Source organism: Dermacentor andersoni, chromosome 1, assembly GCF_023375885.2.
Source record: "Dermacentor andersoni chromosome 1, qqDerAnde1_hic_scaffold, whole genome shotgun sequence".
In the NCBI taxonomy this organism is placed as follows: Eukaryota; Metazoa; Arthropoda; class Arachnida; order Ixodida; family Ixodidae; genus Dermacentor; species Dermacentor andersoni.
The window spans coordinates 130,032,209-130,154,417 of NC_092814.1; the positions used below are offsets into that span (position 1 = coordinate 130,032,209).

General features: G+C 44.8%; 3 protein-coding genes across 4 annotated transcripts; 1 reads left to right on the top strand and 2 right to left on the bottom strand.

Moving 5' to 3' along the window:
* Positions 1-17,587: 17,587 nt before the first annotated feature.
* Positions 17,588-25,750, bottom strand: LOC126543341 (Golgi-associated plant pathogenesis-related protein 1-like). Its single transcript, XM_055078363.1, has 5 exons — positions 25,595-25,750; positions 21,789-21,847; positions 20,391-20,627; positions 18,613-18,742; positions 17,588-17,963 (listed from the first exon to the last, which is right to left on the bottom strand). The coding sequence occupies exons 1-5, from the start codon at positions 25,665-25,667 to the stop codon at positions 17,719-17,721; spliced, it is 744 nt and encodes a 247-aa protein (XP_054934338.1). The 5' UTR covers positions 25,668-25,750; the 3' UTR covers positions 17,588-17,718.
* Positions 25,751-53,466: 27,716 nt separating this feature from the next.
* Positions 53,467-103,339, bottom strand: mrn (general transcription factor IIH subunit 4 marionette). Of its 2 annotated transcripts, XM_050191404.3 has the most exons (14): positions 103,036-103,323; positions 102,866-102,970; positions 96,961-97,092; positions 89,402-89,495; positions 88,211-88,302; positions 87,102-87,216; positions 80,780-80,848; positions 74,896-74,979; positions 69,040-69,172; positions 65,583-65,634; positions 63,561-63,639; positions 60,541-60,588; positions 60,306-60,446; positions 53,467-53,635 (listed from the first exon to the last, which is right to left on the bottom strand). In XM_050191404.3, the coding sequence occupies exons 1-14, from the start codon at positions 103,152-103,154 to the stop codon at positions 53,525-53,527; spliced, it is 1,374 nt and encodes a 457-aa protein (XP_050047361.1). In that variant the 5' UTR covers positions 103,155-103,323; the 3' UTR covers positions 53,467-53,524. The 2 variants fall into 2 exon arrangements, with proteins under 2 accessions (XP_050047361.1, XP_054918006.1); XM_055062031.2 differs by lacking the exons at positions 53,467-53,635; positions 60,306-60,446; positions 60,541-60,588; positions 63,561-63,639; positions 65,583-65,634 and adding an exon at positions 66,537-68,775 and having other exon boundaries at positions 103,036-103,339.
* Positions 103,340-103,487: 148 nt separating this feature from the next.
* Positions 103,488-109,304, top strand: LOC126544168 (uncharacterized). Its single transcript, XM_055062032.2, has 2 exons — positions 103,488-103,796; positions 104,826-109,304. Exon 2 carries the CDS (start codon positions 105,005-105,007, stop codon positions 106,028-106,030), a length of 1,026 nt encoding a protein of 341 aa, XP_054918007.1. The 5' UTR covers positions 103,488-103,796; positions 104,826-105,004; the 3' UTR covers positions 106,031-109,304.
* Positions 109,305-122,209: the final 12,905 nt, after the last annotated feature.

Sequence of the window (122,209 nt, forward strand, 5' to 3'; positions counted from 1 at the left end):
CCCGGATGGTCGTTGTGCTGCTCAGCATACAGTCAACCGCATCTCTTCGCTGCTGGCCTCCGTTGTCGCGATCTCACCGCTGGCAACCAGATGTTGTAATCGTACCGCTGGCACGAGTTGTTGGGGACTCGGTGATGACGCCCGTTATTGCCAATGGGTCGCAAGCCCCAAGGGTAGCGTTGGCCTGGCGGCCTGGGGCACTGGAAGCATCCGAAGGTCCCGGCAAAGCATGAGAAGACTGGTAACAGAACAACTTGTTTATTCTAACATAGCAAAAGAGCGGCCGGTCAGTTCGACCGAAGTGGAGAGACGGGAGAGCACGTAACTCAACAGTACAAATCGGAGCCTCTCTCCTGGCGTCCGGGGGCAGCTGCTCTTATACTCTCGGCGTCGCGGTCCAAAAGGGAAGGTCACGGGATGAAGGTCACGGGACGGCGGAGCATGACCCCACGACGGCGCGAACTGTCGGGCCGAGAGACCTGCTGAACCGAGTGTAGTGACGCATCGCCAACCTTCACCCACACGACGGCGCGAACAGTTGAGCCGAGAGACGTCCAGGCTCCTCATTCGGGGAACTCCGCTCCCCGGCTGCCGCGCTTTGACAAGCGAGGGCACACACACACACACGCACACACGAAGACACGTGGCACTGAAACACGCCTGGACACGCTTGGCGGGTAGGCGTTGCGGCGGCGTCGGACGGGCCAAAATGTCCGCCGCTTTGAACAAAGCCCCGGCGTCCGTTGCATCCGCGCCGGCATTACCGCGCGTTGTAGGCGAAACGTAACAACACCAACGCAGTCCTCGGTTTTCTGAAAGTTGTTGTGTTGCATGTTATTAGCCCCAAACGTTCGTAGCGTCTCCTCTCTTCAGAGGATGCCGCTGTGATAGCTGTTTCGTATAGCACATGCCTCCAGGCCCTTGTGTTTCAAGGGCTCTAAGGAGGCAGTACTGCTCTAACATTTCTTATAATCTGATATATTTTACATTTCGTATCATTCTTTTTAAATGCATCTCAATGTTCATAGTACAAGTCATATGTCATCGCCATAATTTTATTATACAGATGTTACGCACTTTAGAGCGACTATATTTAAGGCCCCTTTACAGCCACGTCACACCAACTTCATAGAAATCATAATTACACTGCAAACTCATTACCACAGACACGGCGCTCTTTAGTCATACTTGGCCTTTGCGCCATTAAACATCAAACATTCATTCAGAAGAAGGGTTAGTGAAAACAACAGGTGATTTGATATAGGTTTTCCCATGAGCAATATTATGTAACAGAACAACACGGTCACAAATACGTCTATGGGCCAGAGGTTTTAGTAGCAGCGTATTATCACGTGATGTCCGTGAGAAATGGCGGTCGCAATGATTATATATCAATATAATTGCTTTTTTTTTCTAAATAGTGTTTATATCTTTGGAATGATGGGGAGACCACACAGCCGATGTGTACTCAAGTGGAGGCCTTATTAGGGCTCTGTATGCCCTTAAATTACAATCCCAAGTTTCATCTCGTAAGTTTCTTTTTAGAGAGCCCAACTTCCTCAACGCCTTATTAATTATGCATTTAATGTGAGCATGCCATGTATTAAATTCTAAGGGGTACACCTTCTACGCTCAGGTAATACTTTCTTGGATATAGGACAAACGTTATATATAGGACATTTTATATGTGCAATCTGCGTTTGTGGTGTTTCCATGCAGAAAAAAATGAGTACGACGATTACGGTACTCCCTCATGCGAAGTTGAGCGCAGCTCGATACGTATTTTCATTTCGCGCTATTTGTGGCAAAGAATTTGAGACCGACATCACCGCACCTATTGGCAGTGGCTCAGTGCCGTCAGTGCCTTCTCAGAGGGCGGATCAGTATAGCAACGCTGGCATGATGAGCGACAGCAAAGCTAACTGTGGATGAAGACGACGACGAACGCGTGAGCAGTGGCACTAGTGCGTTCGCAGGGTTACTCCGAGGGACGCCGACGCTCAAACCAGGAACGGGCGCCTAAGAGCTGCACTCTAAAAATGGTCTTTCACGTCTTTGGATCACTATCATCATCATCATCATCATCATCATTATCATCGTCGTCGTCGTCATCATCATCATCCAAAGCAGCGAAGAGAATTTTAAAAATAAAGAAGACGAAGGCGTTTGATGCACGGGCAACGGCCACGAGCGCTGGCACGTTCAGTCGCTGCCATTGCTTGCAACGGTCAGACGTATAGTTCCGGGTCTCATCACCGTCATTTCGCTCGATTCCAGTAGGTACCGAAACCCTGGATCCTCACGTCCACCGAGCAGGCCACGATGCAGCGTGCGGCCCGACTCCGTTCCAAGGTCTTCGTCTTTCAGAGAGTACAACCTGGAAGCAGTCGAGCTCCGTGGTCGATGATGCTCATGGACATGAGGCGACAGCGACGTTCCACAGAAAGCGTCTGCGATGTGGGACCATGGAGCAGCCGCAAGCGCAAGTACGTCGCGTACTTCGTCGGCAGCTACACCATCCAGTGCCTGTCGGTCAACGAACTCTTTTCGGACTTGCGCTACCATTGGAGCATCCTGAGCCATCACCGGGTGAACCACGACAACTGGCGTATATCCAGCGAGGCCAACGTCTTCTTCCTTCTCGCGGAGCTATCCCTGCGGAACGAATTTCTATGGGTCAACTTTCAACTACGCGCAGTTAGTGCAGGACGAAATGCCCTAGCGTGTCTGCACGGACACGTGGTCCCAGTGTCTTCCAACATCCAGCGCAGGCACTTGTTCGTGGGAGTCCAGCGGGTGCCCATGGAGCTGTCCTCCATCAAGTTCCTGGAGGTATGCGAACCACGTATCTCGCAAAACCACTTTATGTGCCGGGACGACCTCCAGTTGAGCCGCAACATGTGGTACGTGAAGCTGTGCCGCTACCTGATGGAAGACTACTCAACCAGGTACCTCACCGAAACTCTCCACTCCCCGCTGACGACGCTCGACACGCTGGCGGGCGTGAGTATGGCTTCTCGAATTTCAGTGTGCAGCTCCATGCTGTGTGAGCCACTCGGCAACTGCAAGGCTCTGATCGCGCCCATGTTCCTCGAGAACAGGATCGACGTGCCCTAGGCCGAGACACCGAGGTGGGTTGATGTAACGTGTTCCGTGTGCGGCGTCAGATCCACGTCCACGAGCTCTTCTCTGCGGTCGACATCTGCTACGCTCGCGACGATACTGTGTGTCGCAGCACAGTGATCGAAGAGCTCGAAGTGAGCAACTGGGCATCGGGCGCATAAGGACGACACCAAGATTTCGCGGCGCCGTTCATTGCGTCGCCGATCAAGGCGCGTTGCTCGAGACGTTTCGAAATCTAGAACTTCGAATTGAACAAAACGGATCTCCTTTAGTGCATTTATATGGTTTTGACGATGTGAAAATTAAATGTGTGGCATTCAATTCCAACTTTGTCGCATATAATTCGTGTCTTCAGAGAAATAATTCACAGAGGGAGTTAATGAAGAGTAATCTGGCAGTCTCTAATACTATAATAATAATATTAATAATAATAATAATAATAATAATAATAATAATAATAATAATAATAATAATAATAATAATAATAATATTAGATGTGTCGCAGCGCCCTTGAAGACTAGGCGTCCCGATCATGCGGCATCGCACGCACCTTATCCGGCATGTGTAGTTCCCTAGACCCTGCACCATGCAGCTTGAGCTGCCCGATAATATAGGTGCGTGTGGGAGGCATCCCATACCTCTTCAATCTATCTCTGCAGGTGGTCGTTGTCAACAATTCTCGGCATATGACCATGTGCTGATGTCGGGAGAGAAGGTTTCCGGTAGCGTGGACGTTAATTACCGTCTGATAGCAGCCGTTTCGACTCGAAGCGATCGATGTTTACGATGCGTGAGTACGATGTGTACAAACGTTGAAACACATTTCTGCTTTCTGACTTCTTTTTTCTGCGTCTATAAATACCTGACTTATCCGTTCTACGCGGGAGTATCGTCATGACTGTCTTCGTATACAACCTTAATACTTCCTGCGTGAGCTTCTTCGAACAACAGCGCACTTTCTGAAGCGGCAATCATCTGGCAGCACTTTGCATTCATTGCACATTTATCCATGCCAAGGATCATCCGCAAACGAATTTCGGGATAGCTTCGTGATTGTAATTACGTCGCCGATTCGCGCACATTGCGAGCCGCATTTTCAATTATTTTCCTTTGTAAGAGTTTTGTCGTTCGCAGATCGGCTTTGGCTATTATCTGCAGTCTAGAGTACTCGGCTATGTCCGTAGTGTTGTTGTGTCATGCACTCTACGGGGTGATCATTTCCAAGTTTTAGGCAATTTTCCAAACTCCCCTGTTGCAGATAACATAATTGTAGTCTTGGAGCCGGATTATTCACAGAGGCGGGCATTACTTGCATGAGAAATCTAAGCGCATATTCAACGTAACAATGAAAATTCACTAAACATTTTAATTCATTACCTTTGGTCACATACTGCAATTTTCGAATTGCCAATGCGTTTGTAACGCGCATCTAAGCGGAATGAATTCAGATAACACCACCAGTTTGGAGGTATGCAATATCAAGCTCACCGTAAAAATTTACTGTTGTTGCAATTCCTTTTTCAAGAAAACGCCCTCTCATGCACTGAAGCACAAAAGTAACTGGAAAGCTCATGCATTTCGTCTCACACTTTGGGAAATGATATCTCGAAAGTGGTGTCATCCTGGAAATTAATTTCAATTGTACACGTCTTGCAAGCTCGCCCGCTACAATTCGTAAATTCCGATATGTGCCGTAAAGTAATTTAGAAGTAAATCAGTTGTTTTTTATTAATTAGTTGAATATGTGTTACGATTTCTTGTGTTAATAATCTCCACCTCTTCGAAAAATCCAGTTCGATGACAAAAATTATGCTATCTGCCACAGGCGATTTTTAAAGCTTCCATACAAAACATTAAAATGATCAACCTGTATAATGAAAACCTCGTTTGGGAGCGAGAAGGCCCGCAATTTCTGTTTCCAGGCGTTTCCTGTATGATTTCGCGACACCGCTGGCCCGACCTCTCTTGCCTGAGCGCAGCCTTTTGCTATGATGGACCTGCTTTCCTCACGGAACACTCGTTTTGCGATCAACTATTGACGGGCAGAACCAGATCTCATAGCACTCCCAAGCTGTGTGCCTCGCACATAGTTGCTGCCCTTCTGATGCTCTACTAATCGGTAACCGTAACACTGCGGAGTACGAGCACGTACGAGTACATGTAGCACCTCCAGTTTTCCCTCTTTTCCCCTCCCCCTTTTTGCTTCTTTATTGGCCACTTCTCACGAGCAGTAGCACTTCCAGACACACACTGGACAAAGGCGTGGCCTGCGCTCGGGTCAGCGTACGTACACGCGTGAAGGGCGGACTGCCTCCGCTTAGACTTGTGGCAAGCACATGGACGATGTAGAGGCACGCGGTTGACTTGGCGAGTGCGGTGTTGATCGTGTTGTTTGTCGCTTGCTAAATAATGGCGGTGTCTCACCAGTTATTTACGACGTATCTTGTCGGAATGCGCGAATTTTACACAGGCACTGCAACACGGGAAATAACTCAGCACGAGTGTTGTGTTTCTGATCATCACCTGATACGCCGTGGTGGAAGGCGTTACCATGCACACGGGTGTCTGCCTCGTTATGCGCTCACTCGACATGCAGAAACAACGTGTCCTCTATAGGTGTGGTCAAATGCACATTGCCGCATTCAATACACTGAATCAGATGTGCTTGAGAAAGTGTTATCCGTACATTCTAAGACACATAGCAGTATACCATTATTTTATTTTCCTTTTTATCGTACACAGAGTTTTTAAGAAATACCAGTGGCATATAGCACAATGCTACTAAAACTGGATTTCTTTCAGACGCTGACATTGCTTATGTGAAAGCTAAATCAATTTGTCAATAAAAAAATTCTCGCTAATTAACTTTTCAATTTTTTTTATTTGACGGCACACAATACATTAACGAATTTTAGGCGATCACATTGAAAGTCATATCCACTTGAAATGAATTCTGATGATGACACGAGTATCGAGATGCGCGTTCCCAATGTTTGCGACGGAACGCATTGGTGTTCCAGTAATTTTCGAGTTTCAATGCATAAAAAAGGCGTCTTGTTAAATAGGTAAGTTGAACAACAGTGAAGTTCTACTTCAACTTTCACTACGGTTATATGAAAACTGAGACTAGTTTCAAAATTAGTTCCAAGTAGATGCGCGCGTTTTCATTTGTTTCATTTTACGTTTTAGGTATTGACGACAAATTGCCCTTAAGGTTATGGGAAACTGATCTTGTCAATGAACAACAGGTGGTAGAAAGTGTTACGAAGGCCCCTATATACTACGACGTCTCTCATGGCGCAGGTCAGCTCTTGTGGGCTTAAGTAACCAATCAATGATATCGTTTGAAGTGCGGAGAGAGGTTGCTCTCACTCCACAGCATCATGACGCTCATTTAAACACAGACGCAACGCTAATCTGACTACGTGGTACGCTCGACTGCGACTAAAGAAGCGCGAGAGAGACTGATTTAAAGTCAGGAACAGGCTATGCTCCCGCCAATGGGAGTGCGGTAACGTCAGTGCGAGCTTACACGGTACACGTGAACCGTGACAGTGCGTTATTGTGGGGCGAGCAATCCGGCCGTGACTTGAATATGACGTGGGTGACGAGATAGCTGCTTGTGGTTCTCCACTCGAGAAAGGCCCTTTGCCATATTTCACGTCCACGCTCTTAACAGCAGGTATAGCAGCTCTTAGTTTCTGCTGACCGTAGATAAAGAATGTTACGTGGCATATTCTACGACGTCTTACAGTTCTCATTCGTGTGATTATTGTGGCCATACATCTCAGTGTTAACACAGACAAACATTACTCTGAGGGGCAGAGGTTATAATAAGTACATCACGGAGTAACGGAGGAAAGCTTAAAAATTAGATTTTGGGATTTTACCCGCTAAGACCACGGTATAAATACGAGGCACGCCGTAGCGAAAGCTCCAGATAAATTTTGACTGCCGAGGTCGGGGCTGTTTAACGTGCACCCAATGCACGGTGCACGGGCACATTTGCATTTCGTTTCTACCTGGGCAATGTCAAATGACTTCATTCTCGCAATACACTTCATTTGCAAGTCTGAGCCCTCCACTCATCTGCTGTCGTTCACGGGCCACAAGATGCTAGGATACCCGTGACGTGTGTGACGACAGAGGGAACGCTATATTAATTCTGGAATAACGAAATCAACAGCAAGATCTGTGCAATGAAATTATCCCACCCATTGTTGTGTCCTACATTAGCATTGTTTTCTGATGCCCTAACACCGATAAAATGTGTATCGGACTTCTCCTTTGCACGAAATACATACATATTGGGCACTGATTGGTTGAACGCCAAAAAATACGGCCGAATACCTTTGATATACTTAGTTAAGCTCAGGACTATTACACCAGACGCTACTGCTTCCTGATGGGTCATGAGCAGAGAACGGAAGCTTAGGCAAAATGCCTCTTTTCACCTTGCATCCTTATTGTGCCTATGTAACTAACAACGTATATCTTATAGCCTAGGCAACTTGCCTCATTATGTTTTATAGAAAAAATCAAGTGAATTTTATATAACAGACGTTTAGTGGGCTGTTTTCCTTAAAAAGTCATACTTTGTGTTCGGATGCACAGCGGAAGCTCTTACTAATTAGGCCTAAAGATGCATAAACGCCAGTATTTGGCACCTATATATTATATGGCTTAAGTAACACCTTTAATGCCTATGATAGACCCTTGAACAGCATTTTTAGTGCCTTAACACCCTGTCGCTAGTCATCAGATAACTGGCAAAATATAATTCAATCAACATTTGTACAAAATGTAATTGTAGCTGTTCGTCTATTTTGATCGGGAACACCCTGAGCCTGCAGGACCTAAAAGCAAGCACGAACTAAATTACGAAGTAAACAAAATAGAACGTGATTATTCCCATCAATGCTTCTTTTAAAACTCGCCACGTAGAATCCAACTTCAGTTCAAACCTACGTAATGCTTGGTTTAGTAAAGAATGGTTGTTATGAATGCTGGAAATAAATAAATAAATAAATAAATAAATAAATAAATAAATAAATAGAAGTGTTCTCGACCGAATAATTATTGCTTTTGCGATGTATTGTGCCTCTTCTCGGCGATTCCGTGGGCGCTGCCATGCTTGAACAAGTGGTGACGCGTCCATTGCTTGCCTCAACTGCCTACGTTGCCTCCGCGTTTACAATGGGTATGCGTGACGCCGGTGTGTCTTAGCAAACCTCTGTTTCCGGTGATATCGTAGACGGTGACTGGGTGGACGACACGAAGATTTGGCCACAGCTTTAGAGAAGATGCGAAAGTACTTTTGAAGCTTATTAGGCTATGCGGAAATGACGTGAGTAGCGTATAAATTCTTCCTTTAAAAGCGAGGCTAAATGTCTATTTCAAACAATTCAAACTTTCCGCTCATCAATTGAATCAGAATTAGTGTGCTTTGCTCTCCGTTCTTTATTTGACAAATATTTTAAAGCAGCGGCTTGACACATTTCTGATTCAGTAAATTTCCTTGGTGCGGTCACTATCTGATGATTTCTGCGTAATCGCTGGCGGGTGGGCTCAGTTCCGAAAGATTTGTTCTTGCTGCGCGCAAGGCTTGAAACGTAGCCGTACATTGAAACGTACATTGTAATACATTGTAATACAAGAAAAGATGCATTATCGCTACGCTTGTATCGTAGTACTTGTATATCGACTTGTATCGCTAGTAACAGTATCGTGCACTGTCACGAAACATTCACCTTCGACCATTCGTGCGCTCCGGCATTAATCCGACCTCCGACCTCCGGCATTAATCGTGATTCCTTTCTCGCCCCCTTATATCTCTAGTTTCTTCTCGTAATAACCCCAAGCCAATCTTGGTCTCCCCTCTTCGAACTTGGCTGCGATGTCAGCAACCTTGCCCGTTTCTCGGATGTAGCAGTTCCGAACTCATATCTTGTATCCATCGCGTGTACCTGGGTGCGAGCCACTTGGCTCTTCTGAACGTTAGGCATCACTCAGGTTGCTTCGGTTCTGCACAGCCAGTCTTGTAAACTTGTCCTTTCCACTTCTTCTGGCACAGAACTCTGAAGATGCCTCGAATTCTATAACAATAGCTCAAAGTCTCCGTTTTAAAAGTGACGCGCAGTCGTACTTTCCAAATGGAGACGAAGTCAGTAAAACGCCTTTTTTTTATGCCATGTCATCGTGACATGGACTGGTTTCATGCTACACACGAGTACTTTCACACCCCCTGCATCAAATGAGGGCGACGATTGAATTCGCAGTTCTGTAGGTGCCTCGTATGTACGGCGTTATGTATCCGTCCTGTTCAACGTTGTTAACTGCACATCACAGATCTGCAGAACGAATGTCGATACACCTGGAGACGAGCCAAAAACACGGACGTGACATGCGTCTCGCGCGCCACATTTGCAAGGCAGCTAGAAGTAAGGTGATATCGCAGGGAGAGAGAGAGAGCGCGCAAGAAAACTCTTTATTGAACACCAGTGTGTTTAGCCACCATATATTGGCCTACGTATTACTCTGCAGGGAATGGGACTATCGCTGGAAAAACCTTACAAAAGCAATCGGTACCAATAGCAAAGACAAGCGCATTAATGACGAAGTGACTACGTATTTTCGCTAGGGGCTTTGCGAAACTGCTGCAGATAATGTGTACAGGCGGCCCCTTCACATCTGTCACGCTAAACAGTTCCAATGGTGCAGCCCGTTCGGAGGAACAACGCATTTAATTGTCTACCTCGAATTTCGGCTGCATTCACCTATATATGACGACCTGCACGGAATGCTGTTCAACAAGTTGCCTGAAATATGCCAGTGTATTGGGGCCTAACTGCGGTATAACGAACTTCGTCCACCTGCTGTCAGACAACATCACATCCCAGTCGTCTAGTCACATTCGGAAAAGCTTTGATCGCTCAAGAAATAAACGTGATATAAGATTTTGTACGCCTTGTGGCTACAGGTTTCCGACGATCACATTCTCACTCGAAAAACACTGGCGAAACGCATCCGCCTAAACAAATAAATTGTCAGATTGGTTCAGGGAAGAAAACTTTTATTTAGTATAAACTGTTATAACGTTTATTAATTTTACGTACACCATAAAAAATATAAAACTCAGACAGTACATTCGTATATATATATATACTCGGATGTCATTTTCACATCATTTTAGATTAAATGCTCACGTTCATTACATATTTACCAAAGCGGCTTCCACTTTTGACTTCCATGGGCAGAAACTTTAAACACTTCACAAGTACCCATAAGCAACAACTGTGTTTTACGCACGCCCGATTAGTACTTGAGTATGCCTGCAAATGTTTGGACCCGCACACATCGAAACTTGTCAATATGCTCGAGAAAATTCAATAGAAGGAAGTGCGCTTCGTGACATGGTAATTATAACATCGCAATTAGTGGCAATTAGTATGACAGCAAGTAAACAACAACAGCAATGACAACCGCTTAAACATGGCAGAAGGAAGCCGAGGTTAAAGCTTTCTCACAACATATATCACTCTAAAAAGGAATAGACCGTTAATTGTACAGAGGGCCGTCTCATTACGTGTCGAAAAGGGACCACGCAGAGGGACCATTACGTGTCAAAAAGAAGGCCTAAAAAAAGGCACGCTTTGAAAATTGGTGAAACTTATTTTAAATAGAACGCTTTTTGTTCTCTTCTTTTTTTTGCATGTGCCATTTCTGATTGGAACACTCTTGCACAAGGCGTTTGTATTTTATCAAATGATGCCTGTCAACGCATCAAAAAAATTGTGGCTACTTGACAGCTTGATGTATCCCCCTACTGTAATGACCATTTACGAAGAAGGTGGTGCAAGTACCCGCTAAATAAATTGCTAAAATAAAATAATGATCAAAGTGGGGGTTATTGCGAACAAAGCTGAAGAGGCAAAACTGGCCCCATTATGCAAGAGAAAGGAGGGCTACGGCGGGCGACAGAGCAATGACGAACACTGCATGCTGCAAAATTGAGTAAACGAGGCTGGCTCACCATATAGGTTTCCCATATGTTGAGCCTACAGAAGTTTCCTGTATAGCTTACCTATGCCATCTGGGGGCTCCAGATGGCATCCGTTATCTGGAGCCCCCAGACTTGATCTCGTAAACGCCCTTACAACACGTACAGGATCGTCGCCCTATAGGGTCATTCGCTCATGTGCGCTTGCGACGTTGGTGTGTGCCTACTAAGGGCAAAATTCAGCCCATAATCATTTCATTTATACTGCGTATCCCCAGCTTATCTGTACTGCAGAAGCCATATTGTACTGCGCTCTCAAGAACATGCTCGATCCATTTTTACCACCGGCACTTATTGCTTCGCACCCGCCGTTCGCTAACACTGCTCACGTATACGTGCCCATGTAGATTTCTTTTTAATCATGCACCCGCAAGGCTGTAGACAGGAGCGACCCTCTGTACGACATGTGACAAAGCGAAGATTAGTAACGATAGTCAGCTGTAAATAATGGTTTTATGTGCTGCGGCCTAGGATTAGAGAGTGTCGTCAGTCGTCTAGAAAAAATCGTGTGCAGCTTGCACCTGTGGTGCAAGGGTGGATACAACCGCGGAGCTTGTGATCACGTAACTTTTACTTTGCTTGCATAAGTTGTTTGTAGGCTTGGCTAAGTCGTTCCTAGGTTTTGCGAGGCTATGATAGGCTTGACTAAGTTGTTTTTAGGTTTTGCGACGTTATGCTAGGTTTTGACTAAATTGTTGTCTCGGCGGGCTTGCCGCTGGAAGCATTCGAGCAGTCGCAAGCCGGGATCGCTTTCTCGGCGACGCCGAGCGTTCAGGCGCCGACTCTCGCGTTCCCTGGACTGAAACTCGGTATCCTCGACTGGACGTCGCCTCTTCTCAGCTGCAGCTTCGGCGCGGTGCTCTGGATCAGCTCGGCGGCGACGCATCGCATCTCCATTGGCCGTAAAGCGCTCTTCCTGGTAAGCCGCTTCTCCTTCGGATGTCCGGACTTTCTTCGGTGTTCCTATGGCAGCAGCACGTATGCACGGAGCAGAGGAGGCGAGAGGTGTGTCGCCGCGCCGGCTGTTCCGAGATTTTACTCGCCTGTGACGTCACGACTCCACCCTACGCGCGTGGGGTGCGAGGAGGTTACGTGGCTCGGGGCTCTCGCAGGTGGTTGCTAGGCAACGCGAGGCGGCGCACAGCTGGGCTGAGTTTTCTGGTAACGCTCCACGGCGGAACTGAATGCTTAAACAGGTCCGCTGTTTAAAAAAAATGTCTTGAGTTCCGACGAGGTGGGAATCATAAAAATTCTGGGACCTCGACTTCTCGATTCAACCCGCCCTCGTTCACTTCCGGTGATTACTGATGATAATTAGGCGCACGAAATTGAACACCCTTACGATACATGTACCTCCTATGCATCTGACAAAAGGACACATCAATTGTATCGGTATTTTCTTGAACACTTATTTCCTGTGTCAGTGCAGACCTTGAGTGGTTTATTTGGATGACATTGGAAACGTTGGCAAGTACTGTGCCGCCGGCTTTCTCTACAAGCAATAAATTTTTCAAAGATCAAAGAATAACATGGCGCATTTGTGAGCGCTCTGATCCAGGCGTACAAGCGCAAAGTCACGCTTTTTTTTTATATCGAAATCTGCACAGCGAGGTGAGGGAGACGTGGAACACTGTTTATTTTGATCACCTGGAATTCATAAAAGGGCACCTAAACTGAGATACACGACGGTCCTTGTGCTCTGGCTCCGTCGGGATTCCGGCCGCCGCGGCCTGGAGTCGAACGCGAAACTCCGTCGAAGAATCGAGAGATGGGCGAGTTGGTACATTTTTGGAAGGCTATAGTAACAGCGCACTAAGGACGAAGGACGGTTTTGAAGCCTCCTTTGTTGCGTCTTGCACCGTCCTTAGTGCGCTGTTACTTTAGTGTGGCAAGTCGGTGTTCAACAAACGCCATGGTCGCCGAGACGCTGCGGCCAAGTTTCTTTTTCTTTTTTCCTGTTTGGGAGTCTTCTTCAGTAGCACGAAAAGAAAGAGCAAGATGTAATTTTGTGTGCAAACAAATGCATCGCGCGTTTGTGAGCACGTTCTGGAAAGTTCGTGAATAATGAATAATTTGCGCAACTTATTTTATCTATTTGGGCAATATTTGTTCCTTACTCAAAAATACGTCGAGCTTCGTTCAAGGAGGCTGCCCGCCTTATTACAAAGCTTCGTTAAATTCAATCACCACGCATGATCTTCGGTTAAGCATTTCGGAAAAATGCATAAAGAAGAACAACTTGAAGTGCAAAGCCTATACAGAAAAGATAGTCTCACTTTGTTAGGTTTAAAACGGAACACTCGTGGAAACCTGGTAATGAGGAACAAGAAACTTACCCTGCGACTTTGTGGCGCAAGCCGCGCTGTCTGAAGTCATTGTGTCGCTTGTTTCCGCGTTGCGAGAAAAACCTCCATCAACAAAAAAAAAGAGGGAGGTTGTAAGCGGCGTCCCTTGTGTACAGCGCATTTCGCGCCACGTGTCTCCCTTTGTTAAGGGGCTTCCAAGTGGCCACCCATGCGTGTTCGTCGCGCGTTCACGACGTCCTCACGTCACGACGCCTCTGCGCTCATCAAGAGCGCCAACCCGTGCGTGTCGAGCCTCCACGATTCGTCTCGTGGGGCGAGGCAGGCAGCGCGACGGATGCGCGGCTACGCAACGTGGCGCCTTCACGTTCCGAGGGATGCAGTCGCTATGTGGCGCCAAAAGATGTCATTAAAAAAGAAAATCTTGTTCCTGGTACTGAAAACCTATTCACAAAACTTCTGGGCCCGTATCACGAAAAGCTCTTACGCTACAGTTGTTCGTAAAAGCAAATTCTAGCCAATCGCATATATATATATATATATATGTGTGTGTGTGTGTGTGTGTGTGTGTGTGTGTGTGTGTGTGTGTGTGTGTGTGTGTGTGTGTGTGTGTGTGTGTGTGTGTGTGTGTGTGTGTGTGTGTGTGTGTGTGTGTGTGTGTGTGTGTGTGTGTGTGTGTGTGTGTGTGTGTGTGTGTGTGTGTGTGTGTGTGTGTGTGTGTGTGTGTGTGTGTGTGTGTGTGTGTGTGTGTGTGTGTGTGTGTGTGTGTGTGTGTGTGTGTGTGTGTGTGTGTGTGTGTGTGTGTGTGTGTGTGTGTGTGTGTGTGTGTGTGTGTGTGTGTGTGTGTGTGTGTGTGTGTGTGTGTGTGTGTGTGTGTGTGTGTGTGTGTGTGTGTGTGTGTGTGTGTGTGTGTGTGTGTGTGTGTGTGTGTGTGTGTGTGTGTGTGTGTGTGTGTGTGTGTGTGTGTGTGTGTGTGTGTGTGTGTGTGTGTGTGTGTGTGTGTGTGTGTGTGTGTGTGTGTGTGTGTGTGTGTGTGTGTGTGTGTGTGTGTGTGTGTGTGTGTGTGTGTGTGTGTGTGTGTGTGTGTGTGTGTGTGTGTGTGTGTGTGTGTGTGTGTGTGTGTGTGTGTGTGTGTGTGTGTGTGTGTGTGTGTGTGTGTGTGTGTGTGTGTGTGTGTGTGTGTGTGTGTGTGTGTGTGTGTGTGTGTGTGTGTGTGTGTGTGTGTGTGTGTGTGTGTGTGTGTGTGTGTGTGTGTGTGTGTGTGTGTGTGTGTGTGTGTGTGTGTGTGTGTGTGTGTGTGTGTGTGTGTGTGTGTGTGTGTGTGTGTGTGTGTGTGTGTGTGTGTGTGTGTGTGTGTGTGTGTGTGTGTGTGTGTGTGTGTGTGTGTGTGTGTGTGTGTGTGTGTGTGTGTGTGTGTGTGTGTGTGTGTGTGTGTGTGTGTGTGTGTGTGTGTGTGTGTGTGTGTGTGTGTGTGTGTGTGTGTGTGTGTGTGTGTGTGTGTGTGTGTGTGTGTGTGTGTGTGTGTGTGTGTGTGTGTGTGTGTGTGTGTGTGTGTGTGTGTGTGTGTGTGTGTGTGTGTGTGTGTGTGTGTGTGTGTGTGTGTGTGTGTGTGTGTGTGTGTGTGTGTGTGTGTGTGTGTGTGTGTGTGTGTGTGTGTGTGTGTGTGTGTGTGTGTGTGTGTGTGTGTGTGTGTGTGTGTGTGTGTGTGTGTGTGTGTGTGTGTGTGTGTGTGTGTGTGTGTGTGTGTGTGTGTGTGTGTGTGTGTGTGTGTGTGTGTGTGTGTGTGTGTGTGTGTGTGTGTGTGTGTGTGTGTGTGTGTGTGTGTGTGTGTGTGTGTGTGTGTGTGTGTGCGTGCGTGCGTGCGTGCGTGCGTGCGTGCGTGCGTGCGTGCGCGTGCGTGCGTGCGTGCGTGCGTGCGTGCGTGCGTGCGTGCGTGCGTGCGTGCGTGCGTGCGTGTGTGTGTGTGTGTGTGTGTGTGTGTGTGTGTGTGTGTGTGTGTGTGTGTGTGTGTGTGTGTGTGTGTGTGTGTGTGTGTGTGTGTGTGTGTGTGTGTGTGTGTGTGTGTGTGTGTGTGTGTGTGTGTGTGTGTGTGTGTGTGTGTGTGTGTGTGTGTGTGTGTGTGTGTGTGTGTGTGTGTGTGTGTGTGTGTGTGTGTGTGTGTGTTTAAAAACGCAAGTTTTCGCCGATGTAACAGCAGAGAGAAATACTGCTCCTGGAGAGCGCGATCAGTCCGCAGCAAAATGCGAAAGGCAGGATATGAAAATTTATTTATTTATTTATTTATTTATTTATTTATTTTACGATACTGCAGGCCCTCGTCGGGCCCATGCAGGAGTGGTTATAACATGGAATACAGTACAAAAAAAGAAGAAAGTGAAACTACTATATCCAAAACAAAGAGCATTAGCCCACACAAAAATGAACATACTCAATAAATATATACACTCTGTTTAACTTAGCGATTCGGGAAGCAGGAGAAACAGCGTTTACCACAAGAATGCATCTAACAAAAAAACAAACAGGACAAAGAACAGCCTCATCTCTGTACTTAACCACCCGGGAACGCCCCTTCCACAATGATTGAAGTTTTCTTCTTCAATGATTGAAGTTTTCTTCTTAACCATAGGAGGTCACATCCCGCGCACCTGCGAACGTTTTACTTCAACCGCGATACCGCATGAAACTGTGCAAAGACTTGTGTTAATATTGCGCCTCTGCCGATGCTACACGAGACAACAGTAGTGCACTTGGAAAGGTATGCTTGGCTGATGCCACCGTTCCGCAGGTGATCCATAAACCAGCACCAAACTGAAAGACGGTAAACGTAGGCAGCCTTTTCTTTTCCGTTATTTTTCTCTTCTTCAATAAAGTTTTCCACGTTCCCGTCCCGACTTGGGCGTCGCCTACGGTTTCTTCCGGAGGAGTTCCCCGCGTAAGATCTCCATCGGATTGAAACTCCTCAGGACTTCAATAAATTTCTTGACTGACTGACTGACACACACACAGCGGTATGAAGCAAAAGGCAGGATAGGAAGGAGGAGGAAGAAGATGCCGTATCTCTGCACTTTTCTACCAGCGGGGGTGCCACCTACAAGATCGAGGACGATGTGAACTAGACAGTAGAAGTTGAAGAAAACTTGCTTCCTCTCGAAAGAATATTGCTCGCGTACACCTCTGCATCTTTACTCCAACCGATACGATGCAGTCGAAATGTGCAAACTATCGCGTCGTTGCTTCGTATTATGAATGAAACTGGTTTTTTTAGGACGGCTGGAGGAATTCCATATGGCCCACACGTGAAAGAAGGCGAAATGCTGTGCCTAAGATGTTTTTCTTAAGTTCTTCAAAGTTTATTTTTATCCGTTTCCACATGATGCTTTTACCAGTTTTTGTACTACCAACATCTTCCTAATACCGTCCAAATCTTGGCCAATCCCCCGCAGTGGGTACGCGCCATCGAAGAAGGAAATCCAATCCAATCCAATTCAAATGTGCCTAAGCGCCTAAATGCTGTGCAAACATCCTCCTCTTGCATTACTATCGCAGGCGAACTGAACGAAGTATCAGGAAGCGCGAGAGTCGTCGAGATGTTCATCTCCTGTTACTGCGCAATGACGTCACACTGTGCCGTTTAGCTCAGTGAAAAAGGCACAGTGCATTAATACTTTAGTACATGCAACGAGTCCAAGCGAAGTTTTATGCCATGACCTGTTTAAGCGACGAACTTGCCGAACTAGTTATCCTAGCCTCACCGTCACTAGCTGTGCGTTACGAACAACCTAGCAATGTGTGTGACAGTGATCTACCAACACATGCTAATAATTACCATCTGCGGGTTTCAGTAGGCACCGTGACGACACAGTGCAAGAAGCGAAGCCACGCGAAAGGGATGATTTTGAAGTCTTGTGCTGTCTAGCCAATTCGGTGGATTTACCGCTGTGTCCCGAGTATCAAACTACCAACATAAATTTCCCTCTGCCCCACTAATAAAATTCGGTTACGAGTTTGCGCTTATGTCTGTCACTTCGTGTGTTTTCGGCCTCTGTGAGCGAAATCGTGCCGATATGATCAAACGAATGCCGAAAGCGAATGTGACCCGCAAGCGTCCTTTTTATTTGATGTGCGAGCAGTTTATCCTATACGCTTCGTGCGACCAAAAATTCTGCAGTCTCTCGCATCGAAGAATGCCGGCGAATTTCGAGGCGGCCACGAGAAAGGCCAGAGGCCCTCTTCTCAAGCCGCTGAATACTGCAGCGGCGGCACACAGGTGGCGAACTTGCCAACCACGTTGCCGGGTGGCGAGTAATTTGCCACGACGAGAATCTTGTTCGTGGGACCTCGGGCCTGCGCGCACCCCATGCGCGTCGTCTCCTTCCAGATGACCTGCGTGAAGTGGCCGACAGCGTCGATGTCCGGATCAGTGCCGTCCCAGCGGTACTCGGAGATCTCGCTGTACCACGACTCGACGGCCTCGCGCCCTGCACAGACCAAGACGCGCCCACCGCGCTTTCCATCGCCTGTCCGACTGGCATCTCTGCAGTCTATAAGATCGCAACAGCTGGGCGGCGCGGAACGCACAGGACGTAAATGAATCCGTCGTGAAAAGGTCCGGTTGAACGAGATAGAGTTGTTATTTAGAGGAGCTTCTGAAACGCGTGTATTTGTGCTTTCCTACGTCCCATTCCTTTGCGATATCACGTCCTCCTCATACAGGAGCGTATTGGAGGTCCGTGCATAAACGTGAAGGTAAAAAAAAAATGGGCCGAAGTCGAGTAGAGACAAACACGATGCCAACAAACGATTTTTATTCTGTCTTGACGTCAATATAAAGGAATGACATTGAAAACAAACACTTTAGAGCAAACGATATCACATTCTTTAGTGTAATGTCACGAGTCAGATAAGTAGCACATTTCATTGCGGTGCAGCGATAGAGAAAACACGCTGACGCAATGGTCACCGCATTAATGAATTATGTTGCATTGTTTTTACTGTCAAACAGATCAGCATGGTGGTTACATTAACTTTTTAAGTTCTCTGGTGCATAGCTAAATGTGGTATGGCTAAATGTTTCGTAAGAAATTATGCGACAAGGTTCTGTTACACGCTCTGGGGCCCAGCGATCACCTGTGATTTGATGCTTGGGGTTGCTGGACCACTTGACGTACACATTTTCGCCGCATTCCGTGTCCGGGCTGTGTTCAAAGCGATCTTCCTTGGCGAGAGTGATAGCCCACGTTTTCGCCATAGCACTCAGCTGCAAAGACGAGCCGAGCGCGCTGAGCGTAGTTGTCATGCGGAATCGACGCTGGATGGCAGCAAAAATATTGTCTCGAGTGGAAGGAAGAACACACAGTAACTGTCGTTGTGAATAAGCGCCAGATTCCACGGTGGGTTTACGCGCAATTTATTTCAGTTTCTTCGCATAAGTTTTGTACTAGTTTAACTCTTCATTAAGACGTATACGGTAGGTAACAGTATGCTGAAAGCATCGTTGCGGTCGGCTCTTTTTGAAGACAAGTCTTCTTAACTGACGTCATACGGTTCGCGTATCTGGGATCTAGGTATCTTGTTAACACTTCCAGAAAAAAAACGGCCCTTTCCCTTCTCCAGAGCGTCGTAGTGAGTCACAAGAGGCATCAAAATTTAAGCCTCATCGAGGCAAGAAGTGGGAAATAGTCGCACAGTAGGTAAAATAACGGTGCGGGCGTAATTAGCACCAATAAGTCGAAAATTAACTACCTTGAACTATACCCCTGTAAAGGGTGCACCGCCTAGATATAGACATGTTGAGGCAAAGCTGCCGTACGGCACACTTTTGGAGCGAGTTCACTTCGGCTAAGCAAAGCTCAGGCAAGGCAATGGTGCCTGGAAGGTAGCTTCGGCGGTGTCCACTAGAAACGAGAAATAAAGGTCTGCCACCTCCGAGGCTACGCAATGAACGCATGGAAGCGGCACGTTCGACTTTTGGTGACGTTGGAACAAGTGCTAAAGTGCTAAGTACACAGGCATTTTTTTTGCGTTCTACCACCAAGTATGTAAAATTCTGCAAAGTAGGTAAAATTACGGTACGGGAGCAATTAGCACCAGTATAGTGGAAAATTAATCACATTGCACCCATAGACTGTACTCTCCGGGATGAGCCCACCTGGCCTCTTGGTTAAAAAAATGATCAAGCAAGTGTCGACGCTAAAGAAGACAAGGTGGACGTAATTGGGCGCGAAATATGATTCGAACAAGATACGAAATTAGTAAATAATGAACACCGGAAAGATACATAAACAGAGAGCATAGAGAGATGTAAACAACATTTCATCGTCGAATCATTTGAGCCACTACGTACGACGACCTTGTCTTCTTTAGCGTCGACACTTGGTTGAGCTTTGTTTTTCTGTTTCTCTGCTTCGCTTTTTGAGCCGCTTCTCATTTACAATGCAGACCGCCACCACCAAACGATGGAAAAAATAACGAAAGAATTTACGCGTTTGACTTGATCACGATACCTTGATTACAAACTGAAATGAAATTGCTCTATTTTCCCTCCTTGCACTCTAAAGCCCTTGAGCGAATGTAGGTTAATTTATAAATAAAAATTTTTAAAAAATGTCATTCTTTTATTTTATTTTACTTTTCCTTTCTCCTCAATCCTTCAGTCCTGACAGGCTGGGACACACATGCATGGCCAAAATCGGCCCAGTGGCTTGGTGCATCCACGCAGCTATTTCTGTGTCCTGTGTGGAATCCAAAATGCGCCAGGCCAGCACCGACTGCGCACGGCGAAGTTGGAATGTTCACTGCTACGAGGCCTCCTTAATTTAGTGCATCATACTGCACGGCATACTTTACGCCTCCCCCCCGCCCCGAACTTTGCATGAAATTATACCGATGCGCGAGTTTCATCTTGCCTTGGCGTCCAGCTGGAGCGCAGGAACGCCATGCAGCGACCGGTAGTAGTTGTGCCAGTCGAGCGAGTCCTTCTGGAACTCAGCCTCGGTCAGGGGCCGGTCCCGCGACAGCATCGTCTGGCTGCCCGGTGTGATGATCTCCTCCACGATGTCCTTAGTACCATCCGAGTGGTTTATGATCTTCTTGCGCAGCATCGAGCTCTGCACTGTCTTGGTCGCTACAATGCGCCGTCCATGCTGATTGAAGAGATACGAGGAAGGCGGTGCCAAGGTGATCAGAACTGAGCGGATCGACGACGAGTCACCAGATCACCTTCATTCCTTTCCATAATTTGCCAACCCCCGCCAAAAAACAGTGTGTGTGCATGCGTGCGGGGGGGGGGGGGGGGGGTAAGTGTGCTATTTGCCACGCCTGCATTGCGTGGCAAATAGCAGTTCCCGCCAAAACAAGTTTCAGTTCGAATTCCCGAGCTCCTTGGCACCATCTAACGATCTATGAAAGCACAAAACCAAAGTTGCCATTTTTACCTTAAGGGAGGTGGGACAGGTCCAGGTACAGTATCATAATTAACCGGTCCCTAATGGTTCATCATGTGGGACTGATAATCAGATCTGTTAATAAATTAACTGTCACTGATGCATTTTCAACTATTCTTTTAATGGAAATTATAATCCGAAACTCTACTATACGTGTGTGCGTGTGTGTGTGTGCGTGTGCGCGTGTGTGAGCGTGTGCGCACGTATGTGCGCGTGTGCGCGCGCGTGTGTGTGCGTGTGCGTGAACTAGAAGAAAGGATACAGAGGGGGACCGATTTTTATTAGTCAAAGCATAAGAGCCCAACAAATTACTTATTAATTGAATTTAAAAAATAATAAATTAATGGAAATGCAAGTGAATGAAAAAACAACTGGCCGCAAGTGGGATACGAGAGAGTGTGTGTGTGTGTGTGTGTGTGTGTGTGTGTGTGTGTGTGTGTGTGTGTGTGTGTGTGTGTGTGTGTGTGTGTGCGTGCGCGTGCGCGTGCGCGTGCGCGTGTGTGCGTGTGCGTGTGCGTGTGCGTGTGTGTGTGTGTGTGTGTGTGTGTGTGTGTGTGTGTGTGTGTGTGTGTGTGTGTGTGTGTGTGTGTGGTGATGGGTGCTGTGTTGTCCAGTGTTATTACGTGATTCGTAATTCGTGATTCGCTATCATCATGTATGCGTCTTCCGCGCTTCGTAATGCAATGCAATATTTTTTAATCCACTTACACCGGCGAGGTTAATGTAACAAACAGTGTGCACTTAAAATGGAAGCTTCCGCTGAGCGTGCGTATCAAGACAAAATCAGACCTTGCGCGTGCAAGGCAACTTCATAGCGTATATACTATAGAGTTCACGTTGAACCGTCAAGTGCGTACTCACATCGTCGTAGCTGACGGTCTTGAATATTGTCGTAGTCGGGAAATCGTCGTCGCGTAACCCTGGAAGCAGCACAAATTCACTTAATTGGGTCGATCAGAGGATCATAGCTTCTAATTTTTCTTTTTGTAATCAGCGAAAACCCATAATTTCTAAGTACGAATGAGTTTTACGACCACTAAATAGACCTTGATTTCTGTCCGACATTTACCTTCTCCGAGAAGGCTCGCGTTGAAAATACTGACCGTTCTTTTTTTTTTTTTTTTGTTCCTTTCAGCGGAGACATTTAAAAAAGATTATGTAACTGCTGCAAGGATTCCATCTTGCGTACTCGTCCCTTCAGTGCGGCAGACGCTAGGTGAGCGAGTAGCCGTCGCAGTCTGTTCATCAATGAACTAAAGTCGGTTAATCAATTTTCTAATTACTGCCGCTCCCTCCCTCCCATCCCTCCACAGCCTTTCGCGCGACGGAATTTCCTCCCTCGCGCGCGCCAGATTGAGCCGTAATCATATCGGCTCCCCTCGCCTGCTTTAACCGCGCTTTCACTAGCACGTGCAGCATACGGCGCGCGGCGACGGTGTTCTCGCCCTGATACGGAAAATGCGCCTGGAGTCTCGATACGAAAATGCGCCTGGAGTCTCGATATAATTGCTATCGCAAGAAGAAATCTGATGGCCTCCTTTAAAGCAGGCGTCACAGCGCCCATTTCCCTCAAGTGACGGCCTGTGCTTCAGCGCCTCTTTGTGCGCCGTTTCGGTACCACAGCCAGAATAAGGTGATTTTTTGTCGACGAATATCTCAACCCTTAATGCTGTTAAGCTCGCGTAAACCGCTGTTGCTTCCAGCGCACCACTAATTAAATGGTAAACCAATTTTAGTTAAATAATCGATTGCGACGGCTACTCGTCCATCTGGTGCACGCCGCACTGAAGGATGAAGTGAAGAAAGCACCCTCGCAGTGGTTAACTCCTTGTTTAAATATTCAAATGAAATCGTCCGGTATACCAGTTGTACTTATTTTTCAATATAATCATAGTCGGTGACAGCCTAATAATTTAGTACCAACTCCGCCTACAGAACGACTGCATCGGCCCCCTGTGCCTCCGAGCTCCAAACAGTTCTCGGGCAACGCCAATATTTGAAGTAGTTCGGCTACGCCATGAGATCTTGGAGATGCGCACGCGTAATTGACTGGCCCACCAATGCAAATTATTTTTGGGTTGGGTCTCGTTGCATTTACCGCTGCATTTTTTGCTTTTTCACCGACTATACACAATTCTGACGAATTTCTGAAATTTTGTCTTCCTGGAACCAAAGTACGAAAACGTGAATGACTGCTTTACCAGCTACTTCACACACACACACACACACACACACACACACACACACACACACACACACACACACACACACACACACACACACACACACGCGCACGCACGCACGCACGCGCACACACACACACACACACACACAGTTCGAACTGTGTGTGTGTTAGTTCGAACTGCTTTCTTTAATCGCTTGTGGCAACACCCTTCCGCCTTTTCAAGTGGACATCTGACGAGGCGGAAATTACCCGCATGAGATCTCGCAACGTCAATGGGAGATATTTTAAAATTTTGTTTTATCTTTTATTTTAGTTATTCCCTTCAGGGATGTGTTGCAGTTGCGAAATTTCAGCCGAACAGTCTATTTAGCAGAAATCCTAAAACTTTCGAGGTACACATCCCCAAAATCTAATAACAAATGCATTGGCGTTCTAGATGTGATCGGTCCAAACTTCCACAAGGAGCCCTTGGGGGAACTGTTAGCTGGAACGCTGATGTTTTTTCATAGCGCATTATACGGACGAATGTCTCAAAAATGGAGCTAATATAGGATTTCCGCTAAGCAAACACTACTTCACTACTGCTCGGCTTAAATTGCAACATGTACCCTAAAGTGAATAATTAAAGAGGTAATCATAGCGATGCTTTTTTTTTTAATTATCGGCCTCCACATTGTGATTCGTCGCGCAAGTAATGTTCGCCCCTTTAGGTAACCTCGGTAGCATTACAGCGCTGAATGGATTTGAATGGAACGCATTTATTTTTGTTTATTTATTTAGATATACTGCAGTCCAATATAGGGATATAAGTAGGAGTGTGAACATTATACATTGCTAAACATTACACATTAAAAACACACATAAGCACAAAAATAGAACTGATCAAAAAGAAGCGCTTTAGATGTTAGCGAAGCGCTTACCAGTGGCAGCTATGAAATCTGTCAGCGATAGTGAACGAATGTTACCGGGTAGAGAATTCCAAAGCTCTACTGTACGTGGAAAAAAACTACTTAAATGTGTTAGTACGGGCATAAATAGGCGTTATCTTCAAGGCGTGGACACCACGACGCTGATCACAGGCCCGACAGAAGAGTACGCTCCCTGCGCTGCCCCACGCGCAAGCATGCGCTGCCGGGACGCGTATTTAGAATTGCTCGTAGGTACAACGGGGCGTGCCACTTTTGACGGAGCTCGACGTTTCTGCGCAGGCGCGAGTAAGAGCGGGCGCGAGAGAGAAAATCTGGGGACTTTTGCTCCTTGAATATATGACTCAGCCTAGGCACTACGGAGGAGGTTTCTTAGATTGCGTTGTATTCGTTTGTCCCCTGACATGCCGGCATTGCGGAGTTCGGTCGAGTTGGTTTATACGCTCCGCCGCTGGCTGCCCGCGCGGTGAGGCAGTGGGCGCGGACGCCGCTTGGTGATCGCTGTGTCTGAAGGGACAATGTTCTGACTGGTGTTTTATAAGTCGCGGGTCGAATTTTTCGTCGCGACGATAGATCGGATTTTTTACAAGCACTGCTCCAGGAGGGCACATGTAACCGGCAAACGGAGGCCTCAGGAGAGCACCTGAGGTTATATTAAAGCAGGCGGCGCAGGCCTCTGCGAGCCCCAACCCACGGGCCAGTCCGGCTTCTAGCTTTGATATCCCCGTTGCCGCTTTGGTGTCCTGGAGGCGCCGCCAATAATGCGAAATAATGACACGTTGTTTTCATTAGTAAAAACATGATCGATTAAATATGATTGCGTCGAGCCGCCAACTTGCGATGCTAAGTTCAGCACAACCGCGCCCCGCGACTTCTGCCGGCACGGCGCGCCTAGGGACAAGCGCATACACCGCGCCCCAAGGGACTCCTCCGTAGTACCTAGGCAGAGTCGTATTTTCAAGAATCAAAACTCCCCACATTTCCTCTCTCGCACCCGCTCTCACTCGCGCATGCGCGCAAACGTCCGTCGTCTCCGCAAGTTCCACGCCCCGTTGTACCTACGAGCAGTTGGAAATACGCTGCCGGGACTGCGCGTGAGGCGACTCGGAGCGCGTACTTGGGGCGAAGTTTCAGCGTGGCACGTGGCTCAGCACAGACGCCTTTATTTGACGTTGCAATGGTGTAAGCGTACATTCTGGTCTCGAGACCAAAATGCGTACCGAGCTGTCTCTGCATTAATGTGTGGCCAAGTGGAACACATCTTGCCGAGTGGAACCCATTGCGCGGTCATCGCGCGGCGCCAGATGGACGCCCACGCTGATGGTCACATCTGTCCACAAAAGCATTCGGAGCGCGGAAAGTGCGAGAAACTTGAAATAATTTGCCGCTTGAAAAGGTAGGTCCCACACTGCACGCATTCGTTAATGGCAGGCTCTAAGCCAGCGAAGAAATCCCTTCCCGAGTTTTCGCGTTCCGAGAACTGTTATGCACCGCTAGACCCACGTGGTTGCCTGTGGTAATCGCTCGACCTCGCCACCCGGTGCATGGGGTCTTACCGGTGGCAGGCGGCCGGCGGCACGTGCAGCACCACGTCAGGGTGTCCGCGACCCGGCGCAGGAAGTCGCCCATCGGGGCCCTGCAGTGGGGGGGCCACGCTCGCCGCCTCGGGTGCCGCCGCTGCTGGCCCGATCGGGGAGGCCGCGTCCTCCTTTTCTTCCGCTTCGCTCCTGGCGGCCTCAACGCGCATGGCTCGGAGACGACGAGGACAAAGATACGACTAACTAGAGAGCGGAACTTTTAGGCGAAATCCCTATTTTTTCTCCTTACGTCCTTGTCGTGCCTATTTAACAAATAAGCACGAACTTTGGATCTAGAAACACATTTAATGGCACATTTATTGTGCCTATTCCGATGTTGGTGCCTAAATTGGATTTTCGGAGCCTAAAAATGTCTTTTTCTAAGTTTTGTCCTAGCCCTTCACTAATGCATAAGCATTAGGACTGTGAGTATAAATATATAGTGCTACTGACGACGGTCTGCTCCGTACCATCGTCAATGCGACGTAATTAAATCACCACTGAATTGTTTTTTTTTCTTTATATATAAAGTTATTACCAACCGGGAAACTTGGCTGAAGCCAGCCGATTTTTACCACAAACACTTCGTTGTTGTAAATACTGTTATTGTACAGCAGACGAGACGATCGCTGTGAGAAGGGCTCGAACTGCCCTGTAACGACAACTTGAAGGTGATTTGGCGTACTTATGCACTCACTCACTTCACGTTTTTAGCCGACATCATCGAGAAACTTGTGTGCTCTGGCGCAACTCTGAACCCTAATGTGGGGCTCATTTAGGACGTTCAGCAAAGATTTGCCACCATCCCCAATGGACCTGTTGCTCACAGAGTAGTTCGAAACTTCAATCTGCCTTGGACAACATCCCGTGTTTAGGCACTGAAAGAACGGTCAAACGTTGTCATCAGCGAACATTCTGGAACTTCAGAGGGCGCTAGATCATCAAAGGTTTCGAACTACAAATGTGCGCCCGTAACTTCGGCGGATGCTGAGCGTTCCTTTCCTGTATACGAACCAACACTAAGTGAAGAAATGCGCAATGTTCGACCCGAACATCTTGAGATGGGGCTAGTTTGTCACTCCTGTCACAACTTTTCACGTGGTGCCTGCGCACACTAAATTTCGGATAAATCTGGTGACCTACGGGACTTGGCTCATTCCGTTTTATCGAGAAAAGAAAGTGAATTTCATTAGCTAGGGGTCGGCTATCTTATAAAATCAATTTATCCTCCGTTGCGCAGCCGAACTTCTTAACACTTGTATTTACGACAATATTTGGCACCTATATACGTGCTTACACCACAGTTCTAGTGCCTAAACATTTGGTCTCTACTCATGACGGTGCGCTGGACATTACGTGCGTTCACCTCGCTCGACCTCATAGTCACAAGGCCTTGTGCTACATCTGAGCGACTGTACTGAAATAACATTGTTACCATATCTATATATATATATATATATATATATATATATATATATATATATATATATATATATATATACGCATAAATAGAGGAGTTGTCACCGTTTGCTGGCGACGGCTACGCACACCTTTTCGCTTTATTGATAACATAGAATAAAAAAATACGTCTACAGTGTTCATCCTCTGTAGCATACGCCAAAGAGGATGAAGGGAAAACCTACCCGCTCATTAGACATTCATTCTGTTAATTGATATTTTCATCCTAATGCGTTGTTACTTCCTATTACTTGTTTTCTCCCTCCAAAGGCCGTGGGTTCGACTCTCGGCCTTGACGATGTCAATTGGAATCCAACTTGAAGATATGGCCGGTTCGCCTCTATCTCCAAGAGGGTTCGAATCCCACCAAAAGTCGTGGGTAGGAGTGCCATAATTAACTCCGTCTTAATTAACTGTACCTTAATTGACTTTGCCTTAAACCCACAGGCCGTGGGCTCGACTCCAACCAAAGGTCGGGGGTTCGGCTGGTTCGAGTGCCTGAATTAACTTCGCTTTAACAGCAAAGGTCGCGGGCTCTACTCCCACCAGAGGTCGTAGGTTTGACTCTCGACCTTCGCAATGTCAATTGGAATCCAAATTCGAGATATGGCCGGTTTGCCCATATTGCCAAGTGGGTTCGACTCCCACCAAAGGCCGTGGGTTTGACTCGACGTTCGCAATGGCAAATGGAATCCAACTGGGAGATATGGCCAGTTCGCCCATATCTCCAAGTGGGTTCGACTCCCACCAAAGGTCGTGGACACGAGTGTCCTAATTAAGTACCTTAATTAACTGTGCCTTAATTAAATTTTCCTTGATTAATCCCACAGGTAGTAGGCTCGACCGCGACCAAAGGTCGGGGGTTCGGCTGGTTCGAGTGCCTTAACTTCGCCTTAATTAACACCAAAGGGTGTGGGTTCGACGGGCACCAAAGGTCGAGGGTCCGACTCCCTATGAATTTTGGTGCCATAACGCCGGACGTCCGATTTCTCGTCCCATGAGCCGTCTAAGGCTTTCCCCTTAATAATGTTACTCACGACACAGTAGAGTCAATAATCGTCGCAAATGCTAGCATCTTCAAAGAAGCGTTGAAGTTTTTTCATAACATTGCGACGCAATTTTGAAGGCCATGGGCAAGCACCTTGACAAGAGAGAAAAGTCGATGCGAGTCAAATTCGGTTCTTGCTCAAGGCACTGTCTATGCGTTGTGTTCTTGGGACAACCGAGTAGTGAGTGGTAAACATCCTTGCAGTCATGACCCCATGTTGAAGAGGTCACATGTTTATTTTGGAAAAAGAAGTGGATCGTTCGACGACTACCCACCGACACGCACATTAACTTACTCAGTCAATGGTCACCCATGAACCACTTTCGCGTTTTCGAATTACCTCTTCTACCTCTTTCTACTTTCTTTCTCATTTCTTTTTGTCTTTCTCTTTCTGTAGTTTTCTACCTGTATTTTCTAACTTCTCTATTCTGTAGTGTTCATATTCCGTACTGCGTTGTTTGTTGAATATGTCAGTAGTCCGACAACAAGACAGCATGACTGCTGTCAAAGCTGGAAATGCGGAATTAAATATACCTGTATATTTGTACTGCACACGCCTGTGTCTGAATCATAACACCCAACACCAGTCTGAACATCTTGAGGTTCAGACCGGTGTTGGATAAGGAATAATATACAGGAAACAGCAAGTGAATTCTTCAATGGCAGAGTGGAAGTTCGATAGGTTCATATTCTTTGTTTTCCGTTTCGAAGCATGATAATGCTTTCGTCGTAGGTGAAGTCACTCGGAAGTTTCTGATGCGCGATGCCGTTTCATAGCGTACAATATGGGTGTGGTGTTGTGGTGCAGCCGTTTCGCATTTTACATGTCTTTGAATGGGGGAAACCGAAGTTGGCCCTGAGCTAAAGCTTCATCTCAGATGCATGGTTCATGTTAACAACCATCGATCTTAAAGTATAGAGTCGAATCCGGATATGTCGAACTCGAAGGGGATAGCGAAATAGTTCGATATATATATATATATTGTCACGTGGTAGTGACGCCAAAGAACACAGTAGCAGTACTGTGAAAGACAAAACTAGCTTTTATTGGGCGAACCTGTGCCCACAAAACAGGCTACACTTAAAGCACAACGATAGCGGCGAACACAGTCGGCGATCGTCGAAAAATCTCCTCAGCGGGTCAAGTGCGTCGGTTTTTATACAGCAGCCATCGAATGTTCCAGACTAATCGCTGGGACCCGCATGCCTTCCACAAAGTTCTACAACATTCGAGTCACGCGATGAAATCAGATAACACAAGGTTCGGCGACAACAAACAGCGGATAGAAGCATCGATAACTTTCCAGAAACTTCGGATACATGCAGACGCGTCCAGCGCTGTGCGATAACATTTGTTAGCCGGCGAATGTGGTCGCCCGTTAAATATAAGTACACGTGTCAATATATATATATATATATATATATATATATATATATATATATATATATATATATATATATATATATATATATATATATATATATCATTCTAAATATTAAATACGCCATCTGAAGAATTATCTGAAACCTCCGCACGTTTCGGACAACTTCCCGAAATCGTGAAAAGCAGCAATTTACGGTTTTGCCTCCCCGGGGCTGTGTCGTATGCATTAAGGTTTACTTGTTTTTGCACACGAATGTCATAAGTCAATCGAGCTGCAGTGTGCTCTACCAATCGCCACAAGCCCACGTCGCCCGAATGAGAGCTCACGGCGTGCCTCGCGCGCCTTGACGTGCTTGTAGCGCGTTTTATTCAAGGTAGAAATGGAGTCAGTGCAGAAGCAAACCAGCGCCGTTCGTGTTGTCCACTTCTCTACTCTTGTGCCCTGTCTGCACGCCTCACCTCTTTTTTTTTGCGTAACAAACCAGCCTGTGTGGATATGCACTGTGCTGCCGTCAGCGCAGTTGTCTGCTGATCGCGCGTGCCAGGCCGCGTCTACGCCGTTTAATACACTTAGACACACACCGTGCTTTTTTTTCCTCCATGACATGTCCTGACCATCAGGTTCAATGTCTTGTTTGACAGCATCTGGCAAAATAGTGCCGTAATTTCGTCGACATTAAATATTCCGACAGCAAAGGAAGTGATCGCGTACCCACTAAAAGAAGAGCACTCACCGGGGCGAGTTCAATACACGCGTAGTGCACAGCGCTATACTTTTGAATGAGATTTCCAAGGGGATATAAACAATAATTCCATATAACAGAGTTCGATATATCCGGGATTTACTCTATTGTCCCCAAAAATGCAATTCTACGAACACTCGAGGCACATTCGCGTCGCCGCTATCGGCGTAGTTGCACTGCTACAAGTTCAGGGTGTCGAACCGGGATTTTTTCGGGTTCGGTTCGGGTTCGGGTTCAAGCCTTTCGGGTTCGGTTCCGGGTTCGGTTCCCGACCGCCATTCTGTTCTGGTTTGAACTGGTTAAAACGGGTTTATATGGGTTGGGATTTTAAAAAACAATCAGGAGTGTTTTTTGTTTTACTCCTTTAGTGCTGCGTTTTCGTTTCTCTGTCACGTCGGTGTAAACACAGATTCATAATGTACGTTTCTTTTTCTGAATGCTGTGGCTCGGCCAACTTAACTGCACAATCCACAGCAAAATGTTTTCCATGGGAGGCCAACGATTACAACACTAACTGAAGCGAAATAAAAGGTTCGCAGGGACACTTGAGGCTGCTTACGTGTGTGAATGTGAAAGCATTACTCTTTATGGCCGCAACTATATTTATTTATTTTAGTTCATTATTATAATTAAAGTTAATTTCATTCTTGGCTCATAAACCCGCAGTTTCATACCCCGCGGTTCTTTTCTTGGGGGAATACAACAACAATGGCTCTACGTAACCGCCGCGGTGCCGCCTTGTGCTATCTTGTGCTCCACTCCCCTCGCCGACCAGTGACGGGCCGCACCTCGTCTCCAAATAATGCATCCTCGCCGCAATATTCTGACAGGCAGGCATGTAGCCTCCTGGTCAGTGGGCAGCGCCCCGGTGCCCACTGGCATAAATAAGATATAAAGAAATACATTTTATAGCATTTAGGTTGTCGTCACCTAAAATCCTTCCGGCTTTTTTTTGTGCGCAACTAAATTTTCTGTTTGGTCGAGAGTGATGGCGCCGCACAATTTGCAAATGCCTAGGACCCCAAAAATATCGAGGTTGGTCCGACCCACTAATCCGCCTTAACCGACCCGCTAATTCCTCTAATCCAAGTAAACACACCAATCCCACTATTTCACATTAGCTCACCCACTCATCTCACTAAACCACCTCAGTTTGTCCGCTGGTCCGCATTAATCGACTTTAATCCATGCGCCCCTTGATTTTAACGTTGAGCAGATTCAATATTATTTGGAAATGCTGTCACATCTACTTTAGAAGTGGAGTTAAGAAGGCCCAAAAGTTCTTTTTTTTTTAATTCTCATGCTCTGTTAGAGCAGTAAACAAAGGAACAATGTCACTGCACAAGAAGTGCCGGTGACGTATAGGACTGCGAGTGTTTGTCTCACTGCTGTTTGTTCATAACCACTTATTTAACGAGAATAAGAGGAAGATATGGATTTATTCAGTGGCGTAGCCAGAAATTTTGTTCGGGGGGGCTCACATTGCAGCTCGGTCTCCTCCTTAAGAGGAAGCTTTAGTTCGGGTGCTCGTATCTAAATACCAGTGGCGTAGCCAGAAACATTTTTCGGGGGGGGGGGGGGGGGGGGGGGGCTCACATTGCAGCTCGGTCTCCTCCTTAAAGCTTGGGTGCTCGTATCTAAATACATGTAGAAGGAGAATTCATTTTCCTCGCCAACCAATGCACCAAATTTGACGAGGTTTGTTGCATTTAAAAGAAAAACAAATTCTAGTGACTGATGGTTTCGAATTTTTCATTTAGGTTGTCAATTCTTTATTAAAAATGCACCAAAATCGCAAATTTTGAGAAATCTAAACTATCAAGTTTAAAACTATGTAACTCAGCAATGAAAAATGATATCACAATTCTGTGAATTGCACCTAATAGTACATCTACACCGGACAAAATTTCTATGTTACACGTGAATCTCCAGAAATTTAGCATTATGGAAATACGGGTTTCGCAGAATCCTTGTACACAACGTAACCAATTCCCGTAAGATATGAATTGACACACCAAATTTGTCCGCTTTGACTGTTATAATAGGTGCCGTTTACTGAACAGCGACATGTGTGCTTGATGCAGAACTATTAGTTTGTAAACGTTGTGCTTCTATTTCTTTTTTTAACGTTCGAGTTTTTCAAAATATTTAAACAATGTTCAGGCCCTAAATCGAAATTCCGCTTCCAACAGACACTAGAACTTAACTTTCTCTCTCAGATGCAACAAATTTCATTAAAAGCGATGCGGGAGTTATCACAGAAAAGCGTTTCTGCGTTTTACATGTGTTTGAATAGGCCGCCTCGGAGTTGGGCGCGAGCTAAAGCTTCCTCTTAAACAATTTGTCTGGGAATCAAATACATGAATAATAACTGCATTGTCATTGCTAAAGATGCTGCAAACTAATTCTTTAACGCTACGCACTATCAAAACAAGTAAAATATGTATTTTTTCATAAAAGAATATACTTGTATGTGCCGAAAATTGTGCCCAAAGTAACTGATATCAATGCTTCCATGTTTTTGTATATTCAATAAGTAAAGAAAATCACGCGAACTTTAGAACTCTATCAGTTCGAAACCAGCAAGGCAGTGCATGCCACTGATATGAAGAATGTAAAGTCCATGAAATGAACAAGTTGAAGACAAATATTGTAATGAAACTTTACAAACTTTACAAACTTTGTCACTCAAGAACCTTGTTCACACTTTTGTACATATGCTATGGCCAGTGAAAAATCTCAATGACGCTATCATTTGTTCCAATGTATTACGCAGAAGCAGCTGTCACCGGTCGTGTATCGTGAGTAATTGCACCGAAATTATAGCCGCAACAGAGAGCACGTATAGAAAGCAGGAGTTCTGCAATATAAACGAGGGCGAGTCACATGAAAGTCAGCCAATGCGAATACATGACAAACGGGGTACCTTATTTAAAAGTAGTCTCCATGATCATTTAGACATTTGTCCCGTTGTCTAACGAGTCGCGTGATTCCCGTCTCATTAAATTCCTTGGGTTGGTGCTTCAAAAAATCCGCAACTGGCTCTTTCACGTCATCGTCCGACACGAATCTGGTTCGCTTGAGCTGTTTTTTCAAATGCTCCAAAAAGTGGAAGTCGCAAGGCGACAGGTCTGGGCTGTATGGCGGATGTTGCAGCGTTTCCCACTTGAACATTGCCAGTTTTGTATTAACCACATCAGCGACGTGGTGACGGCATTGTCGTGGAACAAGATGACCCCATTCGTCAATTTTCCACGTAGTTCGTTCTTGATTGTGACACGCAGCCGATCTGACGTTTTACGATAACTAAACAAATTGATAGTCTCTCAAGATTCAGCAAATTCTATCAGTTATGGCCCCTGACGATCGAAAAAAAAGTCAACAACACCTTTCCGGCGGAAATGACGGCCTTTCCTTTCTTGGAGGTGGTGAATTTGAATGTTTCCACTGTAAGCTTTGCTGTCGTGTTTCAGGCTCGTAGAAGTGGCACCATGGCTCGTCCCCGATCACAATTGGAGATTGGAGACAAGAAGTCGTCATCCTTATTGTGATACCGGATCAGATGAGTCAAGGCAGCGCGAACTTCTCCATCTTCTAGCGGTATTTCAAAATCTTGGGCAACCATTGCGCACACAAGAGCGAATAACCGAGATGTTTATGAATTATGGCGTGAACTGAACCGTGACTGATGTTCACACGCTCTGCCAGTTCATCGATGCTTATCCTCCGTTCTTGTCTCATCAGCTCATCAACCTTTGCAATTTTCTTTGAGGTGATTGCACGATGGCTTTGGCCCGGCCTTGGATCGTCTTTGCAACTTTCACGTCCTTCTTTTAACCTTTAGAATAAAAACAGGAACAGCGCAACACAGGACGAACGAGTAAACAGGACAGAGCGCTGACTAGCATTTGGTTGCTAGTCAGCGCTCTGTCCTGTTTACTCGCTCGTCCTGTGTTGCGCTGTTCCTGTTTTTATTCTAAAGATGAACCAACCAGCCCCATTGAACACACTGCTAACGTTCTTTTACCCGTTTGCTCGAACGATTCACAGAGACCAATGACACGGCAGTCATACGGCGACTAATTTCTTTTTAGGAAGCACCTTCAGCTGTCAAAAACCTCAGGGCACCAGGCTGCTGAACTTCTAGAGCGTCCATTATGTCCATGTCCATTATGTCCAGCCATGTTCAACCCAGTGTATGAGAGCATTAAACAACCTTGATACTCACCCCTGCGTGTCCCTTTTGTAATAGAGAGATGCCTCTGTGTCACGTGCATGCCTCGCAGATAATGGACGAGTGAGTGAGTGAGTGAAAACTTTTATTGAGTCTTTTAAGAGTTTCGCGGTTACGAGGTCTCCGTCGTCTTCATCTTCTTGGCGCTGGCGACTTGAGACTTCTCTTCAGCAAGGGTGGGCCCCTATTCCAAGGCTCCACTGAGTCGTGCTGCATCGCTCGCGTGCTGCACTAGGGCCCTTTGGGCCGTGAGCTCGATGCTGGTGAGCCGACTCTCCCATTGCTCCGCACTCGGGTGTTCGTGTTTGTGGAATGCTTTGTTGCGTTCGCACTCCTAGGTGATGTGGTAGAGTGTAGGTGTGGCACCGCACCAAGGGCAGGTGGCCCTGTATTGTGTCGGAAACATCTTATTAAGCACGTGTAAGTTGGGGAAGGAGTTTGTTTGTAGTCTGCGCCAGCTGGTCGCTTCCTCCTTTGTGAGGGCTTTGTGTGGTGGCGGATATCTAATTCTAGTTCCTCTATATAAGTTCAGGGTCTCTGCGTATCCCCCCTCGCAAGCCTGTAGGTGGGTCTCCGGGGCATTAGACCGTCCTGCTCAGAACGCTTCGCCTCGAGCTAGGCTGTCTGCCCTTTCGTTCCCCCCTATGCCTACGTCACCCGCGATTCAGATTAGTTTGTGCCTGGGCTTTTCCTTCTCGGCGGAGGTGGCTCCGCTGAGTATTCTGAGGGCAGTTTTGCTGATTCTGCCTCTCGTGTAGTTCCTGCACGCCTCTTTTGAGTCCGTCAGTATGTTGAGAGATCGGCCTGTTCTATAACCTTCCGCTGCCGCCAGCGCTACGGCAATGTCCTCGGCCTCCGCTGTGCCAGCGACCTTTGCCGTGGCATACGTGATCGGGTTTCCTTCCTTGTTAACCACTACCGTCGCGGCCACGCGTTCTCTTCCGTGTGGATATACGGCGGCGTCCGTGTATACTGTATTGTCTAGCTGGGCTAGCATTCTCTCAACGTATTCGCCCCTAGCTTTTCGCCTGTTTTCGTGTAGGTTGGACGAACAATTATTGCGCGGGGTGGGTTGGCTCACTTTCATTTTACTCGCCTTCGTACATTAGAAATGCGAAGATACAATGGAATATACCAAATGAATATACAGCTTGATAAAAGGCAAAAAGTGTCACTGGAAACAAAGTTCACTGCACGTATACAAAAACCCCCGCAACAAGATATTTAAACATACGTATAAGTCTCCAATAAATCTACGTATCTAAAAAAAGTCAGTGTATACAATGCGTCAAACAAGGTAAATAAACATGTTGCGCAATTAGAGATTCACAGAATCCTAGATCCCACTCCCATTCCATCCGCTCCCCCCGATGTATCGCGCGCGACGGAAGGCGGCGCGCTTGCTCCCCGCTTTTCTCTTTTGCGCACATAAGACTGAGCCACCATCGTCGTCTCACCCATTCCAGCCCCCCCATCCTCCCTACGCTTTCACTCGCACATACAGCATGCGGCGCGCGGTCACGATGTTATCGCCCTTGGACTTGAACATGAGGGCGACGGCAACGGCAGGAATGCGCCTGAGTATCCATATAATTGCTATCGCAATACTATATATATAATAAGACTATCCGGCAACTGAAGCGTCCCGTGACCCATTACTGTCCGCAAAAGAAGAAGTAGCAAAATCGAACTTTCACCATACGACAATTCGCTGCGCCACAACAATGTCTTTTTCTTTCCTTTTGTGGGGCCGGGGCACCGAAATGAAAAAGCGCAAATTATGTTGGCCACAATCGAATGCCTACTTTGGGCACCTAATGTAGCTACCGAAAGAATATCGAAGAAAACGTGAGACGCTTGGTACACCGAGAACCATACGCATACGGCTCGGTATCCTACACTGGCGAGACAAGACTTTCCGGAGAGGTTGCGCTCAAGTGAACGCGGTGCAATTCGTCGAGTCCCCACAGTCATGGCTGCGAGCGACGATAGTTTCTTTTTCTCGTCTGCTTGCCAGAAAGTGCCCAAAACTCTGCCAGGCGAAAATCCACTCGGCCAGAGAAAGGCGAACGCGCACCGAAGTGCGCCGCGCGGTGGTGGGAGCAACACGAGAAAAACGCATGCGCTCTGGCTGCCTCTGGCAGCCCGCGGGTAGGGTAGCGAGGACAAAAAAATTGAAGAGGCTCAATGTGTCCTCGCGAATAAAAGTCAAAGTAGAAAAATAAATAAGAACGTAGTTACCTTGGCTGACTTTAGTGTCTTCACACGGATGCTTTGGCATAGATGAAAAAAAAATGTTGATATTTTTTATGTGTCATGATGGCACAAATTAACCACCACAGCGCTTCATCTCATCCGACCTAGCTGCTGGCTTTGTCAACTTGTCTGATAGTGTGTTGATTTGGCCTGTCTCGTTGTATGATCCGATGTAAGACCATAGAATAAAGAACCAGTAATACTTTAGAAAAGTCAATGCACCTTTGGCGTCCAATATTTATAGTAACATAAAACCCACAATGTTCCGCAATTGAAAATCTAAAGCCCAACTTTGGAAATGTCAATGCACCTTTCACATCAAAAGTTTATGATAACTTTATACCCATAAATTTCGGAATTGACATCCATGCGCTGCGTAGATTGCGCGGCCTCCGCAAGATGCCGTGGCGAGCCCGTTTGCCATCAAAACGCCCTTCAAACTTTGTCATCGGGTGGGGCTGCTTGGCGTTATGTGACTACCGGTGCATGGGCGCTGCCGCGAAATCCAGCCCAAGTTCGCAAGGTTCACGCTGAAATGTCTTTTCGAACGTGAAAAAGACACTCTAGAGAAAATTCAGAATGATTTCCGGCACCAGGGATTGCTTGGGTGGGCGGTGCATGGACAGCACGAAAAAATTTCGGGGAAGGGGGGGCTGAAGCCCCATAAGCCCCCCTCCCCCCCCCCCTGGTTACGTCCCTGGATTTATTGTTGATGTCCCTGAAGGCCTTCACAAGGGGCCGGGGATGCATTTAAATTAACAACCCATTGAAAATGTTACACAATATTAAACACCATTCACATAGAAAGCATGAAAAATAAGCCATGATATGTTGCCTCGGAATATACATTCTAACTTATTCTAAATGCAAAGGAAAATTCAGGGAGATGGGCAGTATCTAACGCAAACTGATAGTATATACGGACAATTTTACATTAAGTTGAGGCTAATAATAAGAAAAGAACCTGATGGGTTGTGGAACTACAGACTATGTATAATATTTGGTGGTGCTGTCGGGCGAATGGTAAAAATATCTTCAAACGCAAGGTACAGCACCATAAAAAAAAAGAAACTAGAAACTACAGTTTTAAAGAGCCGCTAACGGTTTACCTATGCTCGGGAATAAAGCAGCTAGGAAACCTGGGATATAAAAGCAAACGGCGCAATTCAGTATTGACACTCGTGCGGCATTCTATCCATATTCGGCGATTTTAAAGCTCTTTTAGGGATAATAAACTACACCGTTTAGCCAAATACAAGGGCTTTAACAAAATTTATTCGCATGCTCGCTGAGCTCCTTACCTTTATCAGTTGTGTGCAATTTCTTCTACTTCGAGTGTGCACATTGCATATCATTCGCATATTTTAATGGGCATTTTTTGCAGTAAAGGTTTCCACCAGTATTTATCGGATGTACGGCATACTTATCTCGCAGGTATTACATTTTTCAATTTTATTCCGTGCAGATTTTTTTCGAGCTCTATGAACAATCTTCCAATGCATCTTCACCCGCAACCACTTTTAGGTTAGAGTGCAGTGTTGGCTTGTACGATCACCAATAAGCTTAACGTGACACCTTTGCGCGTCCCAGCATTTTATTATGTGCTCACACAATGCTGCAAAATTTTATTTGGCAGAAAGAGCGAAGAAAGAGGACGTCGTCAAGGGTTGTTGGATTCAACCTCGTTCGATGACTAGGCAGGATGTATATGAGCCCTGAAAATGCCCTCTCGGCGCTAACTTGTGTGGCCGGCACCGCAAGCGCTACTGTGGCATGTGAAACAGGTCTGGGCACCGCAACTTTTCATTCTCCCAATAGTCCAGCAAATTCGAATCCTTGCTTACTATGGGCACCTTCTCGAATGCATCGAGTAGGCTGTGTACTTTTTCGACTTTGAGTGAACTGTCACTAGCTGGTTGTAGGCAGTCTTCTTCTCTTTCCACAAGGAAGGTCTCAAGTTCATCCTCAGCTCGTAAGCTCCTAGAGAGAGATTCTGCTGCCGCTATTAATTGCACTTGATTGCCTCCAACGATCCCACGAAGCCGCCTCCACGTTGGTCACCAGATGCTGTTTGGTCGGCACCTTTCTTCACTAGTCAATGTTACGTGGTAGCGAGGATCTAGATAAATAGCTGCACAGAAAAAGTCGCAGCCTAGCAACAACTTCTCGTGCCTTTTCATGGCAATCGCTACGTTGCTGGCTATCGAGGTGTCCATTTTAGAAACCTCTAGGTTTTTTAAGCCAGGTGCTGTAAGCCATTTAAGCCATTTAAGCCAGGTGCTGTAAACATCACCTATCGGGAACTGTTCCCTTTGGGGTTCAACAGTGGCTTTCTCAGCGGGAGCCAGTGCAGCCACCGCGTTTTTGATGCTCTGCCGGTCTTTTTCTGTAAGAGAGAGCTCACCTTCATGGCTAAAAAGTCGCAGAATTCTCGGAGTTCCAGCAGCCGCTTAAGCGTCGCTTCTCGACATCCACCGTGTCATACAGTCCAAAATTGATTTCTTCAATTTTAGCTTGCGAAGGAGGGGAATCACCGCTGGTGCCCACATTTTTTTTTTCACTATGTTGCGTCTTTGGTAACAAGGTCCTTCGCTGCTAAACATTTCAGCGCATCGTGCACTGCAAGTTGCTGTGCGTGATCGGTGCACCTCATCCCTTGAAGGAGTGGGCCATCATCTGAAAACGTGAAGTCTCCTTCCAACTCGGTTAGGCAAGGCCAGTCGCTTAAGTTCTCATCTGGCCGCACGTCTTCGTCTTCAGATGCTTTCTGCTAGAAGAGCAACTGCTCTAACCATGTTCGCCCCATTGTCCGTCGTTACCTGTACACTTGATCAAGAGCTACTCCGTATTTAGAGAGCACACCAAGACCTTCACGCTTTTTTCCGCGGTGGGCCGCTCAAAGTTCTTTCATAGCCAGTGTCTGCAGACGAACCCTGCCATCTTCAATAAATTGTACATTGATGCTAAGGATTGCTCGATTAAGGCGTGTAGCATTGTCCATATTTAGCGAAATACGACGATTTTGAATTGTCTGTTAACAATTTTCTTGCTTTTTTTTTTGCTTCTTGAGCCATTCGTAATGGAACACTCTCGGCGCTCACAGTCATTCTTTTCTTAAGGCCCTGCAATATAGGGTCAATGATTTTTCGAAACCCGGAGTCATAAATCATGCGAAATGGTCGACCATTCGTAGTGACCTATTCGACGCAAGCAGTCATAACGGCTTCTCCGGTTATGTTTGCGCACATACCCGCGCTCACCTGCAATGCGTGCAGGAGTTGTGTCTGCTTCGTTTCCCTGCCCTCCCGTAGTCGGAGAACCTACTAACTGCCAGACCATTGCGAGGATTCGCTACAAGACGGCTCCTCCAGGACTAGTGCTTGGTATCCTGCGCTGCAATGCCGCTGCACGTGACGTTCAAGGTTAGCAGCATGCTGTCCCGATAACCTATAGTCTGACAGTCTCCAATCTTACATACAGACTGTCCTTTCTTGACATCAAACTGGAAATGCTTGCGGGCTGGATGATGACTGAAGCGACCCATCTTCGGAAACTGCAGCGCCGGCTACACACAAGAATAAAATACAGAAATAGTTAGTCACTGCACGACTACTGTTGTAGAAACAGTTGTGCCTAAGATCCCAAATATTAGGTGCGCGAGCAAAAAAAAATGTTTTGCGGGGTCTAAAATAGGTGCGAGGCATGAGCAATGGGTTCTGATTATGGAGCCTCACAGGTGGTGTTAAAACAATGTGTTCTGGCTGTTCTTTCTTTACCTCACAAATACAAAAATATTGGAGCAGGCGTTTTCATAATGTCTGTGGTTTCATTTCTTTTCTTGTCATTATGATTAAAGTGTGGGCTGCAACAATGTCGCTTAAGAATTGTGACATAGCGCAATAGTTTACTACGAAAGGGAAAGTGCAAATGCTTTCGAGGACTCTAGGACCCGAATGAAAGTTAGTGGAAAGTGATATTTAAAGAAACCGCTACTTGAAGCGAAGAGTGCGCGAAAAGCGGCGACTAAAACGCAGAACTAGCTACCTTGTCCGACATGCCTCCCTCGCTCTTCACTCGAAAACATGCTTTCACAAAGAGTCATCGCTGCTTCGAATTAGATTTTAAGAAACCGGTTCATTCTGTTATACAAGAAAGCTTATTTGAACAATGCACTTCGAATTTCTTGCTGTAAACATGGAGGCAAATGCAGATGGTAGCTGGCCCATGCCGTCATCCAACTCATCCACGCTGAGGACGTTGTTGAAAGGAAGGACTTGTTCTCATCGAGAACGAGGAATATGGGATTTATTTACAGTATCTACATGAGAACGTTACAGTTCACCAGTCTAGCATGACTGAAAGAGAAGGCACACTGAAGAGCCGACGACGGCTGCTTATAAACGCTCTGTCCTCTCTAGATCCCTAGGTGAGGGAAAACGGCCGTTCAACCTCCGACCAATTCGGAGCGTCCAAAGTCATCGTAGCCAACCCGCCTTTGACGGGAATGTTTACACACTCACTTCCGCACAGGTTGCACTGACCACTCCAAGGTGAGAGGGTTTTTGCAGACACGGGTTTGCCCCGAGCAGGCGCCTCTTGATCGCAGAGTTTACCCCGCAGACAGTGGCCGCCGCGTCTGTCCATTGACTGACGACTTCTAAAGCCCGTGAGACGGCACCGCAAAACATATCCTTCCAGGAGTTCCCCCGCTCATGAGAAAATGAGCCTGGGAAAAGAAAAGTACACGGCAAGTATACCTTCACTTGTGAATGGCGAGGGGTAACGTCTTCAACGGTGTCACTGTTCGTGCTCTAGTGGAGCACTCCCAGACAGCTTAGAGCGCGTGAGGGTAGCGATTCCGGTCTCTCAGGAGATACCTTCGAAATAGCGTAACAAGCTCAGTCGAAATCGAGCTACCAAGTGACAAAGAGGGGTGTTCGTTTGGGTCCCAGCATTCGCTGGTCGCAAGTCAGAGAATGGATCGGAGTCAAAGGTTCACAAACAAAAACAAGCTGCTTACAGCAAAGAGATGATACAGAGGAACTTCACTTAAATCATAACAACATACATACAATGTTCTCCAAAACAATGCAACGCGTGCAAAACAGCACTTCACAGAGGCTACAATACACACAGAGATCTTGCAACAATAGTGCACTGCTACACGAGAGGCAACCACAACACGATTTGCTCACCGTGCACTGCGTCAGTCCGATGTGGCCGTGCTTAGAACCGGTGCGCACTCCCTGCAGGTTCAGGGCCACCGACAGTGGCGTTGACCAAGGAGTCGAGCGGAGGTATTTCCTCAGTCTTAAGTTAGGACTTCGGCACGGGCTGGTCAACGGTGCTAATCATCCTTTTATACGGCGCGCCACGTCTGTTTATCCCTTCACGCGAAAGCAGTCGCGCACATACACATAGCATCCCCTGTACAACAGCGTTCTCACTCTTCCGCCGGGGCGCGCGTCGCTATTGGTCAGGCGCGTAAGCAAGTTCCAGAACGTTCGAGTCGGTTCTCTGTGACGCGGCACCGCCGCCCGCGAGAAAAAGTGGAGATGGATCCACTTAACACTGATTTCTTGTGACAGACGGTGACCATAAGAGGCTGATAACTTGATAAAAATCAACTTGTTTTTTTACGACTTGTGATATCTATCAGGATGTGCAGAGCGTTGACGGACCATGCTGCCGCATTATCTCTCGGCAGCGTCTCCCGATTTTCTCAACAACGCTTCGAGCAAATAAAGTTCTCTCTTTACCCACCCATGACCGATACATGAGCACTGTCATATCCCTCCTCTCCCTAAGAATATGCACCCTGTTCATCACGAACATAGAAGGCAACAACGATCTAAAGCCCTGCAGAAAAAGTTCTTTAACTACAAAGACCTGCTCTATGTCGATGCCGCAGAGTATCCATGTGGACACAAATTCGCCATATTAGTCGTTGACTCCACTGGCATTGTTGCGACGGGAGTATCCATTATAGCCTCCTCGGAGGAGGAAGCGGAAGAGGCGGCGGTGGCGCTCGCCGCAACAATACCCAATTACTTTGTCATAGAAAGTGACTTAAAAACTGCTGTACACAACTTCGGAGCGGGTAGGGTTTGCAGGACAGCCCTAGCCATTCTATCTCATAATCCGCCAGCCCAACTTCTGAGTTTAATCTGGACACCTGCTCACGCAGGCCTAATAGGCAACGAAGCGACCCACCTAAGTGCTCGAGCTTTCAGGAACCGAGCGCAGGCTAGACTAAGGGACGGTTCTGACGCCAATAATCTCCCTCCAGCATTCATCTCCAAAGACAGATTACTTACATACCACGACATTTGCGGGCATTACCGCCTAGGTCGCCTAACCCTCCCACCTTTAATGATTCGGTCGTCACGCATACACGAGGTACTATGGCGAAAACTACACACTCACACTTTTCTATCTCCTGCCTTACGTCACGAAATTCATCCGGGAATATACACTACCTCAGCCTGTAAGTTTTGACCTGCTAGCAGAGCGGACCTTAACCACATTATGTGGCAATGCAAGAACCACTCCCCTCCCCTTAACATTTGTAGTGTTTTAAGTAGTAGCAGCTGTGGGAGGCCGCCATGCGCAGCTACAACCCCGAACTTCAGGAAGCTATCCTGAGGTGGGCTGAGGTGATAGAGGAGGCCTACCGCGAGTAGGATAACCTCCATCGCCTTCTTCTCGCAGCCCCTTTCCCTTTAAAATGGGATAAATAAAGTTGCCTCTCTCTCTCTGTTTACCCCCCTCCCCCCCAGACTGTTCTGCTCGAAATCTCCGTTCCCGAAACGCTTCCTTTGATTCCTTCCGGTTCGGGTTCAGTTCCAAAATGGTGGAAAAAATACGGCTTGGGTTTGGTTCCGGTTCCGCAGAAAAAGTCGGGTTCGGTTCCGGTTTTTGATTCGGTTACATTCGGTTACAGTTCCGGTTCGACACCCTGGGCTGCCTACAACACATTTTAACCAAGTTGTGAAGTGCGTTTGCCATTGAAAGGGACTTCAACAACATTTAGCACCAGTATGTATATGAATGGTGGTGGTGGTGGTAAAGTTTATTGAAAGGGGAAAGGGTAAAGGGGGACGTGGCTGAGGGATCGGGCTCAAGTAAGGCCCTGGGCCTGCTTGGCCTTCTCCACCCAGACCACCAGTTGAAGCTGTCGGTCGACGTCCCCGTAACTGAGCCAGGCTATCCGGTCAGTCTCGCTGCTGACGGGGGGATGAGGAAACGGGAGCGAGGTGCCTGCCCACATAATGTGTGTGAGTGTTCCTGTTTGTGAACAGAGCCTGCATTGGTTGCTTTCCTTGCCCCCTGTGATTTTGTTAATGTGCTTTGGGTGTGGGTATGTGTTTGTCTGGAGTCGCCTAAACGCGACCGCTTGCGTTTTATCGAGTTGCTTGGCCGGTGGTGGGAGCGCGCGATGCCTCAAGCGATACCTATGGGCTATTTCATGATAAGTCTCGCAGGGTTCCTCGTGTCTCTCCTCCTCATTCACGCCGTCCACATCCGAGGACGAGGCTCGGCGCGCGAGATCTCGAGCCAAACTGTGAGCCGACGCGTTGCCGGGCACAGCCGCGTGAGCGGGGGTCCACACGAGGGTTTTCAAGCCGCTTAGGGGGCGCCGCGTGAGGGCATGCATGGTACGCCTCCACGGTGCTCGCGCTCCTTCAACGCCTTGCACAGTGGAGGCCACGGTGGTGGAGGCTATGGCAAAGCGGGGCAGTGCCTGCAATGCTGCGCCCACTGTACGTCGGCATGTTGTGGAGTTTGTTGTGTTGTGATAGCTATTATATGGATACTTACATTTCCGTCGTCGTCGTCGCCGCCGTGATGTTCTGTATAAAATCCAAATGCGTTAACATTGCGGCCGCGCGCCGTATGCCGTATATGCGAGCAAAAGCTTACGAGCGTGAGCAGTGGATGCCAGCTTGATGCGGCGGTGTCTTCTCGCGCTCGCAAGGGAGGAAGGCGGGGAGGGTGCTTGCAGTCTTATCACGCGCGAAAAGGGGGGGATATGTACACGCACTAGGAGGAGGGAGCAGGTTAGTACACATCTTCTCTTCTAACACGCCTTATCTTGGAGGCAACATGCGGTGGGTTCGAAGGCTAGCGTTCCTGAGATAGCTTATGGTTTTGTGTGCGCTGTGTTCTCGCGCGCTTAGTTCACGTTGAAACAAGAGGCAGCACTAAGGGGAATTCACTCGCCGTTGCTGCCGCTCTTCAACACACCAGCATTCGGACAGCGAGTGTCCACAGTCATCGAGTGATATGTGTTCGTGTTTACCTGTGCGAGCGTGACGTGCTTGTTAATTTAGCAAGCGATTGTCTGCAGCACCTTATGCAGCTGATATAACGACTAACCTTACTTCTTATGGCTGATCTTTTCCTATCGTAAGCAATGTTTCGCATTTTGGGCGAAACGGACCTTTTTGATGAATAATAAAAGCTCGTTAATTCGAATTCCGCGGGGATGCTACAAAAATTCGTATTATACAAAATTCGAACTAATGTAAGAGAAAAAAACGCTCGGTTAAGGCTAGTATATAGTCCGACGTGGCGTAAGCACGCACGCACACGCGCTACGTCACGTTGGCGTGAACAACGTCTACACTTCGAAGCACGGGCGCAGCCAACGTAACCAGACGCGGCCAACGCAGTCCGACGTGCCCGACGTGGAGATGGCTCTTGCTCCATCCGCGCGTTCGTCGCGCCGACTGGCGCGGGGCAACAAAAAAAATGTCGCAGTTTCGCCCGAAAAGAGAAGCATCGATTGCGATAGCAAATTGGTAGATAGCTATACGAAGTAAGGATAGTTGTTTTAGCGGCCGCATAAACGTGTAAACATTTGCTTACTAATCAACAAGTACGGTGTCACACGCGCACAAGTAAACATGAACAGATCTCGCTCGATGACCGCGGAAACTCGCTGAAAAACGCTGGAGTGAGGAGGGTGTGAGACTGGACTAGTTGGTATTCCATGCTGAAATGACTAGCGCAGGAGTGGACACGGGGCACAAAAGGGCGACAAGGACAAGCGCGGAAGTGAGGAACCGCGGCAGTAGCAGCGAGCGAACTGACCTTCGTACAGCTCTCGCTTCAACGCAAACGAAACGTAGCAAGCACATCGCATACGAAGCTATCGGCACTACGCGCACTCTGCAAACATCGCAGACCGCTTTGAAGATGAGGCCCTCGCAGGCGCGCACTTTGACCACGTTGCAGATCGCTTTCAACATACGACGCCCGCATGGCCACGCCGTAAGCAGCAGCCGCCGGAGAAAAAGGTACCCCTCCCCCGCCGCGACAGGAGAGGGCGTGCACCCGCCCCGCCTTTGGCACATGAGATATTGTGGCGAATGGACGTGCTTTTCGGGGCTCCTTGGCGGCGACAAAATCATAAGTTTTTGTGCATGCTTTGAGCTTGCTTCCGTTTTTGATTTGCTTATTTTTTTTGCCTTTAAATAGTAATTGGGTGGTTTTCTTTTTTTTTTTTGCCACGTATTTCGTGTGCGCGGGTGCTTCGTGTACATTTGGTTTTGCAGGATGGTTAGAGCGTCCTTTCGCGCCACGTGCTTCAACACGTGCAGCCAGGTGGGATGTTGAGTGTTTGTAGCTTTTAAATGGTAGCTTGGAGGTAGCAAGACTAATAGCTATCAGTGGTTTTACTGTGCGTGTTTTGGTAGAAAAGCGAGAGCGTGGCCGCGTAGTTGAGCGCGAGCGAGAGCGTGTCATAGCTTGGGTCTCCGCGGCATTGATTGCTTTTGAAACAGTGGTGAGAGTTGCTTTGCGACATCTTGAGGATTTGGATCCTGTGCGTATCGGTTTTTGCTAAAAGACACGTGCTCTACATTATTATAGTATTCTAGTATTTGCATCAAAACAAGCTGTGCAATACATGGCAAGAAAGCCGGGAAAGCAGGCAGTGCGCGGGGGTCCCTCAAGGCAGAGGAGGAAACGGATGAAAATGGAGAGGGAATCGAGTCAACCGGCACTCTGTGATGTCGACGCTAGGCTAAAAAAAATGGAGGCTTTCCAGGAAGAGCTTGTCAAACAGGTGGAAGAGCTCAAAAATGAGCTAAATAGGGAGTGTGATGCACGGAAGGTAATTGAAAAAAAGACTTGAAGCAGCCGAGGAAAAGCTGAACAGGGTCGCCATTGTGAACGAGAATGTGCATGACAATGGAAGGCAGTCCCCCAACGTGACAGGAGAGGAAGTGCTAGCAAAGTACGTGGAATGCGTGCAACGTGGTGAACGGTTAGCTGGAAAGAGCCGCACCTACCTTGAGGCCGCCACGCAGAAAAAGCTGGCGCACAGGGGACAATGCTCATTGTCGAGTCCGAATCGCGGAAAAGGACAAAGGGAAGCAGGGAGAGGTAGGAGAGTGAAAGGGTGATTATCGCCGGCGACTCAAACCTGGCTAGGTGCTCAGAAGCAAGTGTGGAGAGGGTGAAAGGCGATAAAAGAGTGGCGGTAGGGACATTTCCAGGGCAGACACTGGGTTGTCATGGAACGAGCAAAAGAAAAGCTCGCAGAAAATGCCCACATGCGCAACCTTGTCATTAGCAGGTGGGCTAAATGACATCCTAAACAGGAAAGGGGCAGGACTAGCCCAGCGCTTGGCGAAGGTGGTGGACGACTTGCGCAAGCTACCCTCAGGTGCAGATCGTGGTGTGCACAGTGCTGGAGGTGCCTGTACGTGACAGTCACATACAAAGAGCCGTAGTGGCTGCTAATGAGGCGATATGGAAAATGAGCTGAGAGAAAGGCTTCGAGGTTGTTCAAGTAAACAGGGAAGTGAGAAGGTGTGGTTTTTTTCAATGAGACGGGATCCACTTCAATTACAGGCTGGCACGAGAAGTGGGCTGGCGACTTGGTGGTCGCGTTGTGGACCGGAAATAATTGCACAGAGAAGAATAAATAGTGGAATGCATAAGCGCTGATATTAAGGGTTTCGGGAATGGTGCTGAAATTATCGTATTAGGTGACATGAATGCCCACACACAGGATTTAGATAGCTATACCGACAATACCGGGAAGTCAATGCTAGACCTCTGTGAACAACATAGCCTCGTTATCGTGAATACAGGGCCTAAGTGTGAAGGGCAGATCACGTGGCAAGTGGGAAACCGGCAATCAACAACTGATTACTGTCTGATGACAGAAGGAATTCATAATAAGTTGAGAGAAATGGTCATTGATGAGGAAGGGTATAGCAGCATAGGGAGTAACCATAAACGCATCTTTTGAAAATGGGATATGTAGTTGGGAAAGAGAGCAAGGAGTGCAAAATGGCCAGTCCAAATTTGAACGCTAAACAACTAACAAATATAGTCACTAGAGTCAAGGAAAAACTTGGCAAATGGCCAAATAAAAAGTGGGAATATGGTGAGCTTCTAAGTGTAATAACGACAGACATACGGAAAGAGAAACAACATATTCGTTGGGAAGGGAAAATGAAAGAAACAACTTATTCGTTGGGAAGGAAAAAAGAAACCTGAAAGCTGGTGGAACAGGGAGATACGAGAAGCGATCACCGAACGACAGAAAGCACCCAGAGAGCACAGGCAGGCAAAGAAGGCGCAGTTGCCACAGGATAAAGTAACCAGTAAATGGGAAATATACCAGGAGAAAAAGTCTATGGTTCAAATACCGGTGCAAACAAAATTAAAAGGCGAAAGTGAATGTTGGTTGTCAGAAATACGTGAGAAAAAGAAGGCCGCACCTAGAATATTTTGGAACCACATAAAATTAGGCAGGAAGTCAACAATACAACATATCCTAGATGAAGATGAAAACAGACTGGAAGGAGAAGCGGCAATAAATTGCATCCGAAAAGTAACAGCCGAATCTTTCCAAAGCAATGACGAGGTTGTATTTGAAAAAGAGCACGAAAGAGACCCAGGTGGAAAAGGAGCTGGTGCTGAAAAATTTCATTTGGAAGAAAGCCGAAGAGAAAATTCCTAAGCGCACAGCCACAGGGCTAGACGAGGTTCCCGTTAGGCTGATTAATGAACTAGGACAAAAAAGTAAGGAAGCTCTGGTGAAAGCAGTGGAAAAAAACTTTATAAAAGATAGACAAATACCAGACAGTTGGTGACAAAGTAGAATGAATTTAATTTATAAAGGTAAGGGGGAGAAAGATAGAATGCACTCGTATAGACTGTTGACCATTACATTGGTAATATACAGGCTAGCAATGCAGGCAATCAAATTAAAGTTTCAAGCATGGGCAGAGAATAATGGCATTTTGGGAGAACTTCAGAATGGCTTCAGAATAGGTAGGTGTTTAGATGATAACTTATTTGTTCTTACTCAGTGTATTGAAATATCAAGAGTAGAAAGCACTGTTATATGTGGCCTTTTTAGACATTACAGGGGCATATGACAGCATAAACCGCAACATTTTGTGGGATATTCTGGAAAGGGAAGGCTTAGGTGATGATTGTCTATAGCTTTTGAGAGAGATTTACCTAGAAAATACCGTTTGTGTTGAATGGGAAGGGATGAAGAGCGAGGAGAATGTTCATATCAACAAGAGACTGAGGCAGGGGTGCCCTTTATCCCCACTCCTGTTCATGATGTACATGGTGAAGATGGAGAGAGTGCTAAAAGGAAGTAATATCGGCTTTAATCTCTCATACAAACAGGCGAGTACAGTAGTAGAGCAGCAGCTTCCATGTTTATTTTATGCAGACGACATTGTGTTGCTAGCTAACAAGCAAAGTGATTTGCAACGTCTGGCTAATATCTGTGGACAGGAAGGCAACAATTTAGGTTTGAAATTTAGTGTTAGAAAATCGGGTGTTATGGTATTCAATGAAAACAGTGGACAGTGGCGATAACAGGGTCAGGAAGTACCTCGGATAACAGAACATAAATACCTTGGTGTATGGATAAACGAAGGCAATATATATATGGAAAAAAAAACAATAACAGTGAAGGGGAAGAGAAATGCAGTCATAATGAAGCACAGAGTGCTATGTGGATACAATAGGTACAAGGTGCTCCGAGGTATGTGGAAAGGTGTAATGGTTCCAGGACTTACTTTTGGAAATGAGGTTGTTTGCTTTAAATCAGGGGTACAATCAGGACTCGATGGGAACCAAAGGTCAGAGGGTCGCCTCGCATTGGGCACTCACAGGAAGACTACAAATGAAGCTGTGCAGGGTGATATGGGATGGACTAGTTTTGAAGTGAGGGAAGCTCGCAGTAAAATTTAGTATGAAGAATGACCGAGGAATAAGGAAGAAAGTAAATGGGCTGAAAGAGTGTTGAGGTATCTGTGCAAGAAAAACATTGATTCACAGTGGAGGAAGAGAACTAGGAAGCTTACCAGCAAGTATGCGGCCTGTAGGGTGGGCAACACAGCAGCAAAGAACGTCAAGCGGAAAGTCAGAGAGGCTGAAATAGTCTCATGGGTGGCGGCAATGGAAAAGAAACCTGCCATGAGTAACTACTTAAGAGGAAAAAACGAAATGAGGAAAGAAACAATTTATGATAACTCAAAGGGAAGCTCATTACTTTTCGAAGCGAGATCGGGTTGCCTTAAGACACGCACCTATAAAGCGAGATATAAGAAGCAGCATGTGCTTGCTACAGTAAAGCTAGGGTAACTATGGAGCATGTTTTATTAGAATGTGAAGACGTCTCTACCCAGCGGTCGAATTAGGCACCAATGGCCTCCTTGAAGCCCTTGGGTTCAGCGAGAGCAATGGAAAAGTAAACATGTCCACAATAGGGATTAGTAAGAGGCGACTGGAGGATTGGTGGAAGAAAAGTAGGGAAAGGACAAAAAACGGAGGCGTACAAAAGCACAGTTCGCAATAGGGGATCAGAAAATTTGGTTGTGGGAGCTCATCGTGCTTTTTCTTTTTTATTGTTTAACCTAGGTAGGACATTAGGCAGTATAATAGCAAGAGTTTGGTGGTGCAACCCACCGCCCCGTTCCAAAGGGGACGCTCATAACACCCATCCATCCATCCATCCATCCATTTCTCGCCCGTGCACGCGAGATTGAGCCGCGTACACCGGATCACCCTCACACGCTTTTGCTCGCTCATACAGCGTACTGTGATGATTTTATCGCCCTTGAGCTTTGTACCGAACCTCACGGGAGAGAAGCAACCTGCAATGGTGGCATCGGCCATACCTGGCCAGGTGCAAATGCGTCTCTCTCCAGTCAGGCCTAAACAAAGGGCCACAGATGAAAAAAGCAAAGCCGCACGGCCAGCGCGGCAACGCCAGCGTCACCAATGTGCTCCCGCGCACTAGCATTCTCCCCATCCACGATGGCGCAGAGTTCGAATTATCGGTGACAGTGCGGATTTCAGTGTGAATTAGCGGGATGTGTTACATATTGCTTTCAATACATTGCTGGATGGTCCCGAACTTTCGAATTACTGAGTTGTGAATTAACGAGCTCTTACTGGATTTGAATGCCACTGCTTCCTGTTGCAGCAAACTACTGCACAGCGGCGTCATAGTTTCAAGTTAATTATGAGCAATACACTTTGTGGCTTGTGAAGCACATTCCATACAACTTTTAGGACTTCAAAAAGCACAAGTGCGGCGTTCGCACCACATGTATTAAAACTAGAGGCGTAGAATGACAGTTATGCTTGCATGCATGCGAGTTCAGATGCACAAAAATCCAGCACACAAATGTACTGCAGCACACAAATACACAAGATAGCAGTGTCAGCAAAACTTTAGCGATGACACAATCTAGCACTGCAGAGGTGCCGGCATGAGTCAAGCAGACAATGACTGCCAATTACTTAAACTGTAAAACTAAATTTTTATCTCAAGACTGGACACAGTGAAATTTTGTAATTCTTAATGAGTGATGTAACACAAATAGCGTTAGCATAATTTACGCTTTCCTTGCCTTTGCAAAGTATTGACGCTTCATCTAATCCAGCAGGGCCGTCATTGCGCCATCATCTTCACTTTAAATGGTGGGGAGTTAAAGCTGCAGAAAAGCATGAGCGATCCTTAAAGTGGATATTGTGCATTTGGCACTGTATACAGGTGCACAATATTTGGATCATCGTTCACAACAACTGTGCCTCATGTCTATAGTACGATTTAGTATTTACAATGTTGAAAAAGTGTTGCAAGGTGCCTTGAATGCCAGAAAATATCACCGAGCCAACTTGTGCAGTGGCAACTAACCCCTGTATGCAGGAATGCATCTTAACTTGAAGCCCACGCTCGACTTGATTTATATCACATCTGTCGTGAACGCACCGAAGGAAACACAATGAACGTCTTAGGCGCGTTTGTACCAGGCGTCGTTTATATCAAGTCAAGCAGGGGCTTCAAGTTAAGATTTAGTTCTGAATACGGGGGTAAGGAGACAGTAATAAAAAGAGTATCAAACAAAACCTTATAATATCAAGCAATCGTTGCAGTAGCTTAAGCAGCTTTAAAGAATAACTTAAACCTCTTTATAACGAAGTTGAAGGGGGAGCCGAAATTACTTCCTATATCCATTATCACCTTTTACTGCAATAATATGGCCAATGGGGTGCACAATTGTAAACACGGAAATAAGATGGCTTTGAGGCCTACGGTCATGTGCGCGATGAAATTTTAATAAAACCATAGAATATTCGGCGTGTGCGACACGAGACTTTTGAGCACCTGACGCGGCAGCCTTTACAATAACTGCCTTCAGTTCCGATGCGATGGTCTTGCTCTTACGCTTTCCACATGGATCGTCATGAAACCGGAGAAACAGCACAGAGACGCGGTCGAAGAGAACAGCTTGCACACTGTGATGTATCCGTCATGGTCAAAGGAGTTTAAAAATAAATTTGTTATAACCACCACGGTCGTAGTCGATCAGCACATGGCATGCAATAAAGCGCTCCACTGTGTGATCAAGCAGGCCAGCAAACTTTGCTATGCCGGCTTGGATCAGCCCGCTTGTGGCATCTGAGATTGCAGCGGTGTACGATCTCGGGGACAACGTGCCAGCACGTGCCTGTGCCGCAGAGAGAGAGAGGGAGAAGCAGATGCACTAATATTTCGCACCGCTGCGTGTAGCCGCGCAGTGTGACATGGCTCACACAGCTAAGCGCACGAGCACTCCAAGATTGTGCCAGGGAGATTTTGGAGGTCCCGTCTAACTGCGCAGCGCAACTGAAAAAAAGAGAGGGCGAAGTGCGATAGCGGCCACAGACACGACAGCGAATACCAGTGCTGCTCGACCACGTATTAGACATGGGAGTTTTGAACTGCCGTGCCGAACGATGGCTGAACCTCACAGAAAGGAATGTACTCAGCGCACAACAGTCGGCTGCTTTTTGGTTTCAGAGACGAATCTAGTTCGTTACATTTATTGGCAGGACAATTTTAGATCGCTAAAACAAGGTCTTAAATATATGTATCTCTGTGGGAATTTCAAGGGCAATTTCACTTACCTTGTCACATTCATTATTTCATTATATCCCATTTTGTTATAGCAAAGTTAGAGTGCAGTGCCGCACAATGCATCCAACAATTTTATTCAGAACCCTATAAAGACCCTATTTATCTGAACAGATGCTGCTAATAAATAAGACTACCAATTCCTAGCACCACAATATGCAATTTTTGCTTACACATAGGTGTGCTGGCAGTACAAAAATTGGCTGAAGTTTGAACAAGACAAAGTCTTTCTGAAAGACTTTTCTATCTAGAAATTACAAAAGACCATAAGAAAATTAAATGAGTAAATAGTATATTTAATTCACAATCTGAGTGACAATGAATATGATAGGGTCAATGGTCTTGCCGGTGCCGTTTCCAGAAACGTTTGACTTCATCATGGCCATTACGATTCACAACCATGACCCGCTTGCTTGGATTGTCCCAGATAAGGACGCCCAGCTCCTGCAAGATGGGCAGAAAGAACGCACTGTTCAGCAACTTGCTAAACTATTCACTACCTACTACCAATTTCACTATTTGGTGCAACCAAGCAGTACTCAAGAAAACAGCTTGAAGAAAGGTCCTGTTGCTAAACAAACAAAAGCAGCATGTTAACAAACTTGGTTCATACTGGAGACATGCAGTTCATCAGAAATAAAGATTGTTATATTCTAGGTGACTTCCACAGTTGCATTTTGGTCCTGCACAAAAATTTGGTCTAGTGCAAATTTTCTTTTCTGCAACATTTCATGGGAGACATTGTTAGGCTTCCACACACAAAAAAAACACACTGTCATACAAACTACAGCAACAAACAAAATATGGTGACATGTTCACTCACATCCCCATTTAAATTGGTAAAAGTACAATAACACATACAAATTGTTGCATGAAGATTAATTAGGTACAATGCACGTACAGTGCACTCTGGTTGAACAAAACTTAGGCAGAACTAACAGATAAATGATGTGCAGACACCAACTTTTGTTGGCAGCCCAGGGGCACAATGATTACCTATGAACTTTGGTAAATGGAACCCTCTTTGCAAGCTTTGGCTTCGCAAAAGCAGTTATGAAACCACCACGGCCCGTGCTGACCATTATACAACATTGAAACAGCAGCACTCCAACTATCATGAGAGAAGGCAATGCTAAAATGTAAAAAAAAAAAAAATTTATACGTCAGACGATTCCCACTGCTGTAATGTCAACTCCTCAGTGCCATTCACCTTGCTCAGCTTTACAGCATGCACCTTTTGTTACACATCCTGATGGTAACAATGAAATAGTAGTAAGTGTACAAAGTGCTTAAGCTAACTATGATAATGGATGTCAGCAACTTGATTAATAACATTGTATGGGCAGTTGTGATCAGCATACACTGTGGCATCAAACCAACTGGCAAGAGTTACCATATACAGTTCAAATTTTAGCTGTAAGTTTTAACACAAGGCATACAAATAATTGCTAGAAAACATTTCACAGGTGTTTATCTCATGCAAAAACGTCAAAAAGTCTACTGTAGCCAATATGGTTAAAATAGCAGCTACAGAATGTACAAAAGCCTAAATCAGTACTGTGTAATGAAAAAATAATGTTGTACAATGAAAGTGCAGTTCACTTACAGCTATGGTCACAAAGTGTGCAAATGAGACCATCATAGCAACACCAACTTGCCTATACTGCCACTTCATGAAGTCATAGCCAGCTCTAAGTATTTTTTTTAACCATACAGAATTTCTGAAAATTGCCTGTGGCAGATGCATAATTTTAGTCTGAGCTGGATTACTCAGAGGTGGACATTACTCGCATGAGAAATCGATATGCATAACTGGTGAATTAACAATAATTCACTAATTAACTTTTTTATTAATTACAAGGGTTATTCAAAAAGTAAGGGCCCTTTGCTTAAATTTAAATAAAGTCTTGTTTGTGCTGCACCATCTGTTAATTCTTCACAAAGGTAATGAAGTTATTGTTTTGGCCCAGTAGTGAAAATCCCAATGTGCGTGAAAATCGTTGCTCCCGCCTGTTGTGAATTGTAAGCTGTAATTCGATTTTTGCATGCAAAAGGAGCATCAGCTTCTCAAATTCATGGGGGGTTGTGCCTAGCTTACGGACCTACAGTGATGAGTGAAGGAAAGGTCAGAAAATGGTATCGAGACTTCAAAAATGGCTGCACAAATGTGCGCAATAAAGAGCGGAGTGACAGGCCCATTCAGACCAATGAAACTGTTCCACAAGAGGACCAGGAACTGCGATTAGCTTGACATTGGTTAGCTTGACATGATCTGGCTGATAAATTTCTTCTTGTTGGGTGCACTACAATTTACACAACTGTAACTGAAAAGCTCGAACATCACAAAGTGTGCAAGGTGGCTACCAAAAATGCTTACCGACCAACTCAAACAGCAAAGAATGTCAAGTGGATCGGCGTTTTTGGACCACTACCAACAAGACAGAGATGAGTGGTTTTCGCACATTGTTACAGGCGACGAAACGTGGATATCCTACACCACTGCAGAAACAAAACAACAATCAATGCAGTGGCGCAACTCCTCTTCGCCAAAACGTAAAAAATTCAAGCTATCTCCTTACTCGAGTCAAAAAATGATGGCTATCGTTTCCTGGGACAAAAAGGGCAATCTTTTGGTTGATTTCATAGAATGTGGGACCACAGTTACAGCTGACGTATACAGCAAAACGCTCACCAAACTGATACTTGCCATCAAAACTCGACGGCGCGGGAAACTGGCGTTCGGAATTGTCCTCCTCCATGACAATGCATATCCTCACACCGCTGCCCAAACCAAGGAGAAGATCAAGATTTTGGCTGGGAACTTTTTGAACGCCTACCCTACAATCCCGACCTTGCACCAAGTGACTACTTCCTCTTCTTGCACTTAAACAGTGGCTTGGGGGACAATGGTTTGAAGACGAGAAATTCAAGACTGCCGTTGACAACTGCTCCGATTCTCAGACGGTGAACTTCTGTGCAGACGGACTGAAGAAACTGGCACAGCGGTACGAAAATTGCTTAAAAGTTGAGGGTGCTTATGTAGAAAAGCGAAGTAGGTTTGTACTAAACTCGACAATAAAAACATTTACTAACGAATATATATATCTTTTAGGACCAAATGGCCCTTACTTTTTGTATAACCCTGGTACATTAGGGCACATATCGAAGTTTGCAAATTGTAGCTGCTGAATTAGGAAGTCATATTCACTTGAAACAAATCTTAAGGACGACACCAGTTTCGAGATATTCACTCACAAAGTGTGCGACAAAATACATGGGCTTTCCAGTTACGTTTGTACTGCAATGCACAACACAACAGTTCATTGAAAAAGTAAGCGGAACAATAATGCATTTTTAGCCAAGTTGCACTGCGCGTATCTCAAAACCCATGCAATCTTTAAAAGTCAATCCCAGTAGATATGCCTTGCTAACTCACCAGCCACAATCCATAAATTGCAATATGCAGTGTAATGTAACTAATTAAAAGGTTAATTAGTAATCTTTTCAACTAATTAGTATATTATGCATTTCGATTTCATGAGTAATGTCCACCACTTCAAGTAATCCAACTCAAAGACTACAATCACGTTATCTGCCACAGGTGATTTATAAAATTCGGTATGGTCTAAATGAGCACTCCGTATATATAGACCGATACACTGCACACCTGCATAAAGTCAGCATTTATTTTCCACCACCTTGGCACGCCACAGCATTATTGAGTACTACAACTTCTGCACTCTTTTGCTTTCTTGTTTAGCTACACTATGCCTGGCCGTGGTTTTATGGTCTAGCGCTGAAGATGCCACCACTAGCACTTAAACTAAGAAAACTAAAACAAATTTTAGTGTTTAAGCTATATGAAAATGTGTGTTGGCCATTTGCAGCAGATGGAACTTGACGACAGCAATATTTAGTATCCAGCTGGGTCACAAACACTATAACAGCAGACCTCGTGGCTGCATATAATTTTGCATCAAACCAATAAGTAAACAGAGGTTATAGTCCGCAGTAATACTAGTGCAACATAAGCACTGTTTGCCTTTGAGACATTTGCGATTTTATTTTATTCTTAATACGGAGCAGCTTTTCCGAAAAAGAATTTGAGAAAGACTGTTACAAAAGTTAGTAATGCTAAAGCGACAAATCACCATAACCTATATAACACTATATGTGGTATTGACATCAGTAGTGGTTTGATGTTTCGGCACAGATCTTGGCGCAGGCAAATAGCCGATTTGATGCAGTGATAGGCATATTTGGCCCAGTGTCAAATGTACATCTGTACACCATATGATCTCAACATTACCTGAAATAGCCAACAAATAGAGCGGAGCCGACTTTATGGGTATTAATGCAGCATTCGGGATTACAAGGCCAGTTTGATTCATTTTATTGTGATTGCAATTACATGGACACACCAGGCGAATTTCCAATGTCAGCATCGCCATGAGTTTCTGTATAAACATATAAAGTCCAAGTGTGATAAGAACACGGCCATACGGCGTATGCTGTAAGTGTGCAAGGGAAAGCGTGCCGGCATCTTCTCATGGGTGCAGGGGAGTGGGAGAGGGAAGGTCAGTGGGAGTCTCCTCATCTAGTTTGACCACATGCACCCTGTCCTGGAGGTAATCTGAGGTGGTTACAACGGCTAAGTAAGCTGAGATAGCTGACGTTGCCTGTGATAGCTGATGTATGCCTGTGTTCTTGCACGCCTAGTTTGCATTGAAGTGAGAAGCAGCAAGAAGGGGAATTCGCTCGTCCCTGCTGCCACTCTTATTGTTGTGATAGCAAGCGTTTGTGGTTATCTAGTGAGATCTGTTGATGTTTTCCCAGGTACACGTGACACCACACTTGCTAACATATTAGTAAACGAAAGTTTACTGCATATATAAACATCCAATAAAACTACGAACCTTGCTTCGTGCAGTTGTCTAGTACTTTGCTACCGCTATAAATGCTTTGTCTTTTGGGGGAAACTGCAACTTTTTTATATTAGGACACCTTTCCCAGTGCGCATATGTCGGTATAAAGTCGCTTCTACCATTTCATTTTTACAATAGAAATTTGCACATACACCACGCCTAAAACGAGAAAAAACAAAGAAAAGAAAGCAGCAGAACAAGGACATGTAATAAAAGCCACGCCCTATAGGGAAGTGCATGACTAAACCGAAGTTACAGTGAAAGCGTCCAGAGGTTTCCTTACTTCTAATGTGTAAAGTCTCGCATGCATAACTGTGCATTGGGTCATGTTAAAGCTGTTTAACATCTGCTGTTCCAATTGTGCAGGGTAGCAAGGAAAATCACCACAAACAGTAAATTATTAGTCAGCAGTTGCTAACCTCCCTGTCTTTTCCTCTATTTTCCTTCTCCTCCTCCTAGCTAGTGGCTGAGTACGTGTATTACAAGGTACTGTCTTTAAAGTGTACTGTCTTTAAACAATATGTGAACGAACATTACCCGAAGCTGCTTTTCGATCCAACAACCTCCTTAAGTGAGCTCCGCACCACAGTAGCATGCGGAATACAGAACTGCACTACAAACAGCATAAACAAGACAGCACAGTGGCAGAACATTAGAACCTCCACCAGAAAGAAATGCAACAAAAGAGTGAAAACAGCAAATGGAGGACCAATGGCATCAGCTATATACATGAAGGAAAGAGAGAAAATAGGAGAGAGCATGATGTCACTAAGCTAGCCTCTGCAAGCCAACCTCCTCTGATGCCACCTCTCCCTCTTTCCAGGGGCCTACCTGCGAGGTGGCGCACAGAAACTCAGTGCTCCAAGGTTGCTAGGGATTCAAGGAATTCAAGGGATTGTTTGCATCTTGTTAACTTTTACTGGCACCTGCCATCACATTCACAAAGGAAGGAACACGCAATTTTCTGCTACTGCATACATCGCACTTGGCTTTAAGTGTGCTGCCTTGAAGCATGGACGAAGGTTGGGGCACCTGGCACATGATCACAGAATTTCCGCATCACTTAGCTTACCACCAACGCTCTCGCCTTGAAGCCCATGCACAATGCCCATGCACAATGCCCATGCACAATGCCCATGCACAATGCCCATGCACAATGCCCACGCACAATGCCCACGCGTGGTTTAACGTTTCCACACACTTGTTAAGGTTCATCACATCAGCCAAAGCGCACTTTCAACTGCTGTGATTATTAAAGTGAAGCTTTCTTTAGATAAGAAACTCTACCGGGTTTGCTTGGCAGTGGTTGTCTGGCACCTCTTTATCACAGCACACACAACGTAGACAAAATGACTCAAGCAGGAATGCATCAATCATGCCAAGCAACAAGCTCAAATGGAAGTATTTACAGGCAATCTTGTAGTACAAATCGAAGTGGTGGTGAGACAAGACCATCAGAGGTGACTAGGCCGACCTCCAAGAACATGGAAAGCCGAAAGAGAACATCAGCACTACACAGCAAACATCGTCAAGCATCAGTGTCAGGCAACAACATCCGTGCAAACTCCTTGAAATCTTCATGTTTTCACAGTTTTGACACAGGCTTTGGACCTGCAAAACTTTTTTCTTGCCAATTTTCACCCCACTGCCTTCACACCTAAGAGGCGAGATGAAACCAATGCAACAGATGCAAATGAACACAATCAAAGTGAAGTGCCGCTTGCTTATCATGTGACAATAGCCTATATTTCCTTTATATATTTTATGACTAGTCTTTAAGACTGTCACGTGACACTCCCTCCTAGTTTTTTTCCTCCCTCCATGGTTATATCCATGGCTATGGCCACTCGGTTCACCTCCATTGTGATGATGACGATATCACATTTTAGGTTTTGGTTTGTTTTACTCGCAAGGTAGCTTTTATCCTTCTTGGCACAGGTTTGGTGCAATTTTCCGCTAAGATGGTGCTTGGAGGATGGCACAAAGGCTTACTCTCAGCACAATCAGCGCAGCTGTCCCACCGCTGTATCATAAGTGAACTACACTGCAGTACTTAACAATGCTACCACAAGAATTTTTGTCCACTGCATTTAACGAGAGATAAATTCTTTTATATTTTCCCGTTCCAGCCAGTCACTGTCCCTTGCGAAAAATCTTATGTCCGAAAATATAGGTATCAAGCGACTTGCCGAGGCATAGTTCCTGAGGAGTTGAAAGTCACTCTGTGAGATGAACTGGCTGTACAGGACTCCTTCACGGAACACAAATCGATCTCTCTCCATTTCCCAGAGCCGAAGCTGATCCATGATTGTTGCTGGGATCACAGGTGTCTGCAGTGGCAAGGAGATAAATAAATACGTTTTGCAAGTTTGGACACTTTTTCTGGTAAAAATGTACCCATTAAAGCAGCTGAGGGACACTTGCCTGCTTGAGAGCCTCAGGATGTGCATACATTCGAAGAAACTTTATGATCTGGAAAAGTGATGGGTGAGTTTCTCAAAACCAGATGCTCCTTTGCAAGCCAGAAGTGAGAGGATAGCGATAAACTAAATTTTTTTGAAAGTCAGTCTAACAAGTACACATTCTTCACACCATTGAAACCTAAGACACTCTAGCAGCTCCACGCAAATATGAAAAATGATTAGGCATGGGAAAGAGCTGAAACCTAGTTAATACTTTAATACAACATATTCCATATTTCTAGCCATGTACACACTCAGACAATGAACCAAACAAGCATAACACGCACATGCTAAACCTAAATGAATGTGCAGCAGAAAATGGCACATCTCAATTTAAATAATATTTACTACTTAGCTTATAAGCTTACAAGCCTATAAGCTTTACTACCTATAATAGCCATACTTAATGCATCACAATAAATAGGTATGGCAATGAGCTTAATTATAATCACACCATTTATCAGAAGTCGCTTGCTACTTATTCTTGCTTACCATAATACAATGTAGTTACAAATGCCCATGAGAAAGGCACAGTATACTTAAAAGCTCACTTCACTGAGGAAACAAAGCAAATAATGGAATAAGGTGACAGCTATATGTGTCACAAAATGCAGGGCATGGAGATACGTTCTCTGTCACAGAACTAAATCTATCTGTTCATATACAAACATAAAAGGTACGGAGTAAGGTGGACAGGAGCGCCGACTCTACCACCGCGTGGCGCATTCACTCGTGACAAATTGTGAGTCGCAGACACCGGACACCTGGTTCACTTTTTTGCTCTCTCGCTCTGCTCCACTTCCTAGCGTTCGCCCACGTGCTTTCTCCTCTCCTTCCAAGCCCAGCCAACTACTCTCCTTGTGTAGCACCGTCTGCCGAGATGTGTGGAAACCATTCCCCAGCTTGCTTCCATATGCGAATGTGCTATAGTGGCGGAGAACGGCGACGGCGGCAGTGCGGAGCTGGCAGGGCAGCACGTGTTCAGCTTGCCATCTGTTACAAACTCGAGTCCTCGGCGTCTCAATTCAACAGCGAATAAACACAAAATTATATGCGCATGAATAAACAAAAAAGGAAATGAGCACATTCCCCTGCTTTTTCTGCTCGTATGCAAAGCATTTGTATATTTTCCCAGAGAAAGCAGATGAAAAATAAGGTTGTTACTAAACGATACAGCAGAAGTACACGTTTTTGACATCCAAACATATGCATGGAAGTGAAGGTTACATGCTACATACGTTCAGTGTTTGGCGCTTTATTTACTATGCATACAGTTATACCCAAGAGAACAAGGTGTGTTGACACTTGTGCTTGAAAAGTCGGAACAGAACAGTCAATTCTGAAGTGTTTTGCAGCTCGCTATAAATCCAGATATGGCAAGGAATGAGAGAAGTTTTCTGTCTTTGCAGCACCTTCTGATCTGCGCTGCTGCAACAGTGATGACAGAAAATTCATTGAAGTGACTGCTTAAAGCAAAAGACAAAAGTATGTGTGCAACAATTTGAGCAGCACCTTATTTTTTATAAGTACTGCGGTGAATATAAAGAGAATGGCCCACTATACGAAAAGAAAGTCCCTTGATCGAGTTCGAAAGGAAACCATTTCTACGAATTTCGAGGGAAACCAGGTCCAACTCATAGGTGCTGAATGCCAGAAGCAACCACAAGAAGCCGATGCAAAGGCAGAAGGACAATAATTTGTCTACAACAGCACACACTATAGACGCGTTCCCTTACTCAGGCACGTGCCATAATGGGAATTCTCAGCCTTGCCTTCAAGAAGATGATTCCCACGATTTGCAGCCTGGAAGCTACAGGGGTCTGCTCAGCCAAGAAAATGGTTTGAATATGCCTTGCAACGACAATTTTGCTAAAGGAAGTGGCTCAAGCAGCTCTACAGCATGAAATGACAACAGCAAAAGCTCTTCAAGCGCAAGTCAGAATTCACTTTTTCCAGAGAAATTTCTGCATCCAGAAAGAGTCAAGCCTCCACCTTGATGGGACTGCCACAGGGCACGGAGAGAGCCGGCCAACACAAAAAGCATCGCAAGAAAAGAAGCAAGCGAAGCATCCATCTACTTGAACAATGCTCAAATAAAAACAGTAATAAGATGCACCCTTGCCCTAAAAGCTTGTTCTCACTCTCTTCTGACACAGCTCAAGACCACACAGAGGGCCGTTGTATCCCCCCATTTTATATTTTCTTTTGTCTTGCATAGTCCTCACATTTCATTTATTTTCCGTGTTTTTGTTCCTGTGCCTAGCACAATTCCATGTAACCTCCCTTAATAGGGGTACGGCATGGAGCCTATAAGGTATAATTCGAGTAAATGAACTAAAATGAAATGAAGACATGTTTCGTCTGCTAATGTCTCTCCGTGAAACACACTACTTATGCGCGCTACTGCCATCAGGACATGCGCCGCAAAGACAACACGACGAATGTGTAAGGTGTGCGAGCATGGCCAGGCATGGCCTAGTGCTATTGCTACAGCAACGGCCGAGAGCCCCAAGCTTGGCGCAGCCACATGAACACTCCATCGGTTGATTGGAGCAGCCCCCCCCGCTCCAAATTTTTCTCCCATATCTAGCGCTGTGTGGCGAACATGCTGTGAACCAGCAACTGGCGTTTCAGGACCTGTCTCTTCCAGATGAGCGGAGTTGGCACTCCTGTCTAATTTACTCCGAGATAAAAGACTCTTCCCTGCATTTTATTGTGCTCAATTAACTGTAAATCACATGCAAATAGTAAAATAAGGGACCTCTGTGTGATAAGAAGTGGCTAGATCAGTTAAGAACAAACAACAGCTAGCGTAGTGTAGATGATGAGTCACTTTCATCTTTGTGCTCATGCCCTAAAGTTTGTGCTCTTCTTATTAGAATGAATGAAATCTAACTAGCCCAACTGGCAGCACTCATGTTTGCTTACTCTGTGTTACGCATAAAACATAACCTCCAACAGAAACCATAATGTGTAGCCCACCTGGTTTGATGTAATGCCACTACGAAGTGCTTGCCGGACACTCTCTCTTGTAAGTCTGGCAACAACAAGATTCGGAAACCTGTGCATAATAAAAAAAAATTGGTTGATCCCTCTTTTAGAGGAATTGATCATAACATGAAAGTGAAATGTGTATTCTAAGAAGCAGTGGCAGCATCGTTGCACATTCTACGGCACAGTCTATTATTATTTACAGTTTCGCTTGAAGGGTGAAGCAATGACAGCAATAGCAAGCACATGAGGCCTGTGCTGCTGCACCGCATAAACAGCACTCTGGAGTCTACTAGGCGTCACAGGTGCATCCATGCAACAGTGGGTGCGTATGTGGCAAAACTGTATTGTTAAAGCTCTGATGGCATTGCAAGCGAGCACCCATAAGGATTTTGAAAGGCACGAGTTGCAGCGGTACAACTGAGCGGTTGACAGTTGTTGTCGGAGATCACCTAAAAAAGAAAAGTGCCAGAAATATGCCAGGAACGCCATTGCTCGTAGACACCAATGAAGTTAGACTGCAAAGACACTTCCAAGCACTATCATCTTTACTACCCTTCTAGGTTTCCAGGCTGCCGGCCATGTCGTCTATGAAATACAGTTAAACCTCAATATAACGAACTTCGATACAACAAAATTCGCAATGTAACGAACTATTTAACTTTTCATAACCTCTTGTCCATAGAACACCCTGATTTACAGCCTCAATATAACGAAGTATGTTCGTATGCGATTTCAATATAACGAAATTTCACTGCCGCCGCAAAAGACTGCCGGGACAATAAATGGAAACTTCTGCAGACGCAGATGGTCAAATGATTGAATTACAAGTGGCTGCTTGCAAATGCACCTCTCAAATCGCACGCGCACGACAATAGCGACCACCGAAGAGGAGCCGCATCATGTTCCATAGTGCAGTAAGATCCTAGTGTGCCCCGCGCACTGTATGGTTTAGGTGCGAGTGAAAGTGTGCAAGGGTGAGGCAAGAAAGATGGTGGCTGCACGAGTGCCACCTTCCCACGCGAGCAAAGGGAAAGAGGGGCAGGGGAGCAAGCTCGCGATAATTCGATCAAGTGCTAGCGAGGGGCGGGGCGGTGTGGGGGGTAAGTTGGTGCGCGTCTCGGCTGCAGCTGTGCGTGGCTGTAAGCGTGACTGAACGCATACGCAGCCGCTGCCGCATGTGCAAAGAGTGGGCATGCCGAGATGGCATGGCACCATGTAAGCTATCTACTCGCGCATTTAGTATTGGAGGTTGCGTAATCTCATGTTTCGGTGACCCGTTGGAACGAGAGGCAGACAAAGCATTCGCTCCCTGCTGCTGGCACTTTTCCTGATAGTGTCGTCCAAGTGCGGGCAACACAATCAGCCGCGGGGGCAGAGTGCACGTGAAAGTGTGGCTGGCTTCGCTTAATTCATACTGCCAATGTGAAGATATCGTTGACGTACGTGGGATGAAACCGTATCATTCGTTGCCTACTCCCAAATTTATCAAAATGAATTGTTTTCTCATTCAAATTTGCATTTTTTGTTTGCCCAATAATTTGGAAAATTCTGCAGCCCCTTTCCTAAAAGAAAAATTGATTGGCGAATGTACTTATTTGCATAAAAGCTCGAATTTCAATACAACGAAATTTTGATATAATGAAGCAAATTGAAAATTTTACAGATTTCGTTACATCGAGGTTTAACCGTACTTAGTGATCAACACAAATGATACCCACATATCCTCATTTGAACAATATACATGATCAAGAGCACAATTCCTTTAATGAAACATATCTTTCTAACCTTTCTATACTTATTTTCCTAACCACTAGGTAGGCACAAAAAGGCAAAGTGTCACCATCTCGCAGATTTGCATGATGACGATTTCGTAATGTACACACATGGGAAAGATTTTCAGTAGAGCCTGGCATAAAACACTTCAACGTGAAAGAATAATTGTGTCTAATATGTGACTGCTGTTGCACGCTAACTAAGCACAGAAGAAAAGCTTATAATCATACACACTACCTGTACAAGAGTTCACAAAATAATGCTAGCAGGGCCACCTGGAGTTGAGAATCTGAAAATGCAAAAACATGCGACATCTCAGTCTGATATCATGACTATAATTACTACCCCAAAAATATATAATGACACAATGTATATACAGTTAAAAATTAAAAAATTAAATTATGGGGTTTTACGTGCTAAAACCACTTTCTGATTATGAGGCCGCCGTAGTGGGGGACTCCGGAAATATCGACCACCTGGGGTTCTTTAACGTGCACCTAAATCTAAGTACACGGGTGTTTTCGCATTTCGCCCCCATCGAAATGCGGCCGCCATAATGTATATACAGTCATACCCACTTACAACACTATTGAGGTGCCAGAGAAATGTCATTGCTGTAATTGATGATTATTCTAGTTGGGTTACATTAAAGAAAAAAAGTTATAACAAGCCTATACCTATTTCAAGCCATTGATTTATCATGTCACACAGAACAATTCACAGTACTTACTGCCTCACAGCAGAAAGTCCATAATCGGTCAACTTCGCCTGCTTCACGTGCAGTCCACATATCTTTTCGAAGCATGTCTAAATTTTCCACGCACTGAAGTAGAAGGTCTTAAGCAAAAGTGAAGTCTGGAAGGACTCAATTGTGTACAGGGCTTCTTCAAATCACATTACTTGGCAGGCTGTTCTTGTATGTCGTCAATGTACTTTTGTCAATGTTGTCACACTCTAGCAACAAAGCAAGAATCGTCTCTCCATCATAGGCTTAAAAGTCTCTACAATGTCATTGGAATCCAGAAAATCCTACAACACCGACGCATTGCTGTTGACCACTGCTGTTGACCAGTGCTTCATCAGCAGAAACTTCTCAAGCCTCTGCATCACTTGCAGCATCCCAAACAAAGCCCACTTTTTTTGAAGCGGTTCTTCACAGTGGAAGGGCGGACCTCTGACCATGCTCTAAAAAAAAACCAGATTGCCATTAGCAGCTTGATCGTCAAGTTGGGTTGCAGCCAAACAACAAACTTTAAACTTCAGATACTTCAGGCAAGGAGCATCCTTCGCATCTTTATGGGCTCACTGCTGAATCCTCCTTCATCCACTATTCTTTACATTGCTCTAGTCTGGAAGTAACATGCTTGAGGAGCAGATAATGTGAGAAACCGTTGGCTGAGAAAGCTGGTACTTCTCCATCGACTCATGCATATTCTTGCCATTCTTGCGATCCTTCCCGATGTTGCACAATGTTTCAAGTGCTATGGCTGTATGTTTTCTTTTTGCTGACTGTGCTGCAACTCTTAGCGGAGGCAATGTTGGAGTGCCCTCCATCGTTGCATAAACAAACTCCAAAGGGAGAGAACCATAGACAGGCGAATATGGTGCCATGTGCCAAGCACACTGCTATGGTAGCTGCAGCAGCTGACTATGCATGACCTACAATGCAAAAAAAACATGGGTCGTGTGACCAACAATGCTGAAATAGGTTGGGACCAGGCCCTGGAGGAACGAGATACTGGGAGTTCCCGCTTCTACAAACTTCTTCTGTATTTATGCGTCAACCTTCAGCCCATCAGCTCTATAGAGAGCTGTTGATTACCTCTTCCGAGGGGGGAAAGGCTGACTAACGTGCTTGTTGCATAAAGGTGCATCATGGATCGGTTGAAGTTGCGGGATGGTGCTGGTGGCTTTTGCATGTTGCTTGGACCTTCCAATTATTTAATGTTGGCTAGCGCATGCCAGACCTTATTGCTACAGTACAATAATGGCGCTTGGCAGCACTGCAATACGGAATTTATTTTACCATAAAACATATGTAGGCACTGATGGTGCCGCAGCTGTCCACTGTCATAGCTAATATACTACTCTAGTCAATATTGCTATAAGTGGGTTCAACTGTAAACTGGTTCCAACTGCTTGCAATATTAATGGATAGCGATATCAATAGATTGCCAATATAAAGCAGTTCGCATCATAATATCTCTTGAGAACTGTCATATATATCACTGTTGCCAATTTTATTACCTGTTATCCCCACTTTGTAATGTCCATCAAGGCCTTCAAAACGCTTAAATTAATGGAAGAATGAATACAGTGAAATACCATCTGACAAAGCCATTCAGATGAATTAACATTTACAATATACCCCAAGAAGCTGCCAATGTAATCCACTGAAATAAATTTCACTTGAACTTCAGTCAAACCAAATTTTAGTAGTGTGGATGTTTTCCACGACACCACTCTTATTAGTAAATTCCTTGAAGTATTTACCTGCAAATGTTTTTTTCACAAGTCTGCCTACAAGAACAGCCCAACTGAGAGTCAGCTATTTAAAATACATGTCCTAGGCAGAGCTGCAGCCAAAACGTGATCGTGTGCAGTCAAGGCACCGACTCAGAATTGTCAATCATGGCTCAGCAGATCATTGTGGCCATGCTAATGCAATAGTACTTGACACATTGACATCAGGCATGCTACATAAGTGCAGAGGGCAATTTTTTGGAGGTGCTTAAGGGGTCTGTACTTCTCAGCAATGCAAAAAAAAATCAAATTATTTTAAATGCTATGTAACTCTTTAGGCTCCCTTATGCATCCTACAACTGAATATCTTGCACTTGAGAAACACATCTTGTTGAACTTCTCTATATCCCCTAAAGGAACTACCAAAGCTGGTTGGCAAAGCAGCTGACTTGACTGTAATTTAAAGTGACACAAGGCACTCACTACCTCTACTAAAAGGATGCATTATTTGCAGTAATATACATGCTGTTTTCCTTTATATTTTTGTTGAATAAATCTTGTCTAACTATTCATATGACTCGTAGAAACTGTTAAAGAGCCATGTATCTGCTCCCTTTATTGCATGCTGAAGGCCTGCTTTGTATGGAGTCTTTTTCACATGTGAATATGCACTGTGTCTGTGCATGGATGCTGTGCACCATCATGTACAGCACATGCATGCAGTTAACAGAGGCGCAATATGATCTAATAAGAACAGCAGAGGTGTACAGCACTGCTACAGCTGCCACTAGCTGCAAACGTAACCTTGATGAAACAGAAGCACCACAGTAACCAAAGCAATTTATTTTTTCTGCAGGTTGCAGTTGAAAGCTGCCATCAATATTCTGCTGCCACAATAGGCCTAAGGCCCAGTGGTTCAGCACCTGGCCATGGCTTGCCTTGCGTCGGTTCGGTCGATTCAAACAATCTGTGTGAGGCATATGAAACTTATTTGCTGACGAGCCTAGACTGCACACCAGAGAATGCAAACTGTTCCATATGGATAGCTTTTGGTTTTAGGGAAAGTAAGAAGGATGGGGAGAGGGGGGGGAGACCAAGGAAGGGAGGCCATAATTGTGCATGGGAGAACATTGTATGCATCACATTTTGCAATAAAGAACAAAACATTTTGCAAAGGTGTAATAAAACTGTGAATACCAAACATATGTGACCATGCACAGGAAGGGCTTACTTGTGTATGCGTACACCCTGTAGTTGGTCTCAACCATTATATAACCTGCCTCAAAGCTGCGCAGGGTCGTCTCCTTCAGTCCAGATGCAAGGTTAATGGCAAGCCGTGTTGGGTAGAATCGACCTGACCTCCGCTGATAAAGGTGAGATCAACATTGAAATGAGCTTTTAGGACAAAAGAGCCTTCTATTTTCCCACCATTTAGTACAAATTCAATTAAAAATGCACTTTATTTTGCTCTGCAGCAAAATTAAAAGTTTAGTCAACAACATAAGTGACACACAAGCATAACACTAACTTTGGCCCCTCTGCTCAGTAATCATAACCGTCGAAGGGACACTAAAGAAAAAGTACGATCCATTTACAATGACAAGGTATCATTTCCAGACTTAATTTCCATTTATCACAAAAACTGTTTATTCGTCATTAAAGAATGGCCAACCTATTTCTTAATGAATTTCATGCTCAGCTTGCACCACCGTGGATGTCAGTGTGAAGTCATGAATTTCACTACCTTTTCATGTATTTCAGCAGTCTTTGCGCTGGAAAAACTTTTAGCAGTTGCCATATTAATAATAAGCCTTTGCAGACTTTTGAATGCAGTCTAATTCTTCATTGATAAACATTTTGAGCAGATGCTGTAAAAATGTGCGACATCATGACAAAGGTGTCAGTGGCACCTGTGTTTTAATTTTGCTTCCCTTCTGGCTTATCACGCTTCCTAGTGTGGTAAGACAACTATTTCCAGTCCCACGAATACAAGTGACAAATCTAGCCTAATTTAGTATTTCTCTTTAATGTCCACTTTGAAAGCAGCTTTTGTGCCAGACTTCATACACAGAGTTCATGACAAATGCAGCTCATTTTTAAAAGCCTCAGATTATAACTTGTTGCAAACAAAGAGCTCACTCACTTCAAAATTATTTCAACTTTGTGGTTAATAAAGCTATCAAGCTTGATAGACTATACATGTCAGCTATAAAGAAAAAAAAGAGTGCATAGAGGCAGGAACAGTAGAACAAGCAGACACAATGACAAAAGCTTAGATGCATTAACATTAAAATACTGGACCTGTGCATTCCTGATTACACAACCATCCTGAAGAGGGCTATTTTTTTATTGTCCCAAGGGAGGGAAGTGACCATATTTTATTTATACTTCTTGTAGGAGAAAAGCCTTGTTCATGGTCGAGTGCAGACTGATAAAGTACCAACTTTCAAGATTCTATGCAGAGACTGTCCACATTTGGCTTCATAGTTAGAAAGCAGCTTATAGAAGCAATAAACAAAAGTAGCCTAGAAAATACTGAATGGAAAGTCAGTTGGAAAACACCAATCACATGCAAATATAAATTATGGGAGTTTATGTGCCGAAACCACAATCTAATTATAAGTCAAGCCGTAGTGGGGGACTACGGGTTAATTTTGACCACCTGGGTCTCTTAACATGCGCCCAATGCATGGTACCGGGGCGTTTTTGCATTTTGACCCCATCGAAATGTGGCCACCATGGCCAGGATTTGATCCCACGTCCTCATGCTTAGCAGCACAACGCCAAAGCCCCTAAGCAAACAAGGCAGGTCAAGCACCAATTACAATACCAAGCTAAGTGTGAGTGAAAACTTGTCTCAATGAGAATTTCTTAGTTCTTTTTTTTTTGTTGTTGAAAAATATGACCACATACACAAGAAATAAGATTTTCTTAGATATTTGTGAGAACTATACCAAACTTCTGGATTCCAACAATTGTAAAAAAATATTTTTTTTTTATGGGCCTGTGAAAACTTCTGTGTATCGTGCTATTCTTGGAAGTTTTATGTACTGCTACAAAAGAACAGACTTATCAGTAAATCTTAAGCAAAAGTTCACTCTTTCACTACATGTCAGCAGCCAAAGACATGCACATTTGCCACCCATGGAGTACGTGAAAGAGGACGTCGCAGAACTATTCATTTTGACATCACAAAACCCTTCATTTTGCAAATACTTTCAAGATAGTAGATGCTTCGTACAAGATAATAAGAAGACATTGAATGCAAAAATGGGTGAGTATGCGAGACCAAAGGGCAGCCTGAAGAGGTCATGCACATCACTGCTGCAATATTCCTGTGGGTGTTTCTTTCTGGAGGTCTTTTTGCAGGAGTTTAAGTAACCATGAAGCCTATTGTTTCATAGCCTTGGATACGCGTTCCGTGAACTTCGCTACACAGATTCATTACATTCCCTAATACACAAATCACTATTTTTGCAGCCAACTACTGCATAGTCTTCCCTCTACCATACCACATTTTGCAGCCTGATTGGAACATAGCATGCTAGCAATCAGCCAGGTGCATTTTGACAGATGATCACAAAGTAACAGGGCAGAAGCAATAATGGTTTCGCATTCTTGTACTTTCGCCTGAGGTAACATGTGGCGTGTCGCCGAAAGTGCCATACCATTCCGCTAGAGCAAACTACTACTCCACGAAAAGGGTCTATAAGTGACAAACAATGGCTAACTTTTATGCACAGAACAGGCTAAATGCATGATTAGAGTGATCAAATGACTACAGCACAGTGACCACATGATTGTTGCGCGATTTGTATGCTCACTCATGGCAAGTCTTGCCGAGTCCCGGAGTACGTGGCACATTTCACATGCAGAAAAGGCTGCATTCAGTACAGCGTCCATCATCAGTCTAATTCAGTGTCATCCGCTGTTCCTTTCAAATTAACCAGAATTTAAAGGTCTCACGTCACACCACAAAACTCGAAGCCTACTTTTCATGTCTTCAGCAATGTATTATTGATTCTTCTGTTCTAGCTCCAGAGAACGCACCTGACTGCTCTCACAACCGCACAAAATGGCAGCACTATAACCATGAAAGACTAAACGACAGAACCTGAGTGTTCAGTTTTTTTTTTCTTAATATAGCAAAAGTGAAGTCTTGGCACAGATTATCACAATGTTGGCTAAATGTAGCAGGACCCCACAGTTTTAGCCTTTTGGCACTTTGGCACAGCAATCCCATCACTATACTTTTATTGTGAAGGAAGGTAAGGTGCGGAAACACGGACACAACAGAGAGAACCAGGCAACACAAATGCCGGCATTTGTGTTGTCTGGTTCTCTTCTCTTGTCTCTGTGCTTGCATGCCTTAACTTCTTTAACGATGAATCCCTGCCAACTAGCTCAACTTTCTGTGGTTTTAACACTATATCGCATATACTCGAGTAAGGGCCGCCCTCATGTAAGGGCCGCACCCCTACTTTGGAGGGCGCAATTTTGGAAAAAGATTCAAAACGTCCCGCCGGAAAGCGAAGTTAGTTCCGTTGCCACTAGAGGACGTTAGCTGCTTTTCTGTCGACGCCGTTCAGGCCGACGCCACTGCGCTATTATTTCTTTGTGTGGTGCGTCGTGTCGGCTGTGATGGCAGTGTTTCCAGTCAGATCGGTGGCATGTCACCTCTAGAGAAGGGAGCCCTATTTGGGTCAGCGCTGGTCAGGGACGATGGGCCGGCATCTCAGGTCGTTTACTGCAATGTTATGTCATTTGCGCCTCTCTTACCCTCTACTGCAGTTGCGGAAACAGTACAAACCTTTTGCGGGCCGTCATTGGCCCAATTCATATAAGAGCCGCACCCAGCCAAGATTCTAGAAAAAAAAGTGTGGCTCTCTAGCTGCTTTCATCATTTGCCTCCTTAATGAGGGAATCACTTACTTGCTGCTAAATTCTCATGAAATGATTCCTATACCGATGACACACAGGCATTTCGAAGGCCTTTGAATCAATGGCCTATTGGCTCGAACAGTTAAGTGCTGCTACATAACCAGTTTTGAAGACCATGAAGTAAGTAGTCAATAAAGTCGAGAACTCTGTCAAAATCTCAAAGGCATTCAAGCAATAGGCAAAGGTCAACACAGTTGACCATCGTAAGCATTATTGATGAGGGTCAACAGCTTGTTTACACTAGCGAACCATAAAAAATGCATCTGAAGAAAAAGAATACAGTAGCAAGAAAGATTTATCACGTAAAAATAACTTATTATCCTGGAGCAACAAGCGAGAGCCCCCACCATTGCAGAAACACTGTGGCTCCTGCAGCCAGCAGACTCAATGTTGCCAGAGTACTAAAACAAATATAACAACACTCCCTTACATTAAATCTTCTAGCCTTCGATTCTTCTAGCTTTTCAGTGCTTTGCAGGTTATTGCACTGCTTTCTATTTGAGTAGTTGTACAATAACTAAATATTCTTATTACCCAAAATGCATTTCCCTTGTGCTACTCATGTTTCTTTTCATATATATATACAGGGCTAGCATAAATGATTCATTTGTTTTGAAAAGGCTATATTTTGAAAAGTATTACACACACACACATGAAAGATATATTAAAATTACCACAAACTCACCAAGTTTGTATAATGTTTACGTACCTTGTTTATGTACCCCATTACCGCAATCTTTAGTCGAGCTCAAAGAACGCATCAGTGCTGAAATGCAGACAACTGACAGGACTATGCTACAAAATCTATGGAATCAGCTCGGTTATCATCTGGATGTGTGTCGTGTCACCAAAGCGGCATATATTGAACATTTGTAGAGGGTGTGTACACTTGGCGAGTTTGTGGTTCTTTTCATTTATCTTTCATGTGTGTACATGTAATACTTTTGAAAATATAGCCTTTTCAAAATGAATGAATCACTTATGCTAGCCCAGTACATTGTGCTACCCTGCTGCAGCCCTCACCTTATGTAATGCCTTCTGGCCCTTTAAGGCTACAATAAATGAAATTAAATGGCATTTAGAAACCATACAAAAATGAAAATGTGTTTTTTAGACATTAAAAATAATTTTTAATGCTGTTAAATTTTAGGTCACAATGCAGGTGCTTGGGTGTCAGGTTGACGAAGCATTTGAACAGCCAGAGAGTTTGCTGCGTAACAGCGATACAACTCCGTTGAATTAATAAAGTTTCAGAATTTTGAAGGCTGTTGACTTAACAGCTATTGAGAATAGCCCGTGTGCCACAGGTATTAAAAGTATTTAAAAATCTTTAACGGCATATAACATATGTTTGCGCATGCAAAGTACACAAATTACAAGTGTGTGTAAAGATTATACAAAGTATCATTCATGCCTTTTCATTTATTTGCACGCAGTGTCGATAAAGCGCATGCATTTAACTTGTGCATAGTCACTTCTGGGGCACGGAAATTATTCTGTATTTAAAATAAGACATGGCTCCAGGACCGAAAATCTGCCAAAAAAATGATCTTTTCAGTCCATTTATTTTCATGTTTCTGATTCTGTCCTGCACCTGCTTGCAAGTTTTTATAAGCATGCGTTGCCTACTTCCGGCATCACAGCAATCCAAAGATGCAGTGACATACCCTTGCCCTTTAAAGTAATCAGCTTGTGAAGAATCAGACTGTGGAACAGTGAGTCACAAAAGTAACTCTTTATTACACGAACCTATGCCCACAAAAACAAATAACACTCAGAGCACAACAAAGCGGTAAGCGTGATCGTCGGAATCTGATCTATGGATCAGATGCGTCGGCTATTCATACACGACTCACTGAACGTGCCTGCGTAATCGCTAGTGCTCGCAAAAGTTCTAGAATGTACACTGCTATTCTCGTCACACATGCAATATGATTACACAAGGCTGGGCAACAACATAAACGACAGGTAGAGCCAGCGATAACGTTCGAGAAACTTCCGATACAGAAAGGCGCGTCTTGTGCTAGGCGATAACTTTGAACATTTGTTACCCGATGAAAGACAGTCACCGGGAAAATAAATAAGAATGCGTGCCACTATAAAGAGATGAACCAAGAAAATGCAGCAGGACACGTTCCAAACTGACCTTCCTTTGATAAACAAGTCCAAACTCCCTGAGATGCTGCAGGAACACTAGCAGGGATTCTGACATGCCTTCAGTGCTGTAATCCTGAAAAAGAAGCATTCCAATTGCTTCCTCCCTCCCTGCTTATGGCAAAGAATGACAACATCAATACTAGAAACATGTCACTACTTTCAAAGTTAGTCTTAGCACAGTACAATGAATTTTGTATAACAAGACTACAACTTTTTAACGTCCTATTTCACTTTCATCAGGAGCAAATTTTTTTTTATATATAAGACATTTTCTCACTGCTTAGGAGGGCTTCAGCTGCGGAACAAAAAGGTACATTGGGGAAAGAGGCGGAACACAACGTTTATTTGCATATAAGACAAATAAACACTTGGCATTTCGTCATAGAAGACCAAGCACCACCAAGAACTTCAGTACTCAAATGTATTGCAAAAAGCAACTTTGACATACCAAAATTCAGAACAAGACCTTATAGTATTCACATATGCAGTTTTTCAATTTTACAGCATTCACTTTAACAAAAACTGGTGGCTTTGTGTTCCACCAGTTTTTCAAAAATTAATGTAGTCGAGTGTGAAATCTGAGATCTCAGAAAGTGGCTATTAGTCGTACCTCGATATAAGAAAGTTGTACTTACAGCGAAGAACTTAGTTAAATTGCAAATTTCATTAATTCGAGGTTTTGAGGTTTCACCAGTAAAAATCATTTCACAAATTCCAAGAACATTCCTGGTGGATAGTATCTTGTTAGTAACCACTTATACACAAATTGCAAGAAGGTTGGGCCACAATAGCGAGGTTATGAGTGCCAGCACACACGGTGCAAATTGCGCCGAGGACAATGCATCGGCATGGCTCACAGCGTCTGAGATTATAGAGTTGTGTTGCGCGGCACAATAAATCTTGGGCGCCATGGCTGACCACGCTTAGTGCCCACAGGCTTCATCAGGTGGCATCCTCAAGTTAAAAATGAAAGCACAAAAAGATATAAATATTCATCCTGAGAGAAAAAAATGGCACAGTTTCACCAGAAAGGAGAAGCATTGATGGCGATAGTAAAGAGACAACTACATGAAATAAGGTTCGTAGTTCTATTAGTGTCATGCACGCTCAGGCAAAATCTCACTCGATGACCAGGAACACTAGCTATCGCAACACGAGCACACGCTTCGCACCATGCCTCAAAAACTTGAGATTGCGCGACCGCCAACACTAGACACACAAGAACTAAATGCGCACCATGGCACCAACCATCTTGGATCGGCCTTTGCATTTGAACTGTCTCCAAGGTACAGCACGTGGCCCGCATATATGCGTAGCTACAGCAAGCGTAGATGAGAGGAGACGTGCACGCTAGGGGGAGAGGGCGGATAAGTGAGCGTCCCCAACACATCATAGATAGCACAAGGCGGGTGCACTTTGATTAATGACGTCATGCTACCTCGCCAGACTGTCACAAAATCTAATGGGGATGCTTCGAGTAAGTCACAGTGATTTCGACGTCACTACTTATATCACGCAGGGCATGGCAATGGAAATTTCAGTTCAAGTAGCTTGGCGTCATAAAGCAGAGTGCACAGGCCTGCTATCTAGGAGGCGTTGACGTCCCACTGCCCCCCCTCTAATGAGTGCTCGATAACGTCACCACACTCTCACCTCTCCACCACCACCCTTGTGCTGAAGGAATCGTCAGCTCTCGTGTTTCTCCGAGCACTCAGAGCTGCCACACACCCCACAGCTTCCGCAAGTTGTTGTGCAACAAGTAGCACTGTGGTATTTCCTGCATACTGCGTTCCAGTGTGCCCACTTTGATAGCATTTGTGCTGCTCGAACTTTTCATGCAGAAGGACACTTGTAGATGACTTTTTCTTCAGCTGACATTTATATAGTTTTTTGCTAGATTTACCAGCCATACAGTCTCCAAGTAAATGCTTGAAATGGCCAAAATCTTGTTAAATCAAAACCGTGTCTAAAATTGCTTCGTTAAATTGCAAAAAGAACGGTTTTCAATGGTACTAAGATCAGAATATGAAAATAGTTTGTTACATTACAAATTTAGTTAAATCGAGGTTCGTTATAATGAGGTTTGACTATTAGCAAAATAAGAGTGCTGTGAGCAGGTCATTAATCGGGTTCACTTGGTCTCTGATACGCTTCTGATTGCATTTCTTGAAGGGTGTTTTTGTCACAGACACAAACAGCTCAACAGGAGAAACACACAAAAAAATGTACCAATGAGCTTTATTGTTGCTCAAACTCTCACAAAAGCGCATTGCGAGAATATACTAAACAAATGTAACAGAGCACATACCGTACTGAACAAAAAATATTTTACAGTGAAAAATTCATTACCTTCATTTAAAAAGCTGTCAGTAACTCTTGTTTTTTAAATACTGAGCTACAGGATGTGCAGAGGAGGCTGTTTTGCTTATTGCCACTGCCACAGCTCCACTCTCAATTTTGTTAATTTATTGGCTCATCGTAGCCTTCATTTCTGAGTTTGTATGGTTTAGTGCATTTCATGCATGTATATACGTGTATGTGCGTCATTTTCTATTTCTGTCTTTCATTCCTCATCACATCACTTTGCAGGCAATAGCTTTCACACTGTCATCTTTCCTAAGCCATCAACAGTGTCCCTACAATTGTGGTAGACTGAGCGCTAGTTAGAAATGTGGAAGCTCAGCTATGAATTGCAGTTTTTTCTTTAAAAAAATGCCAACGCTCCACAACAATACACATCAACACTTGTCTATTGACTGGACTGCCCACTTTCAACTAGGATTGCTAGCAACCATCACGAGATATTTTAAGTAAATAAGAACTTATTGAACTACATAAATTGTATTTTAATGGAAATACTGTGAATTTCAAACTTATTTTGCAAGTCCTGACGAGGTTAAATTGAGTTAAGTCAACTAATATTAATAAAAAAAAAGTTTCTAGAAGCATTTTTCTGCATATTTATTTACTATAGTTAGTGGTTACAGTATAACAAACACTTGCCAACCTGTGAGCATTAGAATTGGCAAAATCCTGCAGACATGACCCATAGAAGGAGGGGGGGTGCTATGTGGGCTTTATCTTCGTAATTTAACCTGGGCGCGTATTGTTTGTGGGATAAATGCACAATTTATCACACTGATTTACCTGTGGTTGCTGTACACAATCCGTAACAAACATGGAACAGCATTAAACTCGTAAGGAGTACATTATTTTTGACATAACAGTTACTTCTTCAGCGATTTTTATGTTGCCAATTTTACCTGGCATATAAACTGGTCTGACTAAACATGCAGGAAGCAAGTATCCCTCTATTGTCCTTTGACTGACTGAAGGTTTCCGAAAATATCTTCAGAGAGGGTGAGTGAAAATTTCCATGAATAGAATTTTTGCGTAAAACTTGATGCATCCTTCATAAAATTGTAAAACAAGCCCAAATTATAAACCTTACAAAAAATTCAGAACTAGCAGGTATAACAACAGCACTTCCTTCTCATTTCAACACTGTTAAAAGTGTTTGTTTTTTTCCTGTCTAGAAAAGACAAGTTGTACTCATTCGTGCAAGCGTCTCCTTTCTTTAACAAACTTTGCTTGTCAATTAATTCAGTGCACATTATAAAGTTCACACATTTTCGTCAACCACTGCATTGCTTCTGTTAACATATCATACTATTCGAAACTTACATTTGTGCCAAGCAGATGCCTGTTCTCCAAAACAAGCGTCCCTTATTAATACCTTGGACAAATATAAAAAGATTAACTACATAATTAGCATGCCTTCAGAACCCTAACATATTGTAAAAGAACTGAAAATTCACTGAACTGAAACTGAACTTTCATCATCATCATCCTATGTCCACTGCAGGATGAAGGTCTCTCCTTATGATCTCCAATTACCCCTGTACTGGGCCAACCGATTCCAACTTGCGCCTGCGAGTTTCCTAATTTCATCCCCTCACCTAGTTTTCTGTCGTCCTCGACTGCATGTCCCTCCTCTTAGCAGCCATTAACTCTAATGGTCCATCGGTTATACCATACATAAATACACCTAAGAATTGGAACTGCAAAGGCCAGCAGAAAAGCAAGCAAACAGAAGGCCCGAATTACCCTATGTCAATTTATTGAGGTTATCAAGAGAACAATAAAGAAATTATTACTACATTGACACACTTTTATTCACTAAATTAATCAGCAAATCGTGTTTCTATTTTCCACAAAAGCAGTGCAGAAGCTGCCAATTGTCATCTCGTAACTGATTAGCACTCGCAGCGGGGAATGCGTCGCGACTTCCTTCACAGCAAAGCTGCAGCACAAGACCCACATCTTCATCGGAGACATGCTTTTCACTGCCATGTGCACACCCACACATTTTTTCGCCACTGAGATAATCAGCAACAGCATTGTGATGTAGCCGGCAGGTTTGACAGAAGCGTGCAAGCTGCAGTAGAATCACTCTTAATCCTCTTCAGCTTCCGCCGCATTTTATGTTGCACACACACTGCACTGTGTTGAAACAAAACTACTGTTTGCTGCAATTGCTGCAGATGAAACCAAGGTTGCTATTGGCACGATCATGGACGGCGACCAAGCAGTACTGATAGACATGCAGCCATCGTACACACAGAGTCAAAACAAAACTATTGTTTTTCGCAATCGCTACAGACGAAACCATGGTTGCTATCAATGCAATCGTGGATAGCGACCACGCAGCTGTGAAGGCGCGCAGCCAAAGCAGTGTCATGTGCAGTGGTAAACTCAAGAATAAACGCATGAACAGGCACAAAGCGTACGTTCCCATTGTTCCTGTATGGATTCCGCTGATGACTATGGCAATGTGGATTCTGCTGCTTCTACTCGGTTTGAGGCTAGCGCTACTTTTGCTCTTTTACGTCGCACATTTGCGGCGCTCGGCACTCGCTGCACTCCGAGAGTTGTTAACCAGTGTGTGGCCGAATACATCCAATTAGTAAATTTGTTGCCAATAAATAATGCATACACCTGCGAGAACAAGAGGACGAGTTCGAATGATGCAATTTGAAGCATTAACGAGGGGAAAACTAGAGGTTTTACTTTAGTACTCACACTCCATTTATACTTAGTGCTGCAATTGTAACTAACTGCAGCACGGCAGCTCTACACTAAGTTACAGGAGTAAAAAAATAATGACAGCTTGACCACATATTCTGGCATGTGTAAGCCCATTTCTCAAACCTCAAGACACCTGCAAAGTGATTCCAATTAGAGCAGGTCGTGGCACTATAAAATGACTGTGTGACAGGGATACTAGAAATATGGCAGCCCGTTTTCCCAACTATGACAAACAAGGCTCACACACTTGCCCATTTTTCAAACTTGTATAAACCTGCATATGCTTTTCAAAAATTGTATGGTATTTATTTATTTATTATTCATTTAATGATAGTACTGCAATCCCAGGAAGGGATTTTTGCAGGGTAGGCGTACAGATACAAGCACTGGTCAAATATTTACAAAAGAAGCCAGAAAAAAAGGCCGCAAATGATTAGCGAACAAACAAAAAGGATCAGCATTTGAGATAACAAAGTTCAATGATGAAAGTGTAACATAGGAGTAGACAAAGCAGCACTGTGAGGTTTATGGCATATCATAATTATTCAGGAACATATAAAATATTGATTAATATAGTTTTAAATTGTTTAATGTGATCAAGTAAATAAACATATGTCTTGGCCCCCCCAGCATCTTTAAGCCCGCTTTTCAGGGAAAAATGTAAAATATGCTCGGGGTTTGCATTTTTCAAGATACAAATTGCATGTATCAAAATACGATTTAATTATTGAAGCATTATGCAAGAGAAAAGCCAAATTGGTTCAGTAAACTAAAAGCCACCCTACCTTCCCAAGTGTGAGGAAACTGAGCTGGAAAAGGAAGGTCAGACATTCCACCAGGTTCAGGCCTCTTGACTGCAGAGAAAGTAAATTTTACACACCAGTTACCAGCAAATCCTGTATGCTACGCTTCCAGAGCCATAGCATAACACAGGAATTTGTGAATACACAAAGATACGGCTGGCATAACTAGAGGCAATAATACTTTTGGTGAATATACACACATGCATATGCATGTAAACACATGCATGTACATACGTGCATGTACAGTGCTTATAAATTCAGACACAAACAATCGCGAAACTACTCCAATTATTTGTTTTGAATATGAACAGCATTTACAACAGTGAATTAATTCAGACTCCAAAATGTAAACTTGGGACTATTCCATGCTTAGTAACTGGCTACTGTGCAATTACCTCACACTTGCATGTAATTATACGTAAAAGACATTAGTTGCTACTCTTGTTTTAATTTTTTTAGCACTGTAATGTGTGCACACATGTATCAACATGCACACAGGGAACAATTCAATCACAGGAGCTGGTCATTAAAAAGTGAGACAGTAATCAATCATCGCAAATATGCACATACATTCCTTCCAATGACATGACTAACTTGTTTTACACCAAAGCAAAAACTAACAAGAATAACCAGAAAATCAAACGTCCAGCTTGCTGTTCCTAGTAGATGACAAGTCAGCAAAAAGTGTCTGATAGAGTTGGTTTCAGGTAAAGAGAACCAATCCAGGTAAAGAGAACACATATAACCCTTTTACATCACATTCAAAATCAAGCAGTCAGGATTATCACCTTCAGTCCATTTCATTGCAGTGCCTCTCAACTACTTCACAATAGCCGAATATGTATTAACAGTTGCTCAACTGTATAAATTTCATCTAGTAATCATTTTGTATCAATCTCTTAATAACCCCTTGCCATGTAACATACTAAGTGGATTCAAACTTGTTAACGATAATACAACTGGATTTGCTTTCTATCACAATTTGCTTTTAACTTTCATTCGAACTAACTACGGCAGACAAACAATCCACTTGTCTAGCATATCACTTTGGAATCACCTCCAGACTCACATCAAACAAACCACTTTGTTATCTCATTTCAAAAAGGAAGTTTTTTTTTCTTTCTTAATAGATCGCTGATTTATTCCTTCTCACGTTTCTCACACAAACACTTGGGCACTAAATTCTGGGTTATGCTTGTATAACATACTAGACATTACTGATATTCTGTATGTCCTTCTCATTTCTTTAAATATAATTTCCAAATAGTCTATAATATCTATATTTTATTGTAGTATTATCTATCAGAATAGTTTCTATTATTATTTCGTATGTTAAAGCAATACAGTCGATCCCGGATATATCGAACTCGAAGGGGTGAAATAGTTTTATATATCGATAATTCGAAATAGAAAATATGCATGTCAAAAGCTTCTCTAACAACTCCACACATCTCAAGGCAGTTTCCCGATGTCGTGACTAATGGGAACATACCTATCTCTGCCTCCAAGGCGCGTAAAAAAACAAAAACACAGCGCGATGACCAGAGCACTTTATTTCGGAAGAAAAAAATCTTTGACCTTTGCTTGCTTTTTCTTTTGCACGATCAAGTTCATTAAGCTGTCCTCAAGCTTGTTGACAATGTCCAAATGAGAAAGACCAGCTCCTTCCATTGTGCCACAGCAGCGGCGAACGACGCTGAAAGCTGATGCAAGTTCAGCTGCAGTGCATGGTGGTTGGTCCTCTTCGTCGGAACCTTCGCCGCTGCTCGAGTCTGCGTCCTCGTCACCCATGATGTGAGCCACAATCTCCGCATCAGTGCGATCCGCATCAAAACCACATCAAAACCAGGCGTACAATGCCTTCTCGACCTTGTCAAAGGTTGGGACGTGCACATGACATGCTCCAGGGCGACTTAACATCAGCTTAACAGAGCTAACATAACATAGCTTAACATCAGCTTTGTTCTTGAGCATCGTACTCAGGGTGATGCGAGGAATTCCGAACGCCACAGCGACTGACGACTTTTTCTCGCCAGCCTTCACCCGTCGAATGATGTCCACCTTTGTTGAAAAATCCAAATTCTTGCGTTTTTTTCACGGCTATGGCTCCAGAACACGTGCCAAAAGCAGAGAGAAAAACGCACTGCACCACACGAGTCACAAGCCTTCGCGTTGGCCTCGTGAATAAAAGGAACAAAGCGAATCAAAAGACGCACCACTCCACGTCTCCGCACTACCACAAGCTCAAGCTACACTGACCTCGTTCGTCTAGCAGCATCAGCGATGTCAGCTAACCAAAACACAGGAAATGGGCACCTGCGGTCAGCCTGGTTTCTCCCTCCCGCTTCCCTTTCACACCCAATCGCACTCAAAGTGCTCCTCGTCACATGCCTTTTACCCACACGCCCCTTTCTCAGAGTGCGGGGCGGTGCGCGTGAGATCGCGAGAACGTCGCTAGAGCTTGGTGAAGAGAAGCGCACTTGCGGGGGTGGAATGCGATGGGAGAAGCGCATTTGCAGGGGTGGGGTATGGTGGGAGAAGCGCACTTGCCGGGGCGCAGCTCAGCATGGAGTTTGATACATCGCTATGCCGGTGCACGGGAGTTCTATATACGCGAACAACAGCGCTATATTTTTGGATGGGATTCCCAAGGGGATTTTTCAACTGTTCGATATAGGCAATAATTCGATATATCCGGGTTCGATATATCCGGGATCGACTGTATTGCATACATTTACTTATGGAATTAGATTGTATTTTTGTGTTTTTTGTATTGTCTCCTTTACTACCGTATTTACTTGCATAATGATCGCACTTTTTTGTCAAAAAAATTGACGCAAATTCAGGGGTGCGATCATTACGCGGGATTAAATTTCCCACGAAAAGAAATTTTTTTCCTTCATCCCGCATTTGCTGCGGGATGACAACAGGTCAACAAATAGGCAGCTGCCATTGCATGTAGTGCGGGACGGCAAAACAAGAATGGCGGCTGGCGAAGCAAGCCGAACGCGATTTTTTTCCTTCTCGTGAGTACGTTATGTGCATTGAAACAGTTTCTTCCGTATCAGTAATGAATAATATCATTAATAACGTAGCCATGTTCACTTTGAGAGGACAGAAACAGAGATGGGCATGCTTAGCTGCCAGTAACATAGAAACGCATGGCGGACATGCTGCGGAAACTGCGGCATTTGTCTTCACTACTATCCTAATATGGCACGTTTCCGCCAAGGGTGGGCGAATATCTTAGCTGTGTTACAAGAATCGGCGTATCAGTGTAAATGTGGCTACTATGGTTGCTGCTCGTGATTTGTTGCGTGCCCACGAGTGCAGACAAGAAGAATCGAAAGGCGCCTTTGTTGTTTTTGTTGTTGTTGACCACAACCATTATAAAGCCTACACTTAATAAAGGCAAGTTTGGTTGTAGCTTTTTTTTGTCATGGAAGTGCGGAAAAGTGATAAAAGGAATGAAATGGGGCATCTGCTTAAGAATGTTTGGTGTGTGCAGACCGCTTGGTTTGTCTTGAAGAGTCATTCACGTAGCATTCGGCAGATGGTAAGCGCAATCATTATTAGTTAGACTCGGCACACGACATATCGCTGCGGCAAGTTCGGGGTGCGATCATTACACAGGAAACATTTAAAATCTAATTTTGACGACAAAATTCAGGGGTGCGATCATTAGGCAAGTGCGATCATTATACAAGTAAATATGGTATTTTGTGTATCTCACTCATATTATCCTGCTGCCAATATTGTTATTAGTTTTATGCACTAACAGGAGGTCCCCTTACAGCTTCGTGCTCTGGGACCTCCTTCTGAATCTTCACTTATAGAACACATTTTGTAACTGAATAAAGTATTCTGATTCTGAAAGAAAAAGATTAGTTTACATTTAGTATGACCAGTGTCTTCACAGGAAGAGCCAGCAAGCTGCCATAACAACACTAGCATGTACACCCGCCTCTCTAACATGAACAAAAAAACAAGAGGCGCCAATGTAAACCCCTTGTGTAGACAACATCAGCATGTACAGTGCTCACGGATTGAAATAGGACACGGAGCATTTAGTACAACCCTACATATGTGCAAAGTACGCGAGAGCACAATGTCATGTCGCTAGGAATTTGGTCACCAAAGGTGACGAGGGCTCCGATGTAAGTGTACGCGCCAGAATTACGTCGATGTGACACGAACTGCAGCCGGTTGAAGCGAAAGTATGCGCATTACTTAGCCCTAAATTGACGCGTTTCATTCCGTGAGCACTGTACACAGCTCTAACAAATGAAGTACTTAAGTTAAGCCTGGCTACAATGAACACCTTTGTAGCACTAAATATGTTCACAATATCAGAAGTTCCACTATAATTCAACTGTACCCTCAAAACTGCCAATAAAGAACTGAACAAGGTACAGAAGAGATGCTTCATATCCAAAAATGACGCACACTGTGCTTACTGGCAGAAATAGATGACCAAAGCATGGTTAAGTAGTGTTGACCCAGCAATGGCACTTAAAGGGGTGTCAACGTGTTGGACATGGTCTTAAGTGAAGCCCCTGGCTGAAGGCCTCCACGTCCGTAATTTGTTGTGCCACTTGAAAATTGCTTCATCGGTGATGTTCTCCAAAACATCTACACCAATGTTAGCCACGATAGCCTTCCAGTGTCTCACAGTCAGCATGGCCTATATTTACCGCCTGTGTCCACAAAACTGAGCTGATGTACCATCTTTGCAGACAATCTCCAAGTAGAAGCAAATGCCAGCTTTCTGAAAGCAGCTTATTCCTGAAAGCTTTCGGAAGAAAATGTCCTTGGGGCTCATAAACCCCTCACGTCCCGATGCTCACATATACGTCTTGAAGGTCACAAACCATTTCAAGAATGCTTCTTCAACACCTTTATATGTGGCCTGATTTAGCCGCTTCCAAGAACTGCAGCCACCATTTTTCACTTACAGTCATCCTTATCCTCCCTTTCTCCTTCAGTATGGTCAAGCTCAAACTTTGACAATCCATATTTTTTTTTTTGTGCGAATTCCTGAAGGCAACCTGCACAGCCACGATTGCTTGTGACACACAACTGCGTTGGCAGCGCATCTACAAGCCATAAATTAAAAAACTAAAGTCAATCAAAGCACTGCACTGATTGGCTGCATTGTATGTAATGTAACATAGGGGCTCAGTGCAGTTGCATCCCTTCCCCTATCTCGTTAAGGCACAATCGTGCCACGGTTCCTTCCATTTATTGTAACTGAACTAAGCAGGTTACCAGGTCGTTATAAGAGGTCAGCTCTCTCATAGGCTCCTCACAAAACTTTTCGGTTTTGGTAAACTGTTCGTAGAGGATGAAAGTTCACTTTAAATGGTATCGTTTTATGTGGGCTCGACTATAAGTGGAAAGCCTGCAAGCCAATATGATGAAGGCAGCAAACAAGCTTTCCACAAAGCCTAGTTTTATAGCAAAGAGCAGTCTTTCAGGAAACATTCAATTAGCTATGGAGCTGTGAAAACTACTGTAGTCAGTAGCTACTGGCCTCTTCTGCACCACACCTCCTCACAAAGTTCTGCTTCTGCCAAGTGTCACAAAGCATGCGCGATCAGCAGTCTGGAGAGGGGGCTGGTGTCACCTGCTTCGCCCATGTATGACATGATGAGACATGCAGTCAGCAGCGGTGCTACCATCGCTCTCACGTGCATTGCAAGTCATTTTCGAAGCGGTTTCATAGCACAGTCAGCAGCAGCAATCTTATAACCAGCAGCAGCAATTGACCAAGATAGCTTTTCACTGTTTCAAATGTTACTATCACAAACAGAACAAAGAGCTACCGAATTTTTTTTAAATTGAGCACAGGAGGAGGAGGAGGAAGGGATGGATACTAGTAGTACTGGGGTTATATTCTTGACTGGTCACTTTTGAGGATAGTACGTACTTCCCTTTCCGCACGATGTAACATCTAACACACCGCTTCACTGGGAGTGACAGATGTCTTGAGGATAAATTCTATAACAATGCTACGTGAAAACACTGACTAGATGTGAGCAGTTTTACGCAAATCCACTTCTGCTGGCTTGGTCACTCAACGTGTCTGTATCTGAATGTGTCTCAACTCGATGTGTATCTGGAACTGGTTGTAAGGGCAAAACTTCTAGAGGATAGGAAAATAATGCCGCACAATGAAGCTCACAAGGTGCAATAAACTTGTTTTAAGCTTCCTTCTGATATACTGCATTTTAAACTCCTGGTTTACAACACACAGTGAAAAATACAGCAGCGGCATATCACAAAGGGCCAGTATAATGCATACCTCCAGAGTGTCCAAGTACTGAAGTACAAAATGCCACACTTGGGAAGCTGTGTCCATCAGCAAAAACTGAAAGCCCTCCATTGTTATCAAAGGGGAGCTTCCTTCGCCTTCTTCCCTGCATTTACATGAGCCACTCATATATTATGGGTGGAGACAGAGCAAGGAAACTGAGGAACTAGCAACACCTATACAAATCTCTCTTTTGCATTAAAGTATATGTGAATCACAATGATTGTTTCTTTAATATTGCAACACACTTTACACTAGCATGCATATAGATCACATTAGAACTTGTTATTATTACAAGGGGTACTGATATTTATCACAATTCGCAGATTTCAGATACTCTAAGGTATAAGCAAGGACTGCACTGCTACTCAGGCTGAACCATCCATTCAACCTACATAACTGTACTCATTACGCAATAGCAATTGCCAAAATTGTGTTTTGAAAATAAAACCGCCTGAATTGCTTCACTGAAAATCTACAACTACTAGATGAATCAACTACTCTTGGAATCGATGTGCAATGGTTCCCAATTTATGTTAAATACAATGGTGGAGATTTCAAGCCTATTTTACTACTCAGTAAGTCTAAATTGTTGGACCTATCTTGTGGACCAAATATTTGGACCTATCTGCAGCCATATCAATTAGTCCATATAAAGAATGTGCAATGTCATACAATATTTCAGCCACTATTACATAAATATTTCATGAAGAAAGTTCAGGAGTTCATGAAAGTCTATGCATGCCATTTTTCTGTGACATAGATAATTCTATCTGAAACTGTAGAGCTGCATGCCTGTGCACAGTGTCCCTACAGAATAAAGTCTGTGAATTTTTTAACAAACAATCAACATCTTCAGTAATGAAGAAATTGTTAGTAATATTCACCAAACTTACGTATTTTTTGGCTTCAACTGCAGTATTTTTCTAATTTTAAGGCTTGCAGGTATGAGGCTAGTTTAGTGACCTAGCGCCACCAGGGAATTACAAGGTGGTCATTTCTCAGATATTTATTAAGAGGGATACAAAAATATTTCCATTCAAAGCTACTGTTACAAGAGATTAAGCAGATACAATGAAAAAATATGACAGATGGCTTACGATTTCATGAGTCCAGCATGGAGGAGTATTCGTACTGCATCTGCACTTATGCCTTCTGTTGTATGACAACCCACCATGAAATGAAGGACACACTGCAGCAGAGACAAAGGTGCAGTATGAAGTTACGTAAACTGAGAGCAATGTGCACAATTATTTAACACAAAAGCAACAAAACCTGCAGAAGATCTACACCTTTGCCACCGCTAGCCTGCAACTTATTTACAGAGCAATTATCTTCATTAAAGGGACACTAAAGAGAAAAAAATTATTTGAGCTATATTAGTAAATGAACTTTCGATGATACTGAGAAATCCACTCTTGCCGCAAGAAGAGGCCTGCTAAGCCAGAAAAGGTGCAATAACGGATGGCAAAGCCACATTGAAGTTCCTGCATGAGCTCCCCACGACATCACACATTTTGACAGCATTTGCACCCGCCGCGGTAGCCCAGTAGCGACGGCGTTGCATTGCTGATCTGGAGGTCCCTGGTTTGATCCCAGCAGCAGCATTTCAATGGGGGCAAAATTCAGAAACACTTGTGTACTCAGATTTAGCTGCACGTTAAGGTAACCCGGGTAGTCAAAATTAATCCGGAGTCCCTCAATAAGGCATGCTTCATAATCAGATTGCAGTTTTAACCCATAACACCCAGAATTTTTTTTAACATTGCTTGCTTAAGCTTGAGCGTAGTTTACTTATATTCGTAAGGGCGTATTACAATGTATTCTTAAAGAGCCAAAGACTGAATTAAGCAAGTTTCAAGAACTTTTACTGAGCTACAACAGCCCAAATATCAAAAGATATATTGAGATCAATGATGTGGAGCAGGGGTTTCAGAGCTACAAACAAAAATGAAACTTTTGCTTCCTTTTCTCTAATAGTAATCAACCTCTCACCGTGAAATCAACAAAGAGTTCTGAATGAATACATTATTAGTGTTAACTGATTTAGTGTTTCTCTTTAGGGTCCCTTTAAAGTCAAATTCACCCGTTCAATGGGGAAATTCTTTCAGTCACAAATGGAGCAACCATAGCAGGGGCACAAGAGAAAAAGAACAAAATGGCAAAGCAAATGACAGCCAATAAAATGTGCAGGCCCACAAGATACAGTAAGCTGTATTTGACAGCACCTACATTTCAACACAATGTAGATTCTTATTTTTTTCTATGTAAAAATGTTTAAACATAAGCACCTCCCATCGTTCAGCAGCATATTGGTCTAGGAAGGCTGCGTCTCTTCCATGCTTGTCCTTTTCAAGTACACTGTAAACAGCCCATGGTTTTCCACTGTAAAACAAGCAACAAAAATGACATAAGTGTGCATGCGTCAAAGGCACATAGACTGCACTAGTGAAGCTAAACAGCAACACTAAATAAGTTTATACTGGCAAACTTTCTTTCAAAATTCTATTTCCACTTACATGTTAGGCGAAGGCTGATTAATAATGAAGCAAATAAAGGCCAAACTTCACTTTGATAAATTTTATGTCCAAATTGAAGCACCGGTACATCAGTATGAAGTCACGGACTTCAAAGTATTTTTTTGAATTGGGTTGCTTCAGCACAGGAAAAGTACTCAGAACCTGCCTCTGCAGTTGCACCTGTGGTACCACCAGAATGCAATGAAATCCTTGTTAATTACTAACAATTAAATAGTCCCGAGTAGATGCTGTCAAAATCCATGACTTCACTGGTAGCTGCTGCAAGAACTTCAATGTGAAGCCAACATACGGCCTTTTATTTTGCACATTTTCTAGCTTACCAAGGCTCCCCTCTAAGCAAGGTTGACCCTTTCAGCATACAAGAAATGCACTTTGGCAATCTGCCTTTAATTAATATTTCCCTCCAATGCCACTAACCGTGGTCCTGACAATGATTACTTGGTAGCTCTAAGCAATGCCTTGGACACGTAACACCAGTGCCGGTGACGGCATATCTATACAGTGCTCAGCGATTCAAATGCGATGATCCGACCGCATGGCAGCCGGCAGTTTTTGGTGCCACTGGTGAGCACTGGGGGGCCAAATGTAGTCAAAGTGTGCCACAAAGGCTCTCACCTTTATTGTACACCACAATGCATAAGGTCAGTGTCCCCAGCACCAAATGGCAGTGCAAAAAGCGCCAGCAGTCATGCACTCCGAGTATGGCATTTGAATCACTGTGCACTGTACATGCAGAGCAATGCATAAAATTTGGTTCCAACCTGTGCACATGCAAGACCACACGAAAACATGCATTATGTCACCTTGTTTCTGAGGCCACTATGTGCTGCTACATTAAAGGGCCCCTCACCAGGTCTGGCCATTTTGAACTGACAAGCACAGCGCACACAATGCGCATTCACAATCGTGTCTGCTAAGAATTGCATTGCTATGTGACGCAGAAAGAGCAGAAATTTCAAACTAAACACCGTTTGCCTTTCTCCTCATAGGTGATGTGCTCCAAGATGGGGGGATGACATACATCAGCAAGTGTGCCTACGTACACGTACTGACCCTTTCCGCAGAGTAGTCTGTTCTTGAGAAATGAGACTGCGCTTTCGGCGGAGCGGCGCACATTGCCTCAGCGAAAGTGCACGAATACGAAACCATATACTCCGTAACAGCGTCTGCCCTGTTTCTGTGCGACCACCTCTTGAAAATGCAACTGGGTTGTCGGAAATGCTGTCGGAACAGCTGTCGGAAATGCAACTGAAGACGTGTGCTATGGTTGGCAGCAAAAATAGTAACTGGCACATTAAGGAATGGAATGAATTTGTGTAACCAAGTTCATGGACCACTGCTACATACGGACAGCCTGTGTTGCCAGCTCTCGTCAATGCATGACTATCCTCATGAATAAAAATATTTCACTCATCCGCAAGGGTTGTTTCACTAACCTCCAAAAAAAAGAATTCCACCCCAGAATGTTGGCAAGAATGAGTACCGCTCGTTAAACAATGACAAAGGAAATTTCGAAATACATCCAAACTCGCATGCAAACTTACGCACACTCTATCGCCAACATATCAAAAATATGTGAATGGGCACACACTTGAATCAATGTGCCAAAGCATGGGTGACAGCGACTATACCGTCAGCACATTAATCGTCGAAGCTGAATGTTTCGTGACGGTCCAGAGGAGTAAGCAAGTTACTAGTGATAATTAATACATCTTTGCTACAAGCTATTACAAAGTACAGAACAGTTACGTGCCAAGCCTTGTGTGTAACAAGAACAAATCTATTGCAACTCAGCCCACCTTTGTGCGATCAGGCAGGAAATAATCAGATAGTGACCGCACCGACGAACTTCACTGAGTCAGAAACGTGAGAAGCCGCTGCTTCAACGCATTTGCCAAATAAAGAATGAAGAGCAAAACACACTGATCCTGATTCAGTTCATAAGCGGAAACTTTGGATAACTTGGAATACATATTTAGCCTCTCTTGGAACAAGCACTATATACGCTGCTCATGCCATTTGAACAAACCTTAATGAGCTCCAAATGCGCTTTTACATGTCCTCTGAAGCTGTGGCCAAAGCTTTATGTCGTCCACCCTGTCAGCGTCTACGATATCTCCCCAAACAGAGGTTTCCTGAGCCGCACTGGGCATCAGATACATCCATGGTAAACACAGAGGCAATGGAGGCAGCTGAAGCAAGCAATGGATGCATCACCACGTGATCAAACATGGCAGTGCCCACGGGGTCGCAGCGAAGAGGGTCAATATGCTGTGACATCGCTCATAGCTCGTGACACTTCGACAAATCGCTCATGACACTTCGAGAATCATTCAAGGCAACATCTGTTATTTGTGTAATCTGTTGCTTCAACAGATGAATTAAAGCTTAGAGAAATAATAAAACACATAAACCAAATGTTTGCATGTTTTTGTTTTACTTCCCACCGCAGCAAGAGAGATGCATTTCCATTTCATCTGCTTGTTCCCATCTCATGCCATCGCACGAGCTGAGAGCCAAACTATATCATTTTCTACCGTGTTCCAGCACTCGATCATGCTCTATGATCCACTTGCATCTGCCTCAGTGTTCCTGTGGCACTGACTTATACCACTAGTCAGGTGTTCTCGTGCACAGCGCGCAAAATCACGCGCTACGCTAAACAAGACAAACACAACAGGTTGCGCGCGCGACCATCAGAGGAAGTGTTGCGCAGGCAAAAAAGCAAGGAGAAAAAATATGAAGACTGGGCCCATGACGTATGCGTGACACGATCATCTAGCTCCGGTATGGGACAACGCAAGAAAGGGATTTTGCTTGCGGAGGCTAGACAGGGCAAGCGAAGAGAGTGTCCTTGTCAGCGGTGACACTGACTTTCTGAAATCATGGGTTCGTGACACTGAAATAGTTCTATCTCGGCTATTAATGAACCAATTTAAAAATTCTTGAGGCAGAACGCTCCTGAGAGGGCACATAACTTCCTGCATATAACAAAAATTTGCTATTTGGCCTGGTGAGGGGCCCTTTTAAGGCATGGTTACCAGTCATACAAATCTTAAGATCAACTTAGCAGTTTTAGACATTAGTTAACTATAAGTGATCCATAACATCATCAGTATCTATAAAGAAAAAAAATGTTGACAACTTGAACATTTCATGTCAGACTACTTCAATAACTATGTCATAACTTACAACAGAAGATTAATCCAAGTTTATTTACAAAAAGGACGTTTCTCAGGCTATCACCAGTGGAGAGTGCATGACAAATTATTTACTACTGATGAAGGGATGTAGAAATGTTGATATATAAGTACTTACAGAAAGGGCTGTGTATGAAATAGACACACATTTGAACTGAGTGAAACTACAGCAAAACACCTCGAAATCCATGTAGGTCTTCAACAGTGGGTAAAACAGAGAAAATACAGGCTCAGTTCAGGTTCAAGCTACTTCAACTTTGTTCTGGTTCATTGTGTCAAACCGGTTGACGAGCCGGACCAGCGCAGTGATTCTGAGCCTCAGCATCCCACGGTGTCATGAGACATGGTGCACGTAGACTATTAAACTAGTTTCTTGTGCACAAGTTTCTTATCTGGAAAATTTACTGAATGATGTTGCTGGCAAACGGAAGACAACACAACTTTTACGTAGTTTCCAGCATGGAAATTTAATGTTACATAGCTACAGCAAAAAGATATGTTTCCTCTAGCTGCAACTCAAAACGCCTCACTTTACATATTTACCTCCTGACACCAGACTTTTGCATCTCAATTTGAACAGATACATATGAAGGAGAGTAACAAATATAGCGAATATGTGTTACAAGCTCAATGTAGAACCATCCTCTGTATTGCGTGCATACACTACCGCCCTTAATCATGTCTGTTCCAATATAACTAATAGTCGAACCTCGATATATCGAACACGCATATATAGATATATCGCATATATCGAACACTTTCTATATCGCCTGGAAAATCACATGCATTTTTTATTTTTTATTTCAAACGGGGTCAGTCGTAAAATGGATATATCGAACTCCGCCACCCCAGACCACGTGCGCTCCGTTGGCAGACAGACAACGGAGCACGTGGTCAAAAGCTCACCAACGGTGAGCTTTTCTGCAACACCCTCAAAGATAGCGGTGGCACGATGGGCATTCCCGACTACTGTGATTGCGCCAAGGGCACCATTTGAATGTGGCAGCATATGCATGCACTGGCTTGGCTAGTTCAACAACATCAACGACGCACTGCATTTACCACACTGACTCCACCTCAGTGCCGCTGGATGGATGGATGTTACGAGCGTCCCCTTTGAAATTGGGCGGTGAGTTGCGCCACCAAGCTCTTGCTATTACACTGCCTAATGTCCTACCTAGGCTAAAAAAGAAAAAAAACAGAAGATGAATTCCCATAACCTAATTTTCTGACCCCCTATTGTGAACTTCTGCTCTGCGCCTGCCTCGCCTCGCGAAGACTGGTGGTTTGCATCCACAAAAGCATGCAACAGCGCACGCTCACTGGGCTTACTCATAGACACCTTGGCAGACGCCACTTTAAACTTTGCTACTGACGGCATTTCAAAATGCTTCGATTGAGGGACTTGGAGATCGCAACAGAAGTAGCGGCCAAACGAAGACACTGCCAAGGTTGAGCCCGCAAGCGCTAATGCTGCCCCGTTCCAGACTTCAACTGAGGCTGTTGCTTTGGCTCTTCTATGCCGCTACTGCAGCGCAATAGCCGGCCAATCACTCGTGGATCGTTTAGACAATGTTGAGGACACCATGTTTAAGCACGCGGCTGCCAATAAGAAGCAGGCTACGCTGCTGCAGTACTTTCAACCAAATAAATAAATACTTTGTGCGAAGCTTCAAATGCGTATTACCTGCGCCACGATTGGAGCGCAATCGGGGATCGTTGTTCGGTTGCGCTGCGCGCGTTTGGCCTAGGCCACCCTGACTGTACGTGGCTGACGAAGTCGGTGCTGCCTAGGCTAATTGTGTGCGGCGCAATCGACCACACGCTCATGGCTGACGAAGTCGGCACGGCATAGGCCAATTGCACGTGGCGCAACCAAACGCGCACTCCAAACAACAAACCCCGAATGCGCCCTTGGTTCATTGATTGACTTGCAGAAGTTTTTATGCATGTTTTAGGTGATTTTATATATTTAATTCTGGCTACACCGAATTATTTTGCGATCACCGCAGTGTTCGATATATCGAGGTTCGACTGTATATCTAATAAGTGTATGAAATTAGGTACGTAGATGTAAAATAAAAAATCCAGTTGTGATGTGTAAATAAATGCCTGCTTTGGTATTTGCATAATTTAATTGCTATTGCCAAAACACTGTAGGTAATAATAAGATGGCTTCATGGTGAAATCGACAAGTTAAACAACGAATTAAATCCTGAACTAATAACAGCAACTATATGTGTGGACAGAAGAAAAATCAGGCAAAATATTTTTGCACAAAGAAGGACATCTCTCACTTAATGTGCACTGCAATGTCTATGAAACAATAAAAAACTGTGCAGCACAACCATCATGGGGCAAAACTGAAGGGACCTTGCTATAGAAAATCGAAAGAAAAAATTTTGAATTAAGTTCTTGTGTTTTACGTGCTAAAACCCCGATATGATTATGAGGCACAGCATAGTGGGGGACTCCGGATTAATTACAACCACCTGAGGTTGTTTAACGGGCACGCAATGCATGGTACACAGGCGTTTTTGCATTTCGTGCCCATCTAAATGTGGTCACCATGGCCGAGATTTGATCCCATGCCTTCGAGCTTAGCATCACATCGCTAAAGCCACTACACCACCACAGCGGGTCTCTAAAAAAAAAAGGAAAAGAAAAGAAACAAGAACAACACTGCACATCTATCACACGTTCGAGAGAGTACTCATTCCTTGATGACATTATGCGAGCGCCATGTGAGCACTTCCTCATAAACAAAACAGGAAGTTGCTTTAATTTTAGATACAGAGAGCCTCGAAAAACGCGATGCTGTTTTATACCTCGAATGGCACCACCAAAAATGCCCTGCTCACTCCTTATTATCTACTCACCATGAATTTCGATTATGTTAGTGTGCTGAAGGCGAGCAGTATAATACTGTCACGTTGTAGTGACGATGAAGAAAACAGTCCCAGAACAGCAAATGACGAAACTAACCTTTTATTGGGGGAACCTGTGCCCACAAAAGCAAGTTACACTCAAAGCACAGCAGTAGCAGCGAAGATAGTCAGCGATCGCCGAAATCTATCTGCGGGGCAAGCGCGTCAGCTTTCATACATGAGTCATTGAAGGTTCCAGAATAATCGCTGGTGCCCGCATGTCTTTGAGAAAAGTACTACACAATTCACATTGTGCATACAATCAGATTACACAAGGTTCAGTGACAACAGACAACGGAGAGAACCGTCGATAACATTCGAGAAAACTTTCTACACATGCAGGCACGTCCTGCGCTGAGCGATAATGCTTAACCTTTGTTAGCCAGTGAAAAAGCAGTCACCCGAGAAAGATAAACAAGTACACATGTCAATATGCAAGCCAGACTATTTTCTTTGCGTTCATAAAAAAAAATTTTCTGCATAATTGCAGCTACCATACATGCACTTGAAGTGGTCCGGTCCGCTCCAGTCATAACATATTTGTACTTGGCTTTTTGGGATAGTGACATGTGTTAGCGTGATCGACCAGTCCTCTCGTTGGCTTGCTACGTTCCCTCCTCAAGCTCACCTTTCTTCTGCTCTGCATACCTCGTGGCGCATGTGCTCTTATTTTCTCCTAATTAGCGCAGTCAGCTTTCCTACATATTTATGGCTGCTGTTTAAGTTGCCTAAGTTAACGGCTGAACCATAATGTTGCAACACAATAGGCAGACCTTCGAAAGCCCTTGAACGTTTCTTCCCAGCTAATACGACAGAGTTTGTGACTACAAGCATCTTGTACTAGGAGCCCACAATTTTGGGCATAATGCGCAACATCTTCTGCGTACAAACTGCCTTGCAAGTCATGCTACAAATGGGACAGGCTCAACTGTGAAACAAAAGCTGTTTTGTTTAGAATGCCTTCCTCTGCTCCATAAGACCGAAAATGCTTGAACTGTTTTGTTCCGGACAGGTAACCGTCATTATATTTTTCGGTTCAGGTTCAGTTCAGGTTCAGGCACATATCAAGAATACCAGTTTAGGTGTGGGTTTAGTTCAGGCCAATGTTTCAGTTCAGCACCCTGGTTTTAAAGACATGCACTAATAGCCATGTAGATTTTCAGAGCCTAACAAAAGTGCTTACCCTCCAAGGAGTGCTATCTGGATGTTCTTTCTAAACACTGCACTTAACGACCAGCCTGGAAGTCCACCAGGAAGGCTGGAGTCTGTCCAAATGTGCAGTGCAGTGAGTGCCTCAAGTGCCTCCAAATGGTCTCTGCACAATTTCAAACAGAGTGGAATGACTAAATCAATGGGGGGGAAGAACAAGGAAAACTGAATACTTCAAATTATAAATCAAAGGAAGACACTTGATCTACATCGCGACGTAGGCAATCACATACTTTCAAGGCCAATGTTATGGTGGCTAGAGGAGTAGGTGTGCCGACCGACTCATCTCGAGCGTAGTTCACCACTTCTCCATATCACGTCGCAAAAATGGTGCTACGTTTGTAGAACAGTAGAAATGTGCTGAAGAGCCCGCATCTGGCACTTCTGGCAGACGGTGCGCAGTAAATAAAGCAGGCAGAGGGGGTAATTGTCATCAGTGGCCGTCAAGTTTGTGCAGTGATAGGTTACAGATGTCTGTTTTGTAATTCCGTGTTTAGAAGTTCCTGAAAGATTTGGAAGCATGCACGACAAAAATGTGAGTGGCAAGGTTAGTGGAAGCTCATCTCCGAGGACGACTCACCGGAGATCACCTCAATTAATGGCGATATTTCTGCTTCAAAGAAGATCAACATGTATACTTATTTCTTCACTCTTAACTATAGGTCAGGGGGCCTAAACCAGCATTGTTCTCGGCTCCAACAAGAGCAAAAGTGGACATCAGCTCTGTAGCAGATGACACTTTTACCAACAGTTCCTCATGCGCGACTTCACCTAGGTAGTTAATGAAGAGATGTTTACCAAAGATGCAATGATATAGTGCTTCCACTCATCTCTGTAGTATGAAGCCCGAGAAAAGAAGAGAGAAACATTATTTGGGACTATGTTCACAAAATCACCGCAAATTCATGCTCGGAGAGGACACAAGATACTGCAAATGAAGCTACCTGTGCAAATTGCAACGACTTCCAAGATTTCTGTGCTGGCGCTTGCAGAGCTTGGCAGCACGTGCATTCTTGCCTCATGCTCACATAATCCGGCAGCGGCAGGTTCTAGGGCTACCGTATCTTCTGATGATCCAAATTAGACTACTATCATGCTCAATAATGTTCGATTGGAGGCGCTTGTGTTTCTATGCAAGGAACAGACAGCTGCACCATAACTCTGCAGGAAAGGTAAATTCACTTGTCAAAATATGCAAAATGTTGCCTTCTACGGCATCAAATATAGTAAACAATTTTGCACAAAGGTTTAAAAGAGGCGAACAACATCTACACTTAATTATATGGGAGCAATAGGTTTGGCTAGCTACAAGTGCAACATCCTTGATCCAAACGGTTCTTACCCGCTGTGATGGCTAAGTGGTTATTACTGTGCTGCTAAGGAAGAGGTTGTGAGTTCAATAACCTTCCGTGACAGACACATTTTGATGGGGTCAGAATGCAAAACCATCGTGTATTAAGGTTAGGTGCATGTTAAAGAACTTTGGGGCGGTCTCTTATAGCCTGTGTGGTACTTGCTTCTGAACATTAAACCTCATAATTTATTTATTCAAAAAATACTTGGCTGTGCCGAATCGATGAAAAAAAAAAACTATGAACCAGTTCCCAGCATAAAATTTCAAAATAACACTACATTTCTTCAAAACCGCTTAATCTTTAGTACTATTTAGGTTCTTGCATAGAAGCTAGAAAAATCATTCCAGCACTTCGTATATTTAAGTGATAGCAAAATTCCCCATGCAGGATTTGCTTGCACTGCTCAGAATGGTATTTGAAGCGTACATCATGGCTGAAAACACTGGCACAGATAACCTCCAACACACTCTGTCTGCAGTGCATACAGATGACGACCCATGCAGGAGCACCGTTCTACTGACAGCAGCGCCATTCTTGCGTCATGATGCAGAGAAGTGCTGAGCTACGCTCGGTCGGCACATGACCTACTAAACTCCAGACCTGCACAGATCTCCCTGCTCCAGCACCCCTGGTCTAGCCCATCCCTTTTGCCACTAGGGACAGAACACACAAGCAGACGCGAGTTATAACCTGTTCACTGTCGTCTGCTTCTGTGATTTGCTCCAGCTCTCGTGCCACTATTTCAGCATGTCTTTAACCGTCTGTTTAGGTGATCGATCGATGATGAAAAATGCCGTTTGTCACATCGTACGTACATAATTATGCAGGCCCCCAACCACAATACAAAAAGCCCTTGGCAAGTTATGCAAGTGGCTTTATCAGTACGTTTGTTATGATATGATAATATTTGGAGGTTAAATGTAGCTGGCAGTGCGTAGCAGGTGATCAGTTTCTCATAGTATGCTGTACAGATAATTGCAACAAGTTTTGAGTGGAACAGTCGGTAATTCACAACGACGAGTGACTGCGGTGCACTTGTTTGTTCCTGCTATCCATATCTCGTCTGTTTCCGCACTGTAGTCGCTTTCTTTATGGAGAATAGCTTCTTCACTTATGATCGCGATCATGGTTGAATGTAACAAAAGCATTGATTCTGCGTGATGCATCATCCACCATCTTAAACAGCTTAGATTCAGTTTCATAAAAGCTTCACAATGCATATTTGGTGGGCCAAACAAACACGTAATTAATCACTTCATCTGTTAATTATTTTTCTTGTGAGGAGCAGCGCCAAATTTCCGCATAATTTGTTTACTGTTTTACACATTATTACATAGCACTACATTGAGTACACTTAAACAATTTTGACATACTAGTTGTTGTCTTCACAAGAAATTGTCACATATGCTAGCAGTCTGCCACAGCAGAAGAGCAGGTGCGCACATGCCACCCAGCCGCCCAGCTGCCCGCCGAGTAGTAGACGAACATGTCATAAGAGTGCCACCTAAGGCCACTGGTTGAATGAGAGTGGGTGCAAGTGGCTCCCATAGAAGCCAGATATCTGTGCAGGTCTGGAGTTCCAGCAGGTCGTGGGTTAGCACACCTACTCCTCTAGCTGCCATACCAATATGAAAGCACAGGCTGACTGACACAACTGGCTCTAGCCAACAGTTTGTTGGGCATGTTGGTGATGCATAAGTCATACAGCATTGGAACACGATGGACGGGACAGTGCAGTGTGTCTGCTCCCATCCATCTCGCGTCCAACAGGTATAGTGTGTATAATAAAAAATTGGCTGAGGTTTAACTCTTGTAAACCCAGTTACCACGAGCGAAAGGTCTGTTTACCTTGGTTTTGCAAAGACTATGCACACAGTGTTTCATTAAAGTGAGGACACAGTCTTTCACACACATTACACACGCTGCCGAACGGGTTGTCCATGAAGTCGCGGTAAAACCAGGCCGTTGCAGTCGAGCTTGCCGCCAGCCAAAGGGTGTGGTTCGTCAAACATTCATTGTGGCTGCTGTTGCTTATATCTACGGCTTTGTCTCCTTCTCCTTGTTGTTGTTCGCATTGCTGAACGACGGCAGCGGTTGCCGTAGCTTCGATCTTCGGATGCTTCTGCGCTTGGTAAGCTTCTCTATAACGTGCTAATCTGGCCTCCCTTTGCTCCGGTGTTTCTTCAGCAGGCAACTTTGCCTTTGCTTGAGATTTCACAGCCTACCGTCTAGCTATATCTACTGGATTATTGAATTCAGCCTGTCACTTGCACTGAAGCGCACGCACAGACGGCCCAACCGGCCCGCCATCCATGGCAATACTGTGCGACCAAACGCCAGTGAAGCTGCCATTAAACCCTCGCCTAGTCACGTGGTACCGCAGCAGCGAGGCTCTCTAGGTGGCATTGCAAGGCTCTGAGTGAGCGCAGCTGCAACACCTCTACGCAGCGGATCCCGTGGCATGACGCGACACCTGCCACACTTGCACTCCGGCGGCTCAACGTCACCGCCACACTATGAATGACCTTGCTAGACATGGCGTAGCAGAGTTTTCATTCTAAAACAGCTGAAGTTCAGAAATCTGGCAAGCGTCACGAATGCTTGGTGAATGCAGCTGCTTCAGCATGCTAGGATACAGCAATTCAGTTTCCCTTATAACAACGACATGAATTATACTTCCTATAAACTCAGCAATGCCAAATGCCTTTATTCATGCAAGGCGGGAAAACGACAGAAGTCTCCCATTCTCGCTATTGGCAAGTTCTGTCGCCAATAGGTGGCATGCAAGGCGACGCAATATGGTGCCCACAGAGCATATAGGAACCCCTGAGCACATGTGCATGTCAGCTCATATTTGGCTTAGCACTTCAAGACGGCTCTACCTTTTTCACAATCACTGTCGCTAAGTGACATCATGCACAACATAGACACCTCAGAAAAGTGAATACGGTGCATCGCTGAAGGGGAAGAAGTCATGAACGCCAAGTGCATTATTTCTTGTGCCGTGAAGGCCTACAGCGCATCGTCTGTCACTGTGCAAGGGCTTTGCCTGCAGAAATCACGTCTGGCAGAAGCCACACAGGCTGGAGTTTATGACCGAGAAGGTTCTATCAAGGTACGTTAACTTGTTTTTTTACTTTTTCTTCATGCTAATTGCGATGGCCCACAAAGCCTACCTTTCGCGCAATGCTGTTTCGCGACAATGAGCAATTTTACTGCTCTGTGGTGTTCTGGAGCTACTTTGACATATTGAGTTGTTATGAGCAGATACTAATATCCTATAATTAGAGAAGGATATCTCCAAGGTTATCCAAACTGTGATTTTTCAGACATCTTTTATGTACATCAATATGCTAGCGCATGCAGATGTAAGGAGAGCCAAGCCAGTTGTTTTATTTTTCGCTGGTGAAGTTCTATTATTGTTCGAGTGACGAGGAGTCATGACAGACACTTTTTGCACTCCCATCGCGAATTCAGTGTCTGTGTTATAAGTTCTACCAATCTTGTTTTCAGGACCACTGTAGCTGCAAAGCATGGCTGCACATTGACGCATGGGGTGCAGCCCAGAACATAAACGTATGCGTTTCTGGCGAGACAAGACAACGGCAACCACACTGGAGTCTGCTGCAGGTGAAGCATGGTCTAATACTTACTATGCCCGCCCAAACAGACCTAATGTACCATTTCTCTCGAGCTGCGACAAAGTGCTACAAACATGTCAGTTTTTACCTTAAATGTTCATGTATTGTTGCACTGGCCACAAGTGCGCAGCTCAAGCTTGGCTGCGCGGCGGAGCACGGGGTGCAGCGAGAACGAAAACATTAGTTTCTAACGAAACAAGACACCGCGGCAACCACACACTACCAGTTGATTCAGGCGAAACCTGAGCAAATACTTCCAACGCTCACCCACGAACTACATATACTTGGGATCAAAGCCACTGTTGTTTGCGCTGCTACAATACACTGTCACAAGCTTTATTTTTCTAACGCATCGATTCTCCATAGACAAACAAATAAAAGAATTCACATAAGCAAAGAACTTTCGTTTTCTTAACTACATGGCTCCAGAGGAAGTCACTGTCGATGAAATGCGCATTGGACACTTTTATCGGTGGTGTGACCCGCTTGCCAATTCGCAACAACCCTTCCTTCTTCTATGCCGCATCTTTGGGGAACGAGTGGAGCTTCACTTCACTTGCCACAGCTGTTGGTGCATTGCAGCACGCAGCGCATGCGATTGCTTTTGAATTTCACCTTGCACAAACGATGCATAAAAACAGATAATCAAGCTTACTGGCCGCCACGACGAAAGCAAGCAAATGTGCTACCCCCGCGCCGCCAGCAGTTAGTTCGCTACTCATTGAAAAAAAATCACCGATGGCCGCTGGGTGGCGTGACAGTCTACGGAACTTGTGAATACGTTGTGACAACACGCTAACCAATTAGCAGTCATAACATACTTTAATTTGGCGATGCAAGGGTATTTACTCATGCTAAAGTAATCCATGCAAGTGGTACTTACTTGACATATTTTTGTTCATTCCAAGATGAAACTACAGCTTGCGGTACAGGCTGTTCAACAAACAGCAATCGCATAATATAATGACGTGATATGATTGGCAGCTCTCTGTAACGAGAGCACATAATTAGAGCACATCATTCAGCAGGACACAATCGCTATGACAACTATACCGAAAAACGGCCAAGCATGTCGCTGGATGAGTGTAGAGCTTGTCCAGCGTAGCCGGCGAAAGCGTTTTCAGGTACGCGTGCAAATCTCTGCACTTCAAGCCGGCTGACGTTAAACTCATCACGATCACGTTCTGAAAAGTCCTATAGTCAGCTAACTCTATGCATAATTGCGACTAGAATGCACTACCTGCGACCGAACACGACACGGCTGGCTCTCAACACTCACGTACGCACGCTTTATCGAAGTGAACGGTAGCATTGTCGCATTGTGGAAGGGAGAAAAGGCGCACCGGAAAGCATCGAACACCGCTTGACTTGGCTTTCATTGCGTTCATGCAAGTGGATGTTCAAAACTGCTGGAGCGGATGCTCCCGTAGCTTCCCACCACAACACATGAAGCCAATGTCCGCTTACAGATTAAATGATTTAGCTCTTTATTCTATGCGCTAGGCTAATTATAAAATAAAAGTTGGTTGTTTCCAACGAAAATAGTAACTTCTGAATATTGATGATTTTCTCTCAAACACAATATATATGCCGGTATTTCACACTTTCACAGTAAAACCAGTACTACAGAGATGCACGTAAATAAATATGTGTCTGGTAAAAATAAGCCATGTTTAACGAAGGAGGTTAATGAACTCGTGGGCAGTGCGCGAAAAGCGCTTCCTCGCCATTTTTATTGTTTATTTATAGTTTTACCGTGCCTCTCCTGTGCGGCTTCACCTTTCACCTCCGGGACATCGTTTTCACTCTAGTAGGTGGGTTTTTTTTTTTTTTCTTTTTCCTTTAAGAGGAAGCTCACAGAGAAACTCTATAAGGAAGCTTTAGCTCGGGCCCGACCAACTCCGACGCGGCCTATTCAAGTACATGTAAAACGCAAAAACAGTTTTCTGAGATAACCCCTGGGCCGATTTTAATAGAATTTGTTGCATTTGAGAGAAAAAGTTAAATTATAGTGACTGTTAGAAGCGGAATTTCGATTTAGGGCTGAATGTTGTTAAAAATATTTTCAAAAATTTGGAAGTTTGAAAAGAAAATAGAAGCACGAAGTTTACAAATTCATAGCTCTGCATCGAGAACAGATACCGCGGTTCTGTAAACGGCATCCATTAGATCACTGAAAGTGGACAAATTCTATATGTCATTTTATATCTTACGTGAATTTGTTACGTTGTTTACAAGGGTTCTGCAGAAGCTGTATAAATTTTTTGAGGTTCATGTGTGACATATCAATTTTGTGCGCTTTAGATGCACTATTAGATGCAATTCACAGTATAGTATTATCATTTTTCGTTCACAAAACTTGTCTTCAGAGAAGCCACTAAACGAAGCAGGGCACTCAAAGTCTTGACAATGCAGTCTACGTTGACGATGAAATCGACAAAAGAGACGATGTCCTGACAGAAGAAGGTAAGTTCTGTGTAAGTTTGGCACAAGCATTTCCCGAAACAACGAAGCACGCTCGTTGCATAAAAGCAGGCATCAAGGATAATGCTTCCAAGAAGTTCGTTGACCCGTAGCAACGCCCGTAGTAATAAGCACACAGTAGCAATGCAGCCATATGCAGAGTTGTAAACTAGCGGTTTCGTTTTTGGATAATTTTATATTTTTGCCAATTTCTAATAAAAAATTTACGACCTAAATCAAAAATTTTAAACCAACAGTCACCAGATTTTTATATTTTCTTTTAAATGCAACAAACTTCGTCAAGTTTGGTGCAGTGATTGCCGAGAAAAACGAATTCTGCGTTTACGTTTACCCGAGCTTCCTCTTAACCTCCTTGGCAGAGTCGCTCGATTTCGACGCAGTAGACAGCGCCATCGTCAGCAACAGCATTTGAGGAGGTAAGTTGGTTCTTTATAGTATGTGGAGGGTGGTACTTGATTTTCGAACTCTGTGGTTTCGACGGTTTCGATGTTGTAACGTCTGTTGCTGTGCTTTATGGTTAATTCGGGAATAAGCTGCTATGAACGTAATATCTGCCATACTGTGGACATTCAGCAGCTTGACCGATGGCTGCATTGCTGCTGTGTGCTTATTTCTACGGGCCAACGAACTTCTTGGAAGCATTATCCTTGATGCCTGCTTCTATGCAACGAGCGTGCTTCGTTGTTTCGGGAAATGCTTGTGCCAAGCTTACACAGAACTTACCTTCTTCTGTCAGGACATCGTCTCTTTTGTCGATTTCATCATCAACGTAACCGACGCAATAGTCCATGGCAGTGTAGACTGCATTGTCAGGACTTTATGTGCCCTGCTTCGTTTAGTGGCTTTTCTGAAGACAAGTTTTGTGAACGGATACAACGGAGTGGTCTCAACAGCATCCGAAGTTGTGTCGTCATGCCACAGTTTCGTGGCACTTCTGCTGAATTCAGTAGTACTGTTGTTGCAAATTTTGCCGTACATTGCAGTTCAGGTTGGGCATTATGCGCTCTACGTTGTATCTGAGATCGCAAGGTTCATTTTGACCTGTGTTATGGCGGCAGTTGGCTCCGTAGTGAGTGCGACCGTCACTACGGCTTGTGTGCTGTCGCAGTTTCTCTTCGGTCAGCCGGGAGACGTGTACACCGGATTAGTAATCCTACTGCTGACAGCGATCATCTTGAAGATTGCTGTTCGTGCAAGAGCTCATCGAACCGTGTGGAGACGTGCCTTGCGTCTTGTCAACACCATCACATATTGGAAGCCACAGCGGCGGCGGCAGTCCAGCGGAATGAGAGAAAGTCCATCGCCTCCTCCATTTACGATGACTTTGCGACGAACCACTGCACTACGCAGGGACAGAATGAATCGCCTCGAGCAAGAACTTGAACAGGAACGAGAAAAACAGCTCTGCGTTGTGTGCCTAAATGAGGCACGTTCTGTCATCCTTCTGCCTTGTCGTCATTTTGCCCTGTGTACCCAGTGCCTTGGAACACTGTTTCAGCAGCAGCAACAGACATGTCCGATGTGTCGACATACTATTTATGAAGCAATTCCTGTGTATGCTTAAACATTTTCAAGAGCTGACTCATTTCTTTGCAAGTACTAGAGGTTTCAGGAAACCTTTCTTTTTCTTTTTTGTGTTGTTTTTATGCCTTTTGTTATGTGTTTGTGTTTTGTTATTCCTTTTGTGTTGCATCAAGGTTTCAGAGCATGAACACATTTTGTGTACTGTGGTGCATACCCTACAATGTAAATAGCAAGAGGAACACTATCATGTTTGACATATACATACTTTTTGTGCCTTTGTGCGAGGACATTTAGCATTGACAGTGTTTCATCTGTATTGAAATTCCTGTGATTTACCTTATGTAAGACTGTGGAGGGTACGTTCAGTCGGCCACTGTGTGACTAGGATACAGCAGAACCCTGTTCTAGAAGCTGAGCAGGTTTCGCTAGTACTGAATGAAACTTTTGTTAATTAGCTTGTCCATAAATGGCATGAACGTAGCTTAACCAGTATGGGTTAGTTTTGTTGACCCATGCTGGTAAACTGGGCACCATGGGAGTATGCGCAGCAGACTCCATGAGCTACCAGTGATGATTCAGTTAAACATTGACCGGAAAAATGCTGCAGTGCATCATTTGTCTGTATAGCCAATGCCAATAGCTGTGTTATCAAACATTCTTTGTTTGCTCCAATTGGGTACATTTCTGTTGCTTGTGTTTATGCAATGGGCTGTCTTGCTTTGGCTGTTAACTGCCTTGCGTCCAATTCTAAAGTAATATTTTCGAATAGAAAGCAGGAAATGTAAGTGCATAGAGTGTTTCATTCAGTAAAAGTGGAGCATTACTGTTCATGACTTATTTATAGTGTTTTATAAAGGGGGGGGGGGACTGACAACTGATCAGTGTGTGTTACGAGATTATGAGGGAAATGAAAATAATGTACTTTATTTACATTAATAGAATCAAGACAGGATATGAGCCATTTAAGGTATGATTATCATTTTAAATTGGCACATTAATGTAAAACTGCTTTCTTAACAACACACTGCTGTGAAACTGATAAAACATTAGAGCCTCCTGCATGATCACAAATTGGTGTTAGTAACTTAGCTGTCATTAAATGCACCGCACTGTTTGTTTAAAAGTGTTTGTTATATTTTATATGCATTTGTAATATCAGTATGTACTGCAATGTAAAGAAAAAAAGTTTATGTTTACAATTGACGCTGTCTGTCATGGCAAAGACTGGAACAGCAGCATCTCTCATTGCATGGCAATGTGCAAAATTGGTTTTGTATGTGTGAGTTAGCAAGTCCTCCTCATTGTATTGTTATCTCCCAGTGAGATACAGAATGCCCATAATTTACCCGCTATGGTTACTTAGTGGCTTTGGCATTGCACAGCTAAGCATGAGGTCAGGGAGTAGCAAGTGCATGTATATATTATTACAAATAATTCAGCAGTTCTGAAGGCATAAGTACAAAAGGATCATCAATGTAAAAAAATATATATTCTTGCAGCTGCACTTGGCTCCTGGCACAATTTATGTCAAGATTTTGATAGAAGCCTGAGGACCTTGATGGGAAAAGCCATAAAAAGGATGCCAACTACAGAAAAAAATGAAACAAGGTCATGTTGGCTTCCCTGACTTGTCAGCTCCCATCAGGGTAGCCAAAACATGTGTATTTCATTTTTTTGTGGGGTCAGGGTCTTTTTTACTTATTGCCAGAGTACAATTGGCATCACACTTGCTTCTCTGTTTCCATCATAGGACTACACGTTCATGACTTCAAACATAAAGATTATTAATAAATATGTGCCAGGGTGTTTCCCACCCAGCTGCTTGTAGGGTTGGTCACTCAGGATGGCAAACATTCCACTACATTTTGAAAATAGCCACCGTATAAAGATTAGTTGTCAGCCCCATTAAGCAAATGAAGCATAATGTTTTTTGTTGTTGAACTGAGGGACACTTGATCTCTGCTGTGATGAGCAAAGTATTATTTTGGCATACAAAGAGTATTGCATTGAAAATCACTGCCATTTTAAGGAAATCTGTATATTGACCATGCAAGAGTGCATAGGCTTCAATAAAGTGTCTGTGCCAAAAAGTGAGCCCCACTTTTCATGCACATTGTTCATGCAGGACTACATGCACTAAAGCTTTATATGTCCATTGTAGCAAGTTTTTTTTTTATATATATATACTGTACCTGACAATTTTTTTAAATTATATTTTATTAGGTTGTCTCGAAAACACTTTACCTGCCATGATGGCCTAGTTGCTTTGGTGTCGCGCTGCTAAACCCGAGGGCACAAAATTAAATCTCGGCCACTGTGGCCACATTTTGATGTGGGCGAAATGCAAAAACACCTGTGTACCGTGTGTTGGGTGCAGATTAAAGAGCCCCAGGTGATCAAAATTAATACAGAGTCCCCCGCTACAGCATGGCTGATAATCATGGTGGTTTTGACATGCAAAGTCCCAGAATTTAATTTTTTAGAACATCTTAAGTGCATTGGTTTTTGTTTTTAATTCATTTTGGCACAGAAGCATTTCATCAATGTGTATTCCACTAACTTCCTGTGCAATATCTATAATGGCATCAACACAATTGCTGCTACACATTTACATTAATAAGCAAGGTTTAGAGGGAATAAATTGCTAACAGTTGTTTCCCAGTCACATGGCAGTTTACATTGCCAGTGTCTTGGTTCATTTACCCAAAATTTCGCTGACCATTTGTACTGGCCATTTAGTTAGGTAATTTGCACCTTCATAGCTTTCACTGTTCATGATGTTTGATCTTGTGTTTGGTCTTCTTTTGAATAGGGAAGTGCTTCATGGTTAGGTCTCTTTTAGTTTACTGCTAGCATATATCAAAATTATGGTATGCTTAGTACAGGTTCCCTGAATAGGCTCAAAAGGTTTCTATATTCAATATCTTTCTCAAAAGCTTTCTGCAGTCACTTTGTTTGATTCCCAAATCAAATACAGATACAGTTTGGAGATTGTTAGGACTGTGTTTTAGGGAGGGAGGGCAAGAAGAGTTGTCAAATTGTGCACTTGCTTTTTAATAATGGGTTAAGCTATAAATTAAAATTGTCATACAGCTGATCACTGTAGTTACAAAGAAAATTATGGTGTGTGAGGAGAGTCAGTGTAAGGCAAACTGCCATAGTGAAGTTTGTATCAAGTGGCATGTGTATGTGTGCAGACCAAAAATTTTTGTTGAAAAGTTGTGTATAAAGACTTCGTGCAAACTTTGTGGTGGTGTTCTGCATATAGAACTATATTATCTTGAATAAACTCCATATGTTGAATATTTCTTAAATGCCTTGCATGTGAAAAAGCTGCAGGAATGACATCCCACAAGAATTTATTGAAAGCTTTAGTGGATTATCAACGGATCTATAAAGAGCAAGAAGTTTGCCTTGCAGTTTTTGTATGGTTTTACTTTTGCTAGTATGCTGCACTGCATTGCCATGAACGGCGATGCTCGGTCCACTGTCGCTTAACCATGCTCTGACTTTCACTGCGACAAGCACTTCAGTTCTTGGAAACCAGGTTTCTCAAACGTACATAATGTAATATCTGACGTAAGAGTTCTGTGGAAACTCGCAAGGTGGAGAGAAGAAATTAATAAAGGGAAAATGAGACATCCACCCCTGTTCTGCGCCAACTGATTCCAACTAGTGCCCGCGAATTTCCTGATTTCATCGCTCCACCTAGTCTTCTGCCATCCTCGACTGCATTTCCCTTCTCTTGGTACCCATTTTGTAACCCTAATGGTCCAACTGTTATCTAACCTGCACATTACATGACCTCCCAGCTCCATTTTTTTCTCTTAATGTCATTTGGAATGTCGGCTATACCCGTTTGCTCTTTGATCCAAACCGCTCTCTTTCTGTCTCTTAATGTTCTGCCTAGCATTCTTCGTTGCATTGCTCTTTGCACAGTCTCAAGCACTTGGTCTCAAGCTTCTTTGTCAATCTCCAAGTCTCTTCTCCATATGTCAGCACCAGTAAAATGCACTGATTGTATATTTTCCTTTTCAATGATAACGGTAAGCTTCCAGTCAGGAGCTGGCAATGTCTGCCCTATGCGATACAACCCAATTTTATTCTTCTATGAATTTCCTTCTCATGGTCAGGGTTCCCTGTGATTAGTTGACCTAGATAAACACACTCCTGCACAGACTCTAGAGACTGACCACTAATCCTGAACTCTTGTTTCCTTACCAATGTGTTCATCATTATCTTTGTCTTCTGCATATTAATTTTCAACCCCACTCTTACGCTCTCTCTGTTAAGGTCATCAATCATTTGTTATAACTCATGTGCAGTGTTGCTGAATACAACAGTGTCATCGGAAAACAAGTTTTACTGAGATATTCGCTGTCGATCCTTACTCCTAAGCCTTCCCAATTTAATAGCTTGAATACTTCTTCCAAGCATGCAGTGCATAGCATTGCAGAGAGTGCGTCTCCCTGTCTCACCCATTTTTTTATAGGTATCTTCCTACTTCCCTTGCGTAGAATTAAGGTAGCTGTGGAATCTCTGTAGATATCTTCTAAGGTATTTATGCAAGCCTTCTGTACTCCTTGATTACGTAATGCCTCCATTACTGCTGGTATCTCTACTAAATCAAATGCCTTTCGTAATCTTATGAAAGCCAGATAGAGAGGCCTATTATACTCTGCAGATTTCTTGACTGCCTGATTAATGATATAGATGTGATCCATTGTAGAGTATCCCTTCCTGAAGCCAGCCTGTTCCCTTGGTTGACTAAAGTCCAGCATTGCCCTTATTCTGTTGGAGATTATTTTAGTGAATATTCTATGTAATACTGGGACAAAGCTAATGGGCCTATAATTTTTCTATTCTTTAACGTCCCCCTTCTTGTGGATTAGTATAAAGTTTGCATTCTTCCAGTTTTCTCGGACCATTGCAGTCGATAGACACTTTGTATATAGAGCCGCCAGTTTTGCAACCATTATGTCTCCTCCATCTTTGATTAAATTGACTGTTATTCCATCTCCTCCTGCCGCTCTTCCTTGTTTCATGTCTTGCAAGGCCCCTCTGGCCTCATCGCTAGTTATAGGAGGAGATTCTGTATCCTGTTCATTACTGTTTCTAATGGAGGTATCCTGACTCCTCTGGGTACTGTACAGGTCAGCATAGAATTATTCCGCTGCGTTTACTATACCTTCAAGATTGCTGATGATATTACCCTGCTTATCTTTCAGTGCATAAATCTTTGTTTGCCCTGTGCCAAGTTTCCTTATAGCTGATTTTAGGCTGCGTCCATTCTTTATGGCTTCTTCAGTCTTTCTCGCGTTATGGTTTCAAATATCACTTATTTTTGCCTTATTGATCAGTTTTGACAGTTCTGCAAATTCTATCTTATCTCTCGAGTTGGACACTTTCATTCTTTGTCATTTCTTTATTAGGTCCTTTGTTACTTGGGAGAGCTTGCCTGCTGTTTGCCTTGGTGCCTTGCCTCCCACTCCAATTGCTGCCTCTGAAGCCAGCCTAGTTACGGTTTCATTCATTCCCTCTATGTCATCTTCATCTCTCTGTTCTAAGGCTGCATAGTATTTGTTTGCAAGTTCCAGCCTGAATTTGTCTGCTTTTACCCTTACTGCCTCTAGGTTGACCTGTTTCTTCTTGAACAATTTTACTCTTTCTCTCTTTAAAGTGAGGTGAATCCTAGCCCTCACTAGCCTATGATCACTGCACTTTACCCTACCTATCACTTCTACATCCTGCACTATGCTGGGATCGGCAGAAAGTATGAAATCAATTTAATTTCTTGTTTCACCATTAGGGCTTTTCCAGAGAGCAGCATTCCGGCCAAGTTGCTAATCCATTACTTAAATGATATTGCGCGACAAAAAACGACACAGACTTGAGAGACGACACACCAAGCGCAAACTTTCAACTAAGTTTACTGTGCCACTGCGTCGGTTTTATACATGGCAGGCAGCGTAGATCGCGCATGCGCTTACAAGGAAATGAAGTGCGAATTCACGTAACATGGTTACGAGTCATGTGGTGCCGCGTCTAAGAACCTTAATTCTTTTTCTGTGAGAGCCAGAGACAGGAAGCTAACACACGTGTCACCCAATTTCGCGATCATCTGCGCTTCAGATATTTCACGGATGAGGTGCGTGCTGCCACGTGAAACAATCGTGCATTGATCCTCAAGAGGCTTGCATCCATGATCGCGACAGTGGATTGCCAAGAACCCACCAGAGTGGTTTTTTACATTGTTGCTGTGTTCGCGGAGCCGATCATTGAGGCAACGCCCAGTTTGTCCGATATAATTCTTCCCACATGAAAGCGGGAGGTTGTACACCACCCGGTGGACACACTCAACAAACTTTCTGCGGTGATGCTTTCTACACTTATCAGAAGGGACGGCATTTGGATCCGTCAGCCTCCCGCTTTCATGTGGGAAGAAGTACATCGGACAAACTGGGCGTTGCCTCAATGATCGGCTCCGCGAACACAGCAACAATGTAAAAAACGGCTCTGGTGGGTTCTTGGCAATCCACTGTCGCGATCATGGATGCAAGCCTCTTGAGGATCAATGCACGATTGTTTCACGTGGCAGCACGCAGCTCATCCGTGAAATATCTGAAGCGCAGATGATCGCGAAATTGGGTGACACATGTGTTAGCTTCCCGTCTCTGGCTCTCACAGAAAAAGAATTAAGGTTCTTAGACACGGCATCACATGACTCGTAACCATGTTACGTGAATTCGCACTAAGCGCATGCGCAATCTACGCTGCCTGCCATGTATAAAACCGACGCAGTGGCACAATAAACTTAGCTGAAAGTTTGCGCTTGGTGTGTCGTCTCTCACGTCCGTGTCTTTTTTTGTCGCGCAATATCATTTAGGTAATGGCTTTTCCAGGTCCACTTCCTGTTGCTACACTTCCTGAAGAAGGTGTTCATTATTCGAAGCTTATTCCTTTCTGCGAGTTCTACCAGCATCTCTCCTCTAGCGTACCTAGAATCGGTGCCGTAGTTGCCAATTGCCTGTTCACCCGCCTGCTTTTTCCCCATTTTTGCATTGAAGTTGCCCTTTACTACTGTATATAGAGTTTGCACTTTTGTCATTGCTAATTCAACAACTTCATAAAACTGATCTACTTCCTCATCGTCGTGGCTGGATGTTGGAGTGTAGGCTTCTACCACCTTTAATCCATACTTCTTATTTTGATTACGACTACGGCTGCCCTCTCATTAATGCTGTAGAATTAGTCCATTTTTTGCGCTATGTCCTTATGGATTAGGAATCCCACCTCGTATTGCTTCTTATCTGGGAGACCTCTATAGCGGAGGACGTGACCATTATTCAGCAATGTATAAGCCTCATCAGTTCTTCTAATCTCACTAAGGCTGATGATATCCCAAACAATGTTTGATAGTTCCTTAAAGAGTCCTGGTAAGATGGCCTCACTCAAAAGAGTTCAGCTGTTAAAGGTTGACAGGGTCAGTTTCCATTGGTGGTCTGTCCAGACCTAGATATTCTTAGCACCCTCTGCTACATTACAGGTCTGACCGCTGCCTTGATCGGGTGCTCCACAGCTGCTGGGGACTGAGGGCCATGGGTTAATTGTAGGACTCATCAGTATTTATTCATCAATATTCAATCAATCATCACCATCAATCATTATCAATCCTCAATATTTATTCCCACTTGCCACAGGCAAGTGGGAATAAATATTGAGATAAGATTTGAGATGGGCAAATTCGAAGATCTGAATCGCAAATTTTCAATGATGTGAAAGCATAATTAATTGCCAAAGATGGAGTAATTGAAGGCCAGGTGAAGAGTAGGGGCTTGTGCAGAAGCTATGAGAGAATTAACATAGGAGTGAGTCTTGAGTCTTCTGCCATCCTCAATTGCGCTTCCCTTCTCTTGGCACCCATTCTGTAACCCTAATGGTCCACCGGTAATCTAACCTACGCATTACATGACCTGCTTAGCTCCATTTCTTTCTCTTAGTGTCGATCAAAATATCGGCCATCCCTATTTGCTCTCTGATCCACACCGCTCTGTTCCCGTCTCTCAACATTATGCCCAACATTCTTTGTTCCATCGCTCTGATGAAATTAAGAAATTTGCTGGCGCTAGCTGGAATCGGTTGGGTGCAGGACAGGGGTAATTGGAGATCGCAGGGAGAGGCCTTCATCCTGCAGTGGACATAAAATAGGCTGATGATGATGAGTCTGAGTGTTCCTCAAACACTGGAATGAAGACGAAGCTCATGCAGAAACAGTAATAAGGTTGGAGAAAGGGAAATGTCTTAAAACACCATAGCCACCACAGTGGCTTAGTGGCTATGGTGTTGCACTACGAAGCACATGGTCACGAGATCAAATCCCAGCCGTGGCGGCCTCATTTCGATGGTAGCGAAATGAGGCCAGACAAGAAGGATGACGGGTGGGCATAGAAACGTGTAGGGCAGTTGAAAGGTGACCAATTACAGTTTGTTAGCGTTGCATGAGAAATATTAGCAAACAGAATGTGATACTCAAGTATTATTGCGCAACAAAAAAGACTACTGCAAATATACACATACACCCGTGTACCGTGCATTGGGGGCATGTTAAAGATGCCCTGGTGGCCAAAATTAATCCAGAGTCCCCAACTATGGCATGCCTAATGATCAAATCGTGGTTTTGGCACGTAAAACTGCACAATTCAATTCAGATGTACTTTGCTAGTAAACTGCTTATTGCAGTAAATGACTGAGGCTAAAAGAAGTCTTCATCTGCTGTTTTGTTTTTTATTCCCATGCATGCAGCTAATGCTCTTCCTCTCCCCTATTTCTCTCTTTTGATACCTGTGTCTCCTACCCCCTAGCATAGGGTGGGATACTGGTTGTGCATCTGGTTAACCTCTATGTTTCCTGTCTTCACTAATTCTCTCTCCTCCTCATAACACATACACATTGGGACATGAGTAATTGCACTTACACGTTCAAGTACGGTCATGATGCGACAAATATACGCCCCAAAGGGTTTAAACTATTGTCACGTGGTGGTGACGTTGAAGAAAGAACACAGTAGCAATACTGTGAACAAGAAAACTAACTTTTATTGGGCGAACCTGTGCCCACAAAACAGGCTACACTTATAGCGCAACGATAGCGGCGAACACGCTCGGCGATCGTCGAAAATCTGCTCAGCGGGTCAAGCGCGTCGGCTTTTATAGAGCAGTCGTCGAATGTTCCAGACTAATCGTTTGGACCCGCGTGCTTTCCACAAAGTTCTACACCATTCGCGCTACGCGATGAAATCAGATAACACAAGGTTCGGCGACAACAGACAGCCGGGTAGAAGCATCGATAACTTTCCAGAAACGTCGGATACATGCAGGCGCGTCCCGCGCTGTGCGATTGCATTTGTTAAGCGGCGAAACGTGGTCGCCCGATAAAGATAAGTACACGTATCAATACCCCCCTCTTAAAAAGCATCGACCCGATGCTGCAAACAAACGAAGGTAATAAACAAAAGCACTCGTAGCAAAGAAAAGAACAAAATGACGAAGTTCGTCAGCGTCCGTAAAAGGGTTTAAGGCGCACCACGTGGACCACTTCAGATCGTGCGCGGCGCCGCTGTGAATGCGAAATGCCGTCTGGCACGACCTCATAGTCCAGAGCGCCAATACGTCGGATGACCTTGTAGGGTCCGAAATAGCGTCGGAGTAGTTTCTCATTGAGTCCTCGTCGGCGTATCGGGGTCCAAACCCAAACACGGTCGCCGGGCTGGTACTCAACAAAGCGTCGTCGGAGGTTGTAGTGTCGGCTGTCGGTCCTCTGTTGGTTCTTGATCCGTAGGCGGGCGAGCTGTCGGGCTTCTTCGGCTCGCTGGAGATAGCTAGCGACGTCAACATTCTCTTCGTCAGTGACGTGGGGCAGCATGGCGTCGAGCGTCGTCGTCGGGTTCCTGCCGTAAACCAGCTTAAACGGCGTGATCTGTGTTGTTTCTTGCACCGCCGTGTTGTAAGCGAATGTTACGTACGGCAGGACGGCATCCCAGGTCTTGTGTTCGACGTCGACGTACATCGCTAGCATGTCGGCGAGGGTCTTATTCAGCCGCTCCGTAAGACCATTCGTCTGCGGGTGGTAGGCCGTGGTTCTCCTGTGCCTTGTCTGACTGTATTTCAGAATGGCTTGGGTGAGCTCCGCTGTAAAGGCCGTTCCTCTGTCGGTGATGAGGACTTCTGGGGCGCCATGTCGAAGCAGGATGTTTTCGACAAAAAATTTCGCCACTTCGGCTGCGCTACCTTTCGGCAGTGCTTTAGTTTCAGCGAAGCGGGTGAGGTAGTCTGTCGCCACGACGATCCACTTATTTCCGGTTGTTGACGTCGGAAAGGGTCCCAGCAAGTCCATCCCGATCTGCTGGAATGGTCGGCAAGGAGGCTCGATTGGCTGTAGTAATCCGGCTGGCCTTGTCGGCGGTGTCTTGCGTCGCTGACAGTCTCGGCATGTTCTGACATAACGGGCGACGTCGGCGGTCAGGCGCGGCCAATAATACTTTTCTTGTATCCTCGATAGTGTCCGGGAAAAACCGAGGTGTCCAGCGGTCGGATCGTCATGTAGGGCGTGCAATACTTCTGGACGAAGTCCTGACGGGACAACAAGAAGGTAGTTGGCGCGGACTGGTGAAAAGTTCTTCACGAGGAGATTGTTTTGAAGCGTGAAGGAAGATAATCCGCGCTTAAATGCCCTGGGGACAACGTCGGTGTGCCCTTCCAAATATTCCACCAGGCCTTTTAGCTCCGGGTCTGCCCGTTGCTGTTCAGCGAAGTCTTCCGCGCTTATCATGCCAAGGAAGGCGTCATCTTCGTCATCTTGCGGCGGCGGGTCAATGGGGGCGCGTGATAGGCAATCGGCATCGGAGTGTTTTCGTCCTGACTTGTAGGTTACAGTGATGTCGTATTCTTGTAGTCTGAGGCTCCACCGTGCCAGTCGTCCTGAAGGATCCTTTATACTCGCTAGCCAACACAACGCGTGATGGTCACTGACGACTTTGAATGGCCTGCCATAAAGATAAGGGCGAAATTTAGCTGTAGCCCAAACGATGGCGAGGCATTCCTTTTCGGTTGTAGAATAGTTGCCTTCCGCTTTTGACAGCGACCGGCTAGCGTAAGCTATCACCTGTTCGACTCCGTTTCTCCTCTGGACTAGAACGGCACCGAGGCCTAGGCTACTGGCGTCAGTATGGATTTCTGTATCGGCGTACTCGTCGAAGTGCGCAAGTACCGGCGGCGACTGCATGCGTCGTTTGAGTTCTTCAAGTGCGTCGGCCTGCGGCGTTTCCCACTTGAACTCAACATCACATTTAGTTAGACGTGTCAACGGCTCGGCGATGCGTGAAAAGTCCTTGACAAAGCGCCTGTAGTAGGCACACATGCCAAGGAATCTACGTACTGCCTTCTTGTCGGTGGGCTGCGGGAACTTTGCGATGGCAGCTGTTTTCTGGGGGTCGGGGCGTACTCCGGATTTACTGATGACGTGGCCTAGGAACAGAAGCTCGTCGTAAGCGAAGCGGCATTTTTCTGGCTTCAGAGTGAGCACTGATGACTTGATGGCCTCTAGTACTGTGGCAAGCCGCCTAAGGTGATCGTCGAAATTTCCGGCGAATACAACGACGTCATCCAAGTAAACGAGACAGGTCTGCCATTTCAATCCCGCTAAAACCGTGTCCATCACGCGCTGGAACGTTGCAGGCGCCGAGCACAGTCCAAATGGCATAACCTTGAACTCGTAGAGGCCGTCTGGGGTGATGAAGGCGGTCTTTTCGCGATCTCTTTCGTCGACTTCTATTTGCCAATAGCCAGACTTGAGGTCCATCGAGGAGAAGTACTTAGCGTTGCAGAGCCGATCCAATGCGTCGTCTATCCGTGGAAGGGGGTATACGTCCTTCTTCGTGATCTTGTTCAGACGACGATAATCGACGCAGAAACGTAGGGTTCCGTCCTTTTTCTTCACCAGGACAACAGGGGATGCCCATGGGCTTTTCGACGGCTGGATGATGTCGTCGCGCAGCATTTCGTCGACTTGTTCTCTTATAGCTTCGCGTTCTCGCGGCGAAACTCGGTAAGGGCTTTGGCGGAGTGGTCGAGCGTACTCCTCGGTGATTATGCGATGCTTGGCGACTGGTGTTTGTCGAATCCTCGATGTCGTCGAAAAGCAGCTTTTGTATCGTCGGAGCAGACTTCTGAGCTGCTGTTGCTTAATCACTGGGAGACTTGGATTAATGTCGTAGTCTGGTTCGGGAACCATGGTCGTCGGGGTAGATGCGGCGGAATCCGAGAGGACAAACGCATTACTTGTTTCCAGAATTTCCTCGATGTACGCGATCGTCGTGCCCTTGTTGAGGTGCTTGAACTCCTGGCTGAAGTTTGTCAGCAACACTTCAGTTTTCCCTCCATGCAGTCGAGCGATCCCTCTTGCGACGCAAATTTCACGGTCTAGCAGTAGACGTTGGTCGCCTTCGATGACGCCTTCTACGTCAGCGGGTATTTCGGTGCCGACCGAAATAACAATGCTGGAGCGGGGCGGGATGCTCACTTGGTCTTCGAGCACATTCAAGGCGTGGTGACTACGAGGGCTCTCCGGCGGTATCGCTTTATCTTCCGACAGCGTTATTGACTTCGACTTCAGGTTGATGATTGCGCCGTGTTGGTCCAGGAAGTCCATACCGAGAATGACGTCTCGTGAACACTGTTGGAGGATAACGAAGGTGACAGGGTAAGTCCGGTCGTGAATGGTAATTCTTGCCGTGCACATTCCTGTCGGCGTAATCAGGTGTCCTCCAGCGGTCCGAATTTGAGGGCCTTCCCATGCAGTCTTAACCTTCTTCATCTGGACGGCGATGTGTCCACTCATGACTGAGAAATCGGCGCCTGTGTCGATTAAGGCGGTGACTGCGTGGCCGTCTAGAAGCACGTCGAGGTCGGTGGTTCTTTGTCTTGCGTTGCAGTTGGGTCTTGGCGTCGGATCACGGCTGCGTCGTGTTGAATTGAAGCTAGTACGTCGCGTCGTGAAGTCGTCTTTCGTCGGTGCAGTCTTGGCTTCCTGACTTCCTCGGGACGGTGGTCTTGGGCGGTGTCGGTTTTGTCCTCGGGCTTCGGGCTTGGATCGCGGCTTTGCGGGGGCGTTCGGTACATGAACGCACAAGCACCTCCACCAGATGTCACGTGGTGGTGACGTTGAAGAAAGAACACAGTAGCAATACTGTGAACAAGAAAACTAACTTTTATTGGGCGAACCTGTGCCCACAAAACAGGCTACACTTATAGCGCAACGATAGCGGCGAACACGCTCGGCGATCGTCGAAAATCTGCTCAGCGGGTCAAGCGCGTCGGCTTTTATAGAGCAGTCGTCGAATGTTCCAGACTAATCGTTTGGACCCGCGTGCTTTCCACAAAGTTCTACACCATTCGCGCTACGCGATGAAATCAGATAACACAAGGTTCGGCGACAACAGACAGCCGGGTAGAAGCATCGATAACTTTCCAGAAACGTCGGATACATGCAGGCGCGTCCCGCGCTGTGCGATTGCATTTGTTAAGCGGCGAAACGTGGTCGCGCGATAAATATAAGTACACGTATCACTATTCAGAGTGTAATCATGGAGTAAGGATTGTTTATATACTCTTACACTCTTAAGAAAAGTTTACACCCTTTGTAGTGTATATTTGCCACACAACACTAATATTGTTATCTGTCTTGCCCGCATTTCCTTTCTTGAAAACGCTGCGCTCGTTACTTTCCTGTCGGGAATGTTATGTCATGCTGATAATGCACATGCCGTTCGTTACTGGAAAGTACCGGGCTCGCCGCGTTAAAGAAAGGAAAATGCGGACAAGACAGATGACGATTATTGTTGTGTGGCAAGATACGACTCAAAGGGTGCAAACTTTTCTTAGAGTGAAGCATTCCCGACAGGAAAGTAAAGAGCGCAGCGTTTTCACCCTTTGGGGTGTATATTTGTCCCACAACGATAATCGTCATCTGCCTTGCTTGCGTTTCCTTTCTTGAAAACTCGGCGCTCGCTAATTTCCTGTCGAGAATATATGCTGCGTCCCACTGATTACGCGCATGCCGTTAGCAACGAACGGCAGGCGCGTTATCAGCATGATAGCATTCCCAACAGGAGAGTAGCGGGCGCGGTGTTTTCAAGAGAGGAAACGCATCAAGGCAGATGACGATTATCGTTGTGTGGCAAATATACACTCCAAAGGGTGTAAACTTTTCTTACACTCTTAGAAAAATTTACACCCTTTGGGGCGTATCTTGTCCCACAACAATAATCGTCATCTGTCTTGCCCGCGTTTCCTTTCTTTAATGCTGCGAGCCCGGTACTTCCCAGTCACGAACGGCACGCGCGTTATCAGTATGACGCAGCATTCTCGACAGGAAAGTAGCGAGCGCCGAGTTTTCAAGAAAGGAAACGCAAGCTAGGCAGATGACGATTATCGTTGTGGGACAAATATACACCCCAAAGGGTGCAACCGTTTTAAGAGTGTAGAAATATTTATGCCCTTTGGGGCGTATCTTGTCCCACAACAATAATCGTCATCTGTCTTGCCCGCGTTTCCTTTCTTTAACGCTGCGAGCCCGGTACTTCCCAGTCACGAACCGCATGCGCGTTATCAGTGTGACGCAGCTTCTCGAAAGGAAAGTAGCGAGCGCCGAGCTTTCAAGAAAGGAAACTCGGGCAAGACAGATGACGATTATTGTTGTGGGACAAGATAAGCCCCAAAGGGTGTAAATATTTCTAAGAGTGCTATAGAGTGCACTCTACACTCTTAGGCAAAGTTACACCCTTTGGCTTGCCCCTTCGCCACACAACAATAATCGTTATCTGCCTTGATGCGTTTCCTTTCTTTAACGCTGCGAGCCCGGAACTTTCCAGTAACGAACGGCACGCGCGTTATCAGACGGGGCACTCCAAAGGGTGTAAACTGTTCTATGCTGATAACGCGCGTGCCGTTCGTTACTGGAAAGTACCGGGCTCGCAGCGTTAAAGAAAGGAAACGCATCAAGGCAGATAACGATTATTGTTGTGTGGCAGAAGGGGCAAGCCAAAGGGTGTAACTTTGCCTAAGAGTGTACACTCTTAGAAAAATTTACGCCCTTTGGGGTTTATCTTGTCCCACAACAATAATAGTCATCTGTTTTGCCCGCGTTTCCTTCCTTTAACGCTGCGAGCCCGGTGCTTCCCAGTCACGAACGGCATGCGCGTTATCAGTGTGACGCAGCATTCTCGACAGGAAAGTAGCGAGCGCCGATCGAGTTTTCAGGAAAGGAAACGCAAGCCAGCCAGATGACGATTATTGTTGTGGGACAAATACACACCCCAAAGGGTGCAACCGTTTTAAGAGTGTAAGAACAGTTTACACCCCTTGCAGTGCCCCTTCTGCCACACAACGATAATCGTCATCTGCCTTGATGCGTTTCCTTTCTTGAAAACGCCGCGCCCGCTACTTTCCTTTCGGGAATGCTATCATGCTGATAACGCGCATGCCGTTCGTTACTGGAAAGTACCGGGCTCGCAGCGTTAAAGAAAGGATTCGCATCAAGGCAGATGACGATTATCGTTGTGTGGCAGAAGGGGCACTCCAAAGGGTGTAAACTCTTTAGAGTGTAATCTGCCTAACGCTGCGAGCCCGGTAATTTCCAGTAACGAACGGCGTGCGCTTTATCAGCATGACGTAGCATTCCTGACAGGAAAGTAGCGGGCGCGGCGTTTTCAAGAAAGGAAACGTATCAAGGCAGATGACGATTATCGTTGTGTGTCATATATATACCCCAAAGAGTGTAAACTTTTTTTACACTCTTAGGCAAAGTTACACCCTTTGGCTTGCCCCTTCTGCCACACAACAATAATTATCTGCCTCGATGCGTTTCCTTTCTTTAACGCTGCGAGCCCGGAACTTTCCAGTAACGAACGGCACGCGCGTTATCAGAAGGGGCAATCCAAAGGGTGTAAACTGTTCTATGCTGATAACGGGCGTGCCGTTCGTTTCTGGAAAGTACCGGGCTCGCAGCGTTAAAGAAAGGAAACGCATCAAGGCAGATAACGATTATTGTTGTGTGGCAGAAGGGGCAAGCCAAAGGGTGTAACTTTGCCTAAGAGTGTAAAATGCACTCTAAAAACAGTTTGCACCTTTTGGGGTGTATATTTGTCCCACAACGATAATCGTCA

Bases quoted from the DNA above. Each gene is read 5' to 3' on its own strand.
- LOC126543341 (XM_055078363.1), bottom strand. From the start codon at position 25,667: ATGGGCGACTTCCTGCGCCGGGTCGCGGACACCCTGACGTGGTGCTGC. The intron at 21,848-25,594 runs GTAAGACCCCAT...TGCTGCTTCCAG, and splicing joins CCGCCGGCCGCCTGCCACCG to GGTTACGCGACGACGATTTC. The intron at 18,743-20,390 runs GCAAGATGAAAC...TCGTCTTTGCAG, and splicing joins CGCTCCAGCTGGACGCCAAG to CTGAGTGCTATGGCGAAAAC.
- mrn (XM_050191404.3), bottom strand. From the start codon at position 103,154: ATGAGTTTAACGTCAGCCGGCTTGAAGTGCAGAGATTTGCACGCGTAC. The intron at 87,217-88,210 runs GTAAGCCATCTG...ATGTAAATGCAG, and splicing joins CATGCTGGACTCATGAAATC to GGAAGAAGGCGAAGGAAGCT. The intron at 80,849-87,101 runs GTATGCATTATA...CTTTCTCTGCAG, and splicing joins AGTACTTGGACACTCTGGAG to TCAAGAGGCCTGAACCTGGT.
- LOC126544168 (XM_055062032.2), top strand. From the start codon at position 105,005: ATGAACGTAATATCTGCCATACTGTGGACATTCAGCAGCTTGACCGAT.